At 44.6% G+C, this 144,179-nt stretch overlaps 1 protein-coding gene and 1 long non-coding RNA gene across 3 annotated transcripts; one reads left to right on the top strand and one right to left on the bottom strand.

Moving 5' to 3' along the window:
• The first annotated feature begins 53,632 nt into the window (after positions 1–53,632).
• On the top strand, positions 53,633–58,051 carry LOC116654254. Its single transcript, XR_004309337.1, has 3 exons — positions 53,633–53,926; positions 55,738–56,032; positions 56,152–58,051. It is a non-coding gene; the product is annotated as an uncharacterized LOC116654254 (long non-coding RNA).
• Positions 58,052–90,875: 32,824 nt separating this feature from the next.
• On the bottom strand, positions 90,876–116,634 carry WSCD1 (WSC domain containing 1). Of its 2 annotated transcripts, none has more exons than XM_015881207.2 (9): positions 116,481–116,633; positions 109,003–109,605; positions 105,906–106,020; positions 105,275–105,459; positions 102,825–102,946; positions 98,263–98,428; positions 96,778–96,942; positions 96,268–96,468; positions 90,876–94,498 (listed from the first exon to the last, which is right to left on the bottom strand). In XM_015881207.2, exons 2-9 carry the CDS (start codon positions 109,412–109,414, stop codon positions 94,146–94,148), a joined length of 1,719 nt encoding a protein of 572 aa, XP_015736693.1. In that variant the 5' UTR covers positions 109,415–109,605; positions 116,481–116,633; the 3' UTR covers positions 90,876–94,145. The 2 variants fall into 2 exon arrangements, with proteins under 2 accessions (XP_015736693.1, XP_032304291.1); XM_032448400.1 differs by lacking the exon at positions 90,876–94,498 and adding an exon at positions 94,534–94,922 and having other exon boundaries at positions 116,481–116,634.
• Between the last annotated feature and the right edge of the window lie 27,545 nt (positions 116,635–144,179).

Here is a 144,179-nt window from a genome sequence, read left to right as displayed (position 1 = left end):
TTTGTTGAGAAATATCCCTCTCCTGAAATACATCTTTTTCTTGTTCCAGGAAGTGTAAAAAGTGAGCTACATTCACAGGTACTTTAGCAGTTCTTTGACTAAAGGATTCCTCTTCGTGTGGAGATTTTTTACATGTAGAAGTTATAGGTGCAAGACCAAGAGATCCTAACAAGGAAATAGAGGGAAAAGGAATCCTGTGTGTGCAAATATAGATGTGATGACAAACTGTTAAACCAAATGCTGCCTACAGCACAGCCTCTACTATCCTCTTTTCAGTATTTACATGATTGTCACATTGCACACACCTTGAGCACCTAGGAGGAGACCAGTGTAAACTGGGAGATGGTGGCATTAGAATTCCTCACCATTCTAGGAGGCTGCTGGATTTCAATATGTTCTCCCATATGTTTTAACACTTTTGCATTTCTTCCATCTGTTTCTGGGAAATGTGAAGGAATTTAGTGATCTTTTCTAGGGTTATTAAACCAACAGCTGTTGTCATTAATGGAGGACATTCTTCATGGCAGCATGCAAATTCCAGTGATAAATCCAGCCCTTCCACCCTGTATTTCTTTTTAATGATTACAGCATTTGTACTGAAACTGAGGTTATGAATACAGCGAGTTCGTAAACTATTATTTTATAATACGGCTTTGGAATAAAACAGGACTGCTTTTCTTTTTGCTTTTCTTTTTCCTTCTCTTGTTCCTGTTTGCTTTTGCTATGATGTATGCTTTATGCTGAGTGAAACAGAAAAACTTCATTTTTGTTTCTGTTTTCCTTCCTTCTCATTCCTTCCCTTTTTGTTCTGCCTCCCAAAAAGCAAACTGAAAAACTGTGGAAAAGTTGCTCAAAAGACTGGAACACATCCCAGTTGGATAAGCATTTTATGTGACGTTTATTAGCAAATATAAATCAACTTTTCCAGTTCATTTCAGAGATTCCTGTGGCATGCAAAATTGATGGAGGCTTTTATTGTATTTTGAGTTTATTTTTGTCTACATTGACTTACTGTCCTACATCATGACAAATACTGTAAATATCTGCATGCATACACTTTATGTCTAATTACACACAATCTTGTTTTTCAGTTCTGTCACTTCATTCTGTATACCAGCTTTTTTGCTATATCACTCTGATTTTCTTACTGTTCTTTTTCAAGTGTATCCAAAGTAATAGCATTGAGCTAAGTGAAATATATAATGTAAAGTAATTATATCGTATTTATTTGCACAGGAGCCATATGTCTACACTGAGCTCCATCTTGTTGTCTGCACAGTCTAGTGATGCCTGGACCATCAGTGGGACCCATAACTCTCACCATCCTGCCTTGGTCAGGTGTTATGAGACTGTGTCCTGCTGGTGTGGCCACTTCCCAGGCTCATGGAAGGGGCACCCCCAGCTCCTGGCTTGTCCTCCCTGCTAGGGCAGCCCTGTTCCTGCTGCTCCCCAACATGCTGTCATCATCTGCTCCTTAAAGCTAGGTTTAATCTTCAGTGTTGTCACCACAGTGTGGAAAAGTTGCATAAGATTCGCAGCATTTCAGAAATACAGAATCCATCTTGAAAGGGGAAATTGCATTTGAAATATATCAGGGCTTGGTAAGGCTTTAGCGTAAAGCCTACAGCATTTTTCACTTTCTAGGCAACAATAATTGAGAGATGGATTCCTGTAATTTTGACATTTATAATTTTACTGAGAAAAGGTCAACTTCTTCAGGGAATCTTGTTTAAACTAGTAGAAGAGCAGTGCAGAAATGTCATGTTGTCTTTCTGACAGTGCCACTAGCACTATTGCTGATAATGGGTTCAATCTGTAAGCAGAATAAAACCCAAATGACACAAATATCCCAGTGAGAGCTTATTTCAAAGTATCTGAGAATAGATGAAAAGAGAAAAGAGAAAAGAATGGAAAGACTTCCCTTGATTCCACTAGTTCTGGGATCAGCCTAACTGAAACACAGAGTAAAAGAGAAATCAGCAGCACTATTAAATAACGTTAGTTATGCCTGAAGGAATCAGGGCTCTTTCTGTTTGGGAGCCCAGGAGCTGGGTAAGAGCCTTCTGTGAAAAGACCCCCCAGGTGTGCTGGCCCTGAACTGAGTTCCCCAAGTCCTGCCATGGCAACAGAGCACTATTCAGGCTCAGCTGGGTCCTACCTAGGGAGGTGGTTGAGTCAGTGTTTCTGGAGGTGTTCAAGAAACATTTGGATGCAGTACTAAAGGACATTGTTTAGTGGGGAAGTAGGGGTGGTAGGTGGACGGTTGGGTTCCAGTGATCATCTTGTGTCATTGCTGACAATGGATCCCGAGCTGGACCCCATCTGGACCAGATCCCATCCGGGGAGAGATGCAAACACAGATGTTGTGGAGTCAGCTCTCAAACTTACTGCTTCATCGCAATGTATATATAATGGTATTGTGGTGTGATCTCCGTGCAAGTGTGTCGTGTACACACAGTACACTACCCTGCGCACATGCATCCCCACCCACCCCCAAAGTCCAATCTTGAACGAGGCACATAGTATCAGGCAAGCCACTCCAGCACCTCCTCCTTCCACAGTTACTTATTTCAGTCTTTAAGTCTTCATTCTGTGGTTACTTTGTATCAGGATGTTCCTCAGCTTCAGGATCGTGGACAAGGAGAGGTTGATAACTGTGTTATTAACAACTCCGATGTTGTTTAGTCTCATCACAGTAAGTGGTTAAAATGGGGAACCTCTGCATATTGAATAGCAAAAGTGGTGCGGAAGGGATCACCCACTGCTGTAACCGCCAAGCAAGCCTTAGAGGTGTTAGTCAGGAACACATACTGCTGCCAGAAATTCCCTGACAGCTGGGATGGTGTCAGGGTCAGTGCTCCCATCTTCAGCCCGATGGTCATCATTGGCAGAAGTGTTCAATGACATCCATGGCTGAAGGAGCAACGCAGGAATCTGCTTGGTCCCCATACCTGTGGAAACACAAGCATACCCTTGGCCCCATGTAAGGAGGTTGGCTGGGCCCTGCCAAATAGGAGATTCAGATGTCTGATACCAGACCTTTGGGACAGAATGCCCACTGAATATCCACTGTTGAGTGGAGTAATGTTTTTGCAAAGAAGTGATGTCATCATTGATGGCTGGGTGATATCATCATTGCTGGCTAGCTACTATGAGCGCCTTTTGGAATATTGCTACTGGATCACCCTTGATGGAGGTATTTTCCAACCTTGGTGATTCTGTGATTTCATGCTTTGACGGACTGCTTGCTCCAGGGCTGCCTGTGGTAGACAAGGGTGCTTGTTCACAGCTCCCCAGATTGCTGTCAGATGACCAAAGAGGTCCCTTGTAGTGCTGCCGCTTACAGTGTTAAGAAAGTAGGGGGTGGGATGGGATGGGAACAGCTGTTGGAAGTGAGGGGAAATCTGATCCTTAATAGTCCTGAGTGTGCACCAGACTGATAGGACTGTTAAATCTGAGGGGGTAAGCAGTCTGAAGCACAAATTCTCGAACTTGACAAGTCTATCTCTTCTGATAGGATAAATCAGTGCATTGACTTTGAGCTGTTATGTTTAGAGGAACTTCCTTTGCAGAAAAAGCTGCAGGGAGAGGAGTCATTCAGCTTCATTTGTTCTCACTGTTTGCAGAAGATGTGACGTTAAACATAGGGATGATTTTGTAAGGTATTATTGGCAAGCTGTTAATGGGTGTTTTACCTGAGAGAAGTGGGAGTAGTGCTTTTGCTGGTGGTAACTATTGCTGTGTGCTCTGGAAAGAAGACATATAGTGGCTGCCCTTGCTGGGCTGCTGCACCTGGCTGGTTGGTGGGCTCTGCCTCCACTCCCTTCCCAGTGGGAACTCTGGAGTGGTGGGCCACCAAAACCTTCGATGTAGGTGGAGTGGAATCTGTGGTTCCCATTAGCTTAAAGACAAGCTGAAAAAAAATGTGAGTTATCTAGTAAGTAAACATGAGCACTAAATGGAAAGAATCAGACCATGAGATTATTCTGCTAGCTACACAGACAAATATTGTGACAGCCTTTGACAGCTCCTTTTAGAAAACTGTACAATCTTGTGTGTGTTGACCTTCCTGGACAGAATAATTTTATCTGACAAAAGCCAACCTTCAAGCATTCTGAGGAACAAAATGAAGTGCTGCCAGATACACGAGGCTTCTTGAAATTATCAGTTCATATAATTTTCATCAACCAAATCTTCTCAAAGGCAATTCCTTCTTGCAATAGTTTATGTTCAGTTTTCAGAATGACTGTGAAGCAAGTATCATATTGCATCATTTGAGGCACAGACTCAGATGAGAACAATCCAAAACGTTTATTACAAGTTCTCACATCCCTTATATACCTTCACAAGTTTTTGTTTTCTAGCTTTCCCATCTGCCCTTACAACTTTCTCAACCACCTTCACATGCCAACAGAGCATTCTACAAAACACTTTTCAACTGTCCATGCAGGCACATTTCCAGTCAGAGCTGTGAGTCCCTTCTCCTTCTAGAGGTGTCCTTGGTTCTCATGCTGTTTATCTTGCTACACAGCTGCTGCTCTGAATAGCTTTTCTTGTATTCCCACACATATGTTGGAAAATATTACCAAAAGTTGCTGGCCATGTAAGTCATACTGTAAGGGGAAAAATATATGCTGGACCATCAGTCTTGAGGGTTGAATGGATTTATAAGGAAAATCCAAAGGGTAGAACAAGGTATGGCTGGAAATTGCTGTCTGTAAAAACTCAGTCTGGTGCATCTTCTGTTTCATTCAGTTTGTTCCATGAGGTCTGTGCAGCAGAAATGCTTCTCATATTCACTGTCTTCACACCTTGCTTTCCATGCCTGTTGTGATTTATCAGTTTGAGATAGTAAGTGGTTTCAAAAGTTACTTTGCCATTTGTAGAAGAGAATGATTGTAGGCTGATAAGTGCAAAGATGTCTGATCTAAAGCCCAACTGGCACAGTGAAGCCTGCAAGAACATGCATGGGAAATGTGACTGTAAACATTATGGCAGGGTACTGTTTGTACAGATACCTTATGACCCTCAATATTGCTAAATTGTGGTTGCCAAATGTTTTGTTTGTTTGTTTGTTTTTGCTGAAGTACTTGAATAACAGGGGAATGGATGGATGAGTACAGGTCTGTTTGTCATATCCAACTGGATCAGAAGGGCTTTGTGTTCCTCCTTCCTGCAGGCTGGAAGGATGAGACTGTTTGCTGCTGTACACCACATACAGTTCTGTTAATACTTGACTTTTATACCTAGAACATGATCAGAATGACAAATATCTTGACAGCTGCTTACTCAGATCATTGTCCAGCATGTCTTATTGAGATGCACTTGATGCTGAATGTGTGATGAAACTGACTCTTGGTTCAGGTGGGCACAATTGTTCTCAGTTTTGTTTTTTTTTTTAATTTATTTTTTTAATTAATTTTTTTTATTTATTTTTTTAACCATCTATATAACATGTAGCCATCCCACTACTACTCATTTGCACAGACATTGCCTGAATCAAAGTTAAGATCCTGAAGTTTAGTTTAATTTGTTCTGAATTTAAGTCTGCTCATACAGAAATAACATATTTAATTTGCTTGTTGGTGGTTTGAATGTGCCACCATCCCTACAGCTGTGCTTCAGAGAAAGATAAGAACTTGCATTTCATTAATAAATATCTGTGTTCCTTGGTGGTGCTGCTCGTTGTCAGAGGGAGATCCCAGTTCCTGTTCGCTGTCTTGGTCTCTTTAGGAAAAATTGCTCTGTTGCAGTGTTGGTACTACAGTGGATACTGCTAAAGGTTTGTTCAGCTGGCTGTAGACAGTATGATCGCATTTGGTAGTAGAGCTAACCATGTGTGTATTTGTTATTGGGCTGGCATTTTGCCCTGCAATTATTTGATAGCATGAATATTCTTATTAACTTCAGTTTTGAGTATCTCTGCAACCTGAATAAAGACATCCTTATTTAATGTCAATGAGAAGTGCCACAGCAAGCACAAGATAACCTGTGTCCTTACAGAGGAAGGTGTTCCTTCTTGCCTTCTGAACAGCATGTCAGCTCAGCAGCAGCCTAGGGAATCAGCTGCAGTCTAGGATGCCTTTTCCTGTGCTTATTTCTGATTTCCTTATAGGTCCTGTTTTTATTGCTGGATCATTCTGTCTCTGTAAGATGGAAACTCCTAGCTGTTTTAATTGATTTTTTTTATTTGCATGCCAGCAGAATTTCTACCAGTCAGAAAGACAGCACGTGAAGCATGTTCAGGAGTGTGTAAAACTGGATAAATGCTTGAACTGGAAACAAATTCTGTATCCTTCATCTCAGTCAGCTGGAAACGTCTGAGACCACTGATTATGGGGGAAAGGAAACCAACAGCTCAAATGTAGCACAAATCACATGACAGTATCTTAATTAGGGCTTTTAAAATAATCTTCTAAATGAGCTACTGATAGCAAGAGCACTTTAAAAAAAAGTGTGGGGTTAATCTCTCTGCTGCTCTGGTGGTGTCACCTTATTAAGTGGATAGTGCATAAATATACATCTCTTCTAGTGAGAAACAGTAAAAATGGACACCATGCAAATATTATGGTTGATGAAAGAAGGGAGACTTTCTAGTGCTCACTGCTGTACAGTAAGGAATGGATACAGCATCTGCTTCCCTAGCAAGCAGTGGCACAAGGAAAGGCAGTTATGAAGAAATATACACCAACACTGAAGGAAAAAAATACTGGAGAGGAGGAAGGAGGCTGAAGCCTAACAAAGTTCATGGGCTGCTGCAACCATGCACATTCTTTACTAGATTAGACAAGAAAATCTAGTTAACTGAAATTAGGGAACTGTGGGGAAAGAGATATAATCTGGAAAGCACTACCCATTGTTTTGAAATTATCCCCTTTACTCATGGCTATAGGTACAGATAGAGGTAATTCAGTACTTCATTTAGCCAAATTTTGAATCAATTTCCACAGTGGTTAATTCCTAATGACAGTGCAACATCTCCTGTACTTTTCCAGCAAAGATTGACTTGTTATGATTATTAGCTAAAAATAACTGCACAGAATGCTAATTCACTGTTTAGTGTCTTAGGCAAGTGAGAAAATGAAAAGCTGGCCTTAAAATGCCTTGACAGACAATGAGCAATCTCCTTTCCTGTCAGTCAGTGTGACACAAATGCTCATGTGCTGCACTTCAGCTCATGCTCCAGCTCAGCCTTGTGAAGGGATGTACTGTTGTTCTTTCTGCCAAGTATCTGCAATGTTTAATTAATGTTTAATTTTTTAACATTAAAACCTTATGATTCTGTTTTTAGAGATAGCCACCAGGGATGAACGTCTCATGCTGGCCCACGTAACGTGAAGTGGTACTTCTGTGGATATTAAATACCCTGAACAAAATGTTGAAGTCTTTATGTTTGCTGAAATAGTGTAGGAAGGAATCACTTAAGTGCTTATTTCTAAATTAACAAACATTCCAGGAGATGCTGAACAAAGGACATAGAAGTATAATGAACCAACTTTAGAAGAAATACATATCTGAAGTGGCTGTATTTAGTGGTGTTGGTTTTTCATGTTTAAAAAGATCCAAAGGGAATAATTGCAAGATCTTCTAAAACTCCTGTATGGGCACAGTGCCAGCACACTGAATTCTGGAGCTCAAATTCTGGATCTCCTAATAATGAAGAGACACAAATTCAGCTACTTATGAGGGCTGACATTCTCAGTCACCCTCCTTGTATTGTGCAAGATGATCTGCTTCTTCCTTCCTGGTGAAGTGCTTTGCTCAAAGACAGAATAATAGTATTTCTAAAATAGCAATGGATGAACAAGGGTTAGTTTCTTTGATTTTTTGATCCTCAAAAGCAAAGAAGCAGTAGACAGGATATCCTTTGTATTCAGCGTTTAGATGCTCACCAAAGGACCATTTTCAAGGCTGGGGTTTAAGCTGTGTACCTGTGTGCAGTGCTGTTGTACGGATGTGTCAGAGCTTAAAACTAGATAAGGTCAGTTCTATTTCAGCACAGGCAAAATGCTTGATCAGTTAAAGCTGAATGCACAAGATCTTTAAAAAATGACATTTTCCATACGAAATTAAGTCCATATATACACAGCTAACAAAGTTTAAGAGAACTGGCTCAGATTCTTCAGTAAACACAGAATGGTTATAGCTTGTGATTTGGCTTTGGCAGGTTTAGAGGATGTTCCTGTGGCAGCCCAAGGTGCATTTAGTGTGCTTGCTGGGATGAAGTGGGTGGGTGGGGAAACCTGCAAGATATTTTACTGGCACAATGTAACCTAGCAACAGGCTAATGCTGCAAAATCTTTTTTTCCTCTTTAGTATCACACCTGCTTAATGAGCCATTCTGTATTTTAACAACAGTGAACTGATTAATGGATAAAATGATTGTTTTTGTGATACTAGTGACTGATCTTAAAGGAAATTTCTGTCTGGTCTTCAGGCTGAAACAGTGAGATAAAGCAGAAGGATGATTTGAATGGTACATGCTAATGACCGGCTGGGACAAACTGTTTTTCCCTTTACTGCTATTTTCCAAGAAACCTTAGCTTGCTATCTCCTTCCAGGAGTATGTTTATGTTGTGTTTGTGTATAGTAGCAAGTAGAAGTAGTCCTGCAAAAATTTGTCCTTGGCAATCTTTTTACATGGGACTCATGGTGGTTGTACTCACCTGCCTTAGGCTGCTGTCTCAGAATGCTTCTGTATCTTGAGTCATTAGGCATTAACCTTATAAAATGTTAAATAACTGGTTTTGGAAGCAAATTCAAAATGCTTGAAACATAACTGCAGTCATGGAGAAAACACTGAGCTTTATCATAAGGATATATTTGCATGGATTTCTAAAACTGAAGAAGTAGGAAATGCTGTTGGAAGTCTGGGGAAATGGAACAGCAACATAAGAAACATATCAGAAGAAAATGAACTTTTCCCCCTCTCACGTATGTGCACAATGCTAGCAGTCGTTCCCTTTCCTTTTTGGCACTGTAAGGAAATAAACCATAAACAGCAATTGTTGGGGTTTCTTAGGCAACAAAGGCAGCTGCAGCCAATATTTTCTCTACAGCAGTCAAATTCATTGTTTGAATAAATTTGAAGATCCCTGGCAATATATTAATATTATTGTCAGCATAAAGCTTTGAATGTCTAAATGAAAACAACAAAGCTGGAAATCCTAAGAGGTGTAGATCTCATTTAAAATGAGGTGCTTCATTTTAATCTATGGCTTAAGCCTCAGTCAGTAATCAACAAAGTGAACTGGACATTGAACATGGCAAGTTTTTTCTACTTTGTTATGCACAGATGTCTGGTTCCATTTCGTACTCAATTATGAGCCAGGTGCTAAATTGCCTTTGGCTGCCTTCATAGGCCTAAGGATTTCTTGTGGCTATCCCTAATGTAATTAAACATTTACAATCAATTAAATGAAAATTGTGTAGCCTGATCCTGCTAAGAGCTGCTGCTACTTCCACAAAAATTCTGCTTCTGTATCATTCAGACAAGTTTCAAAGTGAATATTCCTCAGTATTCAGACATTTAGATAGCAAGCACAAACTTAGAATATTTATGAACAGAGAGAGTATGTGTGCCATCACTCTATCAGGTAGTGTTATTCTTAGAATAAAGATGCTGTAACTAAAATGCATTGGACCAAGCTGTTCAGGAATTAAAGATGAAAGGTGATGACAAATAGCCCAAAGATTTTAGTTCAGATACACACATCCAGTGCAGAAATCTTGGCTCTGAACACAATGTGAAAACTCCATTTTCCTGAGTAGCTAACTGAGCTTTATGTGTTTACTTCGGCTTCTGGACCTCCCAGCACAACTCAGAATCCTCTGCCTGCTCGGTGTCTTGGCTCTTCTGGCAGGACTGCATGTCACCTGCCGTGCTCTGCAGAGTGAGCATCTCCTCCCATACTGCAGTGCTTCCTCTGCCTGGTACTGCCCTCCACCTAGATGTGAACCATGCTTTGCTGCTGTTGCTCTGTGACTATAGAGAGAAATACCTTCAGATGAATTGACAGTCAAAACCGAAGCACCTGGGTAGCTGATAGGAGTGTAANCATGAGAAAACAGTGGCTGTTACATCAGGAAATAGTGTTTTCTGGTACTTGATCTTTTAAAGCTGGTTGGAACAGAGACGTTGTGGGATTTTCCTTTATCCTGAAATCTGCTGTTGCCCTTGCTATTGAGTGGGGAAAGTCAGCAGAGCTCGAGCATGCAATTAAACTCCTCTTCTGCAGGAGGTTTTACAAGGATTTGCATGCAAAAGAGCCAGAATTAAAAAGGAAACAAAAGGAAACAATTGCATCTGGAAAAATACTGTCCTAGTCATGTGAGAGGCTAAGTGCATACTAGGAGAATAGTTGCCTTGGCTGAAGATCTTCCACCTGGAAGATGTGGCCTACATTTAACAGCGTGTTTGGAGAGCTGCTTGCACCTGTACTACCAGAGGGTGCTGAAAATCTGCTATGGCAAGGATTGAGAAGGCAGCAACCAGCTGGGACTTGATGTGCTGCAGCATGAGGGAAGGCAGTCTGCTGCTGTTTCACTTCATGTGATGGTGGGATAAGGCAGGCAGCAAACACCCCTGTTTGTGTGCAGCTGGTTGGGAGCAACAGGTGTCTTGAGGGCAGAGAGTTGTAACAAAGGCAGCTCCAGAGGTGATACATGGGATTTGAGAACAAAATTAATCTGGCATATGGATGATATTATAATAGATGAGCTCCTCAGTGGGGGCTTTTCATTTATTTATATATTTCCTGATATGATCTTGGTCCTTCTTGGAGTCCTCCAGTGTGAATAGCAATGATAGTCAATCCAAGTGCAAAGAGAAGGATTAAGAATAATTATTCACATCAGAATTAATAATTTTCGGCGCTTAGTTCAGAGATGGTCTCCTGCCTTGTAGCTGGGCTACTTTTTTAAATGCCTGATTTTCTCTTGAGTGCTTTCTACATCGTTACAGGATGGCTGTGAAATCTCTGCCACATCCAGCGCGGGCCTTCAAGTAAAATTGTGAGGTGGGAAAAACTTGGGTCAGTACTGCTCTTAAATGTTAGTATGAACTGTGTACACACTCTGATTTAGATGCTGTTGACCACAGGGTGATTCCCAGATGAGCCTTGCCTTTACATACACAAGCACAAGGTATGTGTGAACAGATGTAGGCACACCATCTGTATTTGTGAGCAGGTGGCACCGATTCCCATGAATTCTGTAGCTTCTCATATGAAGCTCGGAGATGGGTTGATATAGATGTAGCTGCAGCAGTAGTGAAATGAGGTTGGCAAAGTGAGCATGAAAGCAGAGCTGGGCAAGATACGCTGCCTTTTGCTGTAAGTGGGATGTTCTGCATCGAAACAGCCCTCTGTGAACAAACACAATTTGGAATCACAGAATCACAGAATTGTAGGGGTTGGAAGAGACCTCTAGAGATCATCGAATCCAACCCCCCTGCCAAAGCAGATTCCCTACACCAGATCACACAGGTAGGTGTCCAGGCAGGTCTTGAATATCTCCAGAGAAGGAGACTCCACAACCCCCCTGGGCAGCCTGTTCCAGTGCTCCGTCACCCTCACTGTAAAGAAGTTCTTTCACACATTTGTGCGGAAGTTTCTATGTTCTGACTTATGTCCATTTCCCCTTGTCCTGTCTCCACATACCACTGAAAAGAGACTGGCCTCGTCACTATGGCCCCCACACCTCAGATATTTATAAACCTGGATCTTTCCAAGAGATCCCTGTCTTTTTTGTACCGGGGAGCCCAGAACTGGACACAGTATTCCAGATGAAGCCTTACCAGGGCAGAGTAAAGGGGGAGGATCACCTTCCTCGACCTGCTGGACACGCTATTTTTAATGCACCTCAGGATGCCATTGGCCATTTTGGCCACAAGGACACACTGCTGCTCATGGCCAGCCTGTCGTCCACCAGGACGCCCAGGTCCCTCTCAGCAGAGCTCCTCTCCAGCAGCTCATCCCCAGCCTGTACCAGTGCATGCAGTTCTTCCTCCCTAGATGTAAGTCTCTACACTTGCTTTTGTTAAACCTCATCCGGTTTCTTATTGTCCAGCTCTCCAGCCTGTCCAGGTCTCGCTGAATGGCAGCACAGCCTTCAGGCGTGTCAGCCAATCCTCCCAACTTCGTGTCATCAGCAAACTTGCTAAGGGTGAACACTATCCCCTCATCAAGGTCACTGATGAAGATGTAGAATAAGACCGGACCCAGCACAGACCCCTGGGGGACACCACTGGTTACAGGTCTCCAGCCAGACTCTGCACCACCAACGGTGACCCTCTGTGCTCTGCCAGTCAGCCAGTTCTCAGCCCACTTCACTGTCCACTCATCTATGCCACACTTCCTCAGCTTTGTTATAAGAATTTATAAGGATATTGGAGAAGGAGAAACTAGTCTGACATTCTGGAGTCTGCTCTCTGTACTGTACTGGGAAGCTGGAAGGTCTTCCAAAGTAGTTGTAGGTATGCAAAAAGATTGCAAGCAGGTTTCTGCTGTGAGAAATTAGAGCCTGTCACATTGTAAAGTACTCTCTTTTACCTCTGTTGTAAAGTACTGAAGGTATTCTCTTTCAGAATGCATTTCAGTACATCTGTAATGTGGCTGAAGATACCAAAATGAAACTCATCTAAGCTACTACCTTGAAGTGCTGTTCCAGTGATGTTATAGGCACAGAAAAGAGAAGGCTATGCATAAGTACTGCCTGTTACTAACACAAAAAGGCTCTTTGCAGATCAAGGAAATATAATATGGCAGCTTCCTCACTCTTCATGCTGTAGTGTGACAGGTGCTTCATTCTTTTCCCAGTACAGCAAGAGGCTTTACATAATAATTCCTTGCAACCAAATCGTGTTACTGTTTTATAACGTCTCTGCTGGTGGGGTGTTGTTGCTCTCAGCTTAATTTTTTTCCAGGTTTTTTGGGGGAACACGGCCTACACAGGATTATCTGTTTAAAAATGCTGAATAAGCACCATGAAGCTGCAATTAGTGCCTTAGTGGTCCTTAAGATATGAAGTGAAGAGTGCAGAAGGAGAAGGATTCTAAAATCTGTTGAACTGTACTCCAGTAAGAGGCTTCTTCGCTGATGTGATTGGCTTTAAACATCACTGTTATAATAATGTTTTCTTTTTCCTTGTGGTGATATCAGCTAGGGATACTGCTCCTCCCACCAAGGACTTTGTTCTGCTGTGGAAATAATGTTCTAGCCATGGGTCATTGAACTTTAAATGGCAGAGGGAGTATATGAATGCTATGCTTGAATATCTGAAGCAGCAATTCAGCCATTGTTCTGACTGTGGACTATGAAGAAGTAATGACTTCTAGTGGGTGGAATGAGAAATGGGGACAGTGTGTAAGTGGCAGAATAAGATCTTTTATTCCAAGTCTCTGGCTTGGAAAGGCAGTTTAAGTTGAGAGAAGACTTTCCATTTCTTCATGCCCTTTTTTTTTTCGTTATTATTTTTTTCCTGTCTTCATGAAGGGAAGAACAGCAGCAAGGCATGATGTACCTTGTAAATAAGAATCCAACAGTGCATTGCTAGGATGTAGAAGCACATTTTTCTGTGCGCTGTGCACTTTGGGCTGGCATTTTCCAAGACTTAAAGGACAAGAGGCCCTTCTATTGTTGCTTGATTCTCTTTTAGAGCACAGACGAGCAAGCTGGCTCCACAAACTGGAGATGCTAACTAGAAATAACCCAGTTGTTGATTTTAAATGTTGATCTTGTATGGTTTACAGAAGTTGCACTACCAGGGCTCTCTTTTCCTTGAGATAAACTGGGATTTCTGTTCTTCTGTTTGCTTTTCTTGTTTTCTTGATGCTCTTCCTCTGCCAGTCTTCCTAGAATGAGGCTCAGCAACCACAGTTTGCGAGTTTAACTGATCATTAGGATGTCCCTGAGGATATGTCAGTTGCTGTAGTGTAACAAAATGTCAGTTGTGGAATAGAGAGCCATTAGGAAGAATACAGTGAGTCATTAATCTTGGTCAGCAATGCTGCCTGAAAGGTGGAGATGTGGGAGGATGTAACGCCTGATTTGATTAAGGCGAACTCCATTTCTGAAAGTTGAAGGTGTATTTCCTTTTCAAGGAAGGAAAGAATGCTAAGGACAGGATTCTGTTCGTGCGTGGGCATATGTTTACTTTATCTGTTCTAGGCAAGTAATCAGCTACACCCAGGATTTCATACTATAGCTTGTAACTTCAAACAGTTCCCCAGCGGGAATGCTCTGTGATTTTCTTTCTCTGTATCATAATAAGTTGAGAAAACAGCCCTGCTCTTGGATTCTCAGGCATGTATCTCACAGTAGCAGTAATGAGAATTCCATCCCCAAAACGTCATCCATCACTCTGGAGATGTGCCCCCGTTCTGTCAATTCAAAGCACCTAAAGAAACAGCACACACAAGGATTCATGTCCAGCATGCATCATTTGTATATCACATTTTTAGGACAGTCTTAAGACCAAGAGGATCTGGGCTGAATATTCTGAAAAGCATGGAGCGTATGGAATACATTTCCTTAAAATTGTGAATAATTGAAATTATACAGCTTACTGTTCGTAAACAGTTTTCATTTCCCTTGTGTGGAAGCTAAGCAAAAGTAGCAGTACTTAATCTTTTGAAAAGACTTGAACTCAGTTTTGAATGTCTAAGTTTTCTTACCTGTAAGTAGGTCAATAAGTATAGTAAAGGCTCCTGGGTGAAATGGTTAAATTATTGTTCTTTCAATTTGAATGAAGGCAAGAGGTCAAAAAGCAGATTCTTGCTGGAGATGCCTACCTGAGGCCTTCCAAGGGTAAGGTCCTTTGTTTCTGTGTTCACAGCTGCTGCATTTGAGCATGTCCTCACCTGCTGCAGCCTAAGACTTTGCTACCTTGTTGTCGTTGCTGTGCTTTCCATCGTGTTACAGTCACCAATGGCAAATGTTTTGTCTCAAGAAGAAAATGTGTAAACTGGTAAACAGTGTGAAAGGGCTGCACAGGCCAAGCTGTGAATGAACTAATGCGTAACTTCCTTCCCCTTTTCTATTCTGTCCTGCTCTGTTGCCAGAGCCTGGTTGTCATGAGCATACTTGGAGTCGCTCCATGGATAGTCTTTCAGATAGTAGGAATCTGGAAAATTTGGGTCAACCAATTGCTTTAAGTAGGTATTACTTGACATGGTATTTGGTCTTTAGAGAACATTTCCCTAGTGACAAAAACACATTTTTCTAAGTATGAAATATAAGAGGGGTAATAAAATTCAGACTCACTTTCAGAGAGCCCAGTTTTCATTTAAATGAAGAATACTTTTTTAGAAGTCCTCTGTACCTCCCTACTGTGTTAATTCACTTGAAAATTTGACAGCTTGACTTTGTGCTCTGCTGGGTTTTGAGAGGTTCTGAAGTCCCAATTTTTCTGATGCCCTTTGAAGCCCTGGGTAACAGAATCACAAAAAGCCCTACAAATTCCCATGGTTTAACAGGTCTTGAACTTCTGTATGCATCTGTAACGAATACAGTTGTCATTAGTACTGACACCACTTGTTTTCTGATGCTGTCACAGGCTGAGCAAAAGATGTAGCAACTGACTGGCAGGCATCGTGTCACTGTCAAGAAAGAACAAGGATAATCATTTTCAACTTGCATGTCTGTGTAAGCTGAGGACACTGATATTTGTGCTCCTTAACTTGCTGGGTGCTAAATGAGGGGAACCCTTTGCAGTGGGGAGAAGGGTAGACAGTAAGATGGCTCTACCCTTCCAGAGGCTTTCTTTTCAGACACTAGCTGATGATTTGATGTTGCTGTCAACATAAGCAGGAAGTATCTGAATTTGTCTAATTAACATTTCCAGTAAACTGGAAAAATTGTAGAGCTTGCTATAGTTGTTTCCTTTCCTTCTCTCTCTCATTTCTAGTAGTTTGTTCCTCCTCATCTCTGGGGTAAAGGTGGAGTCTCTTAGAGCAACAAATGTTTCCTCCAACCATGGCATGAATTAGAAGCATGAGGCAGAGCAATAAACCCTGCATGCTGAGAGGACAACAGAGGGGGGACACTCATAACTGTGTTGTTTCACAAATTGAAAGTCCTAAATATCTGAGAGAATAATAAGGCTTGTACGTATTGATCTGACCACTATGTCCTTTTTATTATTGGAAGAAAGCAGAGTAGGTATTATCATTACATAATGCCTGGTGTGTGCCATTATGGGATTTAGTTAGCCACTGTGGGTTAGTAACAACTTGCTGGGACTTGAAGCTGAAGTCTAGTATGCATGTTTATTTCTGTGAACCTTAGAAATCAATACCATGTTCAACACTTGTGTTTATTGACCTGGTGTAAGAGGCAAATTGCTGTGGTGGTCAGAGAGAGAACTGTATCGGAAAGGCTGTACTCCAGATCAGTGCTTGACCTTGAGCAAGATGATTCAATCTTTTAATGATGTAATTCAGTTTCTGTGAATGCTGAACACATAAGAGTCAGGACAGTTTTGTTCACTTGTGTGTGATGTCATTGTCCATGGCATGGATGAGCTTTAACAGGGCAACTTTGATAGTAGGATCTCACCTAATTTAAGGTGTCCCTATGCTTGCTGACTTCTAACAGCCTTGATAGGGTACTCCTGGCAAAAAAAGCATATTGTGAGTTTTGCCTTCTGAGAGACACAAGGTGTAATACCACTTACATTAAGGGAGTTTGTTTTAGGAGTACATTAGCAAAAAAAAGCTGACTGTAACAGGAATGAGTTTTCTTCCCTTTCATGTTGCATTTTCAAACTGGATCTCTGAACTTCTTTAGGTATTTAAGCCAGAACATATTTCTGTATCCTGCACTCTCTGTCTACCAAGGACCTAATTATAGGCTATGCAATCAAAAGGAATGCATTTAACAGATGTTATACCAATCAGTGGGCACATTATTATGAAGGATATGAAGAGGTTTGGTTCTTGACTTCTTAGACTGCGATAAATAGCAAATTAAAAGCTGACAGCTGGATAAATTGCTGGAATGAAAGCTCTTGGTCAGAAATGAATGGTTATGAAGTAAGAATTGCTGTTAATATTCTTGCCCTGATACAATTAACAGAAATACAGTGCCAACATCTGACCCAGAAAAGTTGTTAACCAAAAGGAGGCATATTCATTGGGTATATGGGTATGAAGCGCCTGACTAACAGGGAAATACAACAATGAAATGGAAGAATCTTTGTATTGCTTAGTTTATCCTACTCATACTCTTTCACCTGCAGATCTTTTAATTGTATTTATTTATTTATTTATTTTGTATCATCAGCTTTAACAGTGCTGTGACTTCAGCTAGGAAAGAAAGAAGTGGAGATTAGGTTGTCTTTTTCCAACAAACTGGTGGTCCTTTCAAGATGAAGTAAGGTTATGAGAGATTTTGATTACTGTACAATTCTTCTGTTTATTGAGCAATTAAAACTGGGAGGCTTTGCTTTCCCATTGCTAGCTAAAGATTAGATTTTTGTTGAGTGTTGCCTTGAGTATAGGTATACTTAAACAATGTCAGTCCAAAGTAGTCTGTGCAGCATTCTGTCACAGTGCTGAGATGATGCATATTGGACCATTATCGGGTAAATCTTGAATTTGCTTCTACTAAACATGACTGGCAGTTAATCATTATCTTAATTAATAGCAAAGAGTTTTATGTGCAGAAGTAATGCTAATACTCCTTTTCCAATTTCTCATCCCAAAGACAATCAGTGCCATTGATTGTAATGCTGGATTCAACTCCTTGTGAAAATTCAATAGTATGTTAATTCTTAACTGCTATATAATGCTCAGCTTTTTTGTCAAAGCATGAGCTTGAGTTTTAGTAGTTGCTAGTGGCTAGGGAAGCTGAAAGACAAGTAATAGTAGAATGACTTGTCCCTCCTTACTGCCTTTCTGAAAAACATGCTTGTCAAGAATTCATGTCAAAGGCAGGAAGAGAATAAAAGAAACAAACAGAAAAAGGTTTATGGTTGCAGGGCCTTTGGCACTGAAAATGGATGTCACAGGGAAAAGTAGGATATACACCCACCTGTTATGCAAAGATATCAGCTCAACATAGTGATGTAAAAGGAGCAGTCTGGAATAGTGGGGATAAAAAATTATCTTACAGCTTGATTCTTTGCTCAGGCTGGATCTTACATTGCTAGATAGCAGATCACAGTAAAGCCAGTTATGTGATGGAGGAAGCAAAGAGCACTTTGCTGTGAAACTTAGAAGCTCCTTGGCCATGATGGATGATGGCACATGAAGGGATGCATTAAGCTGTTATTCTGATGTTCTCATCTTGTTTTTGTTGCCATACTCAGTGTTTTACTTGGAAGTATGAACGTCTGTGCCTTAGAGAGTCTTGTGTAGCTTACTAGAGAAAGTGAGAAAAGTTCCTCTTTCCACATTTGATGTCATTCTTACTCATTTCTCTACTGTAGTCTTGGAGACCAATGTGAAGAGATGTTAGCGTTCTGTCCTTTTGTTTGATATAGTCTCTTTTTGAAGATTCAAAGAGGAGAAGCCTTTGAGTATTATCTCTGCAAGCAGCGGGTAGATGATAGGGCAACCCAGAATCAAGGAATGCTCCCCAGTTCTTGTGAGGATAATTTGGGGTTAATTTTGAGGGTAGATTTTTGTCACTTTAGGAGGTGCAAGATTGGTTCATAAGAATGCTTCGTGCTGGTATCAACAATGGCTCCCAAGAAAATGTGGATAAACTCAAGCAGAGATGGGGCATGAGCAGTTACTGCTAGAATGGCTTTGACTTTTATCATTTTTCCTGACATAAATGAAGAGTGAGAACTAACACTGTTTAAACAGAAAGTGATTTCTACCAGTTCTGTAAATTCAATAGTAGAGTTCTTTCTTTAGGTATTTCCTACAACTTCAGCTTTGCTAGATATTGTGGTTCCTGCTGGTGGGTTGGGTTTTTTTTTGGGTTTTTTTTTTGTCATTTTTTTAAATTTGTTTTTGTTTCAGTGGAAGAGTTGGGCATTTTTTTCCCCCCTCCACTTCAAGTTTTTGTTTGTTTGTTTCTGGAGGAGTTTTCTAAACTTGCCTATCAGGAGATCTGGCTACAGTTTGCAAGTCTTCCATTTCCCTGTGGAACAGATCATTACTAAATTTCAAGCACAGTATCTTCAGAAAGTCATGCAGAAAGAGGCAGTGCTTTGGTAGGATAGTAATTACTGCTCACTTTAAAGTGATTTCCCATTTTACTTGAATTAATTATCTACTCAAAATCTGTGTGGGAAAGGTGATGCCTGAATGGTTAAAACATTGTCCTGTTTTTCAGCTATTTGTGGTTCCTTGGCAAATCTTGACAGGAGACAGCATTGTGGCTTGGCTAGAAAAATTTAACACAACTTACCTTAAGTAAGGCCTGGCTGAGTTTCTGCTGAGCTGAGAGGATATGCAATACACAGCAGCAAATTAAGAATGAAACAACTTACTATCTGCATTCAATATGAATTCAAATACATTTTCAATTAGTATTGTGATCATGGATAAAGTGAAGCAGTTATGCAGCATCAGTATATCTGAAATACAGAAGGAAAACACTGAAAGGAACAAAAGTCCCAAGATGCCGTCAGCGTATTTAACCACTGAGCGCTAGATGGACATCTAAAAAGATAAGTCATTACTCACAAGCAGATATTTCCAGACAGTGTAATATCTACGGGGCCATTCCTATATTTAATACCACTTTGTAGCTTTGTTCTTTTCCATGAATCACAGTGTGAGTCTTGAAACAGTAAAAGAAGTGTGTGCTTGAACTGAGGATACCTTAGGGCTTTCATTAGGTTTACCAGTAACATCTTTCCAACAGTAGTTGCTAATATTAAATTAAAAAAAAAAATAAAAAAATCCCCAAATCTGTTTTTAATGATGCAGCCAGTATATACCAGATCAATAGAACAGTAATTATTTCTAAATGGATAACAACCATCTCATGTATCATCCACATCTAATGCCGCTTTCTTCTCACAAATTAGAGTGAGCAAGAAAGTCCATTGCTCTGTCTGTAGATAGACTGCAAAGTGGGAGATGTGAACATCCTTGTCTGACTTCCCAGATCTCTGCTGGATGCTGAGGAACAGCGCCCTGTCCCTGCTGGTATGAGCACCAGAGCCCTTGCTGCTTCATGACATGAGGAAGCGTAGAGCAACTCAATCTTTGGATGTGTTCAGTAAAGCCACCAGAAGAGTGTATGGTTATGACAATGTTGGCACCCTACCAGAAAGCAGCCCACAAGACTCATTTACTCCAGTAGTTCCTCTCTTGATGGAATTCAAAGCTAGGAACCAGGGGTTTGTGTTACTTTTGCTTTGTGTTGTTTCCTATTTCTGTGAGGAAATAGTGCGAAGAACTGTTCTACACTGTAGTAGGAATGTTACTGGTGTTGAACAGTAAATGGATTTACTGCTTTGAGAAAACTAGGACTGAGTAAGATTCCTTAAAGGAACATTTTCTTTCGTATTTGGCAGTTATTTAAGTTGGAGGCTGTTTGCATGTCTCCTTGAGCTATGTCAGAAAATGTGATTATTGTTATTGCTATTTAGGAAAATAATGGTTGGTTTTTAGTTGTTTGGTTTTTGTTGTTGTTTAGCTTTTTTGTTTTGTTTCTTCCTTTTTAAGAGCTGGAATAATTTACAAGGCTTTTTCATTTGTTTTATTTATTTCACAAGAAAAGTCTGAGGCCCTTTTAGGTAGTGGAGTGGCAAGCTGCAGGGATAGCATTTTTCTTAGTGATTAAGCCACCAGCCTTGGACTCCATCCCAATTTTTTTGCGTAGAACCTTAGAGGACAAACTGATGTTTCAGCAAGCTCCCTAAATTATATGAAATTACTTTCAGACACAGTCTCTTCAACACACCAGATTTTCACTGAGCACTTAATCTTAAAACTGAAGTGTTTGCAAAGTGCTGACTTGAGGTATTCCATATTGCAGAAGGTACAATGAAGATGCTTCCAGGCTAATTGCTTTAAGCAGCCAGAATGAGGATTGGGGACAATTTCATCACAGTGTTGTATGTCTTCTGTTCTCTTAAACCTCTGAAATGGCATTGTTAGCTGTGACGACATGCAGTTGAAACTATTTGAGACTGCATTATTCTTTGACTAACAGTCACAGTTGCGGGCCCAGTTGTTATCCTAAGCACCTTGTAAGCTCACACTTAGAAAAAGCAGGTCTGCTCAAGGGGACTTTATAGTAATCTGACCCATTTTTCTATTACAACTGCATAAATGGCTTCTGTTCATTAAAAGCAATGGAAATGAACATAGCAGACTTTGAATTGACTTTGGGGCCTTAGAATTATAAAATGTCTCAGGTTGGAAGGGACCTTAAAGATCATCCATTTCCAACCTCCTGCCCTGAGCTGGTTGCCATTCATGTAGGACATAACAAACTTCTTTTAGTGCCAGTACTGTTTTATGTACCAGTCCTTATCACTATGTATTTGCTTGTGCTAATGGGAGTGAGGCTGTAACTCTTGGCTGTAATAAGGTATGTCTATATAGAAAATCTGGGTCAGTTTCCAGGAAGAAAATTCTTGCATTACCATATGCAAGGAATATGTTCATCTCCACAGTGAGATGGTTCTGGTCAATGCCATGGTGAAATATGAATTAAACAAGAAAATTCAAAGCAACTCAACATTTCATTTGAAAAATATTGGCTCTTGTTCACCCATGGTGATGTTTTGAAAAAATTGAAGCTTAATTTTTGGCTTAACTTTTCTCTATGTGCAAATTAGTCCTGGGACTCACATTAAGTTCAAGGACACAGGGATCATCCAATGTTAAATGCTCTTAAAAATGCCACTGTTTCAAAAACTCCTGAGATTTTTGCTGACTTCAAGAGAACAGAAAAAGGACTCTGACTGAATCCATTATAGGTTTGTTAACCCAAAGGCTATGCAAAAAGCAATCTGGCAGCATTAACAATGGAGAAAGCCCTGCAAGTCAGCTTCATTCAAAGGAAATGGTTTCACCTGTCAGCTACCCAGGCAATAGATGCAAAAGCTTTTTGTTTCGTATTTTTACTAGAAAATCCACTACTTGGAGTAGTGTTCCTTTAGCTAGTGTTTATTATTTGCTCAGGCTCAGCTTCCTTTTTTCTTCTGTTTGTTTATTATCCCACAGTAGATAATTATTCTAAAATAAGTGAATATTCAGAAAATGTTTCCTTTTTGCCAAGATAACGACCAGATCTTTGCACTCACTAAAACTTGGGGCAATTCCTGCGCTCTGTTAGATCAACTTTGTTTCTGATGCAACTTTGAATCTTTGGTAAATGGTCTTTCAGCTCTTGATAGGCACCAACAGCATAACCTCATAATTTGTTTACCCACACTGTTTTCATTTCCCTTCTTTCTCCCATTAGCACTGTGTGAATAGATTGTTTCTACAGGCTGGGAACTCGTTACTAAGGTCAGGTGAGCCAATTACTGACACAGGAGCCAGCTGAACTACTTGAGTGAGGAGTAATAACGAAGCCTGGCATTTAAAACCCAATGACCTCATTTATCTGAGCTGCAGTGATTCCAAGTGGAGAAACCTGACCAACAGTTTGAGGAACTGTCATCTTCTTAAGCACAGCAATTTAAAAAAATCCTTCATTTTCCTGTTCCCCATTGCTGCTGCTTAGATTCCATTTAGAGACTGAAGGCAAAGGCAAATAGTTGCTCCTTGTGAATAAAATTACCACCACCTGCTCAAAGTGAAATGCTTGATGCAGCAGATCATGTGTTAAAACTGTCTCTGCTACTTCAAGCAAGATTTCCTCAGGAATCTTTCAGGCTTACTCCTTCCCCTACCAAAAATGATACTTGCAGTGCAGGAATAAACTCTTGTGTTCTGAAGCCTCTGGCCCCTGAATTGCTGCTTTGACCTATAGAGCAGTGCCCGGCAGGAATTGCTTTCAGTATGTTTTCCCAGGTGCGAGGGCCGAGTCCTGTGGGGGGAGCACGCACTCCACGGGGGAAGTCTGGCTCTGGTTGGAGCGGGCGGACGTGCGCCGTGATCGAGATGCACATCCCTTCCGTACTGCGGGCTGGCGTCTCCTCTTCAGCTGCTTCTGAAAGGCCGAATCAGCCCACAAGGGGTCTGCGGATCTGCTACTCATCTTTCTGTTATGATCACAAACAGCACTGGTTATCCTGATTGTATTACCAACTGAAGTGTTTCCAAAAACTTGTAATTAACACTTTGTGCAAAGCAAACCTGAATCTGTTCAGAACACACACAATCACAGAATGGTAGGGGTTGGAAGGGACCTCCAGAGCTCATTGAGTCCAACCCCCCTGCCAAAGCAGATTCCCTACACCATGTCACACAGGTAGGCATCCAAGCGGGACTTGAATATCTCCAGAGAAGGAGACTCCACAACCCCCCTGTGCAGCCTGTTCCAGTGCTCCATCACCCTCACTGTAAAGAAGTTCTTGTGCACATTCGTGCGGAGCTTCCTATGTTCCAGCTGATATCCATTTCCCCTTGTCCTGTCTCCACGTACCACTGAAAAGAGTCTGGCCTCGCCACTATGGCCCCCACACCTCAGGTATTAATAAACCTGGATTAGATCCCCTCTCAGTCATCTTTTCTCAAGGCTAAGCAGACCCAGCTCACTCCCCTTTCTTCACAGGGGAGATGCTCCAGGCCCTTCACCATCTTTGTGGCCCCCTGCTGGACTCTTTCCAAGAGGTCCGTCTTTTTTGTACTGAGCTCAGAACTGGACACAATACTCCACATGAGGCCTTACCAGCGCTATTTTATACGTGTGCAACAGATTTCTTGCTCTTCTTGACCAGAAGGAATGGTTGTACTGAACTTCTAATAGGAGAGAAATTTGAATAGCCAGGAGGAAATGCAAGTGCTGTGCTATGTTTGCATTTATATGTAATAATTGGGGAAAAAAAAAGATAAAAATTCTTCCCTGAGTAATGAGAGCTACGGAGGCTCAACTGATCTTTCACATTTGGAAATGGTCACTTTTGGTATTTATGCCTGTCTGATTTTAATATGCAGTGATTAAAATGTTAGGTAGTGTCAGGCTGGGAAAGAAGGTAGAGGAAAAAAAATGGCATGATGGCAAAAAAATCATTTGATTTTTCAAAGGAGAGGAATATCTGGATTTTCTCTTGTCCCTCAAGTAGTGGGACACCAGCCTTTGTGTGTTCCTTACATTCTGAATAGAAAACTTGTAATTCCAGTAAGGCTGTCTGCCATTGCTGTTCTTTCTGCTGGGCCTTTCCAAAGTCTGAAATCAGCTGTTTGGGAAGATACTGTAGAAGTGTTAGATTGCATCAATAAATGTTTCCATGCAAAACTATTAGAAATAAAAAATTACATTAGAAAAAATTGTTACTTCTTGTAATGTGGGGAAATGGGAACGTATGTAACGGAAGCTTTCTAGAAGATAAAATGCAAAAACTCCTGGCATGGAGGGCCAAAGGGCTTTTGCTCTGTCTTACATAAAATGTATCACATCTGATTGTACCTCCTTGAAAGCATCCTCCTGGGTGAAGCTGCAACTTCATCTGCATATTTTTAACTCTGTTTCAGTCAGACCTCATAATAATGAGATTGGACTCCTCCAGCAATATGAACTTCTGAATGGGAATGGAACTGAAGAGCTTTGCTGAGAAAATGGAATGTAATTTATTTACTGTGTAATGGGGGTGGGGGCGGAAAGGTCTATTTTTTTAATACCGAATGGCTACCGTGTAACTCATGGGCTTGATGACTTAAAGTACTACAGCAGACAGGGAACTGTCAGATGGCAGCACTTGCATTCAGGGAAGCAGCCGATGGGTTTACCAGAACACTGCTCACACGGCGGATAGCAAAGGAGTTATCCCAGCACAGGGCGTGGTGGGAGCAGCCCAACAGTGCAGGATCAGAACCCGGACCCCGCCCCGACTTCCAATTAACGGGCCGCGGCTGTGTGACCGCTGCTCCTCCGTGTTCCCTGCCGTAAAGGCTTGTGTCTCGCGGCTGTCAGATCCACATGCAGTGTAACAGGGAGATACAGATTGCTCAGGAGTGATGGAGTGGACCACAACACATGGAAGGGACTTGAGAATACCATTTTATAAACTCAAACCAGAAATATAACGTTGAAGTTTTCTAATGGTTGTAATTCACCTCAGTGTAATTTGGGAAAGGATTTAATTTTTGTATATCTATAATTTTCTCCTTGAATTCCGGTGTGTTCAGGCTTGTATTCAGTTTACTGGTAGGGAATATTTTGCCATCTGGCTCCTGTTTAGGGACGAGTGTAAAATAAAAACTTGGCTGTATGCCAGTAGGGTGGAAATTTCACAGCATTTTCTGGAGGCTGCTGAAACATTTCCCCCTCAGCTTCTCCTCCTGCCAGAAATAAAGGCCATTGCAGTGAATTTCATGGTCCCGTTTTTAATTTTCTAATCCAAAGATGACAACAGAAATAACAAGGTGTCCTGGATGAGTATTTTTCCAAATTTAGCCTAACGCACCTCTAATTTCATAGACTATTAAATTCAGTAGGACCACTCATATTCATATTTAAGTATATGGTTAGAATGCATTCTAAGTCATCATCCATAATGAAAGCATGTAATAAAGTTGAATACAATTTTCATGGCTTCAGCGCAGGCACTCTGAATTGTGGCTGCAGAGATTATATAATTGACCTGTAGGAAATTTCAGTATTATAAGCCCACAGAACATGCACGTTGTTCTAAAGATCATTGCCACAGGACAATTTCAAGCTGCTAGATTAATGGACAGGCATAATATGACCAAAACTGTCCTTGACCTTGGATTTGTGTGTGGCTTCAACAGCATAAACTTGAATTTGGTAAAAAGTTTTCCTGTGTTGTCACTGAAATCACTGATGCCAGTGAAGGTGAGATACAAGCTCAGCTTCCTTGGATATAAGGGGGGGAGGGGGGGGGAAGAGCAAAATAGCAAGCATTCAACTTGAACAGTTGAACAGTAACACAAAAGTCCCTATTTTGTGATAGAACACATGAAAATAGAGACCTTTGCCAAATTGTGACATCTGAAGTTGCAGATGTTACATGCTGGAAAATAATCTGTGGCTCATACTTCAGTAGCCTATTGTAAGCTTTAAAGTAGTGTGTAGAAGGCCTAATTTTTTGTTTTGTAGTCCCTGGTTAATAAGATGTAGTTATTGCTTTCAATACATGCTTTTTTTTTTTTTTTCTTTGGTGCTGAAGAAGGGCACAGTAAGTGCTATTTTGCAGCCATTTCAATTTCCATATTGATTCTTACGTGGATTTCAGGCACTTAATTATAGCCTGAAGGTTTCCAAAGTCATTGACTTACAAATTCTTGATTAACACAAATATCATCCTGAATGTGTTAAGAATTTTCCATAGAATAATTGGATTGACTGAATTCTTTGTGGAAAACTCACCCTCTTTTGCAAATGAGAAGCTAAGATGAAGTTTGCCTTTTGCTCTGCTTCCGAGTCCTACCTGGAGCCAGGAAGGAGGTTGGCTTTCGTCTAAGCAGCAAAGGGTCTGTGTGGCAAAAGTCCTCTTAGCAATCAGGTTCCAGTGGATTGATCTGACGAGTGCTAGGAAATGACTGCAGAAGTGCCTTGATGCACAGATGTTCTTGTCCCAATATAGGTACCGTGAACAAGGTTCTCCACCAATGTGGAAATAGTTGAAATGTTGTGGTTTCTGGGATGTGGATAGATCTTGATGGGCACTCCAGGATGCTCTTCAGGGGCCCGCTTGTGACCAGCCTTCACCTGGACACAGAGCCACTGACAACAACCTTCTGACTACAAACCATCCAAGCAACTCTTTATCTACCTAACAGACCATCCTTCAAATCCACATCTCTCCTCTTTAGAGATAAGGATATGGAGCAGGACCACAGAATTGCCACAGATGTCCAGGTAGGTGACATCAGATACCCTTCCTTTGTCCACCAGTGCTGTTACTCCATCACAAAAGGCCACCAGGTTCATTAGGCACAATCTGCCTTTGGTGAAACTATGCTGGCTGCCTCAGATCACCTCCACACCTTGCATGTGTCCCAACATCTCTTCCAGAGGATCCATTTTGTCATCTTCCCAGACACAGAGGGAAGGTTCACTGGGCTGTAGTTCCCCGGCTGTTCCTTTCTGCCTTTCCTGAATGATGTTTCCCTTTTTGCAGTCACCAGAGATCTTGCCTGACAGCCATGATGGGTCTTCAGCTGAATTTTCAATGCCAAGATTTTAAAGTCTTGGCCTAGGCAAAATGGGAAAAAACACTTGGCTGCAATAATAATATCAAATACTAGTAGGAGAAGTCCTCCTATTTGCTGCATCAAAGCCCTCCATCACTTTCCAAATTAAACCATTTGCTTTTTCACTTGACCAAATAGTGCAGTAACTGGTGTGGCTATCTTCCAGAGAATACCTTTTACACTGGTGTATAGGCTACCATGGATTTAAAAAATAAATGAGTCTGTTTATTTTGGTGCAGTTGGTTCACACCTAGAGAGAGCTGTCAGCCTCTGATTCCTAGGCGTGCTGCTTCCCCCCTTGAAGAATTCAAATATAGTCTAGATTTTCTGGTTCACTCATGTTTTGGTCAGTGTGTTCTCAGCTGTAGCATGTTTATTTCACTGTGGTTAATTAACTTTCAGTGTGCCTCAAACAAACAAAATTGTTGAAAAAATAACTGGCAGACTCTATGTTATGTTAAATCGTAGTAATGCAGTGGCACAGGACCACCACTCTCATTTCACCTCATTTTATTTTGATTAAAAGTCATAGTAGTAGATGGTTGTAATGAACCTTTTATTCTCTGAATTATAGTTTTACAATTCATTCATTTCCATTAGCTGCATCAAGTCAGTGCATAGCATTCAAGAAAAAAATCACTGATGAAAGAACTGAATTCACTTGATCAATCTTTAGGATCAGACATTTGCAGAATAGATTTTAGTGTCACCCTCTTCTGAAAGTACCATTTCTTTTGCTCGTTTTGACTCTTCCTCCTTTCTGTATTTGCTGTGGGCAAAGCAATGCCATAGCTCAGCAACCACAGTCTTTCAGTCTGGAGCCTGAGGGAACTTCTCCAGCTCTATTTAATTCCCTTGTGCATCCCAGCGCTGGCAGAAACAGGATAGGCGTGCACATAAAAGCAAGCATTATCTCATTACCACTGTGAGCCAGGCAAAAGGTATTAAGAGTGACAGTTTTACTTATCTGTGAGCTAAGATTTAGAGAAATATGACTTGGTCTTGGTGGGGAAGCTTTCAGATTATGCTTTGCCCTCGAATGCACCATGTGAGGAGACAGAAGGTGCAAAAAGACAGCAGGATGGCAGTCATATGTCTAGGTGCCATGCCAAAGAAAAGAGCCTTTCTGTTTCTTGTGAAACTGGAAATGGTTTTGGATCCACTCCTTAGGCTGCCCATGCAGGGAGGTGCATTAAGGAGGGACTGCATCCCCCTAGCACCCCTCAGGATCCTGTAGGGCTCAGGTTGGGGGAGCTCCTTGAGTGAGTTCAGGTCCTTGCCTGTGTTTGGAGGCATGGCAGCTCTCATCAGTTTGTTATGAGCAGCCAGGGCTTTTCAAAACTCTGCTCTGAGGCATGTGATTACAGAAGAATATAAAATTTGGTTTTGTTGAAAGCATTTTTCTTGTTTACACAGTGTAGAGAAACTTTGATTCAAGTTACAGTCTCAGGCCCCAGGACAAACAGAAATAAATATAAATGCTTTTTGTGTACGTGTGATCTTTCAGCTCACTGTCTCTAAGCCTTCACCTGAGCTCTGGACTTGCAGGATGGTGATGGCGCATCCCAGCTTCAGCTCACAGGACTTGGAAGAGTCTTTTCTCACAGCTCCAGTGGGAACAAGTTTGGTGATATTCCTCCTGCACAGTACCAGAAGACCAGTCTGTACATCAGCAAACAAGGAGACATTTTAAATATCTCCCCTTGCCTTGTTTGGCACAAGTCATCATTTTTTATGCTGATTTCAGATTTTCCAGGTCTTATCTGAACCAAAATGAAGTCCTAGAAGCAAACTGCAAGTATGGTAAGATAATATATGCTTTTGCATTCCAGTCATGGCCCTGCAGAAGTTACAGCTGTCAGAACTCATCACTGCAGTTCTAATGTAATTATCATAAATGTAATCTATTTAGTGCCTCGGGATGTGTGTGCTGACAGGCAGTGAAATGGCCCTATGGACATGCTATAGACAACGTTTTTGTGCCACTCTTTTTCTGATATTGTTCTTCAGAATCAAGGGTCCTGTCATGCAAAGCCATGCTTTAGAAAGATACTAAGGGTGCCATTTCTCTAAATTAAACTGCAGCATTTGTACCCATTAATGAAAAAACAAACAAAAAAACAAAACCAAAAAAAAAAAACCAAACCCACCCACAGTCTTTGTCTATTCTGAATGTTTAATTGATCATCTCAAAAAGGTGTGTGCCACTGTGTTGGTTACATGCAGAAATTTCTATGCAAAGCTCTGATCATGACAGTGCATCTCCTAGTGGATTTTGAACAGACGGATGAGTTAGACAGCACATCACACTGTTTTTAATTATAGCAAAAAAATGAAGTGCTTGAGATTGTGATGCTGATTCTGTGATACTGTAGAAAGCAATACACAGGTGATACACAAAAATACTTTGAGCTGTAGTCCATATTAAGCTGAATTACTGCCAGATGCCTTTAATCAATAGCTAATAAAAAACCACAGCAATTAGAAGTTTGACATGTGGTCAAGAAGAAAGTATTTCTGATTTCTCATTCAGACAGTTATAATCATCTAGTCTAAAGAATACGAAGTGAGGTTGTTCAGCTGAGTTTTGGGATGCCTTTGTTCCACGGGAGGCAGAGCTGCTTTGCATGGAGTGCGTAACCTTCCCCCAGGAGGGAGCCAGGTCTGTGAAGCTGGAAAAGAAAAGCCAGGTCAAAGCATTGCGAACTGGTCAGTACAGGTCAAGTTCTTAGATCTATAATTAACCATCAGGACCATCCTGTTTCTATGCTTTCTGAGGTGCTGAATGTTCTGGAGAAATTTACCAAGTTTCTGGTTGTGAAGGAATAACTTTTTCTAGTGAACCCATGAAACCGCAATCCACCTTTTTTATTCCACTCATTTTGGTTATTAGTAGGTATTTGTCAACCCATTTTCAGCAGCTGACAAGCTGGATGAAATTGGAGGAACCGTATATATGGGTATCTGCCAATAACCACTTCTAGATATGGCTGAAGCTGTTGGGGCACTTCACGCGTCCCTCCTGAACAGAACAGAACACACCGGTTACTATTGAGAATGGATCAGAAAAATGGATACACATCCAACAGGCTCATTCAGGATAGCCTGCAACAGGCAGAAATCAGGCCTGCCTTGAAATCCCAGTGCAGATATTACAGCATACAAAATCTTCACTCTCAGTGCTGCAGACTTAAAGGGAATGTATACCTATCCATTTAAAACATCCAGTTTTGCATAAGATGTTTATTCAGTGGCTGTCCTGAGGTATCTATCTTTGCTCCAACTGATGCTTAGGGAGATGGACTCCCTCATAAAATTGAAAATAAAGGGCCATTGCCATAGCTGGTTGTATAGTTGTAATTACAGAGTAAATACCTAGAGAGTATCTAAGAAAAGACTAAACAGTGCTGAGGCTTTCAATCAAGATGGATATTTGCCAGTGTTGAGGTTCACCATAAAAACTCCACAGAGGAGCAAACTCCAGAAAAAGATGCTACCTTAGTGGTGGTCAGCCCTTAAATGGGATCTAGTTGAGGTGGAGCCAAGCTCCACCCCTTTCCAGGAGCACAGGTGAATTACCTTCACCTGTGCTCCTGCAGTTGACTCCTCGCTTGCCTCAGGAGGTTAATCTGAGGTTCAGGCTGCGATAACAGTTTCCCTTACACTGGTGTATATCCAGCTCACTTGGCTGTGTTTATAAGCACAAACAAAAAACATGCCCAGACATGGATCTCTGGCAAAAGAAAGAAGAAGTGAGCAGCCCCCTCCTCCTTAATTGGGAAAAAGAGGTGATGCTCTTCTGTAGACTGAGAATATGTGAGATTTAGGTGTGTATATTTTCTTCAGGTAAGTGATTTAAAACTATGTCTGGAGGAAAACTGGTAGTATTTGGCAGTATAAAATTGGCAACTTTACAGTGGTTACTTATAATTATTGTAAACTACTATCTTGAATTAATCCCAGAAAGTCAAACTGGCTTTAATTTTATTTGTTGAGATGCTCTACTGCCTGGTGGGAAAAATTACCTTTAGGTAAAAATCAAGTTCAAAATGACAGCATTCAAGTAGTGGGAGTTGAATGAAGTGATAGCAATGAAAGAACTCCTTTTTTTTTTTTTTTTTTTGTGCAGTGAGTGTTCTCCTGCACTGCCAGGTGGAGCTGATGTATGCTCAGACAACACCTGCAAGATGAAGTCAGAACGAGCAATGCGCAGGTTGAGATGCCAGCCAGGTTTCTTTGAAGATAATACAAATCAATGCATAGAGAAGAAATGCCTTTTTGGATGTGGTATTTCAAATGTTACTACGGGAACAGCTCTGGCAATGGCAAATCAACACTTAAAGTTTATTGCTAAATGCTGAAAGTCTCTCAGTACTGTGTGATGAAAATACTATATTAAATGTATTGCAGAGTGTGGCTTTTACAAAGCTCAAGAATTATTCTTGGAAAAGCAGGGTCATTCTGTCCCTATGGAGAACATAATTTATGGCACTAGAACTGCAATTTTTGTAGTGAGAGGGAATAGCCACACTGTTTATCTCTCTTTTCAGTTGTTCTGAGGTATTCAGACTGAGGAGAACAACAGAGTAAGAAATCTGCAATGCAAAGTTTTAGCCACTCCTGTGTTTCTCATTACACATTTACTCCCATTATCGAAACTCAGTCAGTGCAACAGCTCACCCAGAAGGCTCTTGTTCTTGTACAGGCCTTTTGAAGGGCTGAGTTATTTCTAACCCCCTGCAAGCTTATGCTTTTTGTTTGTTTACAAGTGACTAATTCTTTATTTCTGTATACCCAGTGATGAAAGTGGCCTGAAGGAATTGTCATTGGTGGAACATACTTCGCATGTTGTATCTCCACTGATGTCAGTAGTCTTGATTTGATTTATCTCAGTTCTGTTTTCCTCATGTCATGAAGGTATTGCAATTTTCTTCACCCCTTCCTTTGCAGTAGACTTTAAAAAGACTTTGACTTGCTATTTTATAGGTTTTCACAGTAATCTGTATATCTACCGATTTCAAGTCCCTGCAACTAGAGCTTTAAAACATTCTTGATCTGCCAAATATCTTGCTCAAAACTCTAGCTGGTGCTCTGCAACTGACTAACAGGAGCCAGGGAAGTAGATAGAAAAAGCCAATTGTCTGTGGTTTTGTTTTTTTCTTCTCAATTTCAACATATAATGCACTTGCTTTGTTTCATCCCTGTCACACCATGAACACATCTTCTGATCTTACACGTGCTGACACCTGGGGCAGCTGTTTGATTATACAAATGAACCTTTTTTTTTTCTCTGTTTTTTTCTTGCTTGTCTATTGTACTGCTAGACGCCGTGTACTGAGATTATATCTGGCAGGTATAATCTTCATGGTGGGGGTACTCAGCATGATGTTTCCATCCGACCAAGTCACTGCATTAGTTTTATTCCAGTGCTTCTGCACTCCAGGCTAAAGCTATCTTTTGTTTTCCTGCTGTCTGGCAATCAATGTTGGGGTTTGCTTTCTAATACGCTGTTGTAAGTCCTACGTACCACCCAAATGACATAATGCCACATATTGAGTTCTCATCCCTCATTTCACACTGAGGCTACGTACCCAGATTGAAGCTTCTTGTGTTTAATAAATAGCAGAGAGTGGTTTGACATCGGTGCTCTCAGGCAGCTGTCAAAGACAGCTAAATAACCACTTGAGCCAAAGCCTCCTGGTATTGATAGGGAATGGTTTTCAGGACCAGGCTGTAATTCACTGAAATGGATAAATATCCTGTGTCAGCTTCATGTGACTATTCACTCTGCTGTGAAGGGAATTTACAAGGTGACACAATATTGGCAGAAAAGTTCATGTATTTTCCCTGTGAAAACTACAGGGGAAGGCTTAGATGATATTTGCCTCCTCTAATGGATGCCAGCACGGAATTGTACATCAAAATGATTTGGGGCACAGCCTTCTAAAAAGCAGATCAAACTTTTAAGCTGTCAACAGTAATGGGCACAAAATGATCTGCGTGGCATGTGCTGTGAGATGAGCCTAATGGCTGCCTTCCCAGTCTTCCTCTCTGGTGATACTCATTTAAGTGCCTGTACTTCTTACGTTGAAAGAAGAAATGATATTACAGGATAAATTAATTTACCATCATTTCATTTCCTTTTAGATACGTAGCACTTAATTCATCTCTGCAGCTTTTTGCCCTCTTCTGCTGACCTATGTGGAAATATTATTGAAATTCTCCTTTTCTGCAAACTCAAGTACATGCTCAAGCAATTCATCTGTTGCACTCAGTGCTGTGTATAATGCCAAAAAGTAGGCTCTGCTGGGTCAGTAATGCCAAACCCTTGATCATGCTCACCCAGTGCCCATCAGCCTGGGGAAGGAGCATTTTTTACGAGCAGAATCTGTATGTTCAGAGTTAAGCAAATATATGTTACTGAGGCTGCACATCAGGTTCTTCTCCGTTTATAAGGAATTTTTTCAAATTTTTGGTGAGCATGCAGAGCTTCAAACCCTTCTTGCTCAGTAATAAATTTTTGAGAGAGAAACATAAGAAGCGTTTTTGTACCCTCACTGTGGAATTAAAAGCAAAGAAATTTAGCAGCCAGCTGCTTCAGTGTTTTGGTGATTTCTGTAAGAGTCTTATTTCCAAACAAAAGAGAAAATTAAGATATAAGTGGATAAACAGAGTGAAGACCAATGCAGCACATGAATGTAGTATGAGGGTCTGATGTGGATGTGTAGGATTGCAGCTTAGGAATCAGTTTGACAGGAAATGATCCCATTCAAGGAGGTGTACTGTAAGTTCATTAAATTTACAGTGATCCAAACTTTGGAAACAAATGTGATTTAATGTACCAGTTCTCCCACATTCCACTCATCTCCCTCCGTGCCTGAATGTAGTGGAGATGAACAGAAAGCTCAGTGCTGTAAGCACTGTGATAGTGGAACAGGCATAAACTGCAAATGTCACTGTGGTATAGCTGGAAGAATGCTATGGAGGGTGCAGATGCTAAGAAAATTCAGAGGTGTGAATTTATTTCCAGTGTGAATTCAGATCTATTACACTGATGTTCTGTATCAGTTTTTCAAAATCTTTACTTTCTGATTCAGCAAATGATATTTGTCCCCACTGAAAATTTCTTGTTCCTTTTCTCTGCTGAATGTCTGTGACTATCATTAAGTCAGCCAAAATACTTAGTTTTCTTCAGATTGCAGTGATCACAGTTCTGCAGTGTCTGTTACAGACTAAGTGTGTTTGCAGCTCTGAAAGGAGATGTAAAAATCTTTGTTACAGCAGCTACCATTGAAGGAGGAGAAGGGAAAGAGCAATGGGAGTCCGTGTTTGGGAGGTGTGAGCTCCGACTGTCAGCTGTCCTGCACCATGTCCCATTGAATACATGAGCAGCTGCGAGGTGCTGGTGTGCTCAGCTTCTGCCTAAGCAGTCAGAACAGATGGAAAACAACCATGAAACACCCCTGGCACTGATTTGCAAGAGAACAAATGCACCTTCTGAGTGATCACCCCAGAGCTCTGTTGTACATCTAACAGGCAGTGCTGTTTGAGACAAGGGTTTAAATGATCTCTTTTCTCCTTGTTTCTTGGAAAGCCACACTCTTTGTTAATTTGTAAAACACCTTCACCAATGGCCTTGTTTACTCCTCCATTTGCAGCAATATATCTTAGCTCACAAATAACACAGTCAACTTCTAAAGAGCTGTTTTTGCAAAACATGGATATCACATAAGAATAGAATTGATTGCTGAAATAAAATGTGACAGCTGAAACATTTTCTATTTATGCACTCCCTCCAGGAGACCTGGAGAAGAAGTCACAAAGCCCAAAAAGCATGTGCAGTTTGCTGAAAGATGGATAGTCTTCCTGTGTTTGCAGCACTATTAGTTATTTATAATGTTTTTCGTCCATTATACTGAGAGTTTGCTCATTGAAAAGCATCTTGCCTTCCGGAAAGCAGAGGCACTGACAAGGTGGAATGAAGCTAAGACTGTGGCAAAGAGATGTTGCACAGTAAACAACGTAGAAAGAAGTAGCAAAAAAAATGCTTGGAAAAAAGAATTCCACCTCCTCCACCTTATAATCACTGGAAAAAGCATTTGCTCACTAAGAGAATATACTATAAGAAAGAAAATGCAAACAAACAGCAGAGCACTCAGGGTAGGAAAAGACACCATCCTGATGCTTAAACTTATCAGCTGTTAGATTTTTATTTACAGGAGGACTTGCCCCTATGCCTCATCACCCATACCTAATGGACGTGCTATACTATGCTAGTGAGACATAGATAACCATATCCTGTACACTGCTGTGCACTTTCTTGACTGTCATAATGCTTTAAGGTCAAATATGCCAATAGTCACAATGCCCCTCTGCAGCAGCCAGAACTGTCCTTTGTGTTTTACAAATGTGGGATGGGGTATTTGGTCTGCAGGCTCTCTGGGATGTTCTAGGGGTCTAGCTGATCAAGATCTCTCTTCACTGCCAGATGCCTCCTGGTCCCACCTTGCTCCTGATGTCTGTGATGGATGCACTTGCACCAGGTGCTGTATCTGCCCCTGATGGCATCCTCATACCTCGCTGGGTCTCGGCTCTGCGGCTCCTTGTTCCTTGCACTCCTGCAGTGTGGGTCACATCTGGCAGCACAGCAGCCTGGCGTGGAGCCATATGTGCTGCACTGCTTCCTTTGCCAGGCATGGTGCTGTGAGTCTGGTTGTCAGCAAGCACAGCCTCCCCTCACTGTGCTATCAAAATAGCTCTCTCCTGGGAGCCTTAAATCATTCTGTTTAAAACACAGTATTATCATAATCCCTGCTTGCTCTCATTTCCTCAATGTCATTTCATTAAAAAGAGCTGGAACAGACTGAAAAGCTGCCATAAATTTTCAGCTGATCTCCAGGTCAGGCAGTTGCCATGCAGACATGGAGGGAATGTCTGTGATATGCAAGGAAAATGCTGCTTTTCAGACATTTACCAAAGCAGCTGAAATTCAGAGATCCTTGCAGGATGCTCTCAGTATGTTGGTTACAAGGAATTGCTTAAGGCTCATTTTGTATTTTAATTGTGTATTAATTTGAAATAGTTACCAAACAGTGACTATTTTATCTATTCCTAATTTAATGATCTAATGGTGTAGGGATAAAATAATATGTAATGGAATTTATCTTCACAGTGTTAAATTTTGCTGTTTTGCAACAGTTTTAATGCATCTCTATACAAGCCAATTAAGTCCACAATTTATTGTTCGTTGTAGTAATTATTTGCCCTCTACACAGCATGAAATGTAACAGAAAAAATCACCATGGCAAACAGTAGACAAGTGAAAGCCAGCCAACGGGGAAGCCTGAAAACTCTCTAGGATTTCTTAAGGCTTAATACATTGTATGAGTACTGGTTTAGTAAATGAATAAAGCCACATGGGGCCTGAGATGTAGATAGGTTATCTGCTGAAATCAGAGGGTAATTCTCAGCTATTTAGGATGGGTGTCTGCATTTCAGTGAAATACTGTTGGCTTACACTAGCTGAGGTTTTGCAAGTGGGTTTTCTTTGTTGTTATTAATACTTTGTGCTGAGAATTGTACACTGTGCTCAAGTATAAGCTCATTGCAAAGCACTGCAGTGCATGGTAAATAATCTTGTACGTCAGCTTGTCAAAATGACTTATTTAAGTGGGATTAAAAGTTGTTCATTCAGAAATTCAGACATTTCTTCCCTGGGGCATGTCAGCATACAGCACAACTTGTTATTATTAACTGTGATAATGTTGGTAATGGAGAGATAAACATGCGAGTCATGAAGAACATGGGCAGAGAACAGCCTTCTCCAGACAGCACGGCGGATAGTGTGAGCAATGCATACACACGTGTGGCATGTAGGGCACAGCACTGCTGCCTTGGTGTCATCACAATCCCAGCAATTAAAAGAGGTGAATGAGGAGGAAGACTGAAAGGAGATAAAAGAATATGAAAGGCAGTAGAGACGTGAGAGGGAGAAATATTCCATTCCTTTGCTTTAACTGATTTTTCAGTTTGTCTGAGTTTAAACACTACCACACAATAGATATTCTATTGGCAAATGTTATTTAATTTTGTGGGTATGTTTCAGGATGATGTTAATGCAATTTTAAGTTAGTAGCGATAATTTGAATACACTCATTAACATTTTGAATGAAATGAAAATTGGATTTTTCATTGCCAAATCTTCCAACTGTACTTAGGAACTGGCCTGGACCTTGTTTTGTCTGAGGGTGGGAGGTTTACAGCCTTCAGTCACAGTGTACCAGGCAATTCTGTGCTGTGATAAAGCAAGTCACATTTCCTGACGAGAGAATTCAGAGGAACATTTGAAATTCTCTGACCTACTCCTACCCTGAGGCAGAAATCCTCCTTCCAGCTTGCTTCTAGAAGAGCATTTTGCCCCAGGCTCCCAGTGATTGCAAGCCAGGTATGTGTGTCTCCTACTGACACAGCTGCACTGGTGGGAGCACAGCTGTTTGGTTAATGGCTTGTGATGGCAATGACTGTGTTTCAGTACAGAATTTCTCACTCTAGTAGCAATACTGTTGGATTTTCTTTCATCTTTTGATAAGTAATTAGACTTTGACAGCTGATGCAAAATTTATTTTCATTTCTTTCTTTTAAAGTGGATGACCCCTTTATTCAGATTATCAGTGCTGTAATAATGCATTTAAAACTCACCTATGATAATTGGAATGACCCTGGAACCTTGAATTTCTAAGAAGGCTCCTGACCCTGGAACCTTGAATTGCTAAGAAGGCTCCTCGCTCAGGAGAGAGTCAGTTCACCTCTGGTGGTGGTCCATCCATTGGAATCAGGGTCTCCTTAGGTTTTAGATTATAATTATAATTCTGTATGAATCATTTCAAAAGGCACTGCATGCGTTGGTTTGGACAGGTTAAGCAGGTGCCCTCTCTTAGGGAAAGCGTGGCACTGAGTTTAGTTACCTTGAAAATACATTTCCTTTATCAAAGAGACCACCTGATGTTTTTTGTCTCAATGTATGTGATCCCGTGATTTCAGTATAAGAAAGAAAACCTGAGAAAACTGGCATTTTTAAACACCAACAAATTCCATTTTGACATTTTTATTGCAAGAACTTGTGGTCATTTTGTTTAGAAGCAATTTCTTGTTTCAATACATTTTGTTAGTTGTGAAAACAGTTTTACAAGCAAAGAACTATAAACTAAGCAAATATTTCAAATATGTGGAAAGCTTTCCATACGGTAAGTGGCAAATATTATTAGCAGCATATGAGAGTGTGTGCTTAAGCTGAAATTTGATAATGCTCATCAGTTTACTACAGCCCTTGGCCCATATAATGGAGGCACTGGTTTAAATGTCAGTTCATAATGCAGCTGCAGAGGATCAAGTGCTGGGTAGTTTGTTTTCTGCAGTTAAGTCAACATTACAAATCAAACTGCGGGAGGACTATGATTTAATTCATTAACAGTTGGAGGATTAATTACAACTCTATTAAATATTTCATTTAATTAAATCTAAAGTACTTAAACACTGTTTTTCAAATAATGTTTGCCCATTAATTAGAGTGGCTAAATGCTCAAATTAATTAGAAGTGTGGGTTATTGGTAAGGAATAAACCCATACACATTTTACTGCCTGGGGTGCTCGCAGCACTTTTCCCAGTGATCACAGTGATTAACCTCCTTCTGTCAGAGCTGCTCCTGGTCTGGGTCTGTACACAAAACTGGACAGAGAAGAGCTCAACTTGAGCACGCCCTGGGACTCCGCGGTCCCTGTCCTTGGACAGCCCACTTGCTGGCCCATTGGCTCATCTGTGATACCTCCTAGGGTCAGAAGCTCATAACCCAGGAATCCTGTGGCAGTGCTATGAAGTCCTGATGGTGGGTGACATTTCCACTGTGCACCAGTTTGCACATGGTACATACCTGAAACAGCACTGCATGTTCTGAAACGAATGCCTGGGGATTCTTCTGCACTTAAGTTTTCTCATAGCAGGGTTTTCCTCATTTAAGCTCCTGTGTGTCAGTCCAGATTGCCCTATTATAACAGATTTCCTCCTAGGGCTTAAACATCTTCAGTTTTTCACCTCTCATAACTGTGGAAAAGGAATTCCCAGTCCTTCAGCAACTAAGGTGTGTTGTATTGGTGTGCTTTATCAGATCCTCCCTGCTGGTATGAAAATGTGGTTGCTTCTATAACGGTATGAAGACAACATGAAATAATAATCAACTGGTGAGCTACACATTTGACTGAGGGAAATGAAGGAATGCACTTGTGCCTGGATTCCTGATCAGCTTTTTCTGTAGTTTAAAATCAAACAAATCTGACTCACCTCCTCCTTTCAAAAATGCAGCTGCTCACTCTCTCTTCCTATCAAATGCCTCATGTAAATAGACATCTTGGCGGCAATGTGGTGACTCGTGTGTGCTCTGCAGAGCAAGAAATATTAGTTAGTAGGAGCTGGGAGTGCACAGTAGTTTTGAAAGCCAGATCATAAACATTCCCTCTTTTTTTTTTTTTCTTTTTCTTTTTTTTTCTTTTTTATTTCATGCCTGTATTTCTGAAGAATAGATTTTACTGTACAAAGTAGGTTACTGAAGCCCATTAAGGAAGCTGGCTTTCATTTAATTTTAAGCATTGTATGATCTGAATTCCTGCCAGTAGTACAATTTTTAAAATGACAAAAAGATGTTTGAAAAGCAAAAAGGAAGAAAGGCAACGGCACACTCTGCCATGAAGTGTGCATTTCTGTTTTTTGACACATTGCTCCTTTCCTTTTGTGTTGCTGTGAAGTCATGACAATAGCGGTATTGAATCACACTGTGTGTCACCAGGCATTTAATGTTAACAGAATGGATTATTACTACATCATTTGGACTTTTCTGCTCTACTAATTTTGCAGCATCTTCTATTTTAGTCATTTGTCCTACATTTTAAAAAGCAAATTAGCATCCCACATTTCATCTCCCCTGGCTTGAAAGGGTCTGTACTGCTCTTTTCAGTGCTTCCACTGCAGGTATCTTACCTTCTACTGCTCTGTTAAGCAGCTAAACTGAGAGTCAAATAAACTACATGAGGCTGAATTCTGTTCATTTGCACTTACGTCTGATGATTATTTATGTGTAGTAGTATTTCCAGGCATCTCTTGATAAGTTTACTTGGCACCTGGCCTGATGGCTGCAGATAGGTCTCACCTGTCTCAAAGTGGGAAATGGATCCTAGCCCAGGAGCTGGCAGGGCTCATTGAGAGAGCTTTAAACTAGGTGTGAGAGGGGAAGGGGTTAAAACAAGACTTGCTAGAGATAAGTCTATGGAAACAATGACGGGGTTGTGATGAGGCAAATGGCTCAGCTGAAGTGCATCTACACCAGTGCACACAGCATGGGCAACAAACAGGAGGAGCTAGAAGCCATTGTGCAGCAGGCAAACTATGACTTAGTTGCCATTACTGAAACATGGTGGGATTACTCCCACAACTAGCGTGATGCAGTAGATGACTATAAGCTCTTCATCTACTATAAGTAGATGACTATAAGTAGATGACTATAGGCAAGGAAGGAGGAGTGGTGGTGTGGTTCTCCAGGTTACAGAGCATTTTGATGTTGTTGACCTTGGGCTGTTGATGTAGCCTACCTAGATTTCAGCAAAGCCTTTGACAGTGTCTCACACAGTATTCTGGAGAAGCTGGCAGCCCATTGTTGGACAGGTACATTTTTTGCTCTGTAATGAACTGGCTGCTTGGTCAGACCCAAGCAGCTGGTGACCAGTCATAAGTGGTGCTACCCAGGGGTTGGTACTGGGGCCTGTCGTGATAGCCTGGATACAGGGGATTGAGTGCACCCTCCATAAGTTCTCAGTAAGTTTGCAGGTGACACTAAGTTGGGAGGAAATGTTCATCTGCCTAGGGCTAGAAAGGCTTGACAGAGGGATCTGGACAGGCTGGATTGCTTGGCCAAGGCCATTGGGATGAGGTTCAACATGTGCTGGGTTGTGAACTTCAGCAACAACTCCAGGCAATGCTATGGGCTTGGGTCAAAGTGGCTGGAAGACTGTGTAGAGGAAATGGATCTGCAAGTATTGGTCGATGCTTGGCTGAACATGAGCCAGCAGTGTGCCCAGGTGGCCAAGAAGGCCAATGGCATCCTGGCTTGTATCAGAAATAGTGAAGCCAGAAGGAGCAGGGAAGCGATTGTCACTTTGTACTCAGCACTGGTGAGGCCACATCTCAAGTACTGTGTTCAGTTTTGGGCCCCCCACTGCAAGAAAGACATCGAGGCCCTGGAGCACATCCAGAGAAGGGCAACTAAGCAGGCGAGAGGTCTGGAGCATGGGTTTTATGAGGAGCAGCTGAGGGAGCTGGGATTGTTCAGTTTGGAGAAGAGGAGGCTCAAGGGAGACCTTGTCGTTCTCCACAACTCCCTGAAAGGAGTTTGTGGCAAGGTGATGGTTAGTCTCTTCTCCCCTGTAACTAGCAATAGGGCAAGAGGGAATTACATCAAGTTGTGCCATGGGAGATTCACACTTGATATTAGGAAAAATTTCTTCTCTGAATGAGTGGTCAGGCATTGGAATGGGCTTCTCAGGGAAGCGGTTGAATCACTGTCCCTGGAGGTATTAAAGGAGTATTTAGATGTAGTATTAAGGGATGTGGTTTAGTGAGTAAATGTTAGTGATAGGTGGACAGTTGGACTGGATGGTCTTGTAAGTCTTTTCTAACGTTGGTGATTCTATGATTCTGTGAGTTCTGGCAGCATCCACTGTACATGTGGGACTGATACTGCAGTCTAACTCGGGTCCTTGGAGGCCATCCATTCAGTAGCTGCTTCTCTTAAATACCTCTGGAAACTTCAGCTGCTGAAGTTTAATTTGTCTAAATATTTTGAGCTTTGTTCTGGGGATTACTGCACTGATATAGCCAGAACAAGGATAACAATTACTTTCACTGTCTTAAACACCATCTAATTTGTATTCATTGTTTGCTTTTTCCCCCAGTGATTACACTGATTCATGGTTTTTCCTTTAAAGCAGTGTTTTCTCTCAAAAAATCAAACTCAAATTTACTCAAACTCGTCTGGACAATATTACACAATTCTGACAGAAACGCATCACTTTTTAAAAAGTTGGATTGTTTATTTCCACACCTTATTTTAAAAATCGCAGTCTCAAGGGTTAAGATGACTTTGATTTCACTTAAAGAAAAACAAACATCTCTTAGCAGGTAAGCAAGAAGTTTCATTAGTATTTAAACCATGCATTTTCCAACTTTTCATATTAGCTGGAAAAAAAAAAAGTTTATTATTACCATTTGGTCAGTGAGACAAGAAATCAGTTACTGGCACAGCTCCATTCTGTCGCTCCCTGAGGTGAAATTCTGCTCTCTCAGAAGAACTGGAATCAATGGGAATGCATGGCTTTTTGTGGCATGCTGCCAGTGCTAGCAGCCAATTTTGGAATTCCCTCAGATAAGCCCTGGCCTGTCCCTGGGCGGGTGGCTGGGCCCCACCTGACATAAGCCCCCACTGCATCCCTGATGCCCACTTTGTGCTGGCAAGTCAGATTCTTGGCCATGTTCATTGGTTTACCATGCTCATTATCCTTCCATCACAGCTTTAAAAGTGTTAAATATTGTGTTAATAATATCTCTAAGAAATAATTCTCTGTCCCATAATACATGTCCTGTGGATGCCTTATTTGTCAAATTTCTAAAAGCAAGCTTGTCTTTGTTGTTGTTGTTGATGATGATGATGACGCTGTTGAAAGCCAACTTTCAACAATTTAAAAATAGGTAATACAAAAAGCTAAAAACAGTCTCCAGCTTCTGCGGGAGAATACTGTGGGAGACAGTGTCAAAGGCTTTGCTGAAGTCTAGGTAGACCACATCAACAGCCTTTCCCTCATCCAGGAGATGGATCACTAGATCATAAAAGGAGATCAGGTTGGTCAAACAGGACCTGCCCTTCATAAACCCATGCTGGCTAGGCCTAATCCCCCAGTCATCCCGCACATGCCGCATGATCTCCCTCAAGACAATCTGCTTCATAAACTTCCCTGGCACCGAGGACAGGCTAACAGGCCTGTAGTTCCCTGGATCCTCCTTACGACCTTTCTTGTAAATGGGAGTCACGTTGGTAAGCCTCCAGTCTTAAATAAATAACATCCAGATCATTTAGTGCAGTCAGAGCTTTCAGATTTGTTAATCCTTCTGGGAATTACTTGTAGATCCATTATGCAAAAATACAGTGTGAATGCTATGGGTAAAACATCATTAATGTAAGCATTACAAGAGCGGGAAGCAGATTTTGTTTCTGTGTTAATTCTTTTCTGGTTGTCAATGTCACTGAATATATGGCTGAATATACTTTTGCTCTCAGCTTCCAGTGACCCCAGTTTTTCTCTGCTTTGCTTGCCAGTGGTGTTGTCCCACTACTTGTGAATGCTTTTGGCCAACAATGAGGCTGAAAGATTCTGAACAGCTCTGTGGAGAGTTGTGCAGAACTGTGATGCATTCAGTGCAGGAAAGAGCAGTGCAGAGGAGAGGGGAGGGTCTGTCTGCAGTTAGCGTAAAAGTAGCATAACCATGTCCAGTTCTACCCTTTTCTGTACCTGTGAACACTGGGCAGTATTTGGACCTTACTGCTTCTGCATTTTTTCATTCATGCCAATGGCTTCTCCATGAGAGTAGGGATGCTGTGCAGTTACCTCTCCCTGTGCATATTCTTTGTGGAATACCTAATCCTTTTTTTTTTGACACCACACTTAGGAAAACAGAAATTAGCATGGCCCCAAACCAATGTTTTGCAAGAAGGGAGAAAAGAAAAACATGTACATGTACTCAGCTAGAACAGATGCATTTTAGATGCACAGATGTAGTTTTTTTGCAAATACCCTAATTAAAGAAGGAACGGGACATCTGTGGGGATAAGCACCAGCAAGCAGAATTGCTTTTAGAGAGGCCTTTTCTTCTTGACCTCTCCCTGTGGTACCAGTAGGTCTCAGAGCCCCAGAGGACATGTAGCCCTTTCGAGCTCAGCGAGCAGGCAGTGATGTATTCATAGTGGTAGTGGAACTGGCAGCAACACTGCCATGAGTTGGAAATGTGTCTGTCAAAGCTGCAAGAGCTTAAATAGAAACGATGAGAAATCTGTGTGGGATGCTGGTGCAGCTGCTGCCCGCATCAGGTCTGTCTAATAAATATATCAGACCTTAGATTTCATCAGCATCAAGCACATACAAGGAACAAGTGCATATGCTAATTCCTAGCAGTTATCTTAGTGATTTACTGGGCCTTTACTAGACTCCTAGTCATATTAATTGCTGTGTGCAATTGCTGTGGTGATGATGATAGTTTAGAGGTGATGGTGGTGACGTAAAACCCTGAATAGAAGCAGTGCTAGCTCCTGCCATGCAGAGACCTGCTGGCATTAACAGTGGGCTGCAGCAGCTCCTGAAGTATGTAGGGTGAGATTTCTCTCATTAAATTTCAGGTATCTGAAAGAGAAGACGTTACTCTAAGCTAGTTGTCAAGCACTATCTCCATCATTAATGAGAGACGCCATTTGGAAGGAGATAGATCTGCACTGGAGTGCAGTGAATATGCAGCACTTTCTCAGGAGGGGATCATGAGTGCTAAAATAAGATCAGGCACAGCAGAGTGCAAAGGCCTCTGAAAGCCCTTAGATTTGTCATGCTTAAGATTTATTTTTGCACTTTTAAATCACTATTCAGTTTCCATCCTTCTTTTCTCTCATTTCCAATGAAATTAAAAGTCTGTTTTAAAGTGAAAAAGAAATTGCTTTAAAACCTGCTATGCAGAAAAAGACCAAAGGTGCTGCCACTCAAGTTTTTGTCATTCTGACACCTCACAGAGTGTTTCAGTGCAGAGCAGTGAGGGACTGGTCATAACCTGTGGCCTGCTAGAAGCTTCCAACACAGTAATGGCTCGGGAATCTACAGGGGTGCATAGTTCCTATGCCCTTTTTCAAACCTATATTTTGCACTACATTGTGCTCTTCCACCCCAGTTCAGAGCAATCGGTAAAAACAAACAGCCTTATTTGAGTTTCTCCTTTCCCCTCTCCTTCCTTTCCTTTCTGTCTCCCTTTTTTTTCCCCATTTAGTGAATAGTCCATTGTTACCTTCTGCTGAGAGACTCAACTTCATAAACTCCTATCCTATCTGCAGATGGGAGCATCTTTGCTTTCCTTATGGTTTGCAGCTCTGATGAAGCATGTGCAGCGGGCTGTGGGCCTGCCCTCCCATCTTCCCATTCCCAGCTGGTGCTGAGGCTGTGATACAGTAAAAAAGTTAATCTCAAAGTTAATACTTAGGTATTGTGGTTTTGTGATTTCTGCTGTCAGTATTCCACATCAGAACATCAGAACATCATGCAGAACAGTAGCAGTTAAAGAGTTCATGTTCTGGTTCTGTATTACCACCATTTGGGGCATTTTGGGTTCCTGGAGGGGAGGGGCAGCATCCCCGGAGGACTTGGTGCAAAGAGGAAGCAGGGTGGGACTCCAGACCAGACCCCAGCCACTCTCTGCCTCTGGCTGTCTCAGCTCGCCACAGAACAAAGCACGTGCTGCCCACATAAAAACTCACTGTTGTGCTTTGACTACTACTTTGGGTACTCTTGTCTCTTGTTTTGTTTGATTTGGTGTCACAGGTTACCTAGATTTACCTATGCCCGTGACAGGGGGGAGCCACCCCATAGGGCCCCCGGGGCCCAGAAAGGAGGGGGAAAAGGGAAATGGGATAAAAACAGCGGCAATCTAAGGAGGAAAAACTTATTTTACTAAATATGATATCGGAATACAACATAACACAATATAATATAATTGAGGCTAATAAATCGAACAAAAGAGAGAGAGAGAGTCCCCGAAAACCGAGAGGCCTACTGTGAACTCTAGGCGACATGGCTGGAATGCTTCCCACTCTCTGAGAGTCCAAGAGAGAACTCTAGCCTGAGAACAAGATTATATAGCGTCCTGGTCCCGTGACTTATCCCCGACCATGATGTTCTCTGGGATATGTAGTCTGCTTCTGTGGACTGCACATTTGATAAAAGTATCCATGCTTTACATGATGTTATGATGTGGAATACTGATAGCAAAATTACAAAATTACAAAACTGTGCCATTTGGTTACATTTAGTCAATTCCCATTCCTCCTCAGATCATTGCCATTGTGTTTTCTCTTTGTTAAATCTATCTGCTCACTCTCCACTCTTCCCCTTCTCTAGGAGGGGGTGGCTGGGACTGGTTGGGTCCGGCAAAACCCTTCTTTTTTTTTTTTTTTTTTCTTCCTTCATTCCTATGTCTCTCTCCTTTTTTCTTTTTCCCGGGGCATATGCCCCCCTGTCACAGACTTACATCTAGAGATAACCCCATGACTGGTATGTGGGCCCATAACCAAGTAGGATGTGCAGTTATGATAAGGGAAGAACATCCTGCATACTAAAAGGAACATAGCCCAAGAAGCCGGCCAGAACCAGACTACTTCAATCAAACATGATGGGGTAAAAAGGACGGAGTGAGGAAGACTTTGAGCCTTTGCAAGGAAGACGTCTGACTTCATCCCCACGACCACCGGAGGGAGACCCCCGCTACAAACAGCACATGTGCCAGAGGGAGGGGCAGAATGTAAATGAGTTCCTGGAAAATAATGAATATGTAGATGAGTTCCAGGAAATTTGTTGAATATGTATGAGCTTGGCTTTTAAATATGTAATGCTTCTGCTTGCTGGTGTGCAAGATAGGAGGAGTAATCCCCCTTGTACCTGGCACCAAATAAACTCATACCTGCTTTATAATGTAAGTTCAGGTTATAGAGTTTGATTCTGCAAGTCAGCTGCGGTGGTCTGCAGCACTCCTGAGCTCCACTAACTTCGAGTTACTGCCTTTGCAGTGTTTGTTCAAGGAGTTTAGCACACAGTCTAATAAGTGATGTGACCATTTGGAGGTAATGGTGGGGGCCTGGGCTACCAACCAGGTGGGTCAGGATGGCTCTGAGAGTCTGCATGTGCACAGGTCCTGTAAAGTGACAGTCCCACCAGCCTGAGATAATCTGGGAGAGCCTATGAGTTGTGTATAGTGATGGGATGAACTTGAAATATCATAGAACTTGTTGCTGTATGTGTTAGATTTCATTGGCTTTGGCATTTAGAGCCAGCTTCTCCCCATGCAAATTATCAGTTTCTCCCTGCAGAGTGACAGTACCTGGCAACATATCAGAACATGACCTGCATTTACAGGACCCTACTGACCCTCTTTCCAGTATGTATATATTTGTTTAAATGATTTGTCTACTGATACATGGCAGCTTGGTAGAATGAGTTGTTACTGTATTAACCTTTCAAGCACTTAAGTCCAGTTTAAGTGATTATTAGATCAGCTATGACAGAATATTGGCTATTAGCACAGCTTATCTCACATCTACTATAATACAGCATTTCAGTTTTTTTCTCAGAGCATCACCAACTGCCACCGAGAGCACTTCCACCTCATTTTCTCACTCTGGCTTCACAGATTTCTGCTCTCAAAACACTATTGCCAGGTTGTTGCCTGAACATACTCAAGAGCTTTTTAGCTCCAGAAGATTACAGGTGCTGCTTGCTAGAATGTCACCCTAAATCTCTTTGTGTAACCTGCTAAATTCAGATGCAGTACTTGCCTCCCAGTGCACTCCCCCACCCTCTGCTGATCAATGCTGCAGGTGCACCCCTGGCTTTTGAAGCACTTGCAGCACATCTGTGGAACTCTGTGACAGAGGCTCAAAGATATTTGCTTTCAGCATCTGTGGCTGAGAGATGCTGTAATTCCTCCTGACTGCAGGCCTCAGGCTGTGTAGAGGTATAACAAACAGGCTTCAAACTGGCAGGAATCTTGCATGGTGCTGTGCCCCAGCCCTCCACGCTGCAGGATGTGATCTGTGTGGGTATGTTACTGATCCTTGATGCTGTTTTCTCTGCTAGATTAAAAGCCGATTAGTCCCTGGTATTTTTCTCCATGAGAACACATTAATACTCTGTAATCAAGTCACCTTCTTTTTAATAAACCAAACAGGTTGAGCTCTTTAGTTGCTTGCTGTAGAGCATTTCCTGCAGACCTCAACAACTTTTCAGGTTCTTATTGAGCTCCCTCCAGTGTTTAACCCATTACTATGCCTGAGCCTTTAAAAAATGTCTACTGCCTCTACCCCCTTTCATGAAATACACCTGATGTATAAGTGATGAAAAAATAAGAGAGAAAAAGAAATGAAACCATGCACTTGTACATAGATAACATTAGCTAAGACGTCTGGATGAATATCGGTGCTTGAAGTGATTTTCATACCATTGCTTCTGGGATCTGAGAAGCAAATAGCCTCTCATTTAATTTATACTGTAATAAAATCTCCTATTGATTTTAATAAAATTGAAGACGAGCATTTTTAATGTAATACCCAAGGCAGTTTCTCCATCAAACCTGACTCTTCTTATTTTCTTTGCATGTGTACACTGACGACGGCGAACCAGGGCTTTGCTCATTCTGCCCTGCTCAGCCAAGAGCCAGAACCAGGTATGTGCCAGGTGTGAGGGACATGGCCCTGCTTTGGCTTTGTGCATTTTGATGCTGTTGGACTTGAGGTGCAGGAAGGGAGAAACTTCCAAGGGAAGCGTCTACAACTGCCCAAGAGGCAGTGAGTTTTGGTGCCCGCAGAGAAGGACCCCCGAAGGAGCAAACCATAATAACTGTGACCAGTAATTGTCACATCTCAGTAACCTGATTTTTCAACGGGAAGTCCACAGTATTCTCTTTATCTTTAAAAAATGACCTGTAGTGTATTAAATATTGAGAATTTAATTATTGAGAATATTAAATATTGAGAATTGGAGTGCTGCCTTATAAGCTGACCCTGGAAATCTGAGGAATGGTTTAGGGTTAGGGGCCTGCAGCTGGCAGTGGTGCTGGACACTGCGTGGCAGGAACAGGGCTTAGTGCAGGGCAGAGCCAGGTTTAAGCATGCTGCACAAATCACATTGGTATGTTGGGGTGGGTTGGATCACCCATCTTGGGCACCTCATTCTGTACCCATTTTCCTCCTTTTCCTTTTGCATGCCTGCTTTTTCTCCATGATTTACTGCACTTGTGAAGCCTATTTGAGCATGTAATAAGCAATGGTAACAGTGAGCTGAAACCAGCACTTCTTTCTCCCTGTCTCCTCCCTCACTCCCTGTCTGTCCATGCTCTGCAGAGCATGCAGCATCAGGGCGATGTTGGAGGCAGGGAGTTGTGCCTCAGCCAAGATGGCCACCTGAGGCAGGGCCCCAGCTCAGCATGTGCTGGGCCAGTTCCTCAGGTGTGGCACAGCCTGCCTCTAGCAGTTATGGAGAGAGAGACCTGCAAGACCAGGGGACCTATAGGAATACAGGCCTAGGGGACTGATTGAAAACACATTCAATTCCTTTCAGCTGCTTGAAAGTCTTTTATCAAACAGCCACCTTCTAAGAACAGCCCTCCTCATGCTTCTGCCCAGGGAAGTTCAGGCCAGTACCACTGCATGAGGCCTTTCAGGAAAGCATATGAATGAATGTACTGCATTTCTGAAGATACACACTGGAAATATCACTAAAAACTTCTTCTAGGACTAACTGCTGTACAGGGTGTGCTATTTTCTTATTATGTCGCTATCTTAAGGGAAATAAAGAATTATTTTCACGTTAGATTAATACAGTCAATGAGATGTGAATTGAATGGTGAATCAGGCCCCTTGAGGAAATTGCCTTGTCACAGTGTATAAGGATCTGTGAGAGCACTGTATCATCACTGCTGTGTGACTGCAGTAAAGGGTAAAAAGAGGGTATTATTTTGCTTCTGCATCCAAATTGGTTTTTTTTTTCCTTTCCTTCTCAATCTGTTAATTATAAAGAAAATACATTTTACAGAAATTAAAGCTGTGATCCAGTATTTAAACACACCAGACTTTCAGGTACAGAAGTAGGTCAGTTGGCTTCCTGCAATTGCATTTACTAGAAACTAAATTTTTCCTTTGTAAAATCCAGCTGGAGAAGATCTGTAAGTCTTACTTGTGTATATACAAAAGAAGACTATCAGAAGATGAAGGAAGACCCATCAGAACAAATATTTGGTACATTTGCTCTGGCTGAATAGGAAGCCAGGAACATGCCTTAAAATGAAATTCAACAGAACCAATAATTTCAACTTACAGTTGGTTCTGTCTTGAGGTGTTTTTTTTTCTGGAGCCTTTTGCTGACCTCTACCAGAGGAGGAATTTGACTCCTAAGTAGTATTTAAACTGCACCAAGTTTAGTGGTGCAGTTGACATGATAAAGGGACGGGATGCCATCCAGAAGGACATAGACAGGCTTGAGAGATGGGCCCATGTCAACCTCATGAAGTTTAACAAGGCCAAGTGCAAGGTCCTGCATGTGGGTCAGGGCAATCTCAAGCACAGATACAGGCTGGGCAGAGAATGGCTTGAGAGCAGCTCTGGAAAGAAGGATTTGGGAGTGTCAATTGATGAGAGATCCAACATGAGGCAGCAGTGTGCACTTGCAGCCCAGAAAGTTAACCATATCCTGGGTTGCATCAAGAGAAGTGTGACCAGCAGGTTGAGGGAGGTGATTCTGCCCCTCTACTCTGCTCTCATGAGACCCCACATGAAGTACTGTGTCCAGTTCTGGAGCCCACAACATTTCTTGTGGATCTGTTGGAGCAGGTCCAGAGGAGGGCTGCAAAAATGATCAGAGGTCTGAAGCACCTTGCTTATGAGGACAGGCTGAGAGCTGGGGCTCTTCAGTCTAAAGAAAGCTCTGAAGAGACCTTATATGGCCTTCCAGAACTTGAAGGGGGGCTAAAAGAAATCTGGGGAGTGGCTTTTTATAAGGGCAGGTAACAACAGGATGAAGGGAAATGATTATAAACTAGAAGAGGGTAGATTTAGACTAGAAATCAGGAAGAAATTATTCACTGTGAGGATGGCGAGACACTGGAACAGGTTGCCCAGCAAGATTGGGAATGCCCCCTCCCTTGAAGCATTTTAGGCCAGGCTGGATGGGGCTGTGAGCCACCCGATATCGAGAGTGGTATCCCTGCCTATTGGAGAGGGGAGGGGGAGGGGGGGCTGGGGGGGGAAGGCTGGAACTAGATCTTAAAGGTCCCTTCCAACTTAAACCATTCTTTGATTCTACAATTCTTTGGTTCAGAGTGTGTGCTCCGTATAAAAATATTAGCAGTCTGATAAATATTTCTGAGCAAGCAGATTGAGGTCAAAACAAGCACTTCTCTTTTCAGAGTTCAGAGTTTCAGAGCTCCCAAACTGAACTGAACAGCTCCCCGCAGAGGTTGCTCCTGGTGAGGGGCCAGGACACAGACATGGGTAGCAGTGCCAGCTCCCCACAAGTGCAGAGCTTTACCAGGCAAAAGGCAAGTGCTGTTCATTGCAGAGAGTTTGTTCCCTCTCCTAAGAGAAGAAAAAGGTCTCCTCCCCAGGCAGTCAAAGGCAGGTTGATTTCTTCAGCCCTTGAGCTCATGAGCATCATTCACAATGTAACTTCTAAAGCAGGGCTTATCTGAGGTAGATGAAGGGTGGCTCTCTCTGTTGGTGATGGGAAAACAAGCACTCCTTTTGACTGGATTGCTCCTGTATAGCAGTCATGTGGATAGCTCTGCTGTCTCTGCATTTCAGGCTGAGTGCACACCAAGCACTCCAAAATTTATCTTCCAGCTTTGCAGCTGGAATGGGAACAAATTCAATTCCAGAAGAATTTGCCATGACAACTTTACCATGAGGGTGATTAAATTCTGGCACAATTGCCCTGAGAAATTTTATGGTCTCCATCATTGGGCATGCCCTGTCTGGACTTGGTCCTGGGCAACCAACTCAAGGTAGGTTACTTCTAACATAACAGATGAGAATTTGTGCACCCCTCTCACACTCATTAAAACAAGCTGTTCCATGCTGACATGCACCCTCTCAACTCCCCAGCCTGAACACCTCCTTGACAAAGCCCCAGTGCACCTTACAGGGGTGGGCAGCCACTGCCATCCTGGTGGCAAACAAATGGCTTGTGCTAATGAAGTCTTATTTTTCCAAGTCAGGCTTTAATTCCTTGTAAACGCAATTTTGGGTTGTTTGTCAGCATGCTGAACACAGAATGGGCAAGGTGATCATGTCCTCGTTCCCTGGCCTGCCTTGTAAATCAGGGAGGTGACATGTTTTCCATCTCCAGGGGATAGTTTGCAGAACAGATGGAGATTGCAGAGTACGGATGACATTGAGAGACTCATTTGAAAATCTCCCCCATAGTAAGTTGGATGTTGACCTAGAGATTGAGTGATTGTGCAACTGTGAGTGTCCCAGTGATTTAGGATAAAAAATGACAATTTAAAAACATGGATCTGGAGAATGCTACTTCACTGAGGCTCCTAAAAGACGCATTTTTAGAGGTCTAAAGCCACTCTATAGGACTGTCAGATATTTTAAAAGTGTCATTCACTGCCTGCTAGTACCTTTGCATATCAATCAAGTCATGGCTATAGATTAGAAATACCATAAGAATTAGTCTGGAAAATAATGTCTAAAATCCACATGATCCTGTACACTTCATGGTAGGTTTCAGATTGGTGAGATACCTGCACCTGTTCCACTACCTTCACCTTTGTGCTGAAGTGCTCTGTGACAGAGGGAATAGGGCTGTCCCACAGCTAAGAGGGCTTTCCCAGACAAGAGGCAGCTATGAAACCATGCTCCCTCCTGCAGTATGCAGCTCACAGCTCAGGGTTCTGACTGCCATGCAGAGCAGCCAGCACTGAGCATTAATGCAGACATGAAATCCAAGTCAGCTGAATAGAAAATTTCATTATGTTCCCAGAGCTGAAGAGGTTTTGCTCTGCTGAGATGGTCTACGGGCTGCATCAGCCCCAGCACAGCCATTCCCACAAGCTGCATCTGTTCCTTCTCTGCACGCGTGCAGTGTCCCATCAAGGCACAACATGCCCTGTACACCAACAGCCAATGGGAACAAGCACCTTGCCAGGAGTGGCAAAGATGCTCCTGCTGCAGCCTGAGAGCAGCCAATGTTCCCAGCAGTGAGCAGCACCCGGCAGCGCGTTGCACATGCACTTTGGAAGAACCATCTGGTACCTGGGTATTGCGACAACACACCAGCTCCCAAACACACATATATCACTGCTTTCATCTGCACAGGGAAAAGTGCTTTATGAAATGGAAACCAATGATTTAAAAACAGTGCATATAGTTGCAGGAAGAAAGAGAGTGTGAAAGTGGCCCAGCTCAGCCAGGCAGTTCTGCCTTGCATCCATGGAAACAGCCTGCCTGAAATTTGCCAGCATTTGTTTTTCACCAGGATTTGTATGACCACGTAGTCATCAAATGCTGTGTAATCGGTCAGTGTTTGCTGCTTAGATGCTGTGCTTTCTGCTGGAGACACTGTGCCCTGCACAGTGGGGATGTGGCGGCCGCCCCGCTAGTGGCCGGGGCCAATGGTAGTGAGGAGCTGAGGGGAGCTGAGGGGACTGGGCCATGTCTCTGGGGTGCATAGGGGGCCTCTGCTCAGTGGCACTGAGGATATTTTATTTTTGGAGTAATTTTTCAGAAGAATGAGTCAGCTGTTTTGAAAGTGCTTTTCTGGGGCAGTGGTTCTGGCCTGACGAGAATGGAGGTATGTGGCAAGAAAACCAGGGAAACTTGGACTCCCTTCCATCTGTCCTATTCACGAAGGTCAATTTTCTTTCCCTACTTAATGTAATTGTCATGTTGTCAATCTAATATTCCAAGTTTATGAAGAACAACAAATCAATACTCGTTTTTGAAAACTGCTGATTAATTAATTGCTGGTGTCTGCTTGCATGCTATGGTTGTATTAGATGTCAGCAGTAATTAATTTCTAAAGGAAATTGCTCTTGCTGATTTTTGAGCACTAGGTCGGTTCTCCACATTGCTGCATATTCATCAGAGGAACCTTGAGTAGCTCTGTGATGGGTGCAGCTTGGCCCAGCAGGGCAATGGGTGGAAAAGGGGTGCTGCACTGCAGCTCTGGGAGATCTCACAGTGTGCCCAAGTGAAGTATGCTCCTTTGGCCCCCCAAGAAAGTGAAAATGCATGCAGGTAATGAGGTAGAGATGTGTGTTCCTTTAGAAAAAACAAAAAATTGCTATATTTACCCATTTGCAATATTTAACAAGTCTGCTACTGTACAAAAACCAATCCTCTTGTATCATAGATACTTTGAAGTCAGATAAAGCATTAGTTTTTCTGACTGGCATACAAACCGCTTCTTGTTAACAATCAAACAGAACCCAGCTGTCATTGGCCTATAGAGTACTCCAGGATAAACAGGAAATCACCTTTCCTCTTCTCCTTTATCCTCACCAGCGATGAACATAATGTGTTTCTGAAAGTTTTATGTAGATCAGTTCTCTTCCCTGAAGATCAAGTGAGGCCGTTCACTGATGACTCACAGCTGGTACCTTCTGAGCCAGCACAAAAGGTATCTGTTCACCAGAAAGGGATCTTCAGGCCTGAGTTCTGCGCTCTTAATGCAGCCTCTCCTTAATAGCACCACGTGGAGTCTTCTCTTTCTTGTATGTAATAGATATACAATACAATTATTCTGTCTATATGGTCTTTCATCCTGAAGCATGCACATTAAGCTATCTCTTGTGGGTACAGGAATGAAATATAGTACCGTTTCACCCGTGGTGAAGCACAGCCACCCCTTGGGCTAGAAGCTGCAGCTGCTCAGCAGTGCAGAGATTGAGGAAGGCACAGCTATAGGAGCCTGTCCTCCCAGCTACAATGTGGGTATTTGGGAATACAAGGTTACAATTAAGAAAACTGGTAACTCCGGTGTTACCAGGAGTCCCAATTCACTGCGATTGTGACAACTTTACAGCTTAATAAATGACACAAACAGCCCTGGAACATCTGCATAGCACAGTGTGAGCCTCAAGCTGGTGACATACCTGCAGGTTGACCTCATTACAAGCATGTGCTGAGGTCCCACAGAGCAGTGGCTGAAGGGAAGAACACTGCTTGTAATTTACAGTTATACATTAGAAATAGGCCTTCCTGAGATTTGTCAGGGAAAATTCTAGGGAAACCTCAGCTCTCTCAGTTGTTTCAGTGGCATATTAATTTAGTTTCTTAATCTGATAAGATTTTCTCTCTACCTTCACCATGTTAGTTCAGGGCTTTTCCTACCAAATCAGTGGAATGGGGCATAAATGTATTGTAATGCAGGCAGCATTTTATTTATTCTATTTTACTGACAAGTAACAGATCCTTATTCAATGATGCCCACTGCAATAAATATAAATCTGAGGGTTGAGCTGTCAATTTCCAGCTCAGACATGGCAGGGGGAAGTTGGGAACAGTGCATGGATGGGAGATGACTTTAGCCTAGATTTCCTGCTCATTTTACAGCATGTGCTTTATTGGATACTTATCCTGACCTTTGTGTTCTTTCAGCAGCTTCTCTGCCACACTGCAAGGTGAGAGGACATCAACTTGGAAGTGCATCTTCTCAGGCTCTGGAAACACATATCTCCTGCTTCAGGAGCACTGTATGTCCATTCACAGCTTCTGGAGGACTCCACTAAGCTTACTTCCATATTGGAGCTCTGTTTGATGAAGAAGGAGAAAAGTCTCTGAATACTGCAAGCCCTGGTTGCTGCAGCAGACTCTGCTTCCTTCAGAAGGCTGCTCTTCTGCCCTGCCTGGGGAAGCACTCCTGCTGTCTGAGGTGTTGGATGCGGGTGCAGATGGGGTAAGCACAAGTAAATCTGTAGCAAGCTTTGGAAAATTTGTAGTGAAGATAATTTGGGCCAAGTTTGGTAGCTTTGTTTCTGAGTTTTATTTATTTATTTATGTAAATTCTACTTACAGTGACATTTCTGCTCAAACCTTCGAACCATCAGGAATTTCAATCCCTCTGCTGCTGGAGAAAATTCAAGATATTGGTTATGTGCACTGAATGGTGAATGTTGGTGACAAATCTTCATTGGCAAATGGTTTGGTTTGCTGTCATCCTGCTGGGTGCCGTGTAAACATTCCGTTGGGAACTGACACAGGCTCCCTCTGTGTCTGAGATACCTTATCTACCCATATTGATGCTCTCTCTTCATAAATGCTGTGATGGTGGCATAGCCTAACCTTTGCTTGTTCTCTCAGCTCCTAAAAACTCCTCAGTGCGGGGCTCTGCAGCCGGAACAGTGTCTTGTGGTGGTGCAGGGTGGCAGAGGAGACTGGCTGGGGCCTGTACGTGGTGTGGTTGCAGCTACACAGGGAGCTTTAGGCACGAAGGAGTGAACAGTGTAACTGCAGGTCAGGTCTGCATGGTGTGTATGTTGGTCAGAGAGCTGCCTCTTTGTCAAAACTTTTTTGGACACAGGAAGGTAGAGTGGTGCTAAATGTTCTGACCATTTGTTTAAAAGCATTTTTAATTGCAGGGCTCAAACTGTCTGGTAGTAAATCTTGAATGTGGCAGTTACATTTTCTATACCACGCAGGAAAAAGGATTACAGTATTTACTGCAGAGACAGGAAGATTGATTCTCACTTGGAAAATCTGCCAGATTTCTTGATTTAGAGGACTGATGATTGGTGGAGTTCTTAGACTTGATTTATATCGTGTTTCTTTTTTTCTTTTCCCTACTTGTTCTTATGATAACATCAACCAGCCTTATTCTGAATGATTTTTTGTTTAATGAATATTGTTTTCTTTGGATACCGAAGTCAAAACTCTGTTCTCTAATATCTGCTTGTTCGCAGTAATGTGACTCAATTTCACTTGCATGAGATCTAAACAAAGTTGCTATGCTTTACAGAGAGACAACCCTCATTTTCTGTGCTAGAGACAGGCACACTATTTCAAAAAACAACAATCCCTCCCAAGGACATAACCTGAAACCTTTAATAATCATGTAAGCAATCTGAGCTCCTCAGTACATTTCTTCCAAAGCACTTCAGACCTTCTCCTACATTTGCATATAATTTGCCACAAGGGAAAGCAAGTTAACCCAGCATGGGCTGGGGTCCCAGCTGGTGGCAGCTGTAGTCAGCCCTGTTGGTTGTCAGTTCAGCTCAGAAGCTCCAAGTTTGTCTGGGTAGAAAGTGAGCACATAAATGAAGCCATTAGAGATGAAGAATATTAGAAGGATAATTGATACCCTGACATTATCGCTACAGCAAGCATCTTAGGTCATCAATGTAATACATGACACTTCTATATTATACCTGGTTCTGTACAATTAATCATATGTAATCATATGAGAAACTTCCTTTTTGGCACCCTGCTTTCTGCCCTTTCAAGCTAGGCTCTCAGTGCCTGTAAATAGCTTGAGCTGATGTGGAGCTTTTCCTACAAAAACAAAAACCTTACTCATCAGGCTCTTCTGCCTTCTCTCCTTCCCTTATTAATTAATGCTAAGGATAATGCTTTTAAATGAGATTTGTTACTTACAAAAAATAATTGATTAACTCCAATTCCAATTTTCTGGGACTTTAAGCAAAGTGTCTTACAGTGTATGATGATCTGCTTGCAGGAGGACACACAACTTCGAATTGCTTAGAGTTGATCTTTGCACATTAGAAATCACACAATCAAAGAATTGTAGGGGTTGGAAGGGACCTCTAGAGATCATCGAGTCCAACCCACCTGCCAAAGCAGGTTCCCTACACCAGGTCGCACTGATAGGCGTCCAAGCAGGATTTGAATATCTCCAGAGGAGACTCCACAACCCCCCTGTGCAGCCTGTTCCAGTGCTCCGTCACCCTCACTGTAAAGAAGTTCTTGCACACATTTGTGCGGAACTTCCTATCTTCCAGCTGATGTCCATTTCCCCTTGTCCTGTCTCCACGTACCACTGAAAAGAGACCGGCCTCACCATTATGGCCCCCACACCTCAGATATTTATAAACCTGGATTAGATCCACTCTCAGTCATCTTCTCTCAAGCCTAAGCAGACCCAGCTCACTCAGCCTTTCTTCATAGGGGAGATGCTCCAGTCCCTTCACCATCTTTGTGGCCCCCTGCTGGACTCTTTCCAGGAGATCCCTGTCTTTTTTGTACTGGGGAGCTCAGAACTGGACACAATATTCCAGATGAGGCCCCACCAGGGCAGAGTAGAGGGGGAGGATCACCTCCCTCAACCTGCTGGACACGCTATTTTTAATGCACCTCAGGATGCCATTGGCCTTTTTGGCCACAAGGGCACACTGCTGCTCATGGCCAGCCTGTCGTCCACCAGGACGCCCAGTTCCCTCTCAGCAGAGCTCCTCTCCAGCAGCTCATCCCCAGCCTGTACTGGTGCATGCAATTCTTCCTCCCTAGATGTAAGACTCTACACTTGCTTTTGTTGAACCTCATCTGGTTTCTTACTGCCCAGCTCTCCAGCCTGTCCAGGTCTCTCTGAATGGCAGCACAGCCTTCAGGCGTGTCAGCCAATCCTCCCAACTTCGTGTCATCAGCAAACTTGCTAAGGGTGAACACTATCCCCTCATCAAGGTCACTGATGAAGATGTAGAATAAGACCGGACCCAGCACAGACCCCTGGGGGACACCACTGGTTACAGGTCTCCAGCCAGACTCTGCACCACCAACGGTGACCCTCTGCACTCTGCCAGTCAGCCAGTTCTCAACCCACCTCACTATCCACTCGTCTATTCCACACTTCCTCAGCTTTGTTATAAGGATGTCGTGGGAGACAGTATCAAATGCCTTACTGAAATCAAGGTAGATTACATCTACCGCTTTCCCCCCATCCACCCAGGACGTGACAACATCATAGAAGGCCACAAGGTTGGTCGAGCACGACCTCCCCTTGGTGAACCCATGTCAGACACTTTTTCCACATTTCATGGACCTTCTTCTTTCCTCGGAGCTTGCACATGAGCTCCTTGCTCATCCACACAGGTCTCCTACCACCTTTTCCCGATTTCTTAGTCACAGGGACACACTGATCCTGAGCTTGGAAGAAGAGCCATTTAAAAGCTAACCAGCTCTCACAGGCCTCCTTACCTTCTAACACCTAGCCCACGGGATAGCTCCAAGCAGGTCCCGGAAGAGACCAGTGTTGGCTCTCCTGAAGTCCAGGGTAGCAATCCTACTTTTTGCTTTGCTTCTTCCACTCAGGATCTTGAACTCCACCATCTCATGATCACTACAACCCAAGCTGCTCCCAACTTTTCCTTCCTTAACAAGTCCTTCCTTGTTGGTGAGAATAAGGAATAAATGCCCATAAAAATTCACACTTGTCTTCATGTTTTGAAGGGGAGTTTTGTTTTGTGTTCTACTGTTCAAATATCATGTAGCTGAGTAGCAGCAAAGTGAGAAAGAAATGAATGTGCATAATTTTGATAAAATTACATTGGTAGTGAATAGCAGGTGAAGCATTAAATTGATTTGAAAATAAAAATCTTTGCAAGCATCTAGTATTGATGGAAAGGACATTATGAATTTGTAGTGAAGTCTGCTTCTGTGCAATGAGGTCAGATGAAGACAAATGCACTAGTTGTGCTTTCAGGGTCTGAGTGAAACTGTACGTCAGCAGAACGCAGAATGGCACAGGCGTGAGTTCAGCCTAACTTCATGTAGCTTTCATTTCTTCATGAGGAGACATTTAAATTTGTCTCTTATTAAATCTTAAGTGCTCTTTTAACAATAAATTAATGTATAATTAACACAGACAATCTCACTCAATCCATATTAGAGAGCTTACTCGAGACAATTGAAATTTTAATTGCAGATGTTACTAAGGGCCTCTTCCTGCGACAGTAATTGTAATTGCTCACTCACTAAATGCATCAAACCTGGATAGGGTAAAACCTGCTGTGCATGGGTGTCCAACCTCTTTGTGTGTCTGGGTGTCATGATTTTGTGCTGTTGCTATTAATATTCTACATCATAACATCATGTGCAGTATGAATCATTAATTGAGGGTATAATAGTGGAATCATGTACAAAGGAAAAAGGGTTAAAGAGAAAGTAAGTTTATGTTTATAACTGAACGATACGGATTGCTAAGGGAAAGTTATATGGTATTATAGGTGTTTGAATCGAACAAACTTTTGATGGTATAAGAAAGTGTAATTGAGGGTATATGGAGGTATAATAGAGGGTATGTGAAAGTGTAATTGAGAGTATGTGGAAGTGTAATTAAGGGTATTTGGAAGTGTGATTGAGGGTATGTGGAAGTGTGGAAGGTTCATGCTCCAGTTCCGTGGAATGGCAGCGTCCCGAGTACTCAGCTCTCAGAGGAGAACTACATATCCCAGAGGACGTCGTGGCCAGAGATGACTCACCGGAGGAGGACATATATAATCTCACTTCCAGGCTGGAACGCCTTCTTCTTGTTCTCTCACTCTCTGCGTTCCAGCTCTGTCGTCTCTGCGCTCCAGCCCTATCGCCTAGAGTTAACAGTAGGCCTCCCAGTTTTCGGGGATTTTCTCTCTTTCTCTCTCTCTCTCTCTCTCTTGTTAGATTTATTAGCCTCAATTATATTGTACTATATTGTGTTATCTTGTATTCCAATATCATATTTAGTAAAATAAGTTTCCTCCTTAGATTGCTGTCGCTGTTTTTGTCCATTCTCCTCATTCCCTTCATTTCTGGGGCGGTGGACCCTGTCATGGGCACAGGTAAACCTAGGTAACCAGTGATACTGGTCACAGAAACAACAATAGATACAAAAAGCAAAATAACACTGTTTGATGGAGCAAAACAATGTTTTTCCACATAATCACCACTATAAGCTATGCATTTTTGCCAACAAGAAACAACAGCCTGCACGCAGAAAAAACAAAAATCTGTACCAGCAGAAGTGACCACTGTTGCTGTTGTTATTGCTGAAATGCACCATCTGCAGCCTCACTGGTTGGTCTCTACAAACATTAAATGCTGATGAATGTCAGTGAGTGCACGGAGGAATTCAGTTCCACATCTTTGCTCCATGTGCACTTCCATGTCAGACGCCATTGTGTCAGACAGCCCCTCTGATGCCGTCTGTCGCACGGCAACAAAATAGAATGGGATATCGGCGGGAAGGTTCAGCTCTGCTCCCATTGCGCCGTCATCCACTTCTGATGCCATGGGCCAACATCATGAAGTAGGAGGCATTATTTTTGGAGCAGCCCTCAGTAAATATATAAGATAGTTAATGCATTCAAGGAAGCTAAACTTGATTTAAATTCTAATGTTTTTTATTGATTTAAATTCTAATGTTTTTTATTGAAACATATACAAAAGAGAGCCAGGAAAACCTAAAGCTAGTGGGATACACAACCTTGCCTTTGTGAAACTAATGCATCAGACTGCTTCTAATTGTTAGTGAGTTCCCACAGTGTTTGCCAGAGATTTGTTATGAAATTTTACTTCTCCTATACTTCATCCTTCAAGACAGTTGTTCACCAAAAAGTGATGACACAAATAAGGTGTGACTGTGAAGTGAGGGATGTTTCTCTCTGATAAGAGAGGTCTTATAAAAATCTGGTAAAGAGACATGATCATATTTTTAATTGCAACTCTGTACATTCCACTTGAAAAATCACAAGTTTTGCATTTGTGTTACTGAAAACTGAGTCCCAGATAAGCCAAACAGTTGATTCTTTTTTCATCAATCTTGAAACATATTCTCAAATTCCTTTGTCAAAGTGGGAAGCTCAGCACCATATTCTTTGCTGTTCACAGTACTATATTTAGCCAGTGCCTCAAAATCCATGAAGTTCTTTGCCATCATCTAAGCTGGTGCACTCTGCACCCTGTTCTTGGGTGTCAGCCCAGATGGGCTTCACAGCGCTCTGCCCTTCGATTGGTGCTGCATTGCCGGGCCAGGCCGCTCTGCCTGGTGCAGGTTGGACGTGCCTGCCATCAGCTGCTGCTTGGCTGGCTTCTCTCACCCTGAAATCAAGCCAGTGGATCATATTGAATCATTTCACTTTTGATTACCAATTGTGTTACTGATGTATCAAGTGGAAGCACATGGCTTCCTCATCTGCAGGAATGGCTCCAGGTGGGCAGTGCCTGTGGGGCTGGCAACAGGGAGCACCAAAGACATCCCCAGAAAGCTGAATTTGCCCGAGTCCTGGCAGCCACATCACTCCTCTCCATTGCTAATGAGCACAGACTTGCTTCTCTTGATGGCCTGAGTGGCAGCTCTCACTTTTCCTGATTTAGACCTTTACCGGTGTCTCAGTACCAGGGAACTTGGCGGTGTCTTTGCTCTGAGCAGTTTGCTTTTAACTCTTCACTCTTGTATCTAAACCTGCCTCTCTCCATCTTCATTACTTTGACAGGAATGCTAAATTAGTTGACCTTGTGCTGTCTGGTTGGTTTTTTTAAATATTTTTAATACAAAACAAGCAAGCAAACAAACAAACAAAACACAGCTTTTAAAATATCTCATTCAGCTGTGCGTCAGTTCTAGCTGGATGCTACACAAATGCCAGACAGTCTTATTCTTACATCACCTTTCCCAGCAGCACCTTTCTGTGCAAGTACCTGTAGCTGTGGTGGTGCCACAGGGTCTCTGGGATGAGCCATAGCAACTCCAGGTTTTGGAGTCTTCCCCTCAGGGTTGGGCTGCAGCTGCCCCATCCCCACATCCTCACCCATAGTGCCATGGCTCAGTCCAAGGCACTGACCTTGTGGGAAAGACTTGTACAGGCAGAGGAAGCTGGAAGTCATGAGAAAATAGAAGACACTGAAATAAAGCAAGCAAATGCAAAAGCAGATGGAAGCACCTCAAGGTCACTTCCTTGTTTTCCTGTCTTCATTTTTCAGGCAAGCAAAAATAAGCATTTTCTAGGTACAGCTGCTATCATTGCTGCTATCATTTTTTTCATCATCTTCCTCTTGATGAATATGTTCAGATTATATGCCAGAATTTTTTTTGAAAAATCATCTATCGTGCTTGAAGGTAGAGGTCAAGAGAACATCTGCCTTTCCTACTTTATTTTATACTTACCAGTGTAAAAATCATGCACAGGAAACATCTGCTATGGAAATAACTTCAGAAGCTCAGAAGCCCAGCTCTGAGTCAGAGCATCCTGCTTGTCATTACAGCTCTTTGCTTTTCCTTTGCTGCAGTGAGCCATGCTACACCTTAAATTTCTCCATTCAAACAGTTCTCTTTTCTGCAAGTCAATGAGGAGCACTGGACCTGCAGGCAAGTCTGTCAGACCAAGTTTCAGAGAAGGAGAGGGTGACAGGACTGTGGCTGCCTGGGGCAGGACATCATCCTTGTGCTCTTCTGGCACACTTCACCCACTGGGGAGTCAATTTGTAGAAGGCTTAGGAACAAGTGAGTGCTGTGGGTCATAGAGTGCACACGTGTGCATAAAGATGCATCAAAACCTGGCCTTTCTCAGCGTGTGCATTTGTCAGCCTGGGTCAGCTATCCTAACCTTGCTGGGGGTGAACAATCCACAGGCAGGGACCAGCAGAGGCAAGGGTTAATGCTCCCAGGCAGGCTTTGTTATATTTCTCTTTTCCAGTACTGCAGGCATTGCTGCATGATCATTGATTTTGTAAGAGTTAGTAAACTGCTGCACTTCTTGAATCATTTGGTGTTTTATCATATCCGGTAGCAACAAGTACATTTTAGAAATATCTTTCCTATTCTTTCACAGCTCATGCATTCAGATTTATTTCTGGCACTCAAAATGTCAGAAAGATCCAGCCAAAAAAAAGGTTTCTCCTTACCCTTTTACAGGAGCACAGACAGACCAAGGTTTTCAAAAGACTTGAGTCAGGTTTCCACACTCATCAATAGAAACTTAATGTCTCGGTGTTACAAAAAGCCTGCATTGCCAAGGCACTGAATCCAGTATGTAGTTGTCCCAGACATACACAGCAGTCACTTCTGTAAACTCTTACATTCCAGGGCTTATTAGTAGAGTAAGAGCAAAGCCAGATGTTCTCAGCTGCAGTTCTAACTGCCTTATAAAGGAGTAAAAAATTGGTACCTGCAGTAAAACAGATGCAGAGAGGGAAAATGACATTGTTCAAAGTCAGCCACTGGACCATTGACAAGTAGGAACAGATGTAGTAGACAAATATGTGTGGGGAAAACAGTCTCCTTCAACATCAACCAAGAACATCCTCTTGTAGTGTGAAGTTCATGTTCCTGGTAGAACAATGCCAGGCAGTAGCCTGGACCAAGAACTGTCCTGGTCACTCACTAGGACAGGAGATGAGCACTCAGAACCATTTCCTCCTGTCTGTTGCTGTTTGCAAAGACCCAGGGGACAGGAGATACCCCAGGCATTTGGAGAGCAGGAAGAGCCCGTTCTCACTGATGCTTGTGGAAGTCACTGACTTGAGTGGGATCTTCTTGCCCCACTCATGCCCATGGAATTTCTCTGCTCCCTTGGTGAAGCCAAATTTGGGGCTCAAATTTCAAAGCACAACAGAAGTTTATCTGGGACTGCAAGTGCTTTTTCCAAGAGAATGTTCCACAATGACTTTCATTTGTTTGCCTGTATGATGGCTGTGACTGAAGGACTTTGCCACCTATTTTTGTTGCTGCTTTTATTGCAGTATATTGATTGTAATTAATGTAATTTATTTTGTAAATTATCGGTTATTTAGTAAACTTATCTTTGGGGATTTATCCTGAAGAATAGTACTTCATTAGAAATAATCCTTAGCTACTCAGCTCAAATAACATTCCAGAACTGGAAGTCTCTCACAGAGAGACCAGTTGTAACTATTAAAAGGGATTTGGAGAAGGAAGAGGCAATAATGACGTTTTCAAATATTCCACAAAGTTGAAGACTAAACCAGCAATATCAGTGAATCCCTTTTCAGGCTCTCAGCCTCATGTTGCTTTGTGTTAAAAGATTCTTGGCTGAATTTTAATTGTGTACATAATATTATTGATATTTAGCAATTGCTTCTGTCACCCTCCACCTTAGTCAGCATCACAAGAGACAGCTCAGACTAACTGGGAATTAATTTTCTGGCTAAAATTTCTTCTAATCTCTCAAGAGAACCTGATACAACAGCCAGCAAATCAGGGATCAAACAGCCAGTTTCATGGACCCACTCTTTCTCTGGGCTCCACGTCAGCTCCAGTTGAAATGAAACTTATTTTATCTTGCATTATGAGTGTATGGATTCTGAATTTTCCAAGCTAAGCAGCTGTTCTCACTAGTTCAGGCAGGATGTGCAATATGACTTGTAATTACACATGAGACACAAAGAAAGCAGTGAGATGTTGACCCAGATTCACAAAGACTCACTTGTGCCCGTGTGTAAATACTCTGTTTTGCTGAGGGCAAAAAATGATGGGAGAGGTCCAGGGGCGAGGCAGGGCCCCTTCCCGTTAGTGCTACCTGTGGAGGTTTCTAGTGCTCCCAGGCTGCCAACCCCTGTGGTAATCGAGTGGCAGCTGTGGGGTCGGCCCATGGTGAGTCGTGGCTGTGCTCATGGTGCTCAGGGCCAGGGGACAGTGGTCAGGAGGCCACAAATAGCAGCTGCTCAGTGGGAGTCACTTCAGCTAAAGAGATGAGTGTGGACCCTCAGGGCAGTGCGGGCTCAGAGTGTTTGCTCCAGGTGTTCCTCAGTGTTGTTTTGGCTGGGACCACTCCAGAAACAAGTGAGGAGGCAAACAGCCTCATCTTGCTGTCTGCTGTTTGTTTTGTTTTTTTTCTTGTAGTAGTTATATACGGCAATTTTTGTAGTTAATACAGTGTTTGTTTTATCTGCCTGAATTCCCTGCTTGCCACTGATTTAATTGCTTGGTTGGGAGCATGTTAATTGTTTATTGACACTGTTCAGCTCCCATGCTGAGGTCAGAAAATCTTCAGACAGAGCTGTGCAATGGGCTGAAATCTCAGCCAAGCTGGTGCTCAGCGAGCAGTGAAGTGGCTGTTCCTGCTGCTATGGGCCGCCAGGACTGGGCTGTGCTGCCCATTCAGCTGTGCCAGTGCAAGCAGCAATGCACACAGCTGCTCTGCATCATCAGTGTGTAAATATCTGCATTTCTTGGGTTCTGTTCATGTGTTGGGTCTATGAAATCTGCACATGAGCTATAATGCACATTCAGTATAATGCATAATGCATTATGGGCTGCAGAAGCTAATGGCTGTGCAGTAAAGAGAGGGAAGGCAGGTTTGCTCACAACAGCCTCTGCTTTAGCAGCTGTGCAGCCCTGCTTGTCTGCCTGGATTGTGTTTTGGTGGCATAGCTTCAGTTTGTCACTCTAAGCTGCACCTATTGGTATGGAGCAGAGATGTTTCAGGATTGGCCCTTCTCCAGTTTTCAAAGCCTTTGCTCATTGCATTGGCTGATGGTGTCATATCTATGCCACAAATGGTACCTGTCCTCTGTAACTAGCAGCTGTGCTGCTTTCCACCTGATCACCAGACATTAGCCAGTGCTTTGCCAGCAGTCACAGATAAGCACTGCAGGGCCATCTGAAATCCATTTTCTGATATGAAAAACACATTTTCCTCGATGAGCTTTGAATCGAGCTCTAACAGTTTCAGAGTCAGCCAGAAGTGGAAAAGAAGGTCATTTGGAGAAGGAAGAGGCTGCACGTATTATAATATCTTCATGTTATATATAAAAAGTCTGCTTGGCTGATCTAATTTAAACATGCACAGCTTGATAACAGAGCCATGACTGGCCATCACCAGATTATCTGGTAGCAGGGAGGTTTTAATTTAACCTTTTGCTATACTGAATGTCTCAGAAGGATTGTTTCTGCTGTATACAGCAATGGTTTTCATATCACTAAATTTTGCTAACCATCTTCACCTCAGCAGGGAGCTAAGAACTACAGTACCTCACAGTCTGGAGTAGTGTTTTACTGTAAGTCAGCCACCTGTGGCATAGTGCTGGCTGTGTGCAGCTGATGGGGCTGTGCTGAGCTGTCACCAAGAGCCATGTGCTGGGGGGTGTGCATCTTTCCCCATAGAGGCAGTGCAGGGGGCAGTGGGGGCTGTGTGGGTGGTGGGTCGTGTTGTGTGTCCTACTGCGGGTGGGAAATGCCAGCTGGGAGCAGGGAGCTGCCAGCCCTGAGCACCTGCCAGCCTGTGGGAAAATATTGCCCAGCAAAAGGAAATAAATTAATTTTGAGATTCACCACTGTCAGAATAACCGAGTGCAGTCCAGGACCCAATTTAATTGAGATAACTGGAACTGAAGAGCAAGATTTTTTCTTAGGTAACACTTAACTCCTACAGTTTCTATCACCAACACCAAGATGTTCTACAGACACAGGGCAGTGCTGGAGCAGGGAGGCTGGTGCTGGGAAGCAGGGAATAATGTGGATCTCCTCCATGCTCCCCCATCTTGGGCAGTGCTGTGGCTGCTGGGCAGTGGCTGCCATGTCACTTTGTGCTTGCTTTGTGCCAGAAACTATCCCTCCTCAGCTTGCAGTGCAAGTTCCATTGGAAAGAAGACAGCAGCATTAGCAGCACTGGACACCATGGCCTGTGAGGGAAAGGACATGTAGCATCTGATTGAAACAATGGGGGAGCAAGACCTTTTCTTCTAGTGTCTCTCAGTTCGTCAGGAGTGATGCTTTTGCAGGGTGAATGTTTCTGCTCTACCACTCCCGCCCACAGAATGGGACTTTCTGCTAGCATTAAACAAAGCTGGGAGCAACCTGTTCTTGCTGGGAATGCAACCCAGTTCTGCCTTCGTGGGGCCTCTGGTACAACACAGTAAGGGGAACATGCTCATGGATGGCCTCTTGTTTTTTTCTGGTCTGTGAGAGGTGGCTCCTGATGTCAGCCCCTCAGACACTGCCTCACTGGGAGCAGCTTCATGGGACTCTGCATCTCTCCCGGCTCCCACCAGCAGAGTGACGTGCAGCACAGCCTGCCTGATGGGAACCCGCGGCAATGTCAGCTTGGAAACCCACTCAACCATGAGCAACCCCAAAGGGCTGGCAGCAAGGAAGCAACCGCGCCTTCCCAAGTTCATTTGAAGACAATGCAGCATTGAGAATTGTGAAGCAAACAAGAGGTGCAAAAAACCAAACAAACAAAAAAAAAAAACAACCAAAAAAAAGCACCACTGTCACATGCTCGAGAATTACAGGAACCTGAGAAACATTGGGTGATCTAAAAAGATTTTTTAAGCTCATTCTCTGCTTTACAGGTATTTGGTGGGATTTTTTGTTCTTGCTGCTGATTAAACATTTTGAATGAGCACATATTGCAGAAGGGATTCTGCACTGGTATCCATGGAAACAATAGAATGTTTCTTTCAAACATACATATTAATTTTTTAAAATTAAGCTTTAAAAAGCTGTTATTAGCTCTTTCTGCAAACGAGGTTTAAAGCAGCATTAAGAAATCAAAATCAAGTAGCTTGATGTGAAACAGAATCACAATTACAGGTATTATGAGGAAAGGATTTTTTTTCAGCTATTTCTCAAACTGTGCTCATGCATGAAACAATTTGAGGCCACATCCTTTATCTTCACAGGAGTCGTTGGCATCATACACTGATGGTGGGCTGTCACCCCAGTGCTGTCAGGAGACCTGTTTGTACTCTAAAAAAGATGATCAATTTCAGAGGACTTTCCCAATGTGAACTGGGGGGGGAGGAAAAAAAAGTCTGTTTCAATTTCATCTGTACCCATATCTCCATAATATATATTTCTTGCTATTAAACACTCCCCCTGCCACCTCCCCACCCCCTTTCCCAATAAATAAATAAATAAATAAATAAATAAATAAATAAAGTTTTACTCCAGCAAAATCAACAAATGAAACAGGACCTGGAATGATATTTGATTTCTGGAGAGATACAAACTGGGACGAATTTAAGCTGTGCATTCACAGAAAACTTATGAAGGACTCATAAAAATTATACTTTGGTCAGGATGGCACCAGGACAACAGTGCCACATTGCCTGTGGTAGTGACCAATTCTTCCCTTTGGTGGGAAGTAGGAAAAAACTGCAGAAACAGGACTATGGTACAGCTGTGATAGCATGATCCTTACTTATTTCTTTGGCATCTGTTCTTGTTAGATGAATCATAATGAACTCATCTGGCATTAGTATAAATGCAAAATGTAAATTCTAGTGTAAGTCATCATCACTCAGTGTACCGTTAAACTTCTTCATGAGCTTCTCCTGACCTGAGATCTTTCTTTAAAGGAGTCCAGCTATTACTGACAAATCTAGAAGTAATAATGTGACTACAGGATGCTTTTGGGACTAACAGAAGGTGACAGGTGCTGTGAGTGACTTAAGAAGAGACACATTCCTTAATTTGGAAATTAAAGTTGAGCAATGTAAGGACACTGTGCAATTCTAGCATCAATTAAAAGACACTTATTTTCTTTCATAGCTCAGTAATTGCTTCACATCTGGGGTGTTTTGACTGAAGGTCCATTTTGTTGCTTCTCCCACTTTCTCAAGCTTCTGATGTAGCTTTCAGCTGTAACTTTCTTAGGAAAAGGCAGCAGAAACTCTATAGAAACCCCTCCAGCATTGCTGGCCTGCTTTCTTGCTCCTCTGCTGCTGCAGGAAGCTGGCCCTGATGCCGTGCAAGAGCTGGGTGGGCAGCAGGAGCTCTGCAGGGCCTCGGAATGAGCAGTTGAAGGGAGACCCTCTCACATCTATGTTGAGCTGTAGCATGTTAGCATTCTGCTTACTTTCCAATTGCCTTGCTCTAACAGCCTCTCCCAAAAGGCTTTGAAAAGTGTCCTCCATCATCATTCTGTAGGGTAACAGGTTCAGCACTGACTTCTAAAGTTTTATTTCTGGGAATGTCTGTGTGCAGCTCTGATTCAGTTTCCTTTGTGTTCTATCCGCTCTTGCAGAAGTTCTCCTTGGCAGGGACTTCAACAGCCGTCCTGGTTTAGACAAAATTCTCATTAAAGAAAAGCCAACAGTCAGTGTCCTATTTGCAGAAACCCATGAAGTGTCTGCACCAAGAGAGGTGAGCAGAGAGAGCTTTTATACCTTTTCTTTCACAGATGCATGTGGAATACTTTAATACATAATGAACACACGGCTTTCACTGTTCGGTAAGGCTTAGCTGTGAAGAACAACCTGAATTTGTCTAAGTTAAATTCAAAGGGAAATGTAATGCTTTATTCTTAACTGAAAGAACATGCACTAAAGCTGTGGAAAAGCTTTTGCAATGGATGTTTCAGCTTCCACCCTCAGGTACAGGTACACTGGAACCAGTGCTACTTGGCATTTCTTGTGAGGTTTAAGAAGACTTTACTGATGAGACCATTCCCACTCCCTCCTCTTCTCATGTTTGTCCAGGCCAGTGCCAGCCTTGCAGGAGAGCAGGAAGGGAGCCACAGGGGGAACCAGTCATTTTCTTAGAGTAATTTACAGGCCTGTAACATTGCTATAATTAATTATTCACTGTCCTTCCAGTCAAAAGCAGTGCAGAACAAAGGAACGTATTATTTCTTTTTTGTAGGCAATGTATTGAAAATCAAAACCCAACTTATGACACACAAGACACTTGCATGATTATCATAATTAAATTACAAGTATTTGTTCGTTTTTGAAAGATAGATAGCATTAAATATGAGGTGTCACTTCCTTTAGCAAAATGTTACTAGCCACTTTAAAACCAGACACTCTGAAATCAGATCAGTTCTCATTTGAGCAGCATCCTTCATGCAGAGAGCAATGAATTCACCTCCTGCAACCTCCACCCCATCAGTTCCAGTTAATGTATTAAGTCTGGCACAGACCTGGACATGTACAAGTGTCTCTGCTGTGGCTGAGGAAGGCATCCATGAGCAGCCAGAGTGGGACAGAGCTTTATCTGTCAAGTGACTGCAAGACGTGTTCAGCAAATGAGTGTAAATTCTTTACATGGCGTGAGCAAAACTGGGATTTGTAGGTGTGGTGAGCTCAGAAAGGGAAGATTTTTTTGTGTATTGTGATGGAAAAAAAAAAAAAAAAAAAGAATCCAGTTACCTTTTGCATGATCAAACCAAACCAACTGCTTTTGTAGAAACACTGCTGTGTTTATGAGTGGTGAGCTAAGGCAAAGCAAAAGTAAGGAGACAGGCGGGTGCTCACAGGTCCTGGCTGTGCACTGGCCCTGCGGCAACCACTGCAGCAGATGCTTGGAGCAGTGCTTGGATCTGCACAGCACAGGGAGTTGTGTTCAGCCCGGCCATGGTTCACAGAGAAAAGGATCTGCATTACTTGGAGTTGGTGGTATTGATCTCTGTGAGCAGAAATGAATCAAACTGTTTTTCTCTTTGTTGCTTCAAGGCTTGCTGTCTAGAAGTAAAAATAATTTTTCTGTTTTTGATTCTCCTTGCAGTTGCTTCTTACAATAATACCTGGCCAATGTTTCCCCGTCTTTGTTTCTTCCCTTTTTAAAATGTGCACATTTAAAACATTTTTCACACTGGGTATGGCTTGGAAAGAAAGCTTTGGTGCTTAACACCAGGCAAGATCACTTCTGATGATACAGCAAGCACTGAAAGAATAAAATGGCCCTCCAAGAAAGGGTGCATATTTGCAATAGTAAGTTATGACGGAAGATTATTGCTCTCAGTGTCTAGGTACAGCTCTTGCCTGCTCTGGCTTCTTCCATATTGGAGATATATATGCATGTCCTTTTGTTCAACGTGACAGGTTATGAAACTTCTAAGATTTTGTTGGCTGCTTCCTAAATGGAGTGCAACTTTTCACATTTAAATGCTATCTCTATACATGTAATAAACATCTGGGAATATAGATAGCACGTGGCTTTTGGATCAGCCCCAATTTAACATACTCAGCTGTTTTCTTGTCCTTACTCTACTTCCAGCTTCTGTTTAAATGTTCTCCCCTGACAATTGAATATGTAAAACTCCAACCTTGCAAGTAGCCAAGGATCAATGAGGGCTGACGCTGAGAAGTGCAAATATATGAGCTAATGGCTCACCTTTTATTGAACCAATTTAACACTCTGTGACAAGGGCTTGGTCTCCCCCTCACTGCCACCATATGAGTAAATCTGCCCCTGCACCCCACTGATACGTGCCTGAATTTAGCATCAGACATTAGGATTGTTTGTATGCTTAATCCTGCAGAGTCTGCTGAGTCAGGGCTTCATCAGGACATATGTCTAAAAAAAAATCAAGAACCGGAGGGAGAAGGGATGAAAAGCAGCAGTGGTGTATGGGATGTAATTGGCCAGTTCCAGGACACGTTAATCAAACTAGCTGAGAGGAGGGTGACTTAGCACGGCAATTCCTGCAAACTCTTTAATTGCTCCAGAGCAAAACTGGACTTCAGCATGAAGCCAGCATCCCCAGAGGACACCAGCGGGGCCAAAGACAAGAAGCTGTCAGGCTGTGGAGCTTAGCAGGGCAGAACTCCCAGTTCTATGGCTGTGCTGAGGCGCTGTGGGTGCAGCCCTGCCGCGGCACCAGCCTCCCGCACCGGATGGAGCTGATGTCCCTGGGGAGTGAGTGCACCAAGTCACTGTCCATTTGCAGCCTTGCAAAAATCAGAACCCTCAAGCAGGGGGATTTAAGAAGTCAGTAGGGATATACACAATGTGTTAAGCAAGCCCTGATTTGTCAACAGGTTGTGCACACTTTGCACAAAAAACTCTTTTCTGTGCATCCATGTATTTTTCTGAGATAACATTAAGTGTACCAGATATGGAAGCTGGTGGCCCTGCCTGTGGCAAGGGGGAGTTGGAACTTGGTGGTCCTTGGGGCTCCTTCCAACCTACGCCATTCTATGATCCCATGATTCTGTGATTAAGTGGAATTGTAATTTAATATTTTGGTTTGTTTGAGTTATGAATTCTTTCTCTTTTCTGCTGCCCACAAGCATATCACAGCTGAAATCCTACTTTTTCAGATCTCCTGACACTGTGCAAACAGCAAAATGCTGAAAACTATTCTTTATTAATGGCACAAATAAAAACCTAATCTTTATTTCCTAACCCCCAGTGAGGTGTACTTACCTATAATATTTTTCCTGGCTATCTCCTGCACTACTGAACCCTTCAGCTGCAAGGACAGTGCAGCAGCAGCCACCCTGCAATGCTATCTAATTATTTAGATAAGTCGTTAGTGCCTTCTCTTGGCAGAAAAACCTACACTCTTAATCATGTGGCACAGCAGGCATTGTGTAGCTTTGATTTATGGGGAACAAGGATGCTGTAGCATGTTTTGGGCACCAACAAAAAGAGACTCATTTAGACTACCAAAGTGCAGTCATACACTATCATATGTTCAGTAGCAGTCCTGAATCTGTGTATGCCTCTGTTCAAATCACATTTCCATTTGTTCAGGTGTTGTTTTTTTTCATTTCCCAGAAATCCTTATGCAGATGTCAGAGCAATGCTGATCAAACTCTGCTCAAGTAACCAGAATCCTCTTAAACACCTCTGGCCACCAACTAATCTCAGCCTGCACTGAGGCTCTTCAAGAGCAGGGGGGTCACCTTGTTTGTCAGAACCTTTTGCATGTCTAAATGTGTGAGCTGAGGGTGCTTGCCATGCACTTTTTATTCGTGGAGAGGCATCAGTTATGGTGAGCTGAGTAATATTTTCATTCCCAACTCTGCAATTATTGAGTGGCGGTTAGGATATAGGCATGAGGAATACACAGCCTGAATCCTTTGGTGTGCGGAGGGGCTGTGTAAAAGCAGCAAGCTAATAGCAAAGGTGCAGGTTTTGGGAGAGCCTACCTCCCAGTTTTATGCTCAAGAAGTGAGAAATTACATGTTTTCTGACTGCATAGATTTTGAATGACAAGAGGGCTGCACTGGGTGTGATGAACAAAGCTTTCTGTCACTCAGCATTTTCTCTCCCGGTGCTTGGTACAGACAGGGGCTCTGAAAGCCGTGGTTGGGCATGGGACTGCTCAGCCCCTCTGGAACTGTCTCAGCCACAGGAGCAGCGGCCACATGCTGCCTGTCCAGTGCTGTGGTGAAGCCAAGCTCTGTTCACATCCTGGTCACCATTCGGTCCATGAGGCTGAGAGCACCAATGAGAAGCTCCCCAAAGCTTCTCTTTCTTCTTCCATTCTGGACTAACAAAAGTGTTCTGGAGCTGCGGGTTTGTGCAGGGAAGTCACCAAGGTTGTGCAACAAAAACTTGTTCAGGAAGAGCATACAGTATTTGCTCTCAGCACTTCTGCTCTGGGTCAGCCCAAAAGTACTAATGGAACAGTTTTCTCTGAGCTTTCTTGCCATCCACATGGCATTTTGAGTGAAATAACATACTTAGAGAAATCTCATTGTTTCTTGTACTAGGATGGATGCAGTGTCTGATGCGAGGACACAAATGTGAACAATCCAAATAGTTTATTACAAGTTCTCACATCACTTATATACCTTCACAAGTTTTCTTTTTTGCCCCTACATGTTAACAGAACATTCCACAAACACTCTTCAGCCATTCATGCGGGCACATATCAAATCAGAGCCATAAGCTGCTCTTTCTTGTAGAGGTGTCCATGGTTCTCATGCTGTTTATCTTGCTTCACAGCTGCTGCTCCATACAGCCCTTCTTGTATTCCCACAGATGGAGACAGAGGATATGGTCCACAAAAGTGGCTCCATGACATCACAGGCAACATACACTGCTGAAACCATGACTCCTGAAAACAAGGCTGGATCTTCAGCTGCTGCAGACACGTTTGTAAGTGATACCTGTAGAAACAATCCCTCAGACTTAATCTGATTTTCTTCATTTAAATCTAGAAGCACAGAATTATAATCAGCACTAAATCGTGGCTGGAACTACGATAGGACTGCTTAGATCCTTGTTACTGCTTTTGAGTTTTCTTTTTCTCCTTTCTTTTCGCAGGATTTATTTGTAGAGCTCAAATGTATTTTTAGAGCTGAAGGGTGAATATCACCTTCTATAATATAATTAATAGAACTTTCTTTCACTGTCTAAGCCCATGGAAATGAGAGTTGTACTGGATAAGACTGCACATGAACATTACCATAATTCTGCTCTGTCAAATATTTGATCTCATCAGACCTTAACTGCACCACTAATTGGAGAAAAGGGCACAAGCATTAACGCTGAAGTGCCTAACCTTTAGCAGCCTTTCATTTGTATGGAGGGTACCCAGAATGAAAACTGTTGGGCATTATGATCTGAAATATTCCAATAACTTTTAGACTACAGAATTACGGAACTGTTGGAATTGCAGGCACATCCACCCCTCCTCCCACACTTCTGTACTATACTGCAAATCTGACATGCTCCTTGTACAGAAAGATGAATGCTATTAGTATTCAAATGGATTTCCTTTTCTACGTGAAAAATGGAAGACTTCATTTCTAAAAGTAATTTTAGTGTTAAGCTGCCTGTTTATGGTGGATTCTGCACTCAGCCTGTGTGAAGCAGAAGTATAAATATTCTCTCTAACCAAGGGCTAAATTGTGGCTCTGGCTCTAAGGCTGTGCACTGGGAACTGGCCCTAGATATAATTTCAACAAAGGAATCATTTCTCTGTTTTGTTGGGTCTGAGGAGGTGCAAAATCATCTTTTGCAGTTGTTTGAGGCATGCATTGCTCCATGCAGCTGAAATACAACTGCCAAAACTATTTTCTCTTGCTATCCTGTATGCTTGAACAGTCAGATGTGGGAGGGAAGGGTATTCCCTGACATCTGTGGGGGAAACTTGACTGATTTTTTGTTTGCATCTTCTCTAGAATTTTTTTTTTTTTGAGTGACGTGAACCCAGGAGGCATTGCAAAGCCTTTCTGTGTTTTTGTTCTGAGAGATGGAGCAACCCCTGTTGCATCCCCATGGGCAGTAAACCCAGGTGTGCATAGGGACCAGAAGGAGGTGTGATCCCTTGTCCTTCTGAGTTGCACAGGAGAGCTCTGGTGCTGAGGATGCTGTTGGCAGAAGTTCTTTCATGCTCCCGGCAGAGCTGGGCTTTTCCCTGTGGGAGTCGACTACCAGTCATGGTCCTTCTTGCCCCCATCCTTGCCAGCGGACTCTTCTGCTTCTCTCTGTACACAGGGAAAGCAGCACAGAGAGGCTCTGTGGAAACATTAGTGGAGTTAATGGATGTGGCTAAATGTGATTGATGAGATGCTTGTAAACGTGGGTAGAACTTGTCAGTGGCTCTTTAAAATTGAGTAATACCATTTTAATTTTTAGTCTTGTTGCTATAGATCACAATAAGGTTATGCTGATGGAACCATCAAGCATAGTAAATGCTATAAGCACAATATGTTAGTGTTAATTATAAACTAATTTAACAACAGCGTATATGAAGAGGGCAAATTTGCACTCCAATTCACCATAATAAATTTAATTGTACAGAAGTAGTGGAAGGCAAAATATTCTCAATAAGGAGTAAGATGATGGCTACTGGGTTGCTTTTCTGGTGCTGGTGATCCTGATTCATGAGTCACCACCACTTCACCTAATTAAGCATGTAGCCGGGTACTGCATGTTTACAGGGCAGAGATTTGGGACCAATTGCTAGGCAACTAGACAACTGTTAAACTCTGCCAAAGTAAAATGAGCTTTTTTTCTTTCTTTCTTTTTTTTTTTCTTTCCCTCCACCCCACTGAAGGAGGAAATTAGGAGTTATATTGATGTGGAATGTTAAGAAGACCACTTACAGGACTTATGCTTCTGGAGGGCAATATAAAGATAGGTCCCTGCTTTTTCTTTCTTTCCCTCGGGCTGCAAGAAGCCAGAAACTGTTACTCACTGAAATGAATATTTAATAGCTTTGATCTTTTTTCTCCCAATTATTGTAATTTGCCAACCTGAGAAAGGGCTGAATTTAAGAGGAGTTTCATTGGCTTAAGTAAAATTTCCTTCAAGCCTCAAAGACTTTGTTCTCGCACTGCAGTTGCCTCTGATGGTTCTGGAAAGACCAGCTCTGGAGAACGTCTGTGACAATCATCCGTGCTGCTAAAACCTGACTTTGTCCGGCCAAAATGGTTTTGCGGTGTAGTGACAATATTCTTAGCCTCCTTAGCAACATTTGTATGAAGAGGTTCCCAGGAGTTAATGTGCTTCTGCCAAATTCACAGCTGGTTTAGAATAACTGAGAATTTGGTCATGACCGCTGCATGTGGCTGGGTTCAGCAGTGTGCTGTTTGCCTTCAGACTGAGATCTCTGACAGCCTTCGGATGTGTGTGTCCTGAGATCATCCTGGCCAGCCTGAGCTCCCTGTGGGGTGGTGACACCCGTGGATCTATGGAGCTTTTTTATAACTGCTGCCTCTCCTGCTTCTACTATTCAGAAATCCTCTGGCTCACACTCACCCAAAGTATTGCAATATTTGTATGTCAGAGCTTTCTTGGCTGCTTTTGACAACCCAGCTCATCTCTGTTAAGCTGATAGTGCTGAACTGTTCCACTGTTTTAAGTGCTGAGGCATTCTCTCCCCATCAGTGACTGGGCAAAATACAAATAGGAAGGTGACCTGCTCTGTACTGAACCTTAAAACAGCCAAAATATTGATAAACCCTTCTTCTAGTTACAACTTTTTGTTGTGTTAGCAGTTGTTACACTATTCCTGCTCACAGAGTATAGCAGCCAGTGGATATTAGCAGACCTCTGTTCTACTGTGTAAGGCTTTTCCATTTAAAACTGCATCCCTGTTTATTCCAACCTTTAGACAACCCTACTCAGACACAAATCTCTCCCTACAAGTACACTGCATCTCCTGCTGGTGCTAAGCAAGCTGGTGCTTGTTTCAGAGCTGCCTTGCGGTGCAGGCATGGCCTCTGTCTATTGGAGAGCTAGCACTTCAGAGAGCAAATGCTGCATGCTTGAGGGCCTTGTGATAACCTGCTTAAAGACAGAGATGTTCTCTGCAATTTTCTCCCATTGCTGCTATTGGTTTGAGGCTTGGTGCTGATGTACTGACTGGAAGGGGCAAGTGTTTCAGGGAGTGTGTTAACATAAGCTTCTTTCTGCACTAAGAAATACTAGATGGGAACAGCTAATATTTACTCTGAATAGCTGTTACACTGAAAAAGCAAAGTCTGGAGAAGAGAAAGTGCTGTTTTAAAGCAGATGTTTAACATGCATCACAGCAATCATGCACTAATTGAGGTCTCAGCTGACAGCAGGCCCATGTGCTGCAAATGTTGTTCAGGGTGCAAACCCAGCCCAGGTCTGCTGGCAGAAAACTGGGACTGTCCTCATTCAGAGCAGAGGAGCAAACGGAGCCGATCTTGTACAATCCCTTGACATGTTCACAGAAGTACGAGTAGCTTTTGGATTGATGCAAAATTCAGCTCACAGTAGCAAGACTAGTTTTCAATAAATTAGGTACTTCATGGTGCAAATCCTTTCTAACTTAAAAATAAAGTAAAATTAAAAAAAATAAAAAAAAAATCAGGCATCTTTGTCACACAGAAAGCTGCTTAATGTTGTTCTAAACATTGTCCTAAAGCTCAAGGAAAACAAGGTCTTTGAACCTTGCCCCATGGCCAATACACTAACCCTTACAAAGTGAAAATTACCATCTATCCTCCGGCAGCTGGGTCTAATTGCTCTGGTGGGCTTGGATGGGATATTGGACAATGGAGACAAGCATATGCCATTTCCATGAATATTTGTTTTCTACCCCTTTGTAACATCATTACATATGCATATAGTTGTAATTATACTAACGTACAATTGTAATTACAAAGTGAATGGATAGCCAGAGAGTATATAAGACTCAACAGTGTTAAGGCTCACAGTCAAGATGGATGCTCGCCAATGTTGAGGCTTGCCACAAAAACTCCACACAGAAGCGATCTCCAGAAAGAGATGCTACAGTAGTGGTGGTCAGCCCTTAAATGGGATCTAGGAGAGGTGGAGCTGAATTACCTTCACCTGTGCTCCCACAGCCCACCGTCATTTGCCTCAGATGGTTAATCAGAGGTTCAGGCTAGGATTAACAGTTTCCCATACAGTATAACATATGGCATATGTAATAATTTAACACAGTGCAGTGGAATTCCAAAGCTAAGAACACATAATGCTTACACAGCCTTGTGTACGTGTAGGTAAAAATGTAAAGTTTTGTTTATACGCAGGTTAAACATGGGAAATTTTCTTTACAAGGGAATCTTTGGGAGCAGATCTTAAAAGGCTGAGCATCTGCAGTTGGGATTAACATTTATAAATATTTTGCTTCCCTTCCCAGTGCCAAAACAAGACATGGACTGGGATCCAGGAGAGAACTGTAAGTAGATGGTGTAACAAGTAAGCAGGGCTGCCCTGCAGAGAGACACAGGGAATGCTGGTTGGGGGACAGCAGAGGTTTGTCTCTATGCAACAGACTCTGGGCATGGTCCAGAGCAGTAAATTAAAGTTACAGCTTGATTGCAAGGGTCCATCACAGATTTCTAATTTCGAGAGACAGGTATATTAACACAATAATGATTAATGATTCTCAGTTGATTAACATCTTCAAAAAGAGAAACTGAACCAACATGCTAAATTTCTTGTAAATTCTCCTGTGTTTTGATACATGTAGGTTTTCCCCTTTCTTCTGTGTGGTACTTTTGAAAGGAGGTATCAGCTATACTGCCTGTGATATTGTCTCTTCCTAATCTAATTATCAAGAAACATTTCCTGAAATCCACACTGCTTCATTACAGCACCTTCCCCTCTATTTGCCCCTTCTGTGCATCCAGCAGAGCCCCTGCCCTCACCCCCCAGCTGCCACCCAAGGGCTTGATGCTGTGCAGGCATTCACCAGAGGCTGGAGCCAAGGTACTGTAATCACAGAGAGCCAGGCATTCTGCGCAGCACAGTGCCCCAAGGGAGGGTTTGTCTCCTCAAAGTGAGACTCCTGTCCAGGTTCTGCAGTCATTCAATTTCTGTATCAGACTTTCTGTGCAGAAATTGCTGTTAGGATTTGTTGTGAAAACAGTGCTAAGATGTACAGTACTACTGAGTAAAGTTTAAAATTGCCAGATGAAGCATTTGGATAACAAAAAGCTGACAGAAGCCAAAGCAGAGCTATCAACGGATTTTTTGTTTAAAGGCAAATTCACAAGGGGGGAAAAAAATAGACCATTCTCAGTCCCAAGAAGGTCAGGTTGTGTTCTTGTCCCAAGAAGGTCAGGTTGTGTTCTTGCTTCTTTGGTTGCCTCTTAGTGACTGTTACATGAGTTTAGTTCCATTAATGCCTTGGTACAGCTCTCAAGCTGGAGATTTCTTTCTCTAGAGTATTCTCTAGATGTGTGTTTCTAAATTCCTCTTCTACCCTTTAACAGTCACTGGCTGCACCTTTGCACTTACCATAGTGAAAATGGAGTTTTATGGCAGCTTTGGACTAATGGAGTCATCCTTTTGTAAGCTTTCTGGCTTCTTCCCAAAATCTACTTACAGATGATAGGATAGTCGAAGTGCACATGCCTGACTTGTATGAAATCCAGCCCGATCATCTCCTGTGGCTGGAGTCTTTCCACAGTTCCAACAAGCTTGCTTTATTGATTGCCAGAGAAACTAATGAATTTAAAAACCATTTATGGCTTTCATTAAAAGTTATTTCATTTGAGTGTTGACAGAATGACTCCTGGCTGTATTACCCCAAGTCTAAGCTCTGTACAGATAGGGGATAATGGGCACTATGGTAATGAAATGCATTCTGATAATCATATAATCATAAAATTCTTAGAGTTGGAAGAGACCTCTAAAGGTCATCTAGTCCAGCTCCCCAGCAATGAACAGGGACATGCTAGATCAGGTTCCCCAGGGCCTGGGAAAGTCTCCAGGGATGGGACATCAACCACATCTCTGAGCAACCTGTTCAGGGCCTCACCCTCATTGTAAAAGACTATTTCCTTATATCCTACCTAAATCTACTCTCTTAAAAGCTTGAAACCAATTCCTCTTGCTCTGTCACCACAGACCCTGCTAAAGATCGTGTCCCCTTCTTTTTCCTGTGGCTCCCCTTTAGATAATGAAAGGCTGCTAGCAGGTCACCTGAGAGCCTTCTCTTCTCCTGGCTGAACAGTCACATCTCTCTCAGCCTAACATTTACATTTGTGTATAACTCACACAGTACAAAGAGGTCCATTGGCTTTGGTGGGAATATACAGATAAAAATTTAGCAGAAGAGTGAAAAAGATTTTTAAAACTCCTGATTCTTGTTAGGAGACAGGCCCACACCTTGTCCCAGCACAAGGTGCAGTAAATGCTCTCGGCCACCCGGGGCAGCAGCTTGCAGTGGCAACATTCCCATCCCCTCTGCAAGCATGAGCACAGTTTGGAGTCCCATTCTTACCAGGAGAAAATACCTTATTCCTCTAGAAACGTCAGTTGATGAGGAACATAATTTTTGCTCCTCTCCACATCAAAATCAAAAACCCTAAAAATAAAGGTTTAATAGAGGAGAAATGTAATACTGTAAAGCAGCTTCCTCATCTACAGTTTGAATTGCAATTTAAAGATTAAAAATATATACATATATATTTCTGAAAGCTGAAGAGGACAAGCATAACTTTTTTTTATTATTCAGTCTTGTTTTCTTTATTTTGGGCAATAAACAGATTAAAGATACAAAGAACCACTTATGAGGAAAACAGCTGGGAAGAAATCTGACTGGAGTGCATACAGAGGGGATTAGTGAGTTAAGAGCACAGAGGAGAAATGCAAAGCACGTACCAGAGCTGGAAGGAGACTGAATAGTCCCTTATCTGTCAGCTGGTCAGATAGCAGCTAGTTATTTCTAGACTGACTTCTCAGAAAACAGTGTTCAGTGATAAGAGTATTCAAAATGTTTTTTTTAATTTGGGATAAAATGAGGTAATATGAGAAAGCTCTGCCTGGTCTTATTAACTAAATTGGCATGTTTTCTTTCCCTCAGCAAGGGCTACATCTGTTTACATTGGTGCTAGAAGCAGGCTGGTGCTGGGAGCTGCTGTGTGGTGGGTTCAGGCCAGGTGGAGCCTGGCAGGCCACAACTCAGCTCCTCACCACGCTGGGCACTACCTCCCAGCCTGTGTCATCGTGGTTTTGTGCTGAGAAGATCACAGACCACTTGCTGTGCTCTGGGTGAGCTTCCTGTCAGGGTTTTCCTTCTGGCCTGAAGACTCATCACCCTTACAACAGCCAAACTTGGTGCCTACTCTTCCCCAAAAAGACCACAGAGCCATCATAAGCACTGCATCAGCATGAGTTACTGTCACCAAGAACATGCCAAAACAAACAAAAACAACTCACACACACTCCTGTTCATCAGTCATCAAAGGAAGAAATACTTATTCTTGTTTTTCCCACCGGTGTTAACCAAATTGGTTTAGAAAAGCCCCAGCTGTGTCTCACCTGTTCCCAATCAGCAGTTAGGAACTGATGAGGAGGGGGTAGGCCAGTCCCCTCCACTCAGTGGGCCTAACTCTGCTCTGCTCACTGGTGCTACTGCCCTACAGTTTGCTGCTGGACCTGCCCCAGCGCTGCCAGGATTGCAGCACACGTGCTGAAGTGTGCCATAGATGTTATTTCTTCTTCCTTTGGTGAAGAGAAATCTGCATTTTTCATGTTTATCTTGGTGTTAGCCATATTAGTGGCATTGTGCTGAAGGAATATGAAATGTGTTTATTTGGTTGGTGTCGGATGTTCTTTAAAATTTGAACCAGACAAGAACAAGACAATGTGCAGCTGGGGCATTATTTAATCTGCTTGGAAACCTTATGCTAACATTTAAATTACATCTCATTTTAATTGAAATATTTACTTCTGGGAACATAGAGGGTACAGACACTTACAAGCCTTCATGGCACTGACACAGCCACACTGGGTGATAATATCAACTGGCTTAAAAAATAGATATGCAGAAGCATTTTCTCCAGAGGTTTGGCAGTGAGAAAACAGAAAGTTAAAATATTTCTTATGTGTTGGAAAAATTATCAAGAGCCTACATTAATTAAAATGTGGTCCTTTATGTATATCGATTCCTTTTGGGATTCTTAGCAATGGGAAAGATACAGAGCAATGGATTAAGCTAAATGTTGGCAATGACAGAAATAAACTGAGAGTTTAAAGCCTGTGTTGACACAAATTACTGAAAACTTTCTTTTTGTGGCTTCTTATAAGAGCAAGTACACAGTAACACAGCAGAACTGTTCACTGTAAGCTCAGGCAGGATTTCAGCTTTGTGGCTGTGACCTGGCAGCCTTTCAACCTTGTGCATTGATATCTGTTTCTGTAACTTGAAAGCAGGTTCTTTGGCACCCTTTGGCTGCCTCTTTTCGCAGACTTTTCTCAGGTTCTCTCTTTTCCCTGGTGCCTTCTTCTCATGGAGTTATCTAGATCAACCTATATCCATAACCAGGAGCAGTAGGCCTGTGGGCCCTCTGGCCTCTGAAAATGGGAAGGGAAAAAGGAATAGGGAGATGGGGACTGGGCTCAAGAAAACAAACAGAGCAGCAGCAACAATCTAAGGAGGAAAACTTATTTTACTATGATATCAGAATGCAGGATAACACAATATAATACAATCTAATTGAAATTGAGCCTAATAAATCAAGTAAAATAAGAGAGAGAGATTTCCAAAGAGTGAGAAGCCTACTTTGAAACTGAAGGTGCACAGCTTGGAAGAACACCCAAAGCTGCTGCCAGGCACTGAGAGAGAGTACGAGCATCACTTCTGTGACGTATTTTCCTCTCTGACCATGAGGTCCTCTGGGACATGTAGTTCTTCTCTGTGCTCCACATGATGTCATGATGTGGAGCAAAATTACAAAACCATGATGCTTCTGTAACCTGTGGCTGCACGGGGCTGGTGGTGCTGCAGCCCTCACTGCACACAGCATGGTGGGGCTGCAATGCTGCAGGTCCTGCTGTGAGGCTGTGTGTGTGTGTAGGGTGTGTCAGCTGTGGGACTGGATCCAAAAAAAAACTCCTATGGTCTTTGTGGTTTGCTTAAAGTACATGTGTATTTCATGTGTGGTTCAGGTGGGACAAGCCAATCCATCTAGTGCTTTGTAGTATTGTTCTATTAATTTCCATCTATTTTCCCCTTACAGGTACTTGATAAATTTAAAAGCCTGTAATGAGGGTTGGTAAATGTAATAGGATTTAAATCAGCATAAATAATGCAGAAACTGAAATTGAAGGACGTAGGAATGCTTTGAGATGAAGGCACTATCAAAAGCTTTAGCTGCCCTCTGAGTTTTCTGTGTGTTGCTGATGCACTGAAAATTATTTATAGACATATGTGTACCACTGTCTTTAATTTAAATGTGCACTGAGTGCTTTAAGATCAGGAGCCAGACCCTCTGGGAGAGAAAGGCTGCTCTGTGCTGTCAGCAGCGCTGATCCTCATGGGCAGATAGCTCGAATCACGATGTGGCACAGGAGAGTTCTCCAGGGTCGGCATGGAGAGGTTTCCTGCCACACACTGCAAAACAAGTGGAATTTACTTCTTTTGCTTGTTGTGACTTTCAGCAAGGTGGTTGGACCATGTCTTATTGAGTTAAGAAATCAGAGCTTCAGAGCTGCAGCTCAAAGTAGTAGCTGTGGAACTCAGAAACATAAGAGAGTGGATCTCTAGGTGCTGATGTTATCTGTGCACATTCCCTTGTATCATCTCAGCCCAGTCACAGCTTCGTGTGCAGGAGTCACCTATTGGAACCGCGGTGCCAGGCCCTGCCTGCACCTGGAGCTCACAATCCCCTTTGAACTGAACAGAAGTGGCTGCATTTGTAAGAAAACAGTTGTTACTGAATTTGCTCAAATATTCAGTTTGTTCCATTCCAAGGATTTATAATCAATACTGCATTCTAGCAGAAAAATAATGTAATAAGCCCTTAATTAGTATGATGTATTTGTTGATGCTCACAGCTGACAGCTAATCTTTATTTTAATTTATTTTAATTAATTCTTAGGTTAGTTAAATAAAAGCCTGTCTCATTTTTCACTCTCCATTTCTGAAAAAAAAGAAACAAGACAAAGCTTTATTATGATCTCAGCACAGATACAACCTCTGGGATTGGCTGAATTTTTACCTTCTGCTAGTGCCTAATTTGTCAGAGTATCTCTCAGCACTGATGCCAGCCTGTGTTATTTTTGGAAGTTGGTTAAGCACAAATCCAATATCAGTTTTCATAAAATGTTGTGGAAACAAGTTGTTCTGATATTCCCCTCTGCGTGGATTGATGAAAGGCAATTTGCATATTTGCCTATGACTGCAATTTCCTCTTTGCTGTATTTATGTTCAGTATATCTCAGTGTGACAAAATGAAGCGTTTCAGTTTTTACTTTGTCAGAATTTCACTGGTACTACTGGGTTATGGTGTAAGCCAATGATCTTTCTCATGCATCCTGGAGGATACCATGCAGGATGCATCTTCCCCTTCCTCCTTCCCTGGACAGATGTGGAGCTGGCCATAGGACAGGCAAGATTGGTTGCCTTTGCTGTTCTTTGGATAGCAGCTCTGCCACAAAACAAATCCAACTTGCAGTAACTCTTCTGGTTGCTGTAGTTCAAGTTGATGATAAAACTGCTTCTTGTAAAGGCTTGTTCCTGTGATGCCTCCCTTGTATTTGTAGCTCCAGGCCATGGGATGTATCAGCATTCCTTAGCAATACAATTAGCTTGAGGTGCTGCATCAACACAGTACTCAATGATGACCTCAACACAGCACCAGATAATAACCTGGAAGTCAAGGGAATACTCATTGCTACAAAAAGCTGGTCTTGATAGCCTAATGGGACTTCTGTCCCTAACAATTAGGATTAATCTTGTTCACCGCTAGTAAACAGTTGTCAAATGCAGAACTCCTTGTCTTTCTCCTTTCTGAGTGAATGTAAGAAGAAGTGAATGTTTCCTTAAAGACCAGACCTGTTTGTACTTCTGGTAAGGAAATTTAATCACAACAGTGGTGGGTAACATGGTATTTTGACCAAAGAGCATAGAGTTTGCAGGGGTATTATGTGTTGAGAACAGTTTTGGGTTTGTATATCAAGGCATGAAAAAGACTGATTTATCCTGAGAAGTTGTTTGGGGTTGATTTCTCTTTGATTCATTTGTTGCAATCCCATTTGAGAAAGCAACTTATTTTAGCTTCTGTGAAAATTTAGTGACTTTTTTTTCCTTGAATGTAGAAGCATTCAGTGTTGGGAATTAACCCACCCATGTCAGGGTCTGTAGGGACCTTGGGAAGTTGTGCAGCCCACCATTACTACTATGCTTCTCTTCTTGCTCCTGGCTTGCCTGCATGCAGCAGGAAACACTCTTGTATTCAGTGTTCATTGACCAATTCACCCTTGCAGGTTGCTGAGATTTTACTAGCAAGTTGTAGCTGCCTCTCTTGCACACTTGGTGGCATTTTCTTTTACACATATTGGAGACAGCTGATGAGAACCAAGCTGCTGTAGATAGAATGAGTTAGAAAATGCCCATTAAATTTCACAGTGGAAGTTGAAAATTAGTCATGCTTAATTTAAATTTTATGTAATCTCCCAGAAAACTCTTCCTGACAAGGCGATTACAAGCAAGGACCTTCACAGAATCTTCCTCCTAGCACATTTCACCACTAATGCTCCAAGGTGTTTTCTGCTATGCAAGTTGCTACAGGGACCTTTGGCTTAAAGATGAGAGGCTTACAGGAGAAGAGCAAACTCTGGGTTAAGTAACTCCCTGTAGGCAAAGCAGGCTGCCCTGAGTGTGTGCAGGCAACCAGTGCCAGCCACAGTGCTTGGCTTGGTGCTGCCGGAGGTGCTTGGTCCAGTCCTGCCACAGGCAGAATTGGGCTATTGCAGCCTCCAGGTGTAAACGATGGAGGGAGGCCACTCTGAAAAGCTGTGGGGGCAAAGCAAGTCCTGTGCATCTGTCTGCCTGAAGTATCCAGGCTGGGAAGGAAGGTAGATGTGCAATTACCTCATAGTCATTATTCTTGAGAAGTAATATACTACTCCTGTTGGATCCCATCGGAGTGTTGCTATGCGAGGAAAATCCCTTCACGTAGAAATTTTTATAGACTCCATACTTAGCCAATAGCAGTCGAGCAGCTACACTGTTTTATGTGAAATTAAAATGCTTACCACTCTCCCTTTCTTTCTGGAAAACCTGCAGTGTGTTTGTGGGCTGCCAGATCTCTGGGTGATGGAATCATATTTGATATAGAGAAGAGCACATGCTCGTTTTAGGCTGCTTTTCCCCCTCTGTGCTATTTAATATTAATGATGGAAGTTATTGTGTCAAAATACTAAATAATTGTGACCTGCATTAGAAAGGAATTTTAATTAACCTTTAAAAGCTCTATTTACATGTTTTAGTGTATATGAATAATGCATGAAGTTGTGCAGTAAGTTTATCCTCAAAGTCATTTCAGGATCAAGCTGCAGAAAACAAAGAGAAGAGTGGTTTCTTTTCTCTCGCACTTCCCCTTCTTTAATCCCCCAGAATTCAGGAAATAGAGTTGAAGTCTTCCACCTATAGGATTTCTCACTGAACTTCAAAGCTTAACTTAGTCTCTACTGGAATGAAGAGAGGCATAAAACAGGCACAGAGGAATCCATTTAAATGAATGGCTGCAGAAGAAATACAGCTTTGAAGAAAACAAATGTTCTGCACAATAGCTCAACAAAAACCTGCTGTGCTGGAAGGCAGGTGCTGAGGAGCGTCAGCCTCAGCATGTGGGGCTGCCTTGCCATGGAGTCCCAGCTCTGTGCTCCCCCAGGCTCCTCTGTGTGCCTCTCTGGGGAGAGGCAAAGCCCCTCGGTGCCTTCCCGGTGGCAGGAGCCAGCAGGGCCATCTTGCAGCCCTGTGCGTGTACCTGCGAGTGTCGAACAATTTTCCAGAACATCATTTTAATAGGACATGGCAGCATGGAAGATTTGGTTTATTTTCCAGCATATTTGATGCTTCATGAAGGATACAGTTTTACTTCAGACTGCTCCTTTATAAGGCTGCTTGTCAAGAAAAATTCTTGTCATTAGCAAGGTATTTCTTTTAAATCATTTTTCTATCTGTGCTTCTTATCCACTGCGACATGAATTTTCTTCTATGAAATGAGCTGTATAATTTTGCTAAGGCAGTGCTAAGTGCTTTATTTTAGAAGCATTACAGGTTAATGCAGACTTTTGACATATCTTAAAGAACTAAAGGCTGCGATCATTTGTCCCAACTCTGCAGCAGTTTTATGATAATTGCTTGTAATCCAGACACTGCAGGTCTGCAGGAAGTGCTCCAATTATGCAGTATTTCTCCTGATGCTCTGCTGATGTGGAACTGACCTTGGAAGATCTCTCCACTGTGGTCCATGCAAGAAAATCATTGTCCTTTTCGGTGATCTTAAGAGCATGTGATGATCCAGTGCTTCTGGTCTGGAGATGTCACCGCTCTGATTGGTGCTGATGGAAGGCAGTGGGAGGCTGGGCACTGCTCTGAGTGAAGGAGCTGTGGCTGAGGCCAGGTGAGGCAGGAGCTGGGCACTGCTCAGCCAGACAGTTACACACTCCACCCCTGCCTGCTCCTGCTAGTGGAGCTTCTTGGCAAATCCTCTGAGCAGGAGCTCAGTTGTGCAGAGGCCCCAGGGAGCAAGGCATCCTCTGGTAGATTTGCAGCTGTACTCCCTGGTTCTGTCACCACCCACCCACTGCCACACCGAGCTGCTGTGCTGGACTGCTGCGCTTCTGCCTGCAGTACTGGGCAGGAACAAGCAGGCATGATGCTCTCAATCAGCATGTCCTTCAGATTTAAAGCCACCTCACACATCTGCCTTCTGCCACCAGCTGTGCTCTTCTGCCTCTCAGGAGGTGCAGCGCTGGGCTGCAGTCCAAGGGGTGGCCCAGACTGAGGGATGGAGCTCTGCAGAAATGGCAGGGGGAGTGCTGGCTCAATGGAACGAGGTAGCATAAATTAGGACTGATTTCATTTAATCGTCTTTGGTTTTATCACACAGTCTTAACTGTTGCATAAAACATTTCATTTTAATAATGCACTGGAAATGCATCTCTTTTCATTTATGGGAGTGCTCAGTGCCGTTTTATGTGACTAAGAGCAGCTGTTTGTTTCTTTGCTGCTCTTACAGATAGTGGGGCTAAAGCTGTGGGTCTGTTAACAGTGCTCGTGACCAAGGTGAAGAAACAATGCATTTCCTTGAACACTTGTGTGAGTTGCTGTAAGAAAGTAAACATGAAGTTACTGCTTGAGAACCTGGACCATCATGTTCAGGTGGTGGATCAAGTACTGCAATAGGAAAAACTTCTGAGCTTAGAGCAGTCGATTGAAAATAAAGAGATGTTATAAGAACAAGTGCTGACACAAGCATCTCTTCTCATTTGAGTATGAAGAAGGCTAAGAAATGCCTTCCTCTTAGATGCTGTGGTTCAAAGGAGAAGAGCTGACCTATGGTCCTTTAATTTGTATGTCTGCAAATTTGTTAGGGTAATTAAAGGCTAACTTAAAAAGCAGATTAAAAGGATAGCTTCCTTAAAGATTTACCCAGGGTCAGAAGTAAATTGCAAGTAACACAGTTGAGAAGTTAGATCTTTCTGGCTGCCTATGCCACATGATGCAGTAACTCAACTTTCTGTATTTGAATGTCTCGTTATATTCAAGGCCATTGAAAGACACATTAAGTTCCAAAGAGGTGACACATAAGGTCCCTTGCTGAAAACCCATCCTGTAATTATTTTATGGAGGTTAATGTTGCTGTAGTAGAGCAGTAGCTTGGTCTTAGCAGTGAATAATAGGTTTCAGTAGAAACAAGTTTAATGGAGAACTAATAAAGCAACTCAGAATGGCTCAGTTGCATAAAGGCTGGTGATAATGTTCATGATATTTACTGTTGCTTTAGAGGTTTGATTTTGTAGACAGTTTCCAGAAAGCAAAGCCATTTTCTCTCCTATTGTTCTGTCCTCTGTGCCCGCTAAGTTTACCTTTAGTTCTTCTTTTCTCCTTTTTTCTCTCTCTACTTCCACCTCTCTAGAAGAGCTAAAGTGAACATGAAGTAAGGAGATTTCAAGCAGAGATACCAGCCAGTGCCTCTCCCTAGAGGGAGTCTCTCCTTTCTCTGTGTAAGAGTTTTCCTGGACCTCAATTACGGCAGAGGGCTCCAGGGTAATTGCTGCTCATGTCTTCAGGATGGGCCTGGCCAAAATTAGTTCTGGTTTTATGCTTTTGCCCATGTGCAGGCTTCGTGTTTGCTCAGTGTGGTAGGGCATGTGACCTTATGTCTCTGCTGCCTGTTGTTCAGGGGGATTTCAGCTTCAGTGGCCAGGGAATCAGTATCAGAGCACTTGGGGAATATGGCTCATAGACACGGTGAGCCTTGCACAGGCTGCAGCGATGGGTGGGTGTCTGCAGATGCCTCCTGTGGGTCCCAGCACTCCTGCTCTGGAAGGAGAGGAGGAATGTAGAGCATCAACAACTTCTGCCTTTAACAGAGAAGCAGGTCAAGGTGGTGGAGAAGCTGGACGTTGGCACTGAGCTCCTGGCTGACAGGCCAGAGTGGGATGGGATGGGCCAAGCCCTGGTGTGCAGCTGTGGGCGGATGGAGAGTCTCCACTCTGCTTGTGTATTGTGGCAGCACTGCTTGAAAAGTTCAAGGGCTAAGCTCTCATTTTTTGAAATGTAGCATCTCTGTTTTGTTCTAACTGCCTGCGTATGACTCATCACAGCCTTAACTTCCTGAAGGAAGCCGAAAGCTTGAGGGAATTGCATGCATGCTTCTGCCTCTGCTATCTTACAGCTGAATATAAAAGAAAGAGAAGAATATATGTGAACATCAACATGGCTTTTAATGGCATGGTAGCTTATTTTTTCAGACTAAAACATCCTGGTTAATTAAAGCTCACTATGATGAGCATATAGCTTGTTGAGCATAGGAAAACCTGCCTTGCAGGGAAATTGTTTTTTTTCTTGTTTCCCATGATGTGGATGTGTGCATGCAATGGATGCAGTAGGAGGAATAATTCAATAAAACCTAACATTCACTATTTGGCTTTTACTCATGACAGCCTGAGATACAACTGAATTTGGTTCTAGGAATTTTGTTGCTAAGTGTCATTCTGTGACCAGGTTGAAGTAAGGGAGTCCCAGTAAGATTTGTTTTGCAGTCTGTACTAGCTCTAACAGTCTGCTTCTTCTGAGACCTGCTCTGTCCCTCTGGATACAGAGAGGTTCACCTGCAGCATACTAGGAACTGATACAGATAACCTCTGTTTGCAGATAATCCCTTGGGAAGAGGGAAGGATGAATGATCTCTAAACAAGTTGTGGGGAAAATAGTTCAAATATAGGTATCTGAGTCAGGTTTTATGGGTCTTCTGCCAGAAGTCCTATGGAATCAACGTAGCACTGTCTAATCAGGTTTTGGGCAACCTGATCTAGTTGTAGGTACCCTGTTCATTGCAGGGGAGTTGGATTAGATGACCTTTAAAGGTCCCTTCAAACTCGAAGGATTCTATGATAGTCCATGACCTGGACAGTACCAACCACATGTTTAGTCTTTCTCCTCCTGTGTCTGACCAGAGTCCAAGTATTGAGCAGAGATGCAAATAAATCGTGTACCCTGTCTGTTTAACAAAAACCAAACACTTATCATATTGCATGGATCAGCATAATGCCTGCCCAGCCTTCTTATGGTCAGCATCGGTGTCTGCTGTGCAAACCTGCTGCAGGGTTGAGGTCAGTGGTGGTAAAGAGCTCTGTCTTTTCAAGTGCTTTTGAACTGCTGACTTGGGATAAAAGGTTAAAGCTGCACAGATCATTTATACTTGTGAGATGGTGTTGGGGAAGGGAGGGGCAGCGATCAGTGTCTGTGAGCACATCTGGGGACAGTTAAGGAGGGCAGCAAAAGTGACAAATGTGTGTTGGGCTGTCAGTTTAGAGATGACTCCTAGCCATTAAATGGCAAAGGTTCTGCAGCCTTCTTTCTATGGGAATAAGGGCTAAAAAATGTTGTAATTCTTTATAAGATGGAATTCAGTGTATTTGTGAGAATAACTCATGGTGGTGCAGGCAGCAGTAGGGTTAGTATGCTGGCCCAAGAAGTACTTGGCTACTCTTAGTATCTGAAGTGAATTCTTAGGGAATATATAACAAACTGATATATCTGTGTGTTTATATACCTACAAATGTAAGGTGTGTGTATATAAGATATATGTATATATTATATATAAAACAGAGACAGACGCTGTTCCTCATTTATGGGCATTGGTTGGCTATAGCAAGCTGGGTTTTGGCATTCACAGATGTTATGGATATTTAAAATATTTCCCCTTCTAATTTAAGCCACCTGGAGTCTCCCTTACAGGACATGTGCAATTACAAAGCCCTCACAGAGTCTGCAAGTTGTCCTCACCATCACCATTTATGAGGATGAAACAGTCCAAATATTTCTTTACGCTGATTCCACAAACCTGTGCCAGGATTGAAATGCAATGTAATAAGATGTCATTATCACAATCCTGATGGTTTTTCCCTTGGACACAATTTCTGCTGCATGGTTTCATGTGTGTGAGGCCAAGAGCAGTATGTGCAGAATTTGCACAGTGTGCATAGGCCCGGGTTCACACTCATCAGGTTGTGATACAAGCCATCAGCAGTAAGTGGTGCCCATGCAGGCCTTCAGAGCGTTTTAATGCCATTTTTGAAAAGAGTCTGTTCTCTGTTAAGTCACCACAAAGGTGAGTGGTGCTGAGGCCCAGAGCCATGCACAATGGGGTGTCCCAGCACTGCCCCACAGTGCAGCTCAGCCCCTTGCCCTGCTGTGGGGAAGGGCAGCTCAGGTTGGTATTTGCTGACATGATGTTATGGTGCCCTGCCTGCATTGCTTTAACTGTTGGTGTTTAAAGCAAGTGCTTTCCTTGCTGAATTTCAGGGATTCTTTTCCCAGTGATCAAACTTTAAGGATGTTTTACAGCTGCTTGGAGTGGCATTCAGTAGCTTTTCCTGCTTTTCTGTCATTAACATTTCAGTGACAACCATTAAGAAGTACAGCTTGGGTGGAAAAGTAAAATGCTGGAGGTTAGTTTTAAGTGGAGTTCAGGTAATGGAAGCTGAATAAAGCTTTCCAGATCCCTTTGCTACAGCTGCTTTTGTTCTAGGTTGTATTATAAATGTTTCCCTATTTGCATTTTCCTGGACTTTCCTGGGTAAAAAAAAAGTAAGCTGCAGAGCTACCTTTCCTTCATTTGCACCACTGCCGATGGCAGAGGGCTTCTGGCTTTGTAAATGGGCCCTGCAGCCCGGAGGCAGCTTCCCAGCACCAACAGGGACTGTGCTGGATGGCCTGAGGCTGAAGTGCGCTTGATGTCTCATTTGTGGTAGTTTTATTTTTTTCAGTGCCAGCAACACATACAGAGGAAGCCCAGCTCCCTTTATACAAACTTCTGGTTTTATTAAAACTAACGTTTTTGGGCAAGTTTTCAAGGAATCCCTTACTTCACGTAAACAGAAGTGCCTCGCAGTCTCTCCAGCTGCGCTGCTCACTGGGTGCTCCCAGGCACAACACCTGGCACAGGGGCAGTGAGCGGCTGAGCAGACCTCCATCCCATCCCTGGGGCTGTGGCTGGTGACAGCACTGGGCCAGGCTGGGCCAGGCCGCTGGTCCTGCAGAGGGAAACTGTGAGTCGTGCTGAGAAGAAAGGAACAGGTTTTCTGAAGTGCTCAGATGAAAACTGTTTATGGGTGTTGCCACACTTTTCCTCCCTTTACATATGCCCGCTTCCAACTGGTAGCCATGAAATCCCCAGCAGCAAGGAGCAGCAGAGCTCTGCCATTAAGGCTCTGGCTGTCTGTGTGCAGAGAAGCGCCTGCAGGCAGACAATGGTGTGTGGCTCAACCTTGTTCTGCCACCCAAAATTCTATCCTCTGCTTCTTGCCTTTTGGAACACCTGAAGTGCCCTGAAGAACACCTCAGGGGTGGAGAGAATTTGCACTGCTCAGCAGACTCCTCAAGTATCTTTGCTTTAGATGCTATGAAGGTCTAGTCTCTTTTTCTTTAAAAAATTATTTGTAAGCACAGTTGAGTGCTCCCATGCTATCATCTTGGCACATACTCTCTGGGCAGCCCTGTGAAGTTTCTTCCCCTCAGGGCCTCATCCACTGTCAGGATGTATCTGTTGATAAGATCTTTCATTTCCTGGGTGAATGGCTCAAAATCCTTTTGCTTAGCACCAGACCGCTTGAAGTTCCCATCCCTGTTGTTCTCAACACAGAGCAGGCGGTCCTCTGTCACTGTCATGTTCAAGAACTCCACCATCTCCTTCAGCTTGGGGATGAGGCTCTGTTTCAGGTCCTCATAGTGGATGACAAGCAGACGCTTTCCGTACTTCAGCCAGTCCAGAACGTGAGAGGCCCACCAGGAGGCATAGCTGTTCACAAAATCCGGCCAGTCTATATGATGGGAAAACCAGGAAAACGAGAGCATGTTAGTCATGATGTTTCCACAGTGTTCCAAAAATTAAGTTGGAACAAGATTAGAGGTGCTGGTCACATATGAGGTGGTTGGATGTGAGTGCTGGAGAAAGCAACATGGCTGGCTGTAGCTAATTAGCTCTGCAGCTATTGTGAGGAGATGGGTGCTACTCTCCTGCTTTGCAAAGTGGCGAGGATGCAGAGTTCCCAAATGTACAGCCACCAGGCACCTGGACTTCTTGGTTTCAGACATTAGCAGTGCTGAGAGTCACCCAGCTGCCTGGGAGCCCCTTGGGACGGGCAGGGCACCTTGGGGCGGAGCTGCAGCTCAGCATCCTCAGTGTGCCAAGCTTCTAGGAGCAGAACTCTCCTCTTTGAACAAGCTAGCAGCTCCATGCAGGGGCTAGGGAAGGGCAAAAAGAGAAGGGAGAAGCATTTGGATGAGAGCAGTGAAGGGGCACCAAGCAGTTTCTGCTTGGCTGCTCATTTGAGCAGTTTTTTGCCATGTTATTTCAAGCAGACCTTTTATCCTCTGTAATTTTCCTACCTTTATACCTCTGTTTCAAATGTAGTTTGAGAAAGATATGGGGGCTATTCTATATTTCATATATACGTGTGCATATAAATCAGTATACCTATAAATGCAGTATTGAGACCCTGGTTTTGGCTGGGGCACTTCTCAGTCCAGAGGTGTTGAGTAATGTAATTTTCTCACTGCTTCTGGGGAGATGATTTAAGGAAACAGGATTAATAGGGAAGGTGCTTCTGTTCCTGGCATGTGGGAGGGATTCGCCATCACTTGCCAGGATCACTGTGACAAAGTTTACTGAAATATTTTCCCTCTACTGCCATATATGAAACCTTAATCTCTTGCTGGTGCCTGTGATAATTTTCTGAGGGTCAAGCTGAAGGCTTTACTCTTGATGAAGTGCAACTGTGTCCAAATTACAACAATTTGTAGTTTGCTGTATGGGAAAGCCACACTCTCCAGGCTTTGTTTTCCCTTTTCTGAGGGCTATTTTGTTTAGCTTTTGATAAATAGATCTTGAGCTGTGGCTGATGAAGGGTGATCTAAGGACTTGGGAAAGAAACGTGCTGTGACCAAGGGCACTCACCTGCTGTCCCCTGAGCACTGTGCTAAGTGGTTTGCCAAGTCACAGCTTTTATGCCTGAAACATGCAGGGGGAAGATGTGTGCTGAATCCTTCCTGTGCTGCAGTCTGAGTGCAGCAGTGTGTGCAGCAGGGCAATCACAGTCCCACCATCCAGCAAGTCATTTTGTGCATTCATGGAACTCTGAAGTCCCCTTATTGCTCCTATCTTTATTTATCTGCAATGCAGCAGCACCCGTACAGTGCTGTAAAATTTCCTTCAGGAAAAGTCATGCTTCATCAAACCCTCAATTAGATTTCTCTCTGTTATTACATGCTGCAGGGGCAAACTTCCTTCACAGAGCACAGCCTGACAGATGGGCTGCACACCAGGCATTTGGTGCCTGGATGTGTTTTCTCTGCTTTGTGCTTCTTTGTTAGCAATGCTGCAGTGCAGGTGCTGCTTTGCTGTCAGTGGTGACAGAGGCACAGCCTGAGTGCTTCTGGGCTTGGTCTTTGATGATGCTCAAGTCCCACTTAATGTCTGCAATGCTCCCTTAGGTTTTGTGATCATGTCCTCGTGTTACCCCTTCCCAGCACGCAACAACTACAGGCTCTGAGCCCTGACCACAGCAGCCCTGTGCACCCATCACACTACCTTTGCTCTTCCAGTTGCGGTCCGCAGCATAGCCCAGATGCCCGGCGAATTTCCTGTTGAACTCTGCCATGAGTGATTTGTACGGGTTTCGTATCAGCAGGATGGCAGAGTCAAACATCTCAATCTCCGTCTTGCCACTTTCATGTGTCTTCACACAGATGGTCCGTCTACTTCGCCAGTGGTCTTTTTCTCCCTTAAAGCCTGTTTATAAGACAATATTGTTGTTGTTTTTTTCCCCACATGGCCATATGTCTGTGACTTTTTACACTCTTAAACAAGGCCTTACTGCTGCGAAAACAGTTGATTAAACTTGTTGCCCAGTACCTGGGACCAGGGCTGCTGCCAGCAAGGGGCAACTGGGGTAAGAGTCACCCTGTGAGCTCCTCCACAGTTGCTGTGATCAACAGCAGTGATGGCCTTGGGTGGCTCCAAGCAAAAGGCTGCTGAAGCAAGAAAAGCCCCATGCCTCAGAATGGCTCTGTGTGTCCCATCACACCCTGAAAATGGTACCTTTGTTGTAGAGGGCTCCATCAAAGTAATAACTGCCCGTGTAGTAGCCTGTGGCGTGCTCAATCAAATGGCGAGCCCACGTGTTGCCAGCCCCTGGGAAGCTTGACAAAGCAATGAACCATTTGGATTTTGTGGTTAAGAATTTCCTGTCTGTGCAGCGGGTGTCTGTGGGTACAGAAGATAATTCATTGTTAGCATTGTGGTTTTCTAATTAATTTCACTGAGAGCCCTTGATTATAGGGTTTATTGTCTTTTTCCTCCCTTACAAATATAGGATATCAATTTGAGTCCAGTTGTGAGTCAGCTACTTCTGAAAATTAATTCAGCCGGAAGGGGCCAAAGATATTATCCTCAGAAAAGGTTTTCACTGGTTTTCTGTGAGGTGATGCTTTCTGTCAGAGTTGCAGTGAACCATTCTACTTGCCAACAAGTTGTGATAAAAGCTCCTTGATGTCTGTTTGCTAGCCGCTGTTTGCCTGGCAGGCTGGCTCCCCAAATACACCACTGTACCTGGAAACAGCAAGTTTTATAATGCAGGAGAAACTCTTCTACTGAAACAAACTGGCAGTCAGTTCTCCTCCAGAAAAGGGCCTAAGGCAGTTAGGAGCCCTCCTGGGGCTGACCACCAGCAGGAGCTGAACAGAGCTCTGCTGCCAGCTTCTCTAAGTCCAGCCCACGTGGCTTGGCATGCATTAAAAGCAAGGGCAGAGGCAAAGAGTGAGCCTCAATGATTCAGTGACTCAAAAAGAAGCCAGAAAATAAATTAGAGATCAGTCTTTTTGTTCTTCAGAGTAGCCTACAGATGAAGCCATAGCCTGACAGTGCCAGCACAGTATCAAGAAGGCTGTCTTGTGCTGTTCCTTATCTACAGAGATGTGGCTGATAGTAGCAGTTTCAAGAAAGCAAGCATTCTTCCATGGTCTTTGTACATGCTGTTATTTGCAGTCAACAGCTGTACTGGGAAATGGAGCAAAACAATGGATGTTGGGAAAAACACAGCACCTCTCTTCACTTTAAGCTTGTAACTAGTTTTGTAGAACGTGGTGCAAAGCACTGCAAGGAAGAAGCTGTAGGCATTATCTTGATGGTTCAGTAGATTGGGGCATTACTCTGCTTTACTCTCCGGCTTTGACATACACAGGAAGGTATTTTGGAGGAATATGGGCAGAGCAGAATCAGAGTCTGCTGAGCTGTCTCTGTGCCTGCCCAACATGCTGGCGTGTGCTCAGGGAGCAGGTGAGAATCCAGGCAGAGTCCTGGTCCCATTGCCTCAGGTTTGGCTGCCCGGGCTCTGCCTCCTCTCCATCTGAAAAACCGTTATTTTTCTCAGTGGAGGAGCTGTGCAGCTGAACAAAGGAACGTTTGGAAGTAATATTAGGATAAATGCATACATATATGAGCATGACTGTGAGATGAGGATTTAGATAAGGGGTGTTTTCTCGCTGCAGGTGTTCCCATGTGCTGCAGGAGGGACTGGGGCTGTACCTTGCACGGGTGTCTGGTAGGCCAGGCAGTATCTCCCTGTGGCAGTGCTGCTGGCGTTGGGCATCGCGCTGCAGAGCCGCCTGTCTGCGCCATGCCGCAGAGGGAAGCGCCCCGTGGGGTACCCGCAGTAGCACTCCTGCCCCCGGATCACTGCCAAGGGAAACTCCTGCCATGGAGAGAAAATAGATTAGTGAACAAATGCCACAGCATCAACAGCCTGTGGGGAATGCTCTTGTTATGCAAAGGAAGATAAATCTTCACAAGCCACTGTCAAGATCAAAGCAGTGTTTGATATATCATTGTAAAGCTCATTTCTTATAGTGCCGCTGTCTTTCACAGTGCAATTTCTTAAAAAATGGTTTTCAGACAGATCTTGTAAGGCTTGAGAACTCACAATGCTGCTTTTTCATTATTCATAAAAACATATAATTCAGTGATATTCCTTCAGTCCTACTATGTAACTGCACCTGAAACTTCAGCAGGGGAAAGGCTGTTCTTATTTACCTCTGAAGTGAGCATTTTGAATTGCACCGTCTTTACAACTTCCATCTACGGCCCCCAGACAGAGGAGTGAGCTGCAGTTATGCTTAAAGTCACAAAAAAATGTGTGTCTTCCTATGACTGCTTCACAGTCTGCAAAGCCTCAGTGTCTGCAGAGGGGCTGCTGCAGGTTTTGAGCGCTACTTTCCATATTTTTATGGAACAACTTCTTGGGACCACAACACTAAGCCGGCCCTGTGGCATCTCCTGGGGGGTGTGGGGCTGGAGCTGCCGTGTGGGCACAGCACCACTCAGAGGGAGCTGGGCTCTGTCCTTGGGCACAGCGCCTCCTGCATGGCCTTTGCTTCTCAGTGGGGACATGTCGTGTGAAACCCAGGCTGACTGTTGTCAATGACAGATCCCCTAGCAGAGCAAGCCTACCGCTGTAGATGGTGTTTGTCTCATGGAAATAATTCACAGTGCAATTTCTGGCTCTACGACATTTCTTTTCAACGTGTTTGGTTCAGGTTTACTAATCTTACCAAGAGAAGGGATCAAGTTGCAAAGCAGCTTTGCTGTGCTCTGCAACAGATGCAGAGTGGTGGTGCTGGGCCACTCTGCTAATATTGATGAGAATAAATAGAGGGGCTTGGAGGAAAACATCTGCTTGTTGTTTGCTGAAGAAATTAGTGGGTGCTTAGGAGTTCCATAGGAAAAGTACATTTACCAGTTTGCTAAAACTGGCCCTAAAATTCAGTCCTCATCTCTGTCAGGGGACTGGGAGTACGTTTTCTCAGACTTCCAGTGTGTCTCCCGCGTGTGGCACATCAGTATGCGTGGAAGGGCTCGACCTCAATGACAGTGGCTGAAAGCAGCTCAGGGGTTATTCGAGCGCAGAGTATTCAATTCTACCTATTCCACAACAACACTTTTTTGCCTTTTAAAAGTCTTCTGGAGTCTGAGAGCTCGTGCCAGGACTGCTGAGCAGCTTATCTCTTGCTCTTCTCCACATGTTCATCCTCTGATAAGGAGTCAAACACAACACGCATGCCATCTGTGCCCAAACAGTCAAAATTTGCTTAGTGAATGAGATACGACATTGTCAAAATCTATTTAGTGATTTGATCCAAGGGCAAAATAGTTTTGCCTGCAAACAGAGATCTTTCCTTCACAGTGAAGGGATGTTTCTCCATTTGAAAAATGAACAAACATTCTGGCCCTAAAGTGCAGCCTGGAATAAGAATGTGCCATGTCTCCTGCCAAGTGGCACCTGCGAGGGACTCACTTTATGGGAAGGATGCAGATTTTCTCAAGAGACCTGAGCAGGTACTTCATTGCTCTTCCGCATTTCTGTGAAATGACTGTCATGAAGGCAAAGCAAGGCCGGGACAGTATAGTACAGTTCTGCAACCACTCTGCATCACGACCTGTGCCCCGGTGGCGCAGTGGTAGCAATGCCACCTTGCAACACCGGGGCCCGGGGTTCGAATCCCCCCTGTGGCGCAAGTGGTAGAAGTGCCGCTCTGCAGCACAGGGGCTCGAATCCCGGGGGCTGGACTCGATGATCTCTAAGGTCCCTTCCAACCCGCACGAGACTGTGAGACCTATGCCTGTATGTGGTTCAGGGCAGCAGGGATCTGGGGTGGGTGCTTCACCCCTGCAGAGGTAGCCAGGCTGCTCTCCCATGTACAGCCTCCCTGCTGCTCAGGAAGCACTGTAAGAGCACTCTCTGGTTTTCCGTTTTTTGTTTCTTCAGGTGTTTCAATGCCTTTCCCAAGCTTTCATGCAGATGTGCTTAGAATTTCATCATAAGAAGTAGGATAACTGTGTACCTGGACTCTGCTCCCATTGCCTCCATTAGCTTTGTACTACTAATGCTACACCTCCTGCTTCCACTGTGAAGTCCAGTAATCCTGCCTGCATGCAGTGTAGTGTACAAAGTATACAAAACCCCTATCAAAGAGTTATTTCTGGGATGGGGAAACGTGTGGCAGGAGACGGGAGAAGGAAGTGGCTGGAGCCTGCAGCACTCTGGGAGGAACAGAGTAATAATGACTGGACCCAAAGCACCAATGCCAAGCACAGAAATCAGCAACTGATTGCCTGGAGTTCGACTGTCTAACAAAGCACATCAAGTGACTGTAAAATGGCATATTCAGCCCTGACCTCCCATTCATATTCCATCAGCAGCTACATGCCAGCAACTTTGCTCAGGCCCAAGCTACAGTTAACACTTGAGGCAGCTGCACACGAAGCACAGAGCTTGTCCTGCAACACACAGATCTGTGGTGCTACACTTCACTCAAAAACAAGTGAGCCAGGAAAATCTGTGTGTCTGTAATTGGGTGTCCATCTGCACTGCACCTGGCAGAGTATGCTCCAAATGTGTAAATTCTGCAAGCCGTCCCATGAGTCTATTGTTTATGAGAAAATAATAGCATGTAGCTGCATCTGGAAACCAAAATAGCAGGTCTGTTTGGAAATTAGAACATTGTGTTTTTTTCCTGGGAACAGACCAAGGAAGCATCCTAGAGGTGCTCAAGTCTGAGTTTGCAAACTTGCTGGCATGGCTTAAGGATGCATTGAGCTGGTGGGGTTCTCTAGACTTGCGTACCTCATTTTTACTTTCATTGTATGTAACTATAAAAAGTAGCTGAAAGGTAAAATAACTGAATACTTAAAAATATAAATTCAGATGGAGATGGCTAACTTACTGTACAGGTTGGCTTTCAAGAGAGCATATATGAAAATTATGGCTTCTGGCAAAAAGATACATTCATGGCTCTGTGTTATGGGGTGATAATGGGTAGCTATTAAGGCATATCATCACTCACAATTAAGGAAGAAATTGATCAGTAGGGCTACTTAGCAGGTTTCGTAAAGTTTTTACCTCAAATTCATATCTCATGTGCTTTCAAGGACTAGAGCTTCACCCTTTTGGCTGCACAAAGCCATATGAAAGACTAACAACTAAATGTGCTATACTGCAGTTTGATCTTCTTCAAAGCCCCCACAGAGCAAGAGAGTCATTTGTGTATTTAAATATAGGCCTCAAACCAGTCCCATGAAAAGCCCGCCGGCCTCTTCAGGACACACTGGATTTGGGGGAATTATTCTCTTTCATGTAGTGGGTGGGATTAAAATGAGCATCCTGACCTGACTGCAGGAGAGCTAAGTAGGCCTGTGTCAGCAAGGAAGCCATCCATCTTGTTCTGAAAGGATCTAGAGTCAGTGTGAATTCCCACTGTTATCACAGGACTCACTCTGCTGTCTGGAGTTAAAGCTCATGTTGGTTTTTTGTGCTCCAGCCACAAAATTTCTCTCGAGTTGCTGGCAGTCTATGTGCACTGTGGTCTTTTCTCCTTTCTGAACTGGGTTGGGTCGCAATAGACCTTATTTCTTCTGCTTGATTACTGGCAGGAAGTGCACACCACAAACAAACTATGAGATTGGATTGTGACCTTTTTCCCCAAAGCACCTGCAATCAGCGTGGCGCAGATTTCATGGAAAAAATCCTAGCACAGACTTCATAAGCTTTTCCTTCCTGCATCATTCATTCATAGCTAATACGCAGCTTTTGCATTTGTGCCAACAACATGCCAAATCACCAGTATCTGCCAACCAGCATGCCCAAAACGGCACTGCTGCCACAGGAAGAGAACATGGCTTGAGGGAAAAGTAAAAACAAGAATAAATGTAACTGTGGTATTATTTTGTGTTGTGTAGCGTTTTGCTTGGAGATAAGAAGCGGTACAACAGTAGACAAGAGGTGAGCACTGTGATATCCAAATGGTGTGTATCAGTGGGTTCTGCGGCTTTGCTACTGCTGCTGTTTAAATGCAGGGAGGTTTTGCCAGACTTCGTGCAGGCAAATCATCGCCATCACCATAGATGTTCTCTAGTGTCTGCTTCTGGAGGTCAGCACGGTGCCTGGCATCGCTGGGTACTGACTCTGGTGAGTTTTGTCCTTACTCATTCACAAATTCAGAGCTCTAAGGCACTAATCTCTGCTATTCCTTTAGTAGATTAAAGTTTAAAGTAACAAAAAAGAAGAAAGGATGTGAAATGAGAACTGTTCTTACTTTCTTGGAGCAAAATTCAGAGCACATCTCCACCGTCAAATTGGGCTGTATCCAAGAGGCTGGAAAGGTGTCTGTTAAATTTTCTGGAGCTCTAAAACATCCTCGATAGATAACATTCCTCCCTGCAGGGATATGAAATAGGTTTCTCTTGAGAAAACAATGTCCATAGTATCCTGCCTCTATCACAAAGAACAATATTAGGTTCAGAAGCTAAAGAATAATGAAATAAATCTTATATTCCAAATACTTTAGAAATAAGAGAAACCGTGATAATATACTAGAAAAATGTGTTGCAAATCCTGTGGTATGAAAGGAGCACATGCCTTCGGCTTTTACTAACCCCTGAAAGCAGGGCTGCAGCCAAGAGTTTAAATTAAATTCCACCAGTGGAGGGCATTGCTATTGTTTGCAACTCCTGGCTTTCTTTTGAAGACACGCTCTCCCCCGAAAGGCTTAAAAGCCCCGGTAAAAATCTACAAAGCTTCCCATCATCTGCACCAGAAAAGGATTTGAAATGAATCCTGAAAGCCCCCACGGGGACCCACCTTCCTGCACATCTGCTCCTCCTCTTCCCCTTCCCTCCCTTCTTCTCAGGGTGAGGGAATTTGCTGCAGTCTTCAAAATCTGGACTAGGCTTTTGCAAGCTGCTCAGGGAGAATTGCTTTCCTGAAGTCTTTAGCATCAGCCTCTGATCTGACCTGCCCTTCTATATACACTGCTGAGCTAGGCAGAACTGCTCCATTTTTTGCATCACTGATTGAAGTCAAGGTGTGGCCCAAATGGTTGTTACAAGCTGCAGTGCAATTCTTCCCTCCTGCTTCAGAAGCATCCCTGACAGAACCCATCAAAAACCCAGAACTATCTATCATGGAAGCTCCCTGTCCCAGGTGAGGTGATGCATTCGCACAGATGAACCAATGGCAATGGAGAAAACCTCGTGTGGCGGGGTTAGAGATGGAAAGAAGTGTGAATGCTGACACTGCTGTAGATCTTAGGATTCTGTGAGCTTTACAGACGAGGAAAACGTCGTCATCTTTCTGCACCAACTCTCTGCTGACATAATTAACTGAACGTGACTTAATAGAGCTAATGGTCTCTTTAGGTCTTTTGAGTCTTGGTCTGTGCCCACTGGCCACACCAACCAGCGCACATCAGAAATGATGTGGGAAAGGGCTGGTGTTGGATGGCAGCAGATGGGTAGTGCAGTTCTGAAGGCTCCTGGGAATGCACAGCCCCCCAGGCTGCAGGAGCTGCACACTTCACACTTCAGCACTTCTGGGGTGAAGGGGACTCAAGTCCTGTGCCTGCCCATAGACACAGGGTACGAGTAGCAGAGTCCCGTGGTAAGGGCTGTGCTGTTCCCACTGCACGAGGAGCTGCTGCCTGAGCTGCATTCTGCACTGCTGCCATCCCCAATGGATTCTGCAGATTTCAGAGTTAACTCCCACTACATTTTCACAATTATCATTGTGATTAATGCTTCTGTTGGCTGCTCAGCTATCTCATTGTCTGTGGGATTTTTCGGTCAAATATCAGGTGTTAGTGGGAGCAAGCAAAATACCAGTCTTGCTTCAGGCTAGATTAATTTGATGACTTATTCATTAATAGTTAAGAAAAAAATAAATGTTGTCTTTCCCTGTGAAATACGTGTATGTATTTTCACACTGAAAATTTAAACACTTGCCAATGGGCGTGTCAGCCTGACACTGGCAATTTAGGTCTATGTGCCTTTGGTATGTAATTTCTGCGTGGATGATCAATGATGGTACAAACTTTGACTCTTTAAGAAGTGAAGTGGCAGCAGTGCTGCCACAACCTTGGTCTTGGTGCTTGTTCTAAGCAAATAATATCCAGTACCAAAAACGAAGCTGTGCTCAGCTGTGGATATTTCACATGCCTTGTGTTGGCCCAGAAGTTTATCTGTTGTGTCTCCCGTGGCAGCTAACTGAGCAGATGAGTGTTACAGAGAGTAGATGACAAGCAGTATCATCCAAAGATGCAACAAACACCTCAGGTCCTGCTAGAACAACGACCTTGGGAAAGAGGAACTCCGGGTCTCATTCCTGTTACCGAGACTTCTCTTAAGGTACTGGTGCACTTCTGCCTCTGCCCTCTATTCTCCTGCTGTAGTCACAAGATTTACTTTTGTTTAGGATTATTTCTGAGCTAAGGATGGTACTGGTGGGTGTTTTTAAGCCATTCTAGGGCTGTGTCTTAATCACAAGGTTTTGTGCCTTTGCAGAGGATGCAGAAGGAAGCAGTTTCCTCAGCTAAAGTTCTGCCCCACTGCAATCCCCATGCAACACTGCCTGCCTCCCGGTGCCACTGCCTTCCCAGGCAGCACTGGGAGCCATGGACCACAACAGAACCGCAGCTTTGTCCCTCAGCTCCCAGCAGTGACTGCACATGCAGTGCCCGAGCAGCACTGAGAGAGCATCACCCACACTTACGTTGTGGTGCCGCCGCCTGCAGCTCCTCCACTCTGTAGACTGACAGCCGGTTCACTCCACCGCATACTGAGCCTTTCTCACCCTTGCACTCGCTGTTGCACTCCTCAGGCCTGGATGTGGTGGCTGGGAGCTTGTTCCCACAGTAGCACTCTGCACCATATACCAGACCTGCGTAGGCATAGGCCCTGTGGGTGCAGCACAGGCACAGTCAGAACGGGCCCTCTGGGCACCCTGTGTGGGGTGGGGGTCTGGCAGTACACTCTGTGCACGCTACAGGAGCTGCATGCTGCTCTGTGGGGTGTGCTGGGCTGGGAGCTCCGATGCTGCTGGGGCTGCACTGATGTGAGCATAGAGATGTGGGCTGAGGAAGTGCCTAACCAACAGCTGACTGAAGGCCAAGTTTTGCCCAGAACAACAGAAAACACATCTAAGTCACTGTGCTACAGTAAGACCAGTAGATGGGCGTCAGTGACATAATCTGTCCCAAATGGTAGCAGAGTTGCTACAGGTTGGAAGGTGTGAGACAATCACGGTTTTCACAGATGCCACATGTTTAATGTTTGTGGGCTTTTCCCCTCTCAAACACAGCTCTGCTTACTGTCAGAAAACTCGCTGTGAATGAGCAGCTCACCTCTCAGCACACGCCTCCTGACAGTGAGCCACCGTCATTTTCCGTAAGTCGTAGAATACAGCTCCCTTCAGTGTCCTCTCCCTCGAGTCATCGCTGAAGCAGCCCACGTAGGTGCCTGTGTGCATGTAAGGCAGAGTCAGGACACGTGCACAGCAGCAGGTCCCAGTCAGGGCTGTGCTGGGAGAAGCTGCAGCCTGCCTGCCCCGCAGGATGAGCAGTGCTGAGCGCGGTGGCGCTGGGATGGGCTTGGGAAGGAAGGGCAGCAGCCATCCTCAGCTGGGTGCTGCCAGGGGGCTGTGTGGGCACAGAACGGACGGTCCTTAAAATGGTGGAACTGTGGGATATCCTTTTTGATTTCTCCCAAGTTTCCTTGAAAATCTCTAGTGGTGCAAGAAAATCTAAGATGGTGCAAGAAAAATGTTAAGAAAATCGATTTCCTTTGGGTGTGTAGAGTTACATTAAAGCTATAATGGAAAGATAACTCCGGCCCTAACTAGGCAGCACTGTTGCATTAAGCTATCTTCTCGGGTGGTGAGAGATTCTTTTAGCTTATGTCTTGCTTTAGTTAGCATATGAAAGAAGTATTTCTGCTACACTGCAGCCTCTGTTAAGCCTCTTTTGTTGTCCTGAACAAAACACAATGCAAATCTAGCCTGTTTTTTTTCTTATTTGTGATTGGAAAGCTGATGTAGCACCCCACTATTGTACAGCAATTTTGTGGTTACAGGTGCATGTTATCATTAATATGCTATAGAAAAAGGAAATTTGATTTTGGATGTTGCAGTACTGAGATGACAACACTGGGAAATTAAATAACAGGAGCTTCAGAGAGGAAGAGAATATATGATGAAAACCCAAATTAAAAAGCATTATATTAACAATAAAATAGTGCAAAATAAAGTGAAAGCCACTGTCTGCAGGGCAGAGCCTGGGCACGATGGTGTCTGGCACTGAGCATCCACAGGCACCACAGCCGCAGGGAGAGCGCTGTGCTCAGAAGGGATCACAGAGCAGTAACAAGGCTGCACAGCTACTGGGAGCCAGGGGAGATAAAATGCTCTGCATAGGAAGTTAAATTTTTAATTGATCATAATTTCCAAAAGCTTTCTAATGCTTGTTAACAATACTGTTATTAACGATGTCACTTCATGTTCAGTCAGATACTCATATAACGTGTATTTCAATCAACATAATTCAATGGCTAGTAGCAATAAATAGTCCTTCTGGCTGCCTCTCAGTCAGCAATTAGAACTCAAGCAAGGGCTGGCAGCACGCAGAGCTCAGGGCCAGCTGTGCCCCACTGCAGCCCAGCATCCCCTGGAGGGTGCGGGTGATTCTTCTCTGGCTTCCTGTCCATGAGGAGGTTCACCTGGTGGTACCAATACCACGTGCTGCTTGTGGCAGCTCCTCTGCCTGGTGGGCACCAGGTCCCCATGCCCCCACGCTGGGCTTGGGTCAGCACTGAGCTCATTTTGTGCTTGGCCAGGTGCTGCCATTGGGCTGTATGTCCAGAGCAGGCTGGGAAAGGCAGTGGGCTGCTGGGACAACCCTTGCTCCTGTGTGCAGGGTGCTGGCAGCAGTGCATGGAGCACTTGTGGAGTGCTCCTGTGAGCTCTATGCCTCAGAGGCTCCAGCAGGTGCATGATGCAGCTTCAAGCACTGCCACTGCTGCCTTCTTGTTCCCATTCCCAGCAGCTCACACAGTAGGAGTCACTTGGTGGCATGTTTCTGTGGGATTTCTGCAGAAGGTGCTCCTTTGGATGAATTTATTCAACAGAAGGAGCAGTGTAGTAACACGATACCTAGTCATTCTGACCCCATTCGTCTTGTGCTGCCAGTTCTTCTGAAAAGCAATGCATCAAAGAGAGCAAAGCCACAACCTGGTGCTGCAGCCTCAAAAGTGTAGGGTGCTGAGCAGGTGGTGTGTGAGGGCATCGTGCTGCTGGTGTCTGACGCTGCACTGAGAGCAGCCTGGCCCTTTTCTTACGTGGGTGGGAAAGCCCTGTGCCCACAGGTATCAGGAGGTCAGATCTGTACAGCTGTTGATAGAAATGGCCAACACATCCCTGCCTCCCTAATCGCAGTGACCCAGCATGAATCCTGATGCTTTCTGCATCCCTGTGCTCAGCCTCCAGGCAGGCAGAGCTGGGGCTGCAGCATCGCACAGTGAGAGCAGGCAGTCCCAGAGCAGAAACCATGCATAGGTTAGATAGCAGCAGATAGCTCCTGCTTTGCTTCTTCGCTTGCCCTGGGGACTGGTTTTTAAGAGGTTTCCTACTGAATAAACCATAGCAGTTCATGTATGTATTTATTAGTAGCAGTACGTATTGGCTTGCAGGGAAGTGGGCTCTAATTTCTGTCAGTCCTAAATAACTTTCCATTTAGGATATTATTTAATCACGAGGATTGGAAAATGTACAGTTTTGTACCTTGTGCTCTGGCTGCTAATGCACTGCCCTGGCCCTGCCCCACACAGTGATGCACACGCCCTTGCAGGTGGCAAATTTCCAGCAAATTCACCAAACACTGAGAGTTTGATTCAGGGCTTCTTGTGGTTTGGTGCTTAAGAAGGGTCTAAGGAGTGGTGTGCACCCATGTCTCATTCCTCTGAACACAGTGTGCTTATGGGGATGGCTCCTGAAAGCAGGCTAGGAAGAAGGAATGTGCTTGTCACAGCAGAGCTGAGTCTATGTTGGAAAGCAGAAACCTACTTCTAAACAGAAGTTACAGCGCGGCTTTAAACAAGTAATGAAATAAAATTCATTTTTAAGCGTTCCCTGTTCTGAGGAGAAACAAGCTTCAGCAGCATTCTCCTTTGCCTGCTTGAAGAGAAAATCATTTAAATCAGAGGAGTATGGTTCTGTCTGGACTTGCACCAACCAGCAGAAATACATTTCTGGAGCTACAGCTCAGCATGCAGGGACACTGCCTTACTCTGGCCTGTGCATGCCCTTAAAAACTGGCGTGGAAGCGCTGTTGAGCCGCTGGAAGGCACTTCTGGCACACCTCACCAGGACTGCTGGTCTTTGCTTGGGTTGGGCTTGGGAGCAGCAGTTTGTGCATGTGCCAGAAGGTGGGCAAAGGGCGCATCCCTTACCTTTGTGCTTCGTGGTACCCCTCATGGCTCTCAGTCCTGCAGTCTGCATGGGTTCCTGGTCACCAATGAACCTGTGGAACCACCTCCTCCGCAGCCACCTCAGCTCTGAGTTGCGGGATGCCATCCAGCGAGGGCTGTGCCACGGTTCCACCTCTGGCAGTGTGTCTGTTCCCACAGGGAGTTGGGCACCAGGGCTCTCTGCCAGGTGAGGGTCTGCGTCCTTGGCTCCTGGCCCCACGTCCGGCCCTGGTAGTGCCAGGCCTGAGGCCCCACGTGGTCCCTGCTGGGCTGCAAGGCGGGCGCGCTGCAGCAGCACGAGGCTGCCAGCCATGAGATATACAGCAGTCAGGAAAAAGAGCAGAAACTGGGTCCGCCGAAGGAACTTCTGCAGCCTGAAGAACACTTTGGCCATGCCCCCACTGGAACGGGCCTTCACGCCTCCCAGTGGGCTGCCGGGCACCCACCTGGACAGGTGCTGCTTCCTCCCATGGGTTCAGCCCATCACTCCAGCACTGCTGCTCTGCATGTGGCTGTCAGGGCCCCGGGCGGCCACCAGGCTGGGCCCAGTCCTGCGTGGTGCCATGGCCGAGCCGCTCGCTGCACCTGCCATGCCAAGGGGAGAGCATCAGTAGAACCACAGTGCTCCTTGGGGCACCTTCCCTGCGCCCTCCCTTCAGCCGTGCTCTCCTCCAGCTGCTACTCATAATTATGCACTTTAATGACAATAATCCTGTGAGAATGACTGATTAAGCAGCAGATAGCTCCAGCTCTTCAGCGTTAATATTTCTTGAGCTAGAATTGTACAAGAAATAGTTATAATGAGGTGATTTCTCTAGAGATGTTTGGAGAAAGGTTCTTTATTTTCTTTTGTTAATAGTTATCTTCTCCCTTCTTTCTCCATGGCTGAAATGGACAGACACTGCACCAGCATTTTTCTAGCAAAGCACTGGCAAATTCCTTCCTTTCAGTTATGCAGTAGCTAAGCTACAAATGCCGATCAGAAGGGAACAGCAGTGTGGGTGTGGGGAGGAAAGAAACTGCATCAACAGACAGTGGATAGGAAAATTATTAGTCTCTTTGCAGTTGAGGACTATATGATCTGTGTGAGGGACCGTGCATGTCACTGTGAGAGGAACTGAATGTCCTGCTTTTTTTAGTCAATTTTTATTGACAAATATCAACATGTAGAGGTGCGTGGGAAAAGTACAGTGAATGTCTGGGATAAAAGCTAATTTCAGATTTAACCAAATAACCACTTCTGAGCTTTGCAGGCTTTAATTGTGCTGATGTGTACCATGATGGGATTGCATGGGAAAGGAAAGTTCCTTTGTGCTCTAGGGAACCTTTAACCTTCTGTAACAAACATGAGGTGGCATCTCCCCACAGGTTCCTGCTTCCCTGGTTAACCACTTCTCTGTGGGGCCAGGCAAGTGCTGAGGATAGGATGCAATGTTTTCCAGGAAAGAAAACATTATGACTTTTGCTTAACTTGCTACTGGAGCACCCCCTGCAATCTCCCGTCCCAGTAAAGAAACATCCCTTTGATCTACATTTTTGTGGCTATACACTTATTCCTCTTTTTTTCAGTAGATGTTACCAATTAAAAGCCTTTGCTTTTTCATTCAGTTGTACCATTTCTTTCTATCTTACACACAGTCAAAAGCAAGCTCAAAAACTTCCAGGAAAAAAAGCACTCCAAAGCCCAGCTTGATGCGCTGTCTGTGGAGCCGTAATTCCTGGCACATGGACCAGGCTGGCAGCCTGCAGGCAGTTCATGGTGCTGATCTCAGCCATAACACTGAAAATACTGGGTGCTTTTGTTTCTGCTGCCGTCCTTACTCTGAGAGCTCAGTGTGACAAGGCCCTGTTCTCCCTCTTCCAGTACCTGTGGGTTTTTAGCAGCTCATGAGCTCTAGAGAGAGACAGCGCTACGGGCTACAAGGCAGCAGCATGCTTTAATAAATTAAGATCACTTTCCCACTGTGAAAGTGATCCCAACTCCCTTCTGATTAGCTCCAAAGCCAAAAGGAAAGAAAAAAAAGAAAAAAAAAAGACACTGATTTACGGCCGTGGAAGAGCTGACCTTTAGATTTAAATTATTGAAAATCTCTGATTAACGTTGTGAGTGCTCGGGAATTACAGTAAAAGGGTCAGAAGTACCTAGACAGATGAACAGAATATTAGCTCTAATTAGACACTGCAGAGTGCTGCCATGCTCATCTGTCCCAAGGAATAGTGGCAGTCCTGCCTTGTCCCTGCACTGTGCTGGACGTGGAGCTGCAGATACTCCAGCACAGCGCTGCGTGCAACCATCATGACACTGCTGGGCCCTGCACGGAGTCCTGCATGGGAGAAGCCACCCCTGGGGCTCACAGGACTGACTGACAGCCCTCACACAGCGGATAAAAAGTTTAAATGCCATGAGGCAGTTTTACCGCAGCCAATGTGAGGGATACGAAGAACCTCCAGATGCATTCACCCTCACTGTGGTTGCCATGACAGTGCCTTGTAGTAAAAACCAACCAAACAAATAAGCAGACTCCCCGCCCACAGCAACTGCTGAAAATGTACTACACAGAAACGAGATGTTGCATTTTAGTGGGGAGATGGCAGAGAGTGCTGCTGACATTTAAAGAAGAAGTAATTTGATTTTCCCATAAACCACATATTGCAGCAGCATCAGAGTATGCCTAAAAGAACTGAGGTGCATCACTTCTGATGATGGCATTAAAAACAAAAGAGTAGGAAGGACGTGTTATAGTATCTGGTAATGGAAAACGTGCCATTTGTCTTCTTTACACAGATTTCACTTAAAATAAATGAAGTGAAATAGAAGCAGAGTCTTCCGTTCTGATTTATCAGTTCTGGTAGCCACAGGGTTTTAGAACTGTATTAATTGATAGTTGAGTTAAAATCAGTAAAATCATAAAATAATAATAGGAAGAACTTTGAGATGGGTAATGAGAACTGTTGAACAGCAGAAAGCCTCTGGGCAAGGAGAGCAATGAAAGGGTCAACGCTGCACCAGGAACAAAGGGAAAATGAGGAGCAGTGGGTGCTGTGCTGGTACCTGTGGATCCACAGCGCTCAACCATGCAGCTCTGATGGTGAGCAGAGCAGCGCTCAGAGGTTCTGTTTTATACAATAGTACTGTGTTCTTACTTCATATTCATTCGTATTACTCACTTTAGGAGCCACAGGTGCACTTTTAACTGTGTGGAGGTCAGATAACCATTTGTTTGTTTGAACGGTGGCCTTTAGCTGTTTGTGCCTGGAAATGTCATTAGGGAAAAGCAGCATTACATTCTTCAGTGAGACCTGTAGTATTTCTGTTTACAGCAGATAGAAATACCCTGTGGGGAAACTTTGCAATGCTGTATGCCAGCAGGACTAAGTGCAGAGCGATTGGACAACTCCTATCTGAAATTCCAGAACCTCAAAATATAGATCTGTTCCAACGTCTTTCCTAGAACAAACAGTTCTGGGACTTCTTTTGCTGTCCTGGGACAGCCAGCTGCTTAAAATAAAGACTTCCCTGAACACAGAGTAGCTGAGTGCAGCAGTGTGCTGACCAAGCTCAGCATTGTGTCAGCGCAGGGAGCGCTGCGGTGCTGCAGCCATATCTGCACGGGTGCCAGCACCTGCATAGGAGCCACCCACCCTGCGCAAACTGCCACACTCCTACCAGCACATGCACTGAAGCTGCTTTGCTTCCTGCAAGCTGCATTGCCACCAGCCTGCTCCTGGGGCCCTTCTGTGGAGTTGTGCAGAGCACTGGGCAGTGCCAGAGCACGGTCCAGGAGCTCAGCAAGCTGTGCCCTGGAACGTGTCCATGGGACCATGCATCGCAACCAAGGCACTGCCCAGTCTGATTATCACTGGTTTCCTTCTAGTCCTTGCATTCTTTCATTACGCATATAGTACCAGATTTATAACTGCCATAAAGGAGTTGTTACAAGGAAAAGCAGGTCAGAAACTTGCTTCCAAAATGATCTCACAAATTGTGATGTAAAAAATGTCACGTTAGGCAGCTGCACTATCATTATATTGTTATTTCTAAAGAGAAATAAACAATGTAAAATTGTTGGTGATTCTGCCCTCCAGGCTGGTGGTGAAGCTCCAGAAACCATAGGGGAGCACCGAGTGCTTTCACCGGTGCTGTGGAGGCAACAAAGAATATTCTCAAGTGCGCGGGTGAGGAACTGCCCCAAGGCCCATCCTTCCACAGGGTGTTCCGTGAAGGAGCTCAGGTCAACACCGCATTGAAGGCTGCAGCTCTTCAATAGCAAATCCTACCTAAAGACCAGCAGGATTTTGCAAATTCAGAGTTCTTGGCACAGAAGCAAGAATCAGTTTTCTCCTACGAACTGAAGGCAGCGGGACTCATGAAAACTATTCTTAGGAAAAAAAAAATCCATCCTTTTCCACATTTGTTCTGTATATCCAGGCAAAAGTCAACAAGCCGTAATCTAATCTGCCATTTCCTGGACACTCAATTTGGGCAGTCAAGGCCAACAGTGTGCTGCGTCTGTGCATGGTGCAGGGCAGAAAGAAGCATCTGGGAAGCTGCAAATCTACAGTTGGGGTCCTGTCAATAGTTTACAGGTCACTAGGAATAAAAGCATCCTGTACCTCAAATGGAATCAGTAGTGGAAGGCCACATTCTCACAGCTTCCAAATCATAGGGTATGAGAGAAAAACAAAGATGTGGGTGAAGGCTTCTCACATGTAAAACAGCATGTGCTGCAAGTAAGGATTAGAGGACATCCTGCTGCTCTTGTGTCTTAAGCCAAAACCTACTCACATTGAGATACAGGTTGATGCTGACTGATTTTGGCTTAGATCCATCGATACTTTTTCTGGCTTGTTTAGAAAGTGCCATGGGGCATCTTCTCACTAACTTGACAATGTAACTTAGAAATTCATGCAAGCAATGAGATGAGGTGTGAGGAACAGGAGCTGACCGCTGACCCTCCTGGCGGCTCAGAGGCTCACATAAGCACCACCCAGCCTTCCCTGGAGGCTCAGGGCAGCAGCAGCAGAGGAAATGCATTGCCATGGGCACTGCCAGCCCCAGCCTGTGCTGAAGGGTGTGGGGCTGAGCTAGCTCAAGGCTTGTGGCCCATTTTACACAACTGGGGCAAATGGAACCTGGCTGAGCCTTAAGAGCACTTCTTTAGCTTAAAAATTAGAGCGTAGGAATGTGACCACACAGCATTGTGGGGAACAGTCCTTTTGGGGTCACAAAAGAGGACACCGCATGTGCAGGGTCTCTGTGCTCCCCCTGAGGGTCGGGCACTGCCAGCAGTTCTGTGGCCCCATCCTGCCTGGGCTGTGCTGTACCCTTCCTGTCCCTGCCCTCCATCCATGTGGGAGGAGAGCCCTGGTGGGGAGGCCATGGCAGCCCTTTGTGGGCCCCACCAGGTCCCCCAGCTCTGCAGCTGCCAGGCTCACTGAGGGTCTATACAAACCACAGGGAGTAGGATTCTTCCCCATCCCTTTCCAAGGGCCTCCCCCTCCCCAGTCGTCTGATTTAGAGCATAATTTAGCTTTTAAATATTCCTGTGTAATAACTCTCCCACCCCTTCCCATGAAAATGAAGCTGATCCCCAGGATTTTTGGTAAAGCCACAGTGGGACCACTGACATTTTCCATGTTATCTTTCAGGAAGCATGTAATTTTTTAAAATTACCTATCCTCTCTTCTGTTAAACAAGAAAACACAAAACCACGCGCGCAGGGACCACCAGCCTGCGCTGCCTGCTGTGCTCCCGTGTGCCAGCCCTGTTCCCAGCTGCCAGGAGCAATGTGCACATCCCCACCTGGGGAGTGACACACACAGCAGGAGGGCTCCATGTGAGCAGGTGGTGCTACCTGAACTCTGAGAGCCCACCATGAGGGTGAGATGAGCACCGTGGTGATCCACGTGCTGTGCTGGCAAATGGGGCAGCCTCCTTCCTCCCAGCAAGAAGTGCACTTGCTGCAGGATGTATCACACTGTAAAGTTAACTTTGATACTGATATGGTGTTAAGGGTGTTTAATTATGGTGGTGATCAAGCAGAAAAAATAGAAATCTTTATGCAGAGATGGCATGGAGATGGGGAAATGGGTTAATGTAAACTGTAGTCACATGAAGTTAAAAAGACACACGCTTACATAGTATGCACTGTGTGCAGAAGCCAATACAACATAGGAGCTGTTTCGCAGCTGATAATAATTTGGCTTCAGCAGTGGAAGGTGATGCCACAGAGCAGAGCTGCAGTGTGAGCACAGGGGCTGCCAGCACTCGAGTGCATTTGGTCGCTGCAGCTCTCTCACCAGATGTGCAACTTGCTTAAGACCAATTTGCTAGCACGGGTAGGTGGAAAGCTGGAAAACAGCACTGTCGGAGGCACAGCAGCCTCTGGGCAGGAATGCAGAGCAGCCTGCAGGAGGCAGCTGGTCTGGGAGCATTTGTTGTCAGACAGACTTGGGAAGTGCTGGGTGGCATCTGGGAGGAGGAGGCAGCGGCTGCCTGGTGCTGCTCTGGGAGCTCCTGCCCGTCTCAGTGACAGAAAGAACCAGACTGTGGTTCTGTGCCAGTGGGGAAAAGAAGCAAACAGACATGCAAACAGACCTACATTTTACACGTATGTACACACATCTCCATGTATGTATCCTGTTTCACAGAAGGATGTGTACTCAAAAAACAGCTGTAGGCGCATACAGTCCTCTGTCGCTATTCAGTGATAACCTAGACCCAATTAACAAACAGTATTCTTGACCCTAGGAAGTGTTTTGCTCAGTGATATACTGTAGGTGCATTACGTGCATCCCTGATACTCAGAACTGAAACACTGCAAATGATGCAGTACATGTGATTTCAAACAGAAACAAACCAACCACCAAAACAATCACCAGCACTGCAGTTCTGTGCCTGTGGGTTTAAGTTTTGCAAGAGCTTGTTGCGGGCAATATACCGTACATTGATTTATATCGCATCCCACCATAGCTGAAGCTGCTTTCCTGTGTGCTCTGTAATCTGCTGGAATTCAGACACCACGCAGATCTGTAACTACATCACTGCATTTAAGCAGCGTCTTTCATAAAACCCTCAATCCCGATCCCTGCGGCATCCACCCACCGCACACCGTCGGTCTGTAACCGGCATGTTGACGCTTCAGAAACAGTCCAGGAAAGCGAAGCCTCCCGCCTGCCTCGCCAACACACACACCGCATCCCTTCCTACTTTCCCGTATTTTGTGGATGCTCAGAAAAGGGCATCTCTGCAGGAAACGGCGTTCGTTATGAGTAAGGCAGCTGAGCTCAGCGTAAGCCGCGGACAAACGCACCGGGGGCAGCAGCCGCGGTGTCAGCAGCGGGTGGTAATGCCCGGCGTCTGCCAAAAGTTGCCCGGTAATTCCTCGCCTCGGGGCCGGCTGACGAGCAGCCCGCAAGAAGCGGCCAACGCGGCTGCGTAAGAAAACGAGAAGTCTCACCTGCGCTCCGCGGTCAGGGAAGCCCCGTTAGGGTGAGGCGCGGTCCCCGCCGATCCGGTGGGTATCGCTGACGGTCACGGTGGCGGCCGATGGGCGCTGCGCTGCGCGCTGACCCCGCGCCGCGGAGCCGCGCTGCCCCCCGCTCGCCCCGCCCGCCGCGCCGCCCGTCAGCCGCCGCCCGCACATGCCCTCTGCGCGCCGCCCCGCGATACCGCGGACGCCGGGGCCGGGCCGGGCCGCGTCGACACCGCCCCGCCCGCGATCCGAGCTCCGCGGGGCGCCCTCGGTGCGGCGGCCGGATGCACCGCGCCGTGCGGCCGTGCGGGTGTCGGTGCACGCGCGGATCCGCGGGGCGGGGGAGCGGCCGAGGGGCGCCGCCCTGCACGGGCGTCCCCGAAGCGCTCAGCGATGTGCGGGGCGTTGTTGCGGGCGGGCCGATGTGAAGCGCTGCCGCGCAGCTCCGCCGCGCTGCCGTCTGGCGTGAAGAGTTATTGACTCGTTTTAATAACGGCCGTCCGTACCTGGGGACAGGCGGCCGCCGTACGGCTCAGTGTGCTTATGGGGCACCTCGGAAGCTCCGCGTCTTGGAAGTCAGGCTTTGGGCTCGGGGCCGCCGTAACGCTGGGAGTGCCTGGGGTAGGGGGGAAGAGGGGTCTGCTTTTGTCAGCGGAGAAAGCCCTTATGGCGAGCAGATGGCCCTGGGAGCAGGTTTGCAGTAGCTGTCGTGCAGAAATTGAAGAAGGAAATATAAGGGGTTTCAAGCTGTTACAGCATTCGTATAAACCTGACAATCCTTCAGACTCGATAAGATGCAGAAATGAACATCTAAATACAGTTTTAGCAAACATTTTCTGGGACTGAATATGTTGGTAGGGCTGCAGCTGTGCAGCAGGTTTGGAGTTGTGAGCAACCAGGAACCTGGACATGAGCTGGAATTGTAACGTGCCGATGTCTGGAGATGTTCTCTCACTCAGTAAGTTGTGCATCTGCAGCCCATCCAGCCTTTAGGCGTGTGTGCTGCTTGAAGGCTGAAAAAGTTGGCAATTAATTTTACTGAAGTGAATCAAATGTTTAATATAATGGCGTTTTTAAATGTTCTGCTGAGTTGAGGCCTAAGTCAGTAGGATTACAGGAATACATCCATGTGAAGCAGTGGCAGGAAATGAAGTTCACAACAATCAATGTGGGAGAAGTGATGCTGATGATTTCCCAGCCCCCCCGATCTGCCTGCTGAGTGTCAGCAGTACAACCCATGTCTAGGGCAGCAGCAGCCAGCTGTCCTTCAGCTCAGACCATAAAACTGTTTATGTTCCACTGGTTTGTTCAAGTCCCAAACCAGCATCGTTTCTCTGTGTCTTCAGGGAGGGCCGGGCTGTGACATGTGCAGTGCTGTGGGGGCTCTGTGCCCCCTGCTGCTGCCCCGCACCACCTGCAGCTGTGCCCTGTGAGCTGCGGGATGCTTCCTGTGCTCCCCGGGAGAAGCTCCAGACTGTGTTAATGTGGCTGAGTGTGGTGGTGCAAAGGGGGGAGAGGAGTGAGCAGTGAGGGGCACGCCAGGCATCGTAATTGTGAATAACAGCCTTCAGCATCCATGGGCATTCGTTGTGATGCAGGCACTCTGCAGCTGAGTGAAATCCTGAGCACTGTTTTTCTGCTTGATGCCTCTCCTTGTTTGTTGCACAAAGTACAGCATGGAAACATTGCAGTGAGTGGCGCTGCTTTTAGAACCCTGTTGTGGAAGCAGTTCCTGTGCTGAACGGCTCCAACTTTCAGTCACTTCAGGAAACAGCCTCAGCTGTGCGGGTACAGAGCTCACGGGTGGGTTTTTGTGGGTGTGGCGTCATGAAATGATCTGAGGGACGTTGTGGTTTCATAAATGAACATAATGTGAAAAATAGTTATTTCATCCTTTTTATTATCCTGAGTAGTCGGGGATTAGACACTTCATGTGATGCTCCACACAGTGCAGTGCAGGAGGGCACAGCACAGATCTGCTGCAGCCCTCTGCTCTGGAGTTCCATCTGCTGCTGGGGGGCACAGCTCTGCACTGCGGGGCTGTGGAAGGACAGGTGCTGTGCCTAATAAAGTGTGCTTGAAGGGAAGATCCTTTGGAAGATAAATGAGCGGAACAAAAAAAGAAGAACGTACATGATATTTCTAGTGTCTGGAAGGAGGTGAAATGCACTGCAAATATAGGAGATGTAGTAAAGAAGAGTAGCATTAATTTTCCAAACTCTGAAGGAATCTGAAATGTGAAAGTGAACTTTCTGCTTCATTGAGGATTGCTGTAACTACAGCTGCTGTTGCTGCTCTGCTGCTGGTTAAAGACTGAAGTTGCTGTGAAAGAACATGCAAATGTGATGAATTTTGGCCAGTGTTGCTGCCCTAGAGATCACTGCCGTTTTATTTCACAGTTTGAACAGGACATCACATGAAGCAGTGAAGAGAAGCTTCCAAGTAAACAAAGTGGTGGTGGCTCTGCACACATGGGTAAACTGTGCAGCTCATCGCTGCCTGGCGGATCACCCAGAGCAGTAGCAAAGGAGTGTGGGACTGGCTTGGTTCAGATGGACATGGGCAATGTTTGCCCTTCAGCAGCAAGCTTGCTTGAAGCAGGTGACTGCAAGGCGGCCCTGGCAGGCTGATGGCAAGCTTCTGAGAGGAAGTGGATTATGTCACACTGTGAACTTGTTGCTGTTTCCTTTCTGCGGGCATGCATTATGTTTTGTTGCAGTTTTTGTCATGTTTCATTTACGTTTGTATAAGTTCTACAGATATTTAAATATATTTTTGAAGAAGTGCCAGCTGCACAGATGGCAGTTGCACATAGTGCTGCACACGGCAGCGGTGATGGTGTGGTTGCCATCCCTGGGAAGAGAAACACAACTGGTGGAACAGAGCCGAGGTGGTGACGTGGCTTTTCTGCAGCAGTGGCAGGGAACAAGACAGCCTGGTACTATCAGTGCAGAAGGGAGGATCAGGAGATCGGCACATTTCCTAAGTGAAGCACAGCACCACACGACAATGACTTCTGGAAGAGAATTTATGGCCAGCTTTGCAGCAAAAATGAACACTTAGCTGATCTCTGCCAGTCTTCGTGCTTTCAGCTTCATGCAAAATCAATTAAATAGAGGGGATTGTTTGAACTGACCTTAAAGATATGATGGTGATGCAAAGGAATTATTTTTAAGTGGCTGAAAAAAGTAAACTTGCTAAAAGCACTTGTTATGGTTTTGTAATTTGGTTGGTGTTGCTATTCCACATCAGAACATCATGTGGGATAATGGGAGTTAAGGGGACAAGTTTTTTTTTCTTTTCTGTGGACTGCCTTAAATGTGCATGTGGGGAGCGGCACCGGAGGGAGGTCAGGAAGGGGACGGGGTTTCTAGATCGGTGTGAGTGTGCTCTGAATACTTGACTTGAGTCTGTGTCATGGTGGGCAAGGGCACAGATTTCAATCAGCCTCAGCTTCTGTCTTTTGAATCGTGTCCTGAAGTTTGCTGACACTGTCATAAATGCTAATTCTTCATTTTTGTTGCTCCTAGATGGTTTGTTAGTTCTTGTTGTCTCTGAGCTATGCTTTCTCAAGATGATTGGAAGAGTCCATGAGATGCTAGTTGGACATGTCTGAGTAATCAGCCTCAACTGGTCTAGTAGGGAAATTTTTCTCAGGATTTGGATGTGGAGAAAGGCTTAGGGGTCCTGGTGGATGTCAAGCAGGGTAGGAGCCAGCAGTGTGAGCTTGCAGCCTGGAAGGTGAACTATATCTTGGGCTGCATTAATAAAGCATCTGCATTTGATAAGGAAGTTTACAAAAGAAAACAACGTCTTTATTCCAGGAATGTAATGGTTTTAGCTCTGGAGTACAAACTTGGATAGAGTCACAGTATGTGAAAGCACAGAAATGCCAAAAAAGAGCTCTCCTGGAGCTCATTCAGCAGTTGTGGATGGGGGTCTGAACCCTTCTTTGTTTTTGGCTCAAAGTTTGCTTTCTGAGGCATTTCTTGTGATAAGACTGTGACTTACCTAGATGAGAGGTGGGTGTTGCTGTGTGGCAGTTGGCATCACTTTGTGGACAATTTTACATTTGAAAGCATTTCTTTGGAGCTGTTTGCCTCTGGAAGAGAGTGCTCTGGTGTGTTGACTTGCAGAAGATCTGGCCTGTGACTAAGCAACTCCAGCCTGGTATGGAAAATTTGGGGTATAATACCATTGTGTCCATACAGGAGGATGCAGGTGGGCACTTTCCTGCTCCCGCTGATTTGCTGGCGAGGCCCAGAAGATGGGAACAAAGGAATTTCTGCTGAGGTTCCCTTAGCCAGAAGCCATCTCTCCAAAGAGAACTGACTTGACCTCCTTGGATTTATTTATAATTAAGTTTGTACTGATGATGGAAAGAACTACCATTGTAGATGTCAGCTGAACAACCACCCTGATGATCCCTCACTACTGAAGATCAACATCTGAACTACAAGCCGTGCAAATGATAAGTGACCATTACAGGTGATGGGACATGCTGCTCTTTGTGCATTGTCAAGGTACTTATCCAGAGAATTCTCTTCTTCCTTCTCCTATTTATATGGCTTATGTTGTCAAGTTTATAAGTAGAGTTGAATACTTAACGTGCTGAATGGAAAACGCAGAGATGAGGTTTTGCCTGTAGCTGCCTGTTGCCCCACATCCTAATGCTTCTGATAGAAACCTCTGAGGACCAGTTTACTGTAGGGCTGTGTGTATACATACTGCCTGGTGCAACAGCATCTGTGCATTGCTGTTTGTGCTTTGAATTCCTGGGCGATGGAATATTGGGAGTTGAACAGAAAACTTCCTGTGTGGTCAGGGAAATTTGGTTCATAAGAAGTTCATCAAGATATGTTAGCTTCATATTATAAGCCTTTCATGTAAGGTGACCTGAGGAAATATGGGATATCTTGGATGCTTTCTGTAGGTTCGAGCCTTACTGAAATGATGGGGAACTTGTGTCTGTTACTGAAATGGGTGCGGCCACGTGCTGAAAACTCTGAGGAGGAGACAAAGACCAAAACTGATATTTCACTTGATTGCTTGGGGGCAAATTGTTCCTTTAGCTATGTATTTCGAAAGCTGCTTTTTTGTAGCTAAGGGACAGTGTTAACTAAGATAGATTTCCCTCAGCAGTTCAGACTTTGTTCGGGGGAGTCATATCACTTGCCAGTATCCCAGGACGCTCTGCTTTCCAAATTTCTTACCTATGCCTTTGGAGAAGGGAGTGAGCCTCCAACTCGTTGGTTATCAGCCTTGTGAAATTAGTTTAAGACTTGAAGAAATAAACTAACTTGACCTCCACAAACCTCTTTCCCTCTTTGTGTTCATTTGAACCGTTTGGTCGTTTGGGCAGGTTTGCCTTTTCCTATTAGCTTGCATGGAGAAGTGGCAAGATGTCATTTGGGCTTTCAGGGATTAATGAGGGCCCACAGAATTCCTCGCTGCAAGTCAGCAAGGTAATGTTAAGCTGTTTTCCTTGGCTAGGTAGGTGTTCAGTCCTGCAGTAAGAGTTCTGAGAAAGCCTTCCTCAGATATTTTCTTACCACTGGTGTAGTCTGTGGCTGTTAGGAAATGCTTCTTCTCTAAGGGAATGGACAGGTGCTGGAATGGGCTGCCTGAGGAGGTGATGGAGTCACCAACGCTGGTCGTGTTCAAGAAACATTGGATGTTGTACCCGGGGGCATGGTTTAGTGGGACATATTGGTGGTAGGTGGATGGTGGGGCCTCTTGGAGGTCTTTTCCACCCTCACTGAATCTCTGGTTCCTATTCCTAAGCTCCAGAATCCCACTGTCTCCTTCCTGTGGTTCAGCAGACATTTGTCAATGGGGTTTCATAGAATCATGCACAGATGACACATTTTTAGGGGTTGGGGTTGATTTTATTGATGTTTTTGGTGACAAGGGGGATGCATTTAATGCTTGTGTGGCCCCAGTGGTGCCATGATGAAGGGCCATCATGGTGTGTTCTGGGGTCAGAATAGAATGGGTTTTGGTGGACGGCTGCCAAGGGCAGTTGCCAGCTCCACAGGCAGGACGCAGTGGAGGGTGTCCCTGTTCAGCATGACCAGGATGAAGAACACAAGCTGCAGCAGGCCCAAGAACAGCAGAAATCGCCTACACAATGGAAGAAGGTTCAGTCAGATTCAGGGTCACGTTTGTTACAGCATTTTCTGACCAGACCCATCAAACACCCCCACAGACCTGTGCTGTACAGGGAGCTACCAAATCTGTTATACTTAGACATAGGGCTGTCAAAATCCCCACCCCACCTGCTGTTCCCACCCAGGACACCAAGAGGGACTGAGGCTTTTCATCCCCAAAAAGTCCAAATCTGCCCGGTTGTCTCTGGACCACAGGGCAACTCACCGCAGCCAGGTAGTGAGTGGGCGCCTCTGTGCTGCCGTCTGCTCGTCCTGGAGGACAAGGCAAAGCAGGGAAACACATTGGGGTGTCTGAAGGTTTGGGCACTAAAACCCCTCCTTCATCCCCACAGATGGAAGTAGGCCCGTGTCCCCTGCTGTGGGCCTGAGGTGACCCTTTCCTCCCCACAGGAGGACCACAGCGGGGCTTTCTGACTTACCAGTCGTGCAGCCACAGTTTCATACATTAGGGAGCTTATGTGCTCCTTCCGGCATCTCACCTCCTTCCTGTTACAGACAGTGGGAAGTGTGAGAGGAGGCCCTGGCTGGCACCGGGACCTCTTCTCCCCCAAGATGGCCACAGGGAACCGAGGCAGCTGCCCAGCCTTTGCTGGAGCTGGGACGGGCACCTCTTGGTGCCAGCCCTGCACAGGCCCGGCCTTCCCAAGCTTGTACCAGAGGTACAGATGCGGGGGAGCTGATGGGATCACAGCTCCCCTCTGCCTCAGGTCTGGGCTGTGCTGAGGCCTGACTTACGGGGCAACACGCCTTTTGATGCTCTCTTGAGCTGTGTGATGTTTCTTCATCTCCAGCTCCACCTCTTCTCTCAGTGACTGGAAAAGGAAGGGTGCAGTCAGGAGGCCGTCCTGTGCCTGCACACAAGGACCTCCCCCGGATGATGGCGCTATTGTCCATTCTCTCCCTCTTGGGGCCTCCGTACCTTGCGGATTTTTTCCTGTTCTTTGACCGCGTCTGCCAGCTCCGCAGACCTCTTCTTACACTGCGAGACGGTTGGGAGCAGTTACATGGATGCACAGTGGGGAAGGGCATTCACAGCCTGTCCCCAGGTCACGGGAAGGCCAGGCCAGAGCATGGCAGCAGGATCTGCATAGCCCTGGCTGCGCAGCCCGGCATCTCTACCCTACGGGGATTCTGCAGGTGGATTACACACCTCTATGAGCTCCTCAAGCAGTGCAGCAGAGTGAGCATTGTCTCTCCTCAGCGATTCCCAGGTGTAGTCCCCTGCCATCGCTTCACCTGCTGGTACGTGAGAAGGCAGAGAGCGGTGTGAGGGGCACAGCAAAGCACGGGTGCTCCTGCGGACAGTACCCTGACCTAGAGCGCCATTGTGCACTGCAGCTCACGTGGGCTCCTTTCCATCTGTACTTTGGCACAGCGGGCATCCCACGTGCAGCCATGAGTGCTGACATGGGTACAGCTGCCAGCCTGTGGGCATGAGGGCCTTGCCCACCCCTCAGGCAAGCATAGCCCACGACACACTGTTTGAGACCCAACATGACTATGCGCAGGCACAGCAAGAAGGGGAATCAGGGACTCAGGAATTCTGCCTACCGCTCAGTGCTCACAGCTGCAGACGAATTCACGTGTGTACTTGACCACAGTGTGGGCTGGGAGGGTGCCAGAAGCACTCTCTGCCTTCAGTCTCCTCTCCCAATCTCTCCCACCTCCTCGCAGTGCTGCTGCTCAGCACCAAGTGCTCTCAGTGCCCAGGGAGAAGCGCTTCTGCTGCTCTGCAGGGTGATTGTGTCACAATGCACTGGGAGGAGATGGACACCAGGGAAGAGAGGAGTGGGGTACATATGTGAATTGGGGTTTTCAGGGGAGAAAAGCACTGAGTTTAAGAGCTGATCTGAGACAGTCGGCATGGCTTCATTAAGTGCCAGTCTTGCCTGACGATGCCTTGGGCTTTCTATGATGGAGTAATGGCTTTGGTGGACAGGGGAAGGGTGGCACATGTCACGTGCCTGGACTTTTGCAAAGCTTTTGACTTTGTCCTTCACCGCATCCTTCTCTCTAAACTGGAGAGGTGTGGGTTTGAAGAAGGGTTTGTTGGATGGGTTAGGAATGGGTTGGTTGGACACAGCCAAAGGGTGTGTGAGTGGCTCTCTGTCAGGGTAGAGGCCGGTCAAGAGCAGTGTCCCTCAGGGGGTCTGTCTTGGGACCAGTGCTTTTCATCATCTTCGTCAGTGACAGACGGTGGCATCAAGTGCACCCTCAGCAAGTTTGTGGATGACACCAAGCTGAGTGGTGTGGTTGATACAGTGGAGAGAAGGGAAGCCATCCAGAGGGGATGGGACAGGCTGGAGAAGTGGGCCTATGAAAACCTAGTGAGTTTCAATAAAGCCAAGTGCAGGGTGCTGCACTTGGATCCGGGCAGTCCCAGGTGTTTAAACAGACTGGGCAGAGAACCTCTCGAGAGCAGCCCTGCAGAGAAGGATTTAGGAATCTTGCTAAATTTGAAGCCGGTCATGACCCAGCAGCGTGTGCTTGCTGCCCAGAAGGCCGGCTACGTTCTGCAAGAGGAATGGCCAGCACGGAGAGGGAGGCGATTGTCCCCCTCTACTCAGCTCTTTTGAGGCCCCATCTGGAGTACTGCATCCAGGCCTGGAACCCCCATTACAAGAAGAACACAGTGCTCTTGGAGTGGGTTCAGAGGAGGGCTACTGAGATGATCAGAAGAGCACCTTTTCTGTAAGGGTTGAGGGCAATTGGGCTTATTTAGCTTGGAGAAAAGAAAGCTCTGTGGAGACCTCATTTACTTGAAGGGAATATATAAGCAGGAGGGAGAATGGCTGTCTATGAGGGTTGGATAGTGGTAAGACAAGGCCTTTGAGCAAATTAAGCAAGAGATAGCCCGTGCTGTGGCCCTGGGGCCAGTACGGATGGGACAGGATGTGAAGAACATCCTTTACACGGCTGCTGGGGAGAAAGGTCCCACTTGGAGCTTGTGGCAGAGAACCTCAGATGAGACCCGAGGCCGACCCCTAGGATTCTGGAGTAGAGCATACAGGGGGTCGGAAGAGGGCTACACTCCAACTGAGAAGGAGATCTTAGCCGCATATGAAGGGGTCCGGGCTGCCTCTGAGGTAATTGGCACCGAAACACAGCTTCTCCTGGCACCTCGACTTCCAGTGCTGAATTGGATGTTTAAAGGGCAGGTTCCCTCCACTCACCATGCCACAGATGCCACTTGGAGTAAGTGGATTGTACTGATTACACAACGAGCTTGGATGGGGAACCTCAGCCATCCAGGGATCCTAGAGGTGATCATGGACTGGCCTGAAGGTAAAAAGTTTTAAGCACCATCGGCAGAAGAGGTGTCACGCGCCAAAGAGGCCCCACCATACAATAAACTTGCAGAAAACAAAAAGAAGTTTGCTCTGTTCACTGATGGATCGTGCCGCATTGTTGGGAAACATTGCAGATGGAAGGCTGCTGTGTGGAGCCCCACACGCCAAGTTGCAGAGGCCACGGAAGGAAGAGGAGAATCGAGCCAATTTGCAGAGGTAAAGGCTGTCCAGCTGCCCCTAGACATTGCTGAGCAGGAGAGATGGCCAGTGCTTTACCTCTATACTGACTCATGGATGGTGGCCAATGCCTTATGGGGGTGGCTGCAGCAATGGGAACAAAACAACTGGCAGCGGAAGGGTAAACCTGTTTGAGCCGCTGAACTATGGAAGGACATTGCTGCCCGAACAAAGAATATGGCCCTAAAGGTGCGTCATGTAGATGCCCACGTGCCCAAGAGTCGAGCGACAGAGGAGCAACAAAATAACCACCAGGTAGATTGAGCTGCCAGAATTGAGGTGGCCCAGATAGACCTGGACTGGCAGAATAAGGGAGAGTTATTCCTAGCTCGGTCGGCCCATGAGACCTCAGGCCATCAAGGCAGAGATGCAACACATAAGTGGGCTAGAGACCAAGAGGTGGACATAAATATGGATGCTATTGCGTAGATTATCCATGACTGTGATACCTGTGCCATGATCAAACAGGCCAAGAGGATGAGACCTCTGGGAAAAGTATAAAAATGGGGAGGCATGGCAGATTGATTACATCAATGTGGACTGCCTTAAATATGCATGTGGGGAGCGGCACCAGAGGGGATGTCAGGAAGGGGACGGGATTTCTCCCTGGCTCCCTGCAAGGAGGCAGCGTGGTTGGAACTTCCTGCCCCCCACAGCCCATCAGTGAGACTGGGACTTGATTTTCTCCTTGTTGAAACTCTCTCGTTGTTGTTTAGTGTTACTGGGTTTATTAAACTGCCATTCTCAGATCATTCTTTCTTTCTTCATTTTTTCCTCCTTGACCCATTCGCAATCTCCCTTCCCTTCACCTCTCCTGAAGTGGTCGGGCTGCACCACGCTGTTAGAGAAGGGAGGTATTTTGTTCCTTCTCTCCCTGGGTTTGTTCCCACCGTCATGGACTGAGTTCTAGAGAGAACTCGGTGACAGCACTACTCTGAGATTCAGACCAAGTAACGTAGTAGCGCTCATGATTTGGTAATGGATTGTGCTTTGCAATATGTGTTCAGAAAACACCATTCTGTGAACCCATAACCCGTGAGGTGATTTAATTGTGATCTGGGGATTAATAGCCCTCATTACAGCAGATTGCCTCAGGTACAGCAGAGCCACGTGTCACACCGTGTGCAGGCTGAGGAACGGAGCAGGGAGTGGTGAAGGTGGGCAGCCTGGCTGCAGGGAGCCTGGCCTGAGGGAGCACAGGTGTCAGGCAGGTGGGCACCAACCTTGGTGACTGCACGCGGAATGGGGAAAACAGCATGTCGGTAATCACAGCTGAGTGCTTCCTGCTGTTTGAGCGCCTTCAAAGGTAACTGGAATGTCTGTTCCTTCCTGGCATTGTGTGTCCAACCAAAGTTCCCTTTGTGCTGCACACAGGGAGAGGCATGGAGCAGCTTGCTGTCTTTGTCCTTCCTCTGTGAGTGGTTTCCAGCCTCAGAAAACACATTCAGCTTAAAATCCTGATGTTTTCCTGCTGCTTCCTTTTGATGTTCTCGACCTGTATTATCTTTTACATGCAGCTGTTTGTGGAGGGGAAGGAAGGCCACTGCCTGCAGCGTGATCAGCACTCTGTGCCGTGACCGGGATAGGGCAGGCCCTGCTCTCCTCTGCTGTGTTTGTTCTGCAGGGGTTGCTCCCCTGCTCAGAGCCAGGGCTGCACTTCAGTGGAGGCTCTATTGGAGGAGCTCGCAGCTTCCATCAAATGAACTGTTTCTGTTACTGCTTGAAGTCTCAGGCTACTGACAGGTGTAATAGCTGCTTCTTTATTTTTAGTGGACGTTAGTAAACTTGAGTATATAGAAAGTCACCTGAGTAATAAACATTTGAATGCCTGAATGTCTGTCTGTATCATAAATACCATCAGTGCCTCTCAGAAGCCTTTGTAGCCTCTGCAGATTCTCTAGAGAGAAGTACTGAACTCGATGATTAATTATCAGGAAATGGCAGCAGAAATTAGTGAGCAATGAGTGCCCAGCGCAGCCATGATCACACTGTTATGGTTTTGCAATTTGGTTGGTGTTGGTATTCCACATCAGAACACCATGCCTAATAATGGGAGTAAAGGGGCATGTGGGGAGGGGCACCGGAAGGGAAGTGGGGAAGGAGACGGGGTTGCTGGCCCGGCTCCCTGCGAGGAGACAACGTGGTCGGAGCTTCCTGCCTTTCACAGCTCCATCGGTGAGATTGGGGACTTGGTATTCTCTTTGTTGAAACTCTCTTGTTGTTGTTTAGCGTTATTAGGTTATTAAACTCTCGTTCGTTCTCAGATCACCTTTTTTTCCTTCATTTTTTGTTAGACTCAATCGCAATCTCCCTTCCCTTCCCCTCTCCCTAAACGCACGTGGCCGGGCCGCGCCGCGCAGTGCCGTACAGTGCCGATAGAGAAAGGGGGGGGCTTTTGTTCTTGCTGCCCCGGGTTTGTGCCCACTGTCCCGGAGTGAGCTCTAGAGAGAACTCCGTGACAACACTGATTCAGGCATTAAATGAAGTCAGGGTATCAGTATGCAATGTGCTGCGCTTTGCAGGCTGGCCTTACTGCCACCACTACCTTTCTCCAGCTCTGAAGGGAGATGTTGCTGAGTCACAGCAATGTCTGCTGTCAGTGGTGCCCATGAATTAGGTTACTGAGTTGGCCAGTTAGGTTTTCTGTGGCAAAAGCTGTCCCTTCCCTCCAGTTTTGAGTGCATCACAAGCAACAGCTGTGGCAAAGCATCAGAGACGGATCCAGAGAGACAAAGATCACAAAGGAAGGATGAGGGGCGGTGTCATGAAGAGGTGTGGGAGGACAGGTGGTACAGAGACAGGGAGCTGGAGGTGATCAGCACAACCAGCAGGCATCAGTAGTGCTCAAAGCAGGCTTCTATGTTTGCATGCTTGCCTGGTGGTTTTCAAAGAGCACAGTGGATCTATGCAAGGAAATAAGAACAACCCTGTTAGTGGCAGTTAACAGCATGAAACAGAGGAGCACCCCTTAGGGAAGTGCAGAGAAAGCTCTTCTCAGTTGTTCACAACACCAATTTCCTGGACCTGCACGTAACTTCGTGTGCCCTTAAAGATATGAGAACTCTTTAATTCAGAACTGTTTGGGTAACTCACATGGAATTGTGCTTTTAGATATCCTCACATAAACTAGGGCTCTGCTGTTTCAGTTCTGTTCTGTTGGGTTACTTCAGGTTTTCCTTTGCCCAGTTCCTCTGCCAGTCCCCTGCCCTGTGCTTCTGGAGCCCCCCTCTGCTCCCATCTCTGTGCACACTCCATGCTCTGCCTGCGGTGCCATCGGTGCAGCCTGGCTGGGAGTGCAGGCTGCCAGCGGTGGAGCAGGGCTCAGCTGTTGCTTGGAAACCAGCAGCCACAAGTCAGAAATGTTCCCTTCTCCAGTGAGCTTCCTAAACTAACAGCTTTGAAAGGAGCAGTTGTTCTTTCAGGATCACATTCATTTTGTTCTTTCTTTTTAATGAAAAAAGTCTTTCAGCCCCAGCTTTCCTTTCTCCTCAGTTCTCTTCCCTGACATCTGTCCCACAAAGGCGGGCAGTGTCACACGCCTGGGAGCAGAGCCCTTTTATCCTCATCTCCCTGGGGCTTCCATGTTGGCATCACTGAATTTCGCTCTGAGTGGAAGGAAGCCACAAACAGTTCCCACAGTGCCTGTGGTTGTGTTACCTCTGCTTTTCGCTGAGCAGTTCTCCTCTATGGGGGCAAAGGGCTCGCATCCCATCCCTTCAGGTCAGCAGGGTCGATAGCAGCAGGCAGGAGCATGTCCTGAACCGAGACTGCCGTGGCACACCAGCTCAGCTCCCAGCCCACAGCCCACCTTATTGATTGTTGGTTTGTACCAGGCCCTCAGGATTTATATGGCAACAATACTTGTATGTCTTCCACAAACATAGCTTTACTTTACAATGCAGGTAACATGTACAAGGAGGATGGCTCCTGTGCACTGATCTCTTGGTTAGGAAATTAGGAACTTCCCAAATTGTGTACACTGAGGAGGGTACAAATTCTCATACCTGTTAAACTGCTGTGCATGGAGTTGGCTTGTTTAATAGAGTACAGACCCTCCTGTTTGGAGCACCAAGGACTCTGCTTAGCATTCCAGGGCCAGCACAGGTTTTCCAGGTTCTAGTGGTCATTCCACATGCTGTAAAGTTCCTTAGACACAGTGGCACTCCTCCCTGCAAACACCAGAGGTTGTTGCTGCTGTTGTAAATTTCAGTCCAGCCTTTAGAATGGGATGTCACAGAGCAGCGGATGGAGAATCCAGCAATGTTACCAACAAAATACAAACACAGTGTTATCTCTGTGCTTCAGACTCCCTGCTCTGGATGGTTGTAGCCACATGAACCTTGGGCTCATTGATATTTTAATATTTTAGTGAGATGGGTGGTGGGAGGCTGCCAGATATCAGTTGTCTTTGAAAAGCAAAGAGTGTTTGGAAGAAGATGATGGATGGGTGGTTGTCTTAATTCAACATTGTAGTGGCAGTGGTAAGACTGACTCCCTCCTGTCTCCTCCCTCTCCCACATGTACTTATTCTGAAAGAATCACCAGGGACATCTGCATTCCTGGGTGACACTCAGAGGGTCTTTATCCAGCCTGCACACACAGACAGCACTCTCTCTGTGCTTCCCCCACGTCCCAGGTGATGACCGGTTTCCCTCTGCTTCTTGGATGGATAAGGTTCTTCAAAACATCAGCACTGCTGTAGTAAATCAGAGAGAAGAGCATGTAGTTGTGTAGCTCAGAGGGCTTGCTTGAGGTAAGCAACAATTAGATGAAATGCTGCTCTGCTCAGAGCTGGAGCCAGACCGTTTAGGGCCACACACAGGGTCCTTTTAAGAACTCTTCAGTCCTCATAGAATTTCACATGTAATCTAAAAAGAAATTGCATGTAAGATGCTTTTATTTCTGTTTGGGTCATTTTTAACAGTGCTCTTGAGATATGAGTTACTTAAAAACAATCAGTTTGTTTCTTTACGCAATGGGATGAATGCTTAACCAAAAGGCTTTCCTGGTCACTACAGTCTTAAATCTGGGAGAGATCTCTGTGCTTTTTCTTAATTGAACACCTAAAGAAAAAAAAAAGGGCTTGGGCTCATAGCATTTTTAGCAGAAGTAAATGTTAGATTTATTTAGCCCTGTTAACTTTTGAAATACAACCACTAATAGCATCTGTTTAAACACTGTCCTCCAAAATGGATAAAACGTTTTGCCGCTCAGCATTAAATCCACCAGCGGGGCATTTTATATGTCTCCACTCCTTGCACAGCCCATTCCTGTGTGAGGGGTAATGGGGCACCCACACAGAAGGCATCTGCAGAGTGTGGCAGGGCAGGCAGAGCAGCAGCCCCGGTGCAGAGTGTTAAGCTGCTGGGCCAGCACAAAAGGCCAGCAGGCACCCACCTCACCCCAGCCAGGATGGGATGTGCCCACAGCTGGCAGTGGGCTGGGCATACTGAGCACCTGCTGGCATTGGACAAGATGTGATACTCAGGCACCTGCTGGCATTAGGCAGACAGTGAGGCCCGGGTACCTGCTGCATGTGGCACTGGGGCTCAGGACATGGGGATAAGGTTGCCCTCCCACATCAGGCAACTTGGCACACCTGTCCACACCAGGCTGTACATCTAGCTGCAGCAGAGGAAGAGCAGCTTTGTGCCAGCTCTGTGCTGTGTTTCTTACCTGTAGCTGAGCTGACCTGCACAGAAGCATGATGGCCCCACATGTGACCTTGTCACAGAGCTGCAGGATCTTCCTTTGGTGCTGGATCTGGTTGCAGAGCATTTCCTTGTCTCAGCAAGGAACTTGTGTCAGATACATCTGTGGTAGAAACAACCTCAAAGGCTGCTGATGAACCTAATTCTACAATTACAAGATGTCTGCAGGAGTACCATTTTCCTCTCTGACCAGTTCCAGCCTCAAACTGCTCCTCAGGAAGTGGGAATGGGATTGAAGCACAGAGCTATGCCCCATTAGGACCCTTCTGCTTGCACCTGAGAATTGCAGTGAATGGTTTTGACAATCTTTTAAATCCAAAATGCATCTGGCATGGCTGAGAGCAGCTGAAGCTGTGTTTCCTTTTGCTATTCACAGAGAGGATGGGATGTTTCCCCACCATCAGCCGTTGTTGGCTGATCCCTGTCAGTGCAGATCTGGAGGCAGGAGGACACGTTTCACACCACAGTGCTGTGCTGGGTGTTAACCTTAAAATCAGCACGTGAGAGGTTGGTGTATGCAGGTGAGTGTCACCACAGCTGCACCAAGAGACACTGGGATTCCTCATCATAATTAGCATTGATTCCCCTTTTGTGAGAGGGCTGCATTGTTTGTGAACTCGTTAGGCTGTGACCCACATGTGAGCCTCACGTTTATGCTCTGCAGAAGTCAGCGCATTCGCAGGGGGTTATTATACTTCTGAGGCTGAAGTTTTTAACATGTGTGATAAGAAAACTGTTTAGAAATATTTCAAGAAAGAACTATAAAAACAGGTCCCAAGGATACTTTTTTTATAGCCAGAATCCGTTCTTCTGCCTAAATGTGACATACTAAAAAGGCAGCACTCTGTTTATGAAACCAGCATGGAATCGCAATGCCAGTGTTCATTGTTCCTGATGAATAGAGGGTAGCAACAGAGCTGACGGAGCTGATTTGGCTCAGTTATTGCTTTCTTCAGGACTTGACTCTTTTGTGCTGCATTATCTCCCAAGTGATGTAGCCCAATGCAATGCACCTCTGGAAAAGGGAAGAATTTATGCAGTGCCGTGTAGGAGCAGTTCTGTTCAGAAGATGGAAGCATTACAAGAAGAAACGGCTGCATGTCACTGATGTGCTGTGTCAGGGCTGGCTGGTGGTCATGAGGCTGTGTCCCACCTGCAGAGTGGCTGGCAGCCTGCAGCCTTAGCACTGTAGCACAGTTTATGGGACAGGTGTGAAAGTACATTCTGTCCAAGCATCCAGCAGGTGTTGGGTTAACAGAGCATCTACTGGAATTGGAGTTTTTCTCCAGGTCTCGGAGCAGAATGCTGCTAGGGGGAACAAATACATGAGCATCCTCATCCCCTAAGACAAAATTATTTCAGGGGATTCAGAATGAAGGGGACTTTAAGATTCAGGGCATTTTGTTGCTTGTGCTTAAAGGATATAGAAAATGAATAAATAAGAATTAGAAGGGATAAAAATGCAGAAAACACAACAGGATCATCTTAGAGCAGCAAGATGGCAATTAGGCAGTTCAAAAGTCTCCACCTGAAAGCAAATATGATATGAAAGTATAAATGAGTTATGCGGAACCATTTCCTAATCCGAAATAATAAGCAGCCCTCATTAAGGAGTGAATCCTCTTGTCCTTACATGTGCTAAGCCCCTGGGATGTGGCTGCCCTATGTCTTCTTTACTGTCATGAACATCTTTATGTATAAGCTTAACTTTCAGAAATAATGCAGTTCCACTGGGACCGTAATTGTATGGTGCTACAGTGTTCCGTTGTGTCCTCCCATGTCCTCTTTACCCTCTCCTTTTTTCTAACCCTTGGTACTATGTTATTCTAGGATGGGTTTTGCTGTTGTTGGTGGTTTTTGGCTTTTTTTTTTTTTTTTTTTTTTACTTCTTTTTTCTTTCTGCAGAAGTTCTCCAATTTGTTTCAGCTGATGAATCAAAGACTTGAGCTTCCTTTTAAGCACTAATTGGGAATGTGCTTTGTCCTTAAAATGAGAAATGTGCTGTGCATCCCTGTGCTGCTGACTGGGCTGAGGATATTTACATGACTTACAATTATATTGCTTTCTGTAGCTGCATCACAACTTCTGACCTAGTTGCCAGGCATTACACAAGTCAGTGCAATTTTAATATAACTAAATGAAGTCCAGCTTTTACTGCAGTTACAGAGCCAGTGTGTGAGGAGTGCCCTGGCAAATCATCCTTTGGCATCAATTCCACCCCAGCTGAGATGTGTGTGGTTCTCATGCTGAGCACGGAGCAGCCTGGACTGTGAAGAGCCGAGGCTCCACTTGGCAGTGCCAGGACACAGAGGAGGGGCAGGAAGCCCTTCTTGCTCTCCCTTACTACAAGTGAGCATTGCTGTTTGGTGAGGCACAGTAAGACAGCATTGTGGGGTTTTTGTTTTGTTTTGCCTTGTATTTTGGGGGGATGACATTCGAGGCTGAACATTTTCTGAGCTGGAGATGTCAGAAACGTGATTTAATGAGGTCTTTCTTTCAGGCACAAGATGATGCAAGGCTCTGGGGCTTTGGGTGGCCCAGCCCTGTGTGCTGCAGCAGATGGGGCATCACGGAGCTCCCAGCAGAGCACCCCGTATTCATCAGCTCTCTCCACAGCTCTGAGAGAGCACAGGGCATCTAGTGCTTCTTGTGTTGTCTGGAGCCTTTTTTTATCATTAAAGTCAAAATGGAAATTTCACAGAGGAAGGCAATTTGTTGTCCCCCCTCTTTGGCCAGAATTCATCACGGGGCCAGTTATAACAGTGCAGTACTTGTTAACAATAATTCAGAGTAACTGTTCACTGCAGTGTGTGTTATTTAGCAAGGCACGCTGGGATGTACCCGGATCTTCAAAGCACCAAATGCGTGGTGTGTCCTGGGTGCAGCTCAGATCTTTGCCCTTTCACTGTGACTTCCCAGGGCAGCTGAATGGCAGCCTGGCTGAGTCCGAGTGGAAAAATGACAGTTTAAGGAGAAGTTAGCACAGACTTTGTGTATTGTGTCCTAATTAACTCCTGGGTGCAGAAGTGGAACTTCAGTTGGAATGCTGCTCTGGCTCTGTGCAGTTTGTGGCAGCACCTTTGCATTAGCCATTACTGTACATCAGCAAAGCCATGGCATGATTTAGCACAGAAATGGACATGCATCGTAGGGCTCATAAACTGGTGAAGCTCCAGTGATTTCACTCCTACTGTTAATGAGTTGCTGGAATTAATTACAAATTTGATTGATGGTATTAACCTGTGTGTAGCTCTGTTTAACATGCACCCTGAATACAGGCATGTCGTGTATTACTTGTCCTGCCAGGCTCAGTGTGCTGGGGCCCTTGATTGCAAAAGGGGTGCATGTGGGTATGTGTTAAGGAGTTTTCTTAGATGGGGCCTTGTGGGCTGTGCTACGAGAGCTTGTCTCTGTGCACTCACTGTGCTGTATGACTATCTAAAAAATACTGCCATCTTCATACCTGTTACTGAGTATGCTTCCTGCCTTCCATGTGAACTTGTGAAGACTTCATTTTTCTTGAATCTCTTTTTCCATCTCTTTTCCTTCTCTTGAGGATAAGGAGAAGGCTGAAATCCTCAATGCCTTCTTTACATCTGCCTTTAATGGGCAGACCAGTTATCCTCAGGGCACTTTACGCCCTGATCTGGAAGTCTGGGATAGAATGCAGAATACACCGCCAGTGATACAGGTGGAGATGGTTAAAGAGCTCCTCCTCCACCTGGACTGCCACCAGTCCATGGGAATGGATGGGCTCCACCCTTGGGTGCAGAGGGAGCTGTTGGGGGTGTATTAGAAACCATGTGACCAGTAGGAGCAGAGAGGTGATCATCCCTTTGTACTCAGCACTGGTGAGGTCACATCTCGAGTACTGTGTTCAGTTTTGGGCTCCTCACTACAAGAAAGACATCAAAGCCCTGGAATGTGTCCAAAGAAGAGCAACAAAACTCAGGGGAGGAGGCTCAGGGGAGACCTCATTGCACTCTACAACTTCCTGAAGGGAAGTTGTGATGAGGAGGAGCTTGGCCTCTTCTGCCAGGCAACAAACAGGACCCAAGGAAATGGCCACAAGTTGTACCAGAAGAGGTTCAGTGTAGATGTCAGAAAGAACTTTTGCTCTCAGAGAGTGGTCAGACACTGGAATGTCTGCCCAGGGAGGTGGTGGAGTCACCATTCCTGGCAGTGTTCAAGAGGCATCTGTATGAGGAAATACCAGATATGGTTTAGTGGTTTGTTGTAGCTACAGTAATGGGAGGATGGTTGGACTGGATGATCTTGTAGGTCCTTTCCAACCTTGTGATTCTATGATTCTATATGTCTGGAAACCCAGGTTTTGTTCAGCTCTGTGGGCAGTGCCAGCAGGGCTGCATTCTCAGTGCATCTGTGCTTCATGAGCTCCAGAAGGACATCTCATAAACTGTGCCATTATGGCACAATAATTGTCTTTAAAAGTGGCTGCAAGTGTGAATTTACTCTACTTATTTCTGATGGCCAGTGAAGCTTTAGACAGCAATTTAATCATTATTATTGCTATGGTACAGCTGCTCTCTGGAGGAGCTTAAAACATGTCAGAAAGGGAACCAACATAATGAGTCTGACAGAATTTCGTAAGGAGCGATTAAATTTAGGATAATGAGTTCCTCTGAATTTTTAATGTTATCACAACAATTCACTCCACTACAGCCTGTTCATCTCTGGGTTCAAAACCAAAATGTGCAGTTGGGAATTGGGCTGCACAGGTATGTTCTGCTCCAGGTTTATTCCTCTTAATGTATATATAAAACACAACACAAAAGAAAGCAGCATCCCCCCTCTCTGTGTGTCAGTCTGAGGGCTGCATTGCTGCTCTCTGCTCTACCCGAATTCAGTGCTCGTGACACACAGGAGCAGTGAGGCTGCAGGGAAACTAGAGATGTTTTGTGCTGTTGGTGGCTGGTGCTATTAAAACAATAATAATAGAAAGGCAGTCCAGCACATGAACAGACACTGGAATGTGAGGCACTCCTGTTCCGCTCTGAGTTCTGCTGTGTGTTAGGAAAGCTGTTCAGGCTTTGTGCTTCTGCCACTCTCTGCCCACAAAAAAAAAAAAAAAAAAAAAAAAAAAGAAAAAAAAAAAAAAAAAAAAAAAAAGAGTGTCCCCATGGCACATTCCCCTGAATGCAGAGTTCTGACCACAGAAGTACTGACAGAAGGCATCTGACACTCTCAAGCAGTGCTTCTGGTCTCTACTGATGGGCTCTGCATCTATTTGTGTGGCATGGAGCGTAGTAATTCCCATATCTCAGGTGCTGAATAATGTGATATAATTAATAAAGGTAATGACAATTTCTTCACTGAATACCAATTGATGCTCTGCCTTCTAAGGGAACAGAGATTGGGAATGGAAAGCAGATGGGATGATGGCACATAAAGAAATTATTTCTTTGATGTAAAAGGCATTAAGGAAGTGCTTCATCCATAGCAGGCTGAAAAATGAATCAGCTTTCATAGAAGCCATAAAAATGTCTTAATCTGTTGCTGTTCCTTCTTTACTGGAGACACGAGGGAGCTCAGTTCAACACAAAACTCCCCAGTGCCCGTGACCTTAAATGTCACTGCTTCACTCACGAGTTAACTGTGTTCTGGGGAGGCAGTTGCTCTAACAGGATTTTTTTCCTTCTGAAAAAGATGCACTGGTGAGAAAGGAGAAAGTGCAAAGCAGCTCCAATGCAATGCAGTGAAACAGAAAGGACCCCCAGATGAGGCAGTTCCTCTGCTTACTCAGCCTGCCCTGCTCCACAGAGCATGGGTTGCTCAACCCCTCTGATATGTGGCATCTGAGTTGTGCTGCTGTGAATGAGCAGCTATCTAATGGCTACTGCGTCTGGTGTGGGGATTTGTTGTTTTTTTTATGGTGTGCTGAAATGCCAGGGTAAAATCTGACCTGCCTCATTGATCAGCTCAGTATTAGGAAAAATAAAGATGCAGTTAGAATTTGGAAAAATTAGATTAAATACCCATTTCCTCATAGAAAGACATTAAGGCTCCTCCTGTTTCACATTAAGCTCCAAACGGGAAGGAGGCTGGACGGCAGCCCTGTAATTGGTGCAAATGGCACAGGACATGCTTGGAAGCACCTAAAGAGCCCAACTTCAGCTAATGTGATTCATAGCTGCAGGAGGGTCACATCTTCTCATGGTTTTACTGCAGACGGAATTGCCTTTGTCCTTGCTGCTTCTTCCCTGTTCAGCCCAGTCCTGCTTCTAGTTTAAATCTTAGCAGCTTCTTGCTCAAACGCTCTCCACTGCTGCCTCTCCTGCCCTGTGGCATTCGGGTTCTTTTCTATCCCCTCTCTCTGTCACACCTCAAAATCGTTTTATTCTCTGAGACCTCGGTGTGTGAAAAGAACCAGAGGGCCATGTTGATGGCAGATGTGGAATGCTGAGAGAGCCCTTGTCTCCCACACAGGGCCTGCTGGTCCTGATTGTTTTATGGATGTTCATCCTGGAGCCCTGGTTGTGAGATGACATCATGTCTTTGGGCAGTGAATTGTACTGCTTGGTTCTTCATCCCTGAATGAGCTTGGAATTGCATGTGGCTGGGATAAACAGAAGTGAGCAGGGGAGTTGTTAGGGTTAGGTTAGCTGGGTCCGCTGGTACAACTGGCAGCCTATTGATTGCTTCCAAGTAAGGAGATAAAAGAGAACAAACCCAGCCACCCATGTCTGCTTGGATCTGTTATGCTGCCCATATGGTTTGCTATGAATTACTGATGAATTGGTATCATGATGTCTCACTGACAAAACTCATTTAATAGGTTCCCTCATAAATGGCCTTCCCATAAGGCAAAGCTGCTGTCCCAGACAGCACCCTTAGAAGCACATTTTTTTTCTCGGGGAAAAAAAATAAAAGGATAAAAAATATACATACTTTTCCCTACATGTCCCCTGACAAATGGAGCACGATGCTGTTGATATGATCTTTGAAAAGCTTTCTTAAGATAAAACTATCAGTACATAAAAACAGTTTCTTAACAGAGGAAGCATTTGTTGGAAAACCTTCATTGGTGGTAGAGTGGGAGTAATTAGGTGCAGTGTCATCTAATGACTCAAAACGACAAACAAGCTCTGGCATAGCTGTGTAAGAACACGTGGTTCTACTGGGGAAACCCAGTCTGAAAGGAGCGGCGTTGCTGGGGAGTGATGGGACAGAGCAGTGCTGTGCACCCTTCATGCTTCCCTTTTATCTCTTGCAGCCTTTGAGCGACATGGGGCGGCAGCCCTCAGTCTGCCCTGGTTCTGTGTATAGTTTTTGGGTGTAGTCATTAACCACAGATCTTGGTATAACTGAAATTCATTCCCATTTTCCTTTCCTCCTAATCCCTTATATGCTGTTATGTGTGAATGGCGGTGTTTCTGCATTGAACGTGAAGTAGAAATGAGACAGCCTTTGTGATGCACAGAAACAGGAGCTGCACAGCACACGTGTTCCTGCAGCCAAGGGCTGCTCTGCTGAATCCCAGGGTCAGTCTGTCCTGTGGTGATTTTCAGTACCTCCTGGAGACATCTGAAGATCATAAGTTAATTTTCATGCCTCTTTTATAACCGCTTTATAATTAATTTCTCTGAACCTGTTTGTTTTTCTGCTGCTAAACACTTCAGTGCTTATATGTAAATTTTCAACATCTGAAGCCTTCTTCCCTTAGAAGAGAATACAGGGCAATCATCAGATAAAAGTCATTACATATTCAGAGCTATTCTGCTCCACCAATAATAAAATATTCTTAGGGGAAGGTGACCTTTCTACAATAGACTTATTAATGTCAGGACTTAAGAATTGTCTTTTCTCATTACAAGTCTTACAAAAAACATTAAAAAGAGTGAAGTTTATGATCTTAAAGATATGTCAGTGCACAACCATTGAAGAAATTTTCACAGAACATTATTTATATAACCTATTTTTTGCATTTTATAGGGCAAATATTCCGAGTCAGTCTTGTTTAAAGGGAACTCCACATTTATGACTGCTCTCTATTCCTGACATCAATCCTGCACCCCCAGTAAGGCTCCTGGCTCTAGGTCTGTAGCCTGGAGGTGTCCCGTGGCTGTGGGGCTGCGCTCCTATGAGCACCAGGGCAGATTTTAAATGAGGATATGTGGAATTCTGCCAAGAGAAAACCTGCAAATGCCATTTTGTCATCTGTAAACAAAAGCTGCTGGTGCCAGTTGTAAGCATGGAAAATTCGGGTAATTTCTGCTTATTCACCACCCATTGACAGCACCTTTTGTTCATGGACACGGGTAGAAGAAGGGGGATGCATTCATCCAACAAAGGCAGCTGTAGCAGAAATGCTAAATCAGGCTTTGACCAGCGATGGAGCCCAGGGGAGCTCAGCTGCATGCAGTGTACCTGAATGACTAGAAGGGCTGGAGTCAGGATCCACCCCTTCCCAGACCTCCTTGAAGGGCTGGAAGTGGAGGTGAGGGTATCTGAGGAGATCCTACCTGAGGCCTGAAGGTAAGCAATCTCTTGTTTGTTTCTGTACCCACAGCTGTTATAATTGAGCAAGTCCTCACTTGCTGCAGCCTTGCACCTTGCTACTCTGCTGTCATTACTGCACTTTCCATGGTGTTACAGCAGCTCAGCACCTTCTTCCATGTGCTACTTCTGAGCCCACAGCCAGGCTGGAGTTGGTGTTAATAGCAAAATCCTATTTCCATTGTTCTCTACATGCTGGGAGACCACGTCTGCAGAATTAGTCTCAATGAAGCCAGGAGACCTACCAGAGAAAGATGAGCACTGTAGCGACAGTGAAAAGCTGTTGCCAAAAGACAGTTTTGAACGTTTTAACTGAAATGTGTGACAGGATTTAGCAAAGGAAGAAAAAGAGAAAATCGGGACTTAATTTCCTACAGGCTTTTAGCATTCAGAAAGTTGGAAGGTGAGCCCATTCACCCTGTGGGTTGTGGCAAAATATGCGAGTGACAGCTTGATTGATCTCTGCCATCAGGTGACATCTGTGCCAGGAGGACATCAGCTCAACCAAATGTAGTGATGTCTTTGTGCCATCCTGACCCCATGCACCAAGCTCAGGTTCTCTGTTGGAACCCCATCCCAGGACTTTCTGCTGCTGTTCTGCTCTCCACCTGCCCCACTCTGCCCAGCAGCTCTGCTGACTGCTGTGACAATGGGAACTCAGCCCCACTGCCTACACACTGGTATCTTTCCAAAGTCAATATTTTTAAAAAATGAAATCATCCTACTGGAATTGTGATTCAGACAATGATGGCATCAATATTAATGCAATAATTGAACTTTTAGTTGCTAAGTAACCCACCATCCCCACCTGAACCAAAACAACTGAAAATGGAGAAAACCTCACGTGAGAAAGGTGTTACGGTGTGGGGGGAGCCTTAGCCAGAGGTACAGCTCTGCAGAACAGCCACCCATGGCTCTGCTGGCAGCCGGGTGCTTTGGGCCATCCTGCACTGCCTGAATTTGGTTAGCACAGACAATCAAACACAGTGAGGAATCTGTTTGGTTGTTGTTTTTTTCCCCCGTATTTTTGAGACTGACTGTTTTTATTCCAGCAAATCAGTTTTGTGAGAGAAATCCCAGAGCCCCTTCCCCCATTTGAAGGCGATCTAATGGGGCTCAATGCTGTGCAGACCTGGCACTAACAGACAGGAAAAGGGCTTTTTTCAGCAGCTTCTAAACAACAGACTAAGAACTCTTAAAAGAAGGAAGGCTGTGAAAATACTTCCTTTGTACTGTTGTGTTTTTGTTTTTTGTTTCTTCCCATTAGGTGTTATCTTGAGAAGCCCAAAGAAGTCTGTTTATCTAGGAAATAAGATTTGGTTTTAGCGGCGGATGCAAGCAGAGGTTGGGAAGGGGTACAGAAGCCAATTGGTGCAGGAGGGAGAGAGAAAAGAAGTCATTAATTATCATTTGTCCTCACAGTAGCCAGAAAAGCAGAGAAAGGAACATGTCCTCTGGGATTCCCTAGCTGGCAGGAACATCTTTGTAGGGTGACTTCCAAATGCACCAGCAAATGGGAACAAAAATATCTATTCGTTGGAGAACTGCAACTTCATGGATGTTGCTTTAATCTGAAGAGCTGCATAATGATGAGAAGTAGAAGAAAAATAAGATCACAATCTCCTGGAAGCTCGGAGCATGTAGGAGCATATCCAAAGTACTTTTATCTCATTTTCAGGGCTAACCAGATCTTTCATGCCTTTTCTGTTTCTATTTTTCTCTACTTTTCTTCTCCGAAAAGCCAGTTCTGCTTCATCCCGTGTGATCCCAGTGCTGAGCAGATGCCCACTGTGTCTGTGGTGGCTAACAGGATGTTTTTGTTTCAAGACAGCAGCTATCTCATTTTTCCACTATTGTAATTTCCTCCATTTCTGTAATTAGCTCACCTAATGTAAACAGCATAATGATCTGCTCGCTTCTCTATGATGATCATCAGCTGCTGAGCGCTGGCTGTGCAGCCCCCACTGTCTACTCCTGTGTTCAGTGTAGGTCGGATGGGAATCCTCTGACCCGGGGAGATCCCCTGTGCTCACTATTGATCACCCGTGTGCAGACGGTCCCAGCCCAAAATAAGCAGATCTCTGAATCGCATGCTGCCCTTAATCCCAACTTTGTACCGTAGGGGAAAGAATAAGATTCTCCCACTGCAGATATGTTTGGCTCCCTGCCCTGCAGCCCCTCCAGCATTGCCCCTGGCCCCGGCCACCTCCGCCACAGGGGCAGCGCGCTGACTGCACGCTCTCATTGCTGTTCAGCTGGGGGAAGCTTTGGCTTCATGGGTGATTTGAGCAGCTATTGTCAACGCGAGAACAAAGTCAGAATAACCATTTCTGCCAGGCGCTGTTACGAACAGAGAACATTGCGTTCCTTGTTCACAGTTCCTGGCAGTTTATCACGTTCATTTGCTTGTATCCTTATGTGTCAACATTCTGATCAATTTCATTGCAGCTGCCTGTAGCTGGAATATTGCTATGGGTAGTTCTGATTGGGATTTAGGGTTAGGAAGAAGTCATTTATAGTGAACATAAGGGAATACTTAAAAACATTGGGGGAAAAATTGCAGCCATAGAGCCACATAGTCGTTATTTACGTGACAATATTCACTTGTACTCCATGTCAGTGTAACCTGGTGCTTCATGAGCCACAGCTACCTCCTCATGCTCTTCTGATGCCAAGATATTTGCACACGCTGTGACACCACAGCGACTTCTGGCCAAGCCCACTGTCCTGCTGTTCAGCAGCACAGCATCCAGGAGCACGAGACAAAACAAAAAGTAGCTTTTGGGGCATAACGGTGTTGGAAGTGTGCATTAGGTGGGCACTGGGGGTGAGCCCTAGCACTGCTCAGCACAGCATAGCCCTGTGCTGCACTCAGACCAATGGCCATTGCGCAGCACAGCACCCAAAGCAGCAGTAACAGCGCCTGGCAGTGGGCTCTGCTCAGCTCCCCAGCCTCACTGCATCATCTTGGGCAGCACTGTCACCTTCAGCCTGCTGCAATTTGTGATGTCTGTGTGAGGAATGCAAATGAGAGGAAAACAAATTTTGTCCTCGGAATGATGCAGCAAACAATTTTCATCACACACAACAACTGGGAGGCATGCAGAGCCTCAGTGTGAGTCGCTGGATGTTTTCAGCCTGCAGGCTTTGCTCCAGCTGCTTTGCTGCAGCTGTTTCTGGAACTGCTCATTCATTTCTGCTGCTTCGCACAGTAATGTCTCCATCCATGTAATCACTACATCAAGGCAAGGCCAAAGTGTTGTAAGGGACTTGCACTACAGGCAGCCGATACTGCCTATCACAAAACCAAGGAGGAAATTGGTATTGCAGTGTTCTCTGGGAGCTGGGTGTATATTGCAGTATCAGTGTTTTAGGAATTTGTTTGTGCTTGTATTAAGAGCAGTGCAACCCAATTGGAAGAACAGATCATTTCAATACTGAAATCCTGGAATAACATTACTGCAAAATGAGCAAGGACAGTAGGGAGGAGCCCTCCTTCTTGGGGGCTGTGCTGCAGGAGGAGCACAGCAGGGAGGTGGTCCACACCAGGAGTACAGTGTCTGTAGGCGCCAAAGGTTAAATTTAGAGCTGTAAATTGCCACAGTAATTTATATTGTTTAATTATGAGGTGGAGTATTAGCATGTGTTCCTTTGTAGAAGTCAGAAAATAAAGAGCAAGAATAGAGGAGGAGTTGCATTCCTGGAGAGCTGCAGTAGAGCCCAGGAGGTGGGGTAGCAGCCCGGTGTTCAGGGAGGAGG

Source organism: Coturnix japonica, chromosome 19, assembly GCF_001577835.2.
Source record: "Coturnix japonica isolate 7356 chromosome 19, Coturnix japonica 2.1, whole genome shotgun sequence".
Lineage (NCBI taxonomy): Eukaryota > Metazoa > Chordata > Aves > Galliformes > Phasianidae > Coturnix > Coturnix japonica.
This window is presented reverse-complemented; position numbering and strand designations above follow the sequence as displayed.

Bases quoted from the DNA above. Each gene is read 5' to 3' on its own strand.
- WSCD1 (XM_015881207.2), bottom strand. From the start codon at position 109,414: ATGGCCAAAGTGTTCTTCAGGCTGCAGAAGTTCCTTCGGCGGACCCAG. The intron at 98,429-102,824 runs GTAAGAACAGTT...TCTCCATGGCAG, and splicing joins CTGAATTTTGCTCCAAGAAA to GAGTTTCCCTTGGCAGTGAT. The intron at 94,499-96,267 runs GTAGTGTGATGG...CCCATCATATAG, and splicing joins CCGCAACTGGAAGAGCAAAG to ACTGGCCGGATTTTGTGAAC.